This window comes from Cinclus cinclus, chromosome 2 (genome assembly GCF_963662255.1).
Source record: "Cinclus cinclus chromosome 2, bCinCin1.1, whole genome shotgun sequence".
NCBI lineage: Eukaryota > Metazoa > Chordata > Aves > Passeriformes > Cinclidae > Cinclus > Cinclus cinclus.
In genome coordinates this window covers 104,371,581-104,478,943 of record NC_085047.1, presented here as the reverse complement: position 1 = coordinate 104,478,943, position 107,363 = coordinate 104,371,581, and the positions used below count along the sequence as shown (strand labels likewise).

Here is a 107,363-nt window from a genome sequence, read left to right as displayed (position 1 = left end):
TACCTTAATAGGAAAAAACCTAAGATGGCTAATGATAATTGCCTATTACTATCAGATTTTGAGCATTATGGTCAGATTAAGATGTTTCATCTTAATTTAAAACATTTAAATGCCTCTCATTTGTCAAAAAAAGGTGAGTTATGATATTTGGTTATTAGATTTGGGGAGGTTCTCCTATTCCCATCCCATAATGGAATACCAGCAAATCTAACGCTACTCACATATTTAAAATTCAACATATTACTTACTTTGAAAAGCAAGTGTACTCGCCTTTTTTTAGACAGGTGGACATAATGAGTTACAATCTTGGGGGTTTTTTTCACATCTGTAGAAAAAAGGTATCAGCTTCATTAATTTAGCAACCAATTTCAGGAAGAAATTTTCTTTTCAAATGAGACAATGGACAAAAAGCACAGTGTTCTGTAAGGGGACCAGATACTGCTGGTTCCCATTTCACATGCTCCTAGGTCTGTTTTTAGGGAGCATGTGTTTTTTGTAAGTACTGCATAAGGAAAAAATAGCTCACTTTCTGCCATAAGGTGTTGGTAGTTTCATTGGGGGAGGCATCAGCTGACAAAAAGAAACTTTAGGAATTTTTTTCCCCTTGAATTCAACTGGTAGAAGAAGGCAGACCTTGGTTTTACAGAGGCCCTGCTGTTTCAGAAAGCACTGCTAGCAAGTGTCAGTATATGAGCTACCTGGCAACCTACTTTTATGTTACTTTCTTTTGAAAAATGTGGATGCCCTACTTCCTGCAGTATGATAGCAGTCCTGTTAGAACTAGCTCTGAGGGTTTGACTGTAATATTTTTCTGATTCCTGAGGTTTGCAGCTATGTATTTTTGAGGCCCCTCCCACCTTAAAATCCCAAGTGCTGCATTTCCTCATGCTGATAATATGGTAACTACTTGTGTCAGGGATGAAGCTTCACTTGACACTCAGGAAATGAAGATAACATTCTGCAGGTGTAAATTCAAACTGATCTGTAAAACCCCACTGCTTAACTCATTATGTCCATTCTTTAGCAAAGGGAGGGTAGGCCTTGTGGGGAGACACTCACAATTCTTTAAGATAAACTTCTAGTTTGCGTCAGCCTGCATATGTCAAAGTCTTTTTAGAAGTAGTTGCATTTGTTGAGGTATTTTGCCTTTTTAATGTACTTTTTCTTAAAAAAAAAAAAAAAAGTGAATTGGGCCCCAGGGTGTTTTAACATTTCAATTGTGGACTTCACATGTGAATAGTCCAATACAAAGAAACAGAAAACTGTATGATACTTAAATGAAAACATGTAAGCACAAGTGTCACTAAGCCTGTGCTTAAGAGTTTATAGGGGTGGGGACATCAGAGAAAACATCCCTCCTGCTCTTCTTCTAATAAAAATATATATAGGTGGTGAAGTTACTTGAATAAGTGTCTGTCACAAGTGACAGAGTTTACTGAAAGAGTGGGAAAGAACATAACTGGAAAACACATAACCTATTTAAACAGAGCTTGCTGGTATCCTGTAGCTAACATTCTGAGATTTTCATGTTTGTTAAACAACTTAAAGCTGCTTAAAATAAATACTAATGACTACTTTTGCATCTGTATTGTATTCTTGAAAGGTGGTGAGTAACTTGAAAATTTCCCTTTGCATGGGTAAACTTCATAAAACAGTTGTATGTGACTGGTGGCAGAAAAACTAATTCATTTTGAGCACAGCTTTCCTGTGTGTCCCTCTACTAATTTTTTAACACTTCTCTAAGTTCAGTTTATGTAATCTTTTAAAAACATCTTTCAGAAATCAATTTTAAATACCTTCGGATTAATATTAAATTGGTAGCTAAGGTAAAATAATTTCTATTTGCAGATAGTTTTTATTTATGGCTCTTGTAGAAAAATCTTACTGTAATTTTAGGAAATGAAGTGCTCTGTAGGACTGTAAAGTTAGCTATATTTAGGGGGGGCTTTTATTACCTCAGTGGGACCCACCTAACTTTTATGTCAGTGTTGGAGCAGTGAAGGGAAAAGTGAATTATGCTTTTATTTTAAATATTTTCCCCTATATATTGTTATTTTTGTAGATCTTTTTAAAATAAATTATTATATGCTGGAGATTGCAATTCCACTATAATATCCCACAATTCCAGTGTACAATATCAGATTGTTTGTATTTAAAAGAATGTATTTGATAAGTTAATAGGAAAAGTTATTTTCAAACTGTACTCTGTGTCTAGCTATTGGAAATACTTTTCCTATAGAAAATTAAAATTATATGTATATGACCTCTTATAGACATTTGGATTAACTGTCTAATGATTGCTCTAGGGCTGCTATAAACTTCTCTAAATAATTTAAGTTGCTTCTTTGTAACTGTTTTAAAGCATTTTTTCTTGTCTGTCTTTTTTTTTTTTTCTTCCCAGAAAGTAATTTTCCCTTGCTATGGATGCAGTATGCTCGGATTTGCATTTGTGCTCTGTTCGGGTTTCAAGCTGAAAAAATGTATAAAATGTGTATAAAGAAAAATGTAAATAAAATATTTTTAATCTTTAAACACTCTTGTGTTAACTTCATAATACTCAAAAATGTAGTGCACCTGGATTATTTCGTCCAGGACTTCAGAAATGACTCAGTTAAACAGCTCTTTAAAACTGTCTTGTTGCAGTGTTTATGTAAGATTTTGTTAAAGTTATCCCATTAAGTTGGATGTCCTCATATGAACAACTTCCAGCTCTTCTCTTTAGCTGTATTTTGCAGTGTTCCCAGTCTCAATTGCTGTAGTGTGTTTATCTGTTTACTCTGCATGTCAGACTTGAACAGATGTTAGGAGCTGACCTGGTTGTTACATTTGTCCCCGGTGTGAAGTTTTGAATTGGAACTTGGTGCTGGTCAGCAGCCAGGAGGGACCATTCCCTGCTGTTGGGTACATGGAACTGAGGCTCCCAGACAGTGTGTGCTCACTGCACGCTTGGACCTCACAGTGCCACAGGGGCCATCTTATACTTCTTACTGTTTCCTGTAACAGGAAGGGGAAACTCCATTGCAGGATTAAAGTGTCAGATCAGCATTCAGTACCAGGGAGGGAGAGCAGGTAAAACAGGTTATAATCCTATTTTCTCAAGCAGTCCAATGAAAACCTTCCTTGTCAGTCTGCTGCTACACTTTTCCTTTGTCACTATCTTGTCGAGTCTCTCTCCTGTCAAGAATGTCTGAAAGTAACTGTGGTGTCTTTAATTGTTTTCCATACTGAGTTGTAAAATAGCATTTTATTTTAATAACTCAAATTATTTTAAACTTCATTTGCATAAAGTAACTTTCCCCATCCCCCCTCCTTCCTCTCCTTTTTTAGTAAATTTCCTTCATCCTACATACTGAATTGTTTAATGGGAGAATGCTGTGGATGAATTAAAAGGAGGAAGGGCCACTTTTAATTGTGATATGTCCCCATTTTGAGTTCAAAAGGAGACCAAATGCATTAGACTGATACAGTGGAAGAGAAGATAACAATCTTTTCACACTTTAAATATTATTTACATTTCTTTTTATTTGCATTTTTAATTTCCCTTCTCAGTGAGCCAGGTTTAATTTTTGGCAATACTTTTTATCCAATATATCACAATTCCTGACTTTACTTACTTGTTAGCACCTTTGTAGTTCATCAGGCATCCCCAACAAAGTTCCCATTGTTTCGTTTCACTAAAAGCTCTCACATTTTGATTGGTTCATACCAAATGCTTCACTTTTTTTTTTTTTTTTTAATGTCTGGCCTTATTTTTTGGCAGTAGTTAGTAATCTGTTCACTTGTTTTGCATGGTAGGAAATTAATGTTGTTTTGGCAAAGAGCTTTTTTGATGAATGCCTTCCATAGTCTTTGCTATAAATTATCCTTGTTGGCATGAAATTCTCTAATTTCAACAGCTGTTCCCCCTTTGTTATAGATTGGGGTTTGGGGGTTTGTGTTTGGGGTTTTTTGTTTATTTATTTGTTTCTTTTTTTTTAATCCATTAGCTTCATAATACAGAAGGGAATACAGAAGGGAATACAGAATGAGTGTTGCTTTGGGTGTTATACAGAATGTGTATCAGTTCTGTACCTTTTGAGTTCATAACACTCTTGTGGATACATGATCCCCTACCCAGCCTCTAGCCTGTCAAATCTTGCTGATGGTTCAGTGTCATCCTTTAAGTACCACCTTGTCCAAGGCAACTTTCTTGACATGTGCAAAACCTTCACTAAAGGAAGAAGATAGGGAATATGTGGCAGCTTCAGTTTCTTGTTTTCATTAACACTCTCTACTTCTCTGTTCATTTCTATAGTTGTGCTGACAGATGCTTTGGGCAATGTTTCCAGATAAAAATAAAGCTCATCATGATGTCTCTTTAAGCCTGCAGTGATTCGTCAGTCATATATCCATTAGAATTAACACCAACATTAAGCATCATATGCTGAGCACCAAACATTCTAGATTGATGGTATGTGGTATTTAAGGGAACTAAAAAAAATGCTCTTTGCTGTATATCTGATGTCTTCAAATATCTCCTGGTGGTGTCACCCTTGGTAGCATTTCTCCTGTATTACAAATAAACGTTGTTCAATAAGTGGTGTGCTGAATAAACCATCCATTTTCTAATGAGGTAGAAGGCTTTTATAGTTAACCCTTTTATTTCACTATTTAGTTTTACCAGACAGCTATGTCTGTCTTGGCTTAAACTGGCAGCTTCCTTTCCCACAGCTTTTTCAATATGTCCTCAGGCACATTCTAAACATTGGTTTGTTTGGAGTTTGTCATGTGTTTTACCTCACAAATTTGAGTTATACCATGTAATTATTTTTTCTGTGTGAGAATCTTTTCTTTCCTGTGGTGAATTGTGCATAGTATGGGTCTGTTTATATGTAACTGAGTGCTATTGATGAGACTTTCTGACTTTACCATTTTTTCTTTGTCAGAGGAATTATATAATGCCAACAGAAACCAAGTATTTATTTTCCTCTAAGTTCTATCATTTCAGGGTAAAAATTTTAAGGTTGTCAGTGGGTTCTTCTTACATTTACCTTCCCAGATTGCCAAAGTCGTACAAAATACATGGGATTGTGCTTCTGATGTCAATGGAAGGCATGGCTTAAATGCTTCCCCTATACTGGTATACTGATAACCTTTATTTTCACTCCTGGAAAGCAGGGAATGGCTGTGCTATCGTCCTCCATCTCTCTGAAAGACCACTTGGCAAATTTATGCCCAAGAAAGAGTCCAAGTTACTTCGGTGTCCTTGGTCAGCTGAGGATGTTCCATAGGATTTGCCTTGTGTCACACATGCTCTCACTTCTTCCTCTGGCACTTACAGGTAGTCCTGCAAGGATTTTTTCATCTAACACAGGTGGCAGCTTGATACCAAGAACTGAATTTTAACTTACCATAATGAAATCCAAGACACCAAAATTTCAGAAGAAGACGTTTCAGAGGTCAGAACTGGTTTTTTTTGTTGTTGTTGTTTTTTTTTTTTTTTTTTTTTTTTTTTTTTATCTGTATATTTTTTCTCCTTCTGATCTGGAGTTCATTTATTGTAATCAAGAAGTTACTGTCAAGTAATAACTTTTCCTAATCTTTCTGCTAACAGATTATCCAAAGCACTGCAAAGCATTGTATATTCAGAAGGGAAAATAATTGTGATGATAATTAACTGAACTGTAGCTTTTATTGAATGACTTTTCATGGTCTTAAAGTTAGGAACTGATTCAATTAACAATCTTCTTGGAAATGTTTTAGCTGTTTTCTGAAAGAGGTGGATTTTGGCTTAGTGCTGCTCTCTGAAAACAAGAGGAGTGAGAGTGACCTCTACGTAAGTTAAATAAACTCAATACCTTAGCCAAGGAAATCTCAGTACAAAATTGTTAGCACCCAAATAATAACCAGCTGTACACTGCAGAACTTATGCTCCTTAAAAAGTGATCAGAGTTTCTCAATTTTAGTTTTGTCCTAGCTTTGCTGTGCAGAGATTTTTATTTTTCCCATGGTAAAAAATAATTACAATAATGTATTTTTTGCTAAACTTGTTAAACTGGGTTAGAAACCCATAGAGAGATCTGCTCTCAGATCTGCAGCCTTGTTCAAAGCAAGGCAGAACACATTAAAGTGACTGGATGGGTTAGCAATTTTCCAGTGCTTTAACTTCTGATGATTTATGCATCTGCTTTGGATGGAAATCATCCAATATCCTTCAGAGATAATGTGTGGAACCAGACATACAATTTACCTGTTTCGTATTCCCATTTTCTGTAACAATGGGTTGATCCCTCAGGCTTTTCAATTCATTAAATTGGCACTCTTGATGTTCGGTGAAGTTGCTCCTATTTGTAACACCCAGCTTCTGGGCCCCTGTAATAACCTGCATTGTTACATGCAGAGAGGAGTGAGAACCTATTTGATCACACTTGAGAAATGCGACATTTTTCTCATCTATACAACAGCCAAAGCAAGCTAAGGCATTGTTCAGGCATTGTTTTTTTGGTGTCCCAGCACCATATTGTACTAATTTATGAACCTGAGGAGGTAGTTCCAAATGCTGTGCTCGATGGAAGCAGTTAAAAGTAATGACTCTTGTCAGGCTGTGCCCCACTACCCTGTGCCCCCTTGGCTCCTGCACCATGAGCTGCAATCATGCCAGCCATAGCCCTTCTCCAGAGGGAGTGCGGGTAGACATCAACAGTATCACATTAGGAGAAGTAGTAGGGATATAACATGTGTTAAACAGATGAGGGATCCTTAGGGGAAACCTCCTGAATGACTGTTTTAATTAGTGATTGTGAGACCCCTGGAAGTGTCCTATAGTTTCCTAAATGCACTTCAGGATTAAGCTTGTGTAAGGTTGGCTGTTGCTCCTTTGTGGCAGATGCTCCCAGGAAAGGCAAAGGAAAGCAAAGGTGCAAACTTATGCCATGGTACCACAAAGCAAGGAACTGCAGAAGGACTTCCTGACTGAGTGCTCTGCACAAAAACCGGATTGTGTCCCAAAAAGGGCATTTTGCTTCCAGAAGGAATGGGTACCTTTAATTGAAAATTAGTCAGTAGACCTAGAAACTAGTTTAAGTAAATAATGCACTACATTTAATATGCATGCATATTTATGAAGATATGTAAATTGATACATTTACAGGTAAATAAGGTAAAGCTATTCACATCACCTTGCTAAGGAATAGGGATTACTGTGAAATTAATTTTTACATTAAAAATTATTGCACAAAATAGAATGACTGTCAACAGATGCAGGACCTTTCGTTTTTTAGCCTCAGTTGATTTCCAGAATGTGTCCTGTTTAATTGAAATCTGAGGTGCATTTGAATTTTGAAAGGAGTTGGTCTTTGTTGTGATGGGTACTCAAAGGCATCAAAACGCTGTTGTGTTCTCACTGCTACCGGTAGCCTGTTATGTGTGCTTGACTAGCCAATCCACACATCTCTGGTGGTATCAACAACTTGTTGATAGAATGACAGAGGAATTATTCATTGCAGCTGGAAGGAGTAGCTGAAAAATGTGGAACCACAGATACTGGTCGCTGCAGTGAGAAGCCAAGGATTTGAATTAGGGAAGGAACGTTTGGGTTTTTAACCATGGTAATATCAAGTGAAATAGATGCAGTTGAATTACACTGGAATCTTTGCATTATATATATATCTTCTACCTGTCCCTTGTCTTAGATTATAGAATCTTTTTTTGGAAAGCACAGAGTGTATTTTGTCGAAAAATGCAAAATGTGTCAAAATGTGACAAAGCTGGTGAGACAACAGGTGCTGAAATTGAAGTCCTGGTTTACCTCAGATGTGAAAGCAGTAAAGACTTTGCTGCAATTAAAGGTAGGTCAGTGGGAAAGCACAAATAGCTCTGCAATGGCATCTGTTCTCAACACCCAATTTACTTTCTGAATGTATGACTTCAGACTGGTAGCTGCCAATAAAGTGACTCCGACAAACATCGAAAAACGACCCGCCTTAAGTATGAAAAGGAAAAGCACCAGGTAAGTTTCACTCTAAATAAAGCAGTATCATTAAATACAAAAATCCGTTCGATTTCGGTTTCTTTTGTTTTTATTTAGGAAGTGAACAAAGTAGAAAGGATGAAGGAGTATTCTTACGGACATGCAAACTACTCCCCCTTCACAAAGGAATTGTGAAAAGTCTGTCATCATGCATCCAATAAAACCAGTTAAATTAGCTCCCTAACAAGTACGTGCTGCAAGTGCCAGGAACCTGAGAAATTGATCCCGTGCTTTGCAGACCCGCCCAGCAAAGCTGTGTGCCTGGCGTGCTCCCTCCCGCTGTGCCTTGTGCGGGCATTTAGAGTGCCAGGCTCACAGCATTGCGTGAAGCTGCTTAACAACTGAGGGCTGAATTACTGGAGCCCTTGTGGTTGTGTATTTCCTATTAACTACATCTTTTCAATGAACTTGAAGAGGGATCTGCCAAACAGCATTCTTTCCACTTAAAACACAAACAAAAAGCTCTAAGAGGCAGAATAGCAATTTATTTTATAAAGGCATGAAAACCCAATTCTAAACAGGCTGGCTGTAAACTGTAGTGACAAATCATGATATTTAAAAAAAATTGTTTTAATGAGAAAAGGTGCATGGAAAAACATGGGGGTTGTTGGGGTTTGTTTGTTTGTTTGTTTTAGTATACAAGAAGATTTATCATGAAGAAGAACACAAAATAAACCAGCCTTCCAGGAATTAAAAGGTTTTCCAGTGATCAGTATGAGTAGGTAGCTTCATTGGTATTTGATGGACAGATGTTAGACTCATATTTTAACATTAATATGTAACAAATCAACTTTTCCCCTACAATTACAAATCTATGGCAGAAAAAACTGTAATTGTATTAGTAGTAAAGAACTGATCTTATTTTCCTGACCAAAAAAAATAAACTGTAAACAAGCAATCTAATACAACATTATGAAAGCTCGGACCAGGGTGGCTAAGGCAGAGGATTAGAGAACAGGTTTCTTAAATTGTATTTCTGCCCATGATGATTTATGAACTGTGGTGATGTGTTCAAGTTTCTCTGAGCTGCAGTTTTCTGAAGGAAGTGTCTTTCACTAGTGTTTAGAAAAGCCAATTACCAAGGAGAGAGAAAATTACTGGCATGCAAAATGAAAATGAAATTTGCTAGAGATTCATGTATTAGAAACAGCCAGGAACCAATCATGCCAAACCTCTTTATTCTATGGCTTCAGCAGCAGAAACTTCAGCTGCTTTTGAGCCTGACAGTGCTTCGGACTGTGCATAGTCCATTATAGCATGTATTATCCTTGTTCCAAGGAAATTTTGCAGGGACAACCTCCTCCAGTGTAAGAGAAGAATACACCTACATGAAAGCACATATATTTGTATTGTTCTCTACAACCGTTTTCCCATTTATTTTAATCACTCATGTCAATGGTTTCAAAGATTAATTTCCACATTAATGAAAAAAGTGCACTGAAGTTGCTAATAAAATTATTTGTATTAAAATTTTTTGAAAGAACCATCTGTTCTTCAGATATGTATATCTGTGTTACAAAATTGTAGTAATAATTGCTGTAATATAAATTGATGACAAAAATATGTATGTGCAATATTTACACCATTTTACATCCAGAAAAAAAATGGAGTTTTCTTTACTGTTCATGTACCAAACTTTAAAAAAAAGTCGTGGGTGTATTTGAACTATTCTTATGTCTGCCCCCTGCAAAAATTGAGGGACAGTTGATCCTAGCTATGGCATGGGACTTAGCTTTGGTTGAGAACTAACCAGAGCAGGTGCCATTGTTCACCTTGATGTCATCACTCCTCCTTTGGGCTCACCTGTAATTTTGAGCTTTGAACGTTTTCTTTCTCAAACTGCTTGAGAATTATGAATAAAATGCATCAAGAACTGCAACTACTTTGCAAACTACACGATCCCTCCACATCCTGACAAAACCTCCACAAAATGCTGCAAAATCAGTTCTTCCATAAACATTTGCCTCACTGTGGCTGCTTATATTCAGTAAATGTGACTGATTGTGCAAAGCTTGGTGCAATTTGGAAAGAGGACAATTAGTGTTCTCACAGACTGGTCACTTAGGTACATTTTAGGTTTAACTCTTCCATGCTAAAATCTTTATAACCAAATCCATAATAAAATAGCAGTATTGTCTGTGGGTACTTGAGCTTATAATGGCATTTCTGCTGTCCCATTAATTTGCCTGTTAAGGAGCATTGCCCAGTTCTGCAATGCAGTAGTTAAACTTCTTCCTGTTATATCTGCTTCTGTTAGGTCTATAAAGAATGTGCAGTAAAGAAATGTAGGAATTTTAGGAGGGAACAACAAAAATTATCATCATAAAGAAATTTGTACGAGGGTGCATACCTTGTCTGTCTTTCCACAGTACTGTTCCTGATGAACTGTTTGCTACCATATTCTTCAGCTGATTCACCTTTTGCATTAAAATTCTGCTAATAACCTTTTCTGGTACCAACATGGTGCTATTCATATTCTAAAGTCAATATTAGCTGTTTTTCAAGAAACTGTGTTTCTTGAACACCTCCAGGGATGGTGACTCTACCACCTCTCTGGGCAGCCTGTTCCAAGTCCCTTTTTTGACAAATGTAGCACTCTTCATTTCTGATATTCATCTCCCACTGAGTTACAAGTCAGGCACTGTGGGATGTACACAAGACTTTCCCTTGCCACAGATGTGTGCGAGAAAAAATTTGCACCTATCCAACTCACTCGAGAGCTGGGAGATGCCACAGCGGATGCAGAGACCAAAGAGTGTAAAAATACTGAGAAAATTATGTTTGATTTTTTTTTTTAATATAATGAGATTAGAAAGGCACAGAGCCCTATCCACAGAGCCCCATTGTGGTGGCTTTGGCTGGGGTGGAGTTAATTCTCTTCACAGTGGCTGGTATGGGGCTGTGTATTGGATTAGTGCTGAACACAGGGCTGATAATACAGAGATGTTTCTTGGGATTGCTGAGCAGTTCTTACACAGAGCCAAGGCCTTTTCTGCTTTTCATATTTTCATTCTGGCGAGGGGGCTGGGAGAGTGTGGGGGGAGACACAGCTGGGACAGGTGACCCCAGCTGACCCAAGGCATATTCTGTCTTCAACACACAAATAATAGAAACGTTTCTGTATTATCCAACTCCGTGTTCAGCACTAATCAAATACACCTTACCGCCCACCGTGAAAACAATTAGCTCTACCCCAAGCAAAACCAGCAAGCCCATCCAGATTATACTGTCAGTGAGACAGAAGCGCAGTGGAGCTGGGGAAGGGTCTGGAGCACAGGACTGTGAGGAGCAGCTGAGGGAGCTGGGGTGCTCAGCTGGGGGAAGAGGAGGCTCGGGGTGACCTTATAAATCTATCCCTGACAGGGGACTGCAGCCAGCTGGGGCGGTCTCTGCCAGGCAGCCTGCGACAGGATGAGACGACAGAGCCTTAAACTGTGCCAGGAACTGTCTAAGCTGGACATCAGGGAGAATTTCTTGACAGAAAGGGTGAGTAGACATTGGAATGGACTGCCGGTGGAGTCCCCGTCCTTGGAGGTATGTAAGGAAAGACTGGACGTGGCACTCAGTGCCATGGTCTCGTTGACAAGGTGTTCGGTCACAGGTTGGATTCCACGATCTCGGAGATCTTTTCCAATCTGATTCCGTGATCCTGTGACTGACTCTGTGATCTCTGAACAGCCGAACCTTCTTTATAAAGGCTTCATAGTAACACACCGAGCCATGCTGCGGGGCTGAGGGCTAGTGTGTAAGCCCTTTTGGCAGGCCGGCACCTCACTCGCATCCCGCACAAGGCAGATCCGCCATTCCCACAGGGCAGCCCGCGCTCTTTTCGAACCTCCCCGCTCCCGAGCGGCGCCGGCAGCGGGCGGGCGCTGGGCGGGGCCGCCGCGTGACGTCACGCCGCGGTGACGCCATCGCCCCGTCGCCGCGCGCCCGGCGCCGCCATGTTCAAGGTGAGGAGGGGTCCGCGCCCGGGCCGGGCCCGCGCCGCCGGCGGCGCTCGGGGCTCCCCCCGTTCCGTCCCGCCTCTTAACTCTTCGCAGGCTCTCAGTTCCGCTCTCCTCGCGGCTGCTTAATCGCTGCTCTTAGCGCTTCAGAACCGCGTGTCCTCCGTGTTGCATGAGAAGAGACACATTCCTTAGCTGAGATTGCTTCTGGGGTGCATCCGCGCGCGGCTCTGTTGCCGCAGGGTTTGGATTCGTGCGTGCGGATCGCATTCCGTCTTTACAGTTGCTTCTTATTTTGAAATTGCTTCCAGCAGCACGGAGCTGTGTTACCGCAGAGTTTGGGTTCGTGAAATTGTCTCTTGAAAGTGTCAGTTCGATCTTGAACAGTCTCCCTTTTAGTGCGTGAAGGCTGTCAATGGAACCTGCGAAAAGCACTGCCCGGCTCTCGCTGTATCAAAGGTCTTTGCCTCTGCTTAGAGCAGCCCCAGATCCCACCAGGCTAAAAACAAGCTCTGTGTGCCAGTCAGATCCTTGTTAACGGCTGCTCGTTTAAAAAAAAAAAAAAAAAACAAACAAAAAAACCCACCAAAATCTGGTGATGCTCGATTCTTGATACTCATTTTCCTTGGTACCATTTTCTGTGTGAAATACTAATAATATATCTAGAGATCAATATACTGAGTGTACTAAATACTAATGTATAATTTAAACACAAGAAGTTCCATCTCAGCATGAGGAAGAACTTCTTATGTTGAGGGTGGCAGAGCACTGGAACAGCTGCCCAGGTCGTGGAGTCTCTCTGGAGACATTAAAAGCCCACCTACCTGGACATGTTCCTGTGTCACCTGCACCAGTGACCCTACCTTGGCTGCGGGGTTGGGCTGGATAATCTCCAGAGGTCCCTTCCAACCCTGACAATTCTGTGAGTCTGTGATACTGATGTGCTGAGCCCTCACGCTCTGCTCTTGCCACAAATTCCTTTTTGTGCTTTAATGTTGGAATTCTGTGCTCAGAATCATTGAGAATTCCAGAGTTGCTGCTGGGTTGTCATTAGAGGGTTTATATGTGAACCTGTGTGTTTAGGCACCGTGTGTAATATTAGTACTTTTATACAGCCATCGAGGATTTAGGTGCTTCAGGCCAACCTGATGTTATGTCTCTGAGAGCCAAAGAGGAATAGTGGCTTTTTGTCCAGGGTATTTGTGCTTCAGGGACAGGAGTGTTGTAAGAGTTTGGATTTTGGTTTTGTGGTTTTATAGTTTGGGTTGAGAAACAGGAGGAAGAAGAGAAAAATGAAGTGGTTTCATACATTATGACCAGTATCAGCCTTCTCAAAAGTATGCTCAGGGTTTTCCTATCTGGTGTCTAAAGATCAAGTCGAATTTTTCAGCTAGAGAGGAGTAAATGTATTTTTTTTTTGCTTAAAATAACTGCAGAGCATTGCCAGTATAAAAGAATGTCAGTTCTGCTTTCCTGATACTGGCTGAGTGGCTGTAAGTCTGGCAGGCTAAAGGTACAGCTCAACCAGTGAAAATGTTTTACTAAAGCAATTGTTTCAGTTAAATGTGGTTAGTATAGAATTCAAAAATTAGATCCTAAAGGGAGTTTTGGAAACTAAAAGTACAGCAGTTGATCTTTCATACTCCCAAATAAATACTTCTGTGTGTGCAAATATGCAGTATTTCAGCAGCAGTTCTGTCTGTCCTGTAAGGTAGCTGATGTAGGGGACCTTCACAGTATGACTTGAACAGCATATTTAAAAAGAAATTCAACTCACACTTGCAGAGGCTGGTTTCATTTTGTTAAAAAGTAAAACCAGTGGAAAATGTCTGCACTTCAATATCCTGATAATATAAGCAGTTGATATTTTCAGTCTGAGTAGTTCTGTGGTCACTGATAACTGTTTTGTGAAACCCAGGTGCTTCCAGTCTTGTGCACTGTTGTTTGTGTCTCTATGTAAAAATCCCAAATATTTAAAACATTTGGTTTTACTCTTTCTGCTGGTGACACTTAGCTCCATTTACACTGTTTGAAAACATATTTCAGAATGAAAATGCATTTAGATTTTTGCCTTTTCAGTGACAAAACAATTTTGAAGTGAAAAAAAAAAAGGAAAGATTGAGGAATGAAACTCTACAGCTGTTAATGGTTAGTAGCATTTGTTATTGTCCAGGCTAGTGGAAGTATGTGAAAAGTGTTTAAGCAGACACTATTAAAGATTATCCTTGTCTTTCCTTGGTTGTGAAACAGCTGATCCAGTCATTGTGGTGTTTCATTTATAGTGATTTAGTAATTAATCCATAAATTCAGACAAGGAAAAACTTCCATTTTAAGCAAGTTTTTCCATACCTTTTGACCCATCAGATCCCTTGCGTCTTCTAGAAAAGCAATCCTGTGACCTAGTTCTTGTGTGCTGTTTCTCTACACTTAACATTTCTCTACACTTACATTTTCAGGAAGTTTGACAACTATGTAGTCTAATTTTTAATTTGAGGAGTCTCTTGGTTACATTTAATAAACATTCCACCTGCAAAGCAGTAGAAGAAATTTAAGCTGCGAATGCTTGACTGCCTACAATAAGCTGATGTGGTCTGGATAATTTTAAAGCTGTTTTCTGATAGTTCTGCAACAGACAGAAAGAGCAATTGTGCCGTGGCTGGGCCAGTTACCACCATCCCAGCATGAAGGAGGTATGGTTTGACCACGGCTTCAGCCTCACAAGCAGCTAGGTCAATGCAACAGACCCTACTATTTGTGAAAAGGAAGAGGCCTTGCTGCCTTCTCCTTTCTCATGCCTTCTCCCCTGGCCCACACTGTTCCTCTGGTGCTTCTCAGGCTGTTTTCCTGGAAGGGTTCCATTTGCCAAGCCCGCACAAAGCTCTCCTCTTTCAGGGTTAATCTTTTGCCAAATTGGTGAGGTGAATTGCCTCATGGTGGAAGCATCCGGCTACCAAAGCTAGGGCAAGGTGAGCAGCAGGACTTCTGGGAGCCAGTGCTGGAGAGGAGCCAGACACCTCCAGTTTGATGTTAGATCCACTTGTGCTGTACCCTGATCCAGCAAAACACAGGCTGTTGTAGCTCTGCACATTTCCCTGAGCAGTAATAGGAGTATGAAACATTGAAAGCTTTCCCATTTCAGCTGACATTTCTGGAGTTATACTTTGCTGTCAGTAAAGATGTGTGTTTGCTGGAAAACGCTCTCTGGGCATTCTTGATTTACTGTGCAGCTAAAATTTTTTTTCTTCTATTTTTAAAGTTGAAGTAGACGTTCCCATTAAGAAATTCAGTTTAGCATAGGTCCTGAGTAGTGGAAGAATTATATCCACCTTACTAATGGTGGTTGTGTTGTGTGATTGGATTGAATTTAAAGAATTAAAAAAAAAAGTCAAGTAATAATGTTTCTCACAGATAATTAGGAGACATTTCTAAAATTCTTAGAAAATACTGATTTTGTTCTGGTATTTATAGCTGTAGGTCTCATTGTTTGACCAAATCTAGATGCAGATATTAATTGGAAGTAAAACAGTGAACTTCTTGGCACTAACAATGGAAAATGGAGGTATCAAGGGCATTCTCAAAATTGTTTAAAATATGAAAGTGATCGTGCTATTTAATCTGAGTAAGTTAATACAAAAAATATTTTAAATGAGAGAAAACAAGTGGGATTTTTTTAGATTAAAACTGCTGAGATTAGCATTTATTTCTACAGCCTCCTTTAGCCTTAGGCTTTTCCAATTACCATGTGAGTGATTCAGATGTTACCATTTGAGTGCCTGAGAGCATTAGATTTTGTACTGCTGACCCTCTTTTCTCTTAATTTCCAAGCATCTTAATGTATCACCTTTTACCATGTATAGGGACATAAATCTTGTCTACCTGGATGTGCTGGAACACCGTTGCCATTTTGTTTGCACGTGATGATGTGCTTGTCTTCCTGTAATGTTCCAGGTAATTCGGCTAGGGGCCACCCCTGTCAGCCTGAGCTTGCTCTCTGTCCAGGTTTATGCTGCTTCTTCAGAGAAGACTTCCAAAAAGGAGTTGCTGAAAATTGAGGAGGTAAGTGTGGTTAGAGTCTTAGTGCTCTTCTATCTAAATAATTCTGAAAACATTGTGTTTTGATATATGAAAGCAATTTTAGGTACATCTTGTCACCTTTTGTATTCATGCCTTTAAATTTGCTTCTCAGTCTTCCACAGCAGAGACATCTATATAGTTCTGCTTTTACCTGGGCATTGCATTTGGTGTTCTTCACTAGTGCCAGGCCTTCTTGTGTTAAAGATCTTTTTCCCACATTAAAGCCTTCTATTCTTCATTCAGAAATTACATTTTCATGTTTGTAGATTTACTTATGGTTATATTTCAGATCCACAGGAATATTTTCTTTGCTTTTCATCCAGATAATACCACTTACTTTTTACTGTAAGTACTGTTGGTAAATTCTAATAAAAATTTATTTATGTTCTCCACTAAAACAGCAAATAGGAATGTTTTATTTCTAAAAATAATCTTTCTTGTGATCAAAATTCTTGTCTGGCAATCATGCCCAGCCTCTGCTGGCCTGAGTCAGTCGTGAGGCAGCAGCGTGGAGTTCATGTGAGCTGAGTAATGGGCTTGCCATCAGCTCCAGCACAGCAGAATGTGCAAGCCATGGAGTTTTGGCTGCCATTCTTGCCATTCACAGGGTGTTTGAATCTCTACTGTGTCGGCTGTCTAGTTTCATAAAATATATGGGAATTTCCTTATCTCCGAGGCTTCTGTCCTTGTGTCAGACATTGCTGTTAGGTTGTCCAACAGGATCAAAGTTCAGCTTGTGACTATGATTGCCAGGGATGACCAGGCTTCCTAGGGAAGTGAGGCCAAAAATTCTTGTCTTTCAAAGTATTATGGGAAATCCAGCTGCACAGGTTATCAAATTATTGGATAAATTTGCTGTAATTTTGTATTATGTTATGGTTAGCAGCTTTTTTGATTATGACAGACAGTTCTTTTCCAGCTGATTATGAAAAGAGAGCTAGCTACATTTTAATGCAGCAATACTTGTAATCATCAGTTTACAATAAACTACTAAATGGAGTATAAATATGGTGTAAAATATAAGCTCTGAATACTAAATATCTGTGTAGTATGTAAACTGCTAGAAATTTTAATAGGTTTTGTTTTGATCTGAGCTTTGCTGTTCATCTTCAACAGTACAAACTTAGGTCTTTCTTCTTTAATGGAATACAGTTTCAAATATGCTCAGGTAGTTGTAGTAGATGTTGTGGTTCTAAACCTTAAACAGGGTGGTTTAGCATTTATTATGTGAAGATGCCCATTGCTCGTTATGGTTCCTCTGCTCAGTGCCAGGGTGCCATGTGGTTTATGACCAAAGGTTGTACCATTTTCCTGCTCAGTAATAAACAGGCACATTTGTATTGGATGTTACCTTTGTTAGAAGCTGCTTAGGCTCTTTAATGATGGCTTGTGCAAATATAGAAAATGATTGATTGTGATTTCTAGTACATTCAGTATGTTAACTGGGAACCAGAAGTGCTGATTAAGGTGAGAAACATTTTTCACAATTATGTTGTGTGTTCTTATTAAACTAGTTTAATATTAATTTATAACTTGTGACTTGGGTCATATAGCAGCTATGAATGAATTGTGTAGCAGTTAGAAGTCATCTTCATCATAATTATGTGCTGTATAATTAAACTTTGCTCATAATGGTTGTCTCAGAGCTGTGTGAATTTTTATTATGCATTGTTTATGTAGTAAGCGCAGTATTAGGTGTTCTCTGCTTAGACTGTTCATGCCCTGAAGACCTACTTACACAATTACACCTTTGTTTTTAACATCTTGTTTGCTAATATTCACAGCTATCACTGTACTCCACTCCAGCTCCTGAGACTAAATATGTGGAAAATCCCAAAACTGACTTGGAAGAGGGGGTTTCCCATTTACGGCACATTATGGAGCCATATACAGCCTGGTGTCAGGTATAATGGTTTGTATTGCAGCTGGTGGTGGTTCAGGGATAAAGCCCCAGCTGGGATTGTGGTTTGGTTTTTTTTGAGTTGGAATTAACAGGCAGCAGCAATGTAAAAGTTGATAGCTGTAAAAGCATTTTTCAAAAATATGTCATCACTGAACGTTTTCTGCATGGCTTAAAATTTTCTACACTTCAGGTCATAGTGTTTACACCCTTGTCACACAGAGCTAGTTGTGTCTTTATACTAATTTGCAGAACTGAACCATGGATTTAGGGTTTCTCCTTCCAAAAGAATTAAAATTAACTAAAGCATAGAGTTGTTTTCTGAAGTGAACTTTAGGCTTAAATATACTTAGGGATATCTGGATTTGGCACTGTTCTGTAGCTAAGGAAGATAGGAGAGTGATATTTGCAGTTTTCATGCTCAAGGAAGCCTTAAATTATCAAAGCAGTGTGTTCCAGAGCAACAAAACCAAGTCGCCCTTGCTGCAACTGTGACAAAACACAACTTAGCAAAAAATAGATCAGTATTTGTGGAACTGGAACGTTGAGAGAAGGGATGCAGCTCTCTGGAAGAGAGAAAATCCCAGGCCACTAAGAAGTGGTAAACCTAATCCCCAGACCTTTCCCCAAAAACTTTCTCATATATATTTTATTAGGTAGTATGTTTAGAGTAAATAGTCATTAAATACAAAAATAGGCTCTGTAGCAGAAAGGAAAACCAAGATTTTTGTAATCAAGGCCTAAATTGTTGGTATTAGATTGCAAAGCCCCAGGATAGCTTTGTTGCTCTTTCCTGCCTAGGAAATGTTGAGGCTTACTTTTGAAGTGAGGGCATCTTTGCCTTGTGGTTGTCTCTTGGCAGCCATAGGTGATTCTCTACTTTGCCCTCTGCCTGTTGTGAATCCTCTTAAGCTGCTAGTTATTTGCCCAACTCTCCATTGGAAGCCAGGCTGTTCAGTTGGGGCATCCTTTCTGCCTAGAAGTTCTGTGTGGTGCTACCTTTAACAGGACTGAAACATTCTTCAGAGTTACTCAGTCCAGTGTTTGTGTGGTGCCACCAGCAGAAGCACTGGCTGCAGCTTGGAAGGGGAAGAGGAATGGGGGTTTTTCCACAGGATTTTTCTGGCCTCCTGAACACATGGATTTTGTTTGGTTGCCTGTGGTAGCCCTAACTGGGCAGTGAAATTGGAGAGGAGGTTAGCCTTTAACCTTGCTTGATGTCTTCCTGACCTGTTGTCATCCTATTTGTTTTAATTTTTTTGTCTGTCTGGTGATCACTGACATGAGATGTGCCCTTTTGCTCACATACAACAAGCCATTTCCTGGCAGTGGTTTACTGACTCATTTTATGAAGTGGGCATGTAAACTTTATGGGTTTGGGGCAATCTTGCTAAACTGTAGTCAGAGCTAGCTTTGGTTTTACACCCTCTGTCCCTTCCTGCTATGTTGAAGAAAGTAATATTTAGGTGTGTCTCAGTTAAATCAAACAGATAACCCAGGATAATCAGAATGAAATTGGTTATGATTGTATATCCATTTTACTTTTCCAAAATTACTTAACTGTAGTGGAAGGGCAGCTCAAAACTCAGATGTAGAAATGAGCCAGTTATATTTCTGTTGTGACAGAAGATCAGGCTTAGTCTCTGGGGTATTTAGAGCAAGTTCTTCTTAAATTGGCTTTTAATAAGACCAACATCCATTTAAAGTTATGTTGTGTGTCACATGCTAACACGTTTTTATTTTCATGACAGATGAGGTTTTTTTGTATCACTCTTGGAAGTGAGGAGATGAAAGTTTTAAATATATCCCCTTACAGTATCTTAAATGCTTTCACTTCTGCACAGATGCAGCACAGGTGGAATTGCAAGATTATTCTCTGCTTTAGCTTTGAGCATATATGTTTACAGATTTTTTCCCCAGTTTATAGACAGCTTTACACTGTCTCTCTGAAGCATTATAAGTGTAAATAACAATTAGCATGATTCTTCTTGTTGAGATTTTTTTTTTCTCTTTTGATAAAAGGCAGACTGCATTCTTTTACTTCCTGGATATTCTCGGTCTGAAAAAAATCTAAAAGTGGTCTGTGAGGTTGATGCAGTGTCTTTGATTTACTTTGGACATCTATGGACATCTAATTTTCCAAGTCACTTCAAAATGCAGCCTTGTTTGCCTAAGACAGTCTCCTGGAAAGTGGAATTTATCACCTTGCAGAATGAGTCACATACCCCTGCAAAGTGTGAGGAAGGAGTTTATTGCAGTGTTGTAGTTCTTTTCTTTGCATCACCTCAGGTATTTTTGGAATTCCTGTGTACACTGAGAAGCCCAAGCTAATTCTGAGTTTCAGTTGCCTGATCTCAATAAAATACCGAGGTTGACATCTGTGTTTCGAAGTATTGTATTTTATTTCTGTCCAAAGACTCTTTTGAGAAAAATCTCTTAAGTTATGCTAAATGTAACATTGAGCAAGCATAGCCCTGTAAGTGAAGGGTGGAAATGGGAATAAAACTAAGTTATTTTAGGGACCCATCACTTTGTTCTTTCTTTTTTTTTTTTTCCTCCTTTCTTTGTCAGGTTACAGTCTATAGTTAATATTTTACTTACTTGGCATCTATTTACCCTTGTTCTCTTTTTTTTTTTTTTAGGATCTTTATGCCAAAGCTATGCCCAAATTAGAAAAAGCTGTTGAGCATGGTAGAGGTAAAACAGCTTAGTTTTCTTAACTAGCAGTTTAAAATGCAGGACTGTACTGTATCTTCAGTTTAAAGGGGATTCCATTCATCATCATTGTATGTATTATTTCTAATGCATTTAAGACTACTTTATTTCCACTGTGTATCTGTTTGAATTTCCTTTGTGGGTCACTTATGACACTACATTTCTAAACAATTAAAATCTGAGACAAGCATTTATGTTTAGCAGTGTCACTAAAAATTAGTTATGAAGGAAGGGAAAAAACCATCACAATTTATTCCCAGCCAGCAGTATTTGCTTGACCCAGCTTAGTAGCTGAAACCTCCTGTGAAGTTTATTACTTCATGTTGCAAGCATGAGGTCTTTTGTTTGTAATGTTTAGCCATTTCATTTTGGTTTGGTTCCGTGGATCTCCTAAGAATTTTGAATTAATCCTTTTTTTTTTTTTTTTTTTTTTTTTTTTGTACCTGGGCTTGCCAGGACTGAGCATGGATTCTATGTAGAGCTCATTTCAGATACTGCACCTCTTTTCTTTAAACTTAGAAGTTTCAGTCTTTTGAACTCATTGGCATGGAAGATTTTCCATAGTTTTCCATTCCCTGACCAGACTCCCATCTTAGAGTGCATTTTGTTTTTGTTGTGTCTTCCCATTGTTCTGTTATTTGGTTTTTGTACAGTATTTTACTGAAACTAGTTGTTGTTAATGTGCAACTGTAAAATTCCATTTTGCAAAAGTTTTTATCACTAATTTGAAAAAGATATGATTGAGATGCGAAAGAGCAAAACAAAACAGATGGCCCAGGAGCAAAGGCAAAGCTCCTATGAAAATTGGTGAATACAATACAATATTCAGTTTCATTCATGTGTCACTAGAGAAGATCTCAAAGGCTTTGAATTTTTTGCCAGCATATCTAAAATGCTCACGGTAGTTAAATGTGTTTTGATAACTCTTTGTGTTTTGTAATAATTGCCAGCGTGTATTGATGATTCCTTATCACAAAAACACTTTCACATTACATTAAAGCACTTTGCTCTGGCTTCTTTTCAGAGGGCTATGAATTTCTCCAAAAACCGCCTGCTGGATTTTATCCAAGGCTTGGTGTGATAAGTTTTGCTGGAATTGTTGGATTGTTTCTTGCTAGAGGTAAGTGGGAACCATTTGAACTGGTTGTATTATGATTTTGGATGAGTAATTTTTTTGTGAGTTTTATGGTACGAATTTTTAATTGTGACAAGGAGATCTGAATGAACTGTACAAGTGTGTTTCTACGCTGTTCTTCCAGTTATAAAGAAACTTCATGGAAAAAGTGTTTAATAATCAACAATAATTGTTTTATTATTGCTGTATTTATTACTAAAATCTAGTCTTCCGTATTTCCCAGTAGTATTTTAGTATAACAAAAGGCAAAGGACTGGTTTGGTATCTTTTAGCCTAAAAATATATTTAATTACTGTAGTTCTTGATCACATACATTACTGTAGAAAACAACAGAGGAATGAATTATGGTAAAATAACAGATGTTTCTGACTATGATATGTGTTCAATTAGGTGTATATTTGAGTTTTTTCACAGGATTGTGTGTCCACATGCAGAGCTGCTGCAGATGGTGTTCAGCAAATAGTCTTGTAAACTCTGGGTGTACTATAAATACCTGCACATGTTGCACTACAGAAAAATGATACAGTTAATTTCATCACAATAATTGAAGAAATGTTCATGGTTTCATAAAAAGAAGCATTAGTCTAAGAAATGTAAAATGTGAAGAAGTATTTTGTACTTACATTGAGATATTCTTAATGCAGTGAAATGTAGGTAACAGAACTAAAAAGCTGTAAAATTTAAATACCAGTGAGGACATGGTTTGAACAAAAATAAACCTTTGTGGGGCCTGAATGTATTGAATAAACTGGAAGTATGTGCTTGCCTCTGTAGAAATTAGAAGTGCACCTCAAAATATTTAATTTTCCAGTGAAGCTGGTGAAAGCAGTACTTTTTTTTTTTTTCCCCACTAGTGTTTTTTCTTTAAATGAAACCAAAGTAACTTTCCTGTTTGAAGTTCTTTTTCTTCAAATTCCTGCTTCTCAATTGCCATGGTCATGAATAAGATCAGCTTCCATCAGTTATAACTGCAGCAAAATGAGGGAAGAGGGGGAAGTGAGTTACACACTAAAGCAATACATGATCTGAAAAATATAAAGGCTAAATCCTAAGGCATCATTGATGCAGTCTTGAGATTGGAGTTGAAGGACTAGAGGATCCCAAGTTTAGTGAAAATAAAAATACCTCATACTAAAAATGTTAAATTTGTGAGTCTTTTAGGATGGGAGCCATGATTTTGAAACTTTTTTTTTTCCTGGTAATAGCTTAAAATATGACTGTTATTTCCAGAAAGTTTTCAAACCACAGAAGGAAGTGCCCCTTAATTGTGGAGAAATTGCCCTCTTGGATGGTACAGATAAAATCCTCCAGGTCTAATCATAACACTTGAATATACACAGCTGCTCACTAAGTAGAGAATATGGTATTCAAAGTTTAACCACGTGAATATTGTGCAGTCATCCAGCTTGGTTTAAAATGCCATTAGAGATAATTAGCTTTAACTCCTGTTGCAGATGGAGTGATGGATTTCACTTGTAAGAGAGCACCAGCAATGTGGTTTTTGATATAAAGCAATGATTTGAAAGGATTTGATGGCAAGGTACACTTGATCAATTACTGCAGAGAGGACAGGGTCAGACAGACCCGTCTGGGAAGGATCAACTTCTCGAGTCACAGGATTCAGAGACAGCCTCCTTCCTTTCTAGACTCCTACTCAGAGAAGCCTAGATGAATCCACTCCTAGTTTCAGACATGGTCAGCAGTTGATGTCCAAAGGATTTTATGTGCACAGTCTATCTAAGAGTCTCAGTGAAGCTTACAAAGTTTAACAGACTATTAAGGGCACCTCTACTGATCAGAGTGATTATGTTTCTTAAGAACTGGTAGGATGGAAGAGAAAATACAATAAAATACATTTAAGAAAATTGTTTATAAATAAAATGTTAGGGCCATTCATCAGACTTGCTTAACATATACTCTAACAGTAGTTTGATTTTTTTTATTATTTTTTTGTTACAAAACAGGCTCAAAAATAAAGAAGTTGGTGTATCCTGCAGTTCTCATGGGTATTGGTACCTCCATGTATTACCCTCAGCAAGCGGTTGATATTGCAAAGGTCAGTGATGATACCTTTCTTTGGAGAGTGTCTTTTACTTTGATTGTTGCCTCCTAGCTTCAGATCAACTGGTCATCCATGTTTAAAAATCATGTCAGTGGCAATTAAGAAAATTATGGTTTTTTTGGTCAAAGCAGATGCAGTTTGGGCTGAAGGATAATCAGACATGTTCCTTTTAGTGACATTTTTTTCCAGCATCTGCAGTAGTGCCTTCAGTTAGAGGAATGTAATTTTATTTCAATGTCTCTAACCTCATGTAACACTAAATTAACATAAATATTCTAAGTGAGTACAGTTTGTGTGTTTACTTACAATAGTAAGGAAACATGAAATATCTTGTGAGCAAGTGAAAATAGTGTTTGAAAGGAAAAAAAGGTTTCTGTAGACAAGTCATAGCATTTTGAGATAAATGTTGTTGACATTTTCTGTTTCTTTTTTTTTTTTTTTGGTTGGGGCTTTAAGATGCACATTATGGGGCTTCCATGCACATTCTGGAACAGGGTAAGAACTGTCCTGCAAACTTACAGGATGCCTTCCCTATTTATGGATTTGTTGTTTCAGGCATGCAAGAAATGTGTTGAACTGCAGTTACTTAACTGAGTTTCCTGTGAGAGAAAGAACTGAAGAGACCAGAGAATTGCTTACAGCCCTTACTGATGTTAGATCATGTTCCTTGCTGTCCACACTTAGTGGTACTGGCAGATTCTTCAGTTCTCCATCACATTGTGTTTCAAATCCAGCTTTTAACTACTCACAGTGCACATACTTGCATCTTTGAAAAATTCTTTATATTTCAGCCTTTGGTAAATTTGCTATCTAGTTACTGGCCACTTGTGAATAGCCCTGAGATGTCAGAGTAGTAATATGATATTCTCAAGAACATATTATGTTCTTTGAAAACTGAAAGGTCATTGACTTAGGGAGAGTCAAAACTGCTGAGTTTGAACTCGGTCAGCATGGTGGTACTCTGATCTTTGATGGAATCCTTTTTTACTGCTTCCAGGATTCTGATGCTCTAAATACACATAACTCTGTTTACTTATTCTCAGAAAGTGAAAATTATGCAAGTGGCAGGAAAAAAGCCCATCAAGATTTAAGAAGCTTAGACATTTCTGTTGGAGACTGTGTATTAAAATTCTACTTGCCTTCTGAACAGTGAAGTGGGAAGTGATTGAACGCTGTTCAAACTGATGTTACTGTTTTTAAAGAAGCTCAGTTCAGGCTTAACTATGGATTTGGTGCTAACGGCTTCACAATACTTAGTTTACTTTATGAGAACTTTGAAGTGCATGATTGCTCTTTGATTAATTCACAGTTCTTAGTTTGACTGTAATGAAAAATCTGATAGGAGATTGGAATGGGTTTAGCTTTGTTGACTTGGTCTGGACAGTAGACGTATGAATTTGGAAACTTCTGTGGGGAGAGTAATATCCTAGATACTGTTTTGGTTCCTCTAATCTATCTTGTGCTTTTCTTCTCTTAAAAAAGCAAAGTTTGAAATATATAATATCTTACCATCCATAATTTTTAGGCTTTAATCTGAAATTGGAAACACTTTCCACCTATTCATTAATTTTAGATGTTTCATTGACCTTTCAAAAAATGTCTCTAAACCTAGAAAGGAATGTCTGCAGTACAAAGCTCACTTGCCAAGTTAATGAAACAATATAGAAAATATTCTAGAACATGAATTTAAATTATTTTTTTATATTATGTTCTTCTTTTTTGTTTTTGTTCCTCCACACTTAAGTACTTCATTACTGCTTTTGCTTTTACAGTTGTATAATCCCCTTCACTGGGTGTTGTGTTGTTTTTGTTCTTTTAATTTGTGGGGGGGTTGTTTCTATCTCATTTTTATTTAAGACTTTTCAATAGAGAATTGGAAATAAACAGAGCAAAATGTATTTGAAGTTGAGGTCCAGCACTTAGTTCATCTGGAAGTAAAAATTTTTCTTTAATTAAGATGCATGAATTCCTTGGTGAAGTTGTAGCAACAGAGTTCATCATTGGTAACAGGTAGTTTTCAGACACCAATCATCTAACTGAAGATGGAAGAAATTAATGGACTAATATTTTTTCCCCTGCTTTAGTAAATAATCTAATATATAATAGATCACAAATTCTAAGAAATCATAAATTTGTAAGGAATTTATTTCCTCACTGCCAGTATTATTATACTTTTCATAACTTTGTACAAAAGGTTAGACTGTATGTGTGATGGGGGAACTGAATTTAATGCTAAAGCTTATTTTATTCTGGTAGAACTCTACTTAGTGTTTTGAAGTGGAATTGCTTTCCAGCTAATCTTAATATACTCAAAATACTTTGTATTTATTGTGGTTTATCTTCCACCTGGAAAGAACTTTCCATTATGCAGTTATTTAAATCACTCTGTCATTAGAATTAAATTTTGTTCTTTGTTATTAGAACCTTTCAAATTTACTGAAGTACTGTGTGTTACACTTTCATTCTTCTTGAAAGAAAAAAAAGCTTTCCAATATGCCAGTTTTGTTTCTTTGACAGCAAATCACATTATTTCTATGTCTTTTAAACCTATACCTTGTCCCTTGCTCAGTTCAGTCTGTGAGGCTTAAAGAGCTGTGCTGGCACAGCTGAGAGCAGGACGTGATTCCAGGAGTTGAGTTGGAAAGCAGGAGTCGAGGTCCCTCAATCCATGTTTGCTGCTGAATGCTCCCGAAATAGCACCTTTGACTGCTTTGTTAACAGTGTCAGTGCAGGAAAACCAGTGGATTTTCAGTTTAATTTCTCAGCATGAAACTAGATAAAGAATTCTGTGTAACATCCAGTTAATTCTGTGTAACAGAATTCCCTTTGTGTAATGCTGTGCAACATCCAGTGTAGTCAGTAGTGCATGCTCCTGGTGCTGTGTGGCACTTTAGGCCTTGGAGACCACTGGTGCTACCCCAGTAGTGCCCAGTATGGGTGTTTGTGGCCCATGGTGACCTCAAACTCTCAGAATCCTTGTTGAGAACCACTCAATCTGACTTTTGAACTTGTTTGTTCGAACTTTAGCATACAAACCCACTTGCAGTGCTGCATTCAACAGCAATGGTATTTTAGTGTGTTGATGTTGTAGATTGTACTTCCAGTCTGCCTAGAACTGTATTTTTCAACTGTGAAAGTGTCTGTGGGTCCTGGCTCTTGGGAGGTTTGTGCACTGGTGAGATGTTGGTTGGTTTTGGCAGATTAAACTGTCTGGGTTGCTGTACCTTGTGATGCAGCTACTTAATCCAGTGACATGAATGCCCAGTTTCTCATTTAATGCAATTCATAAATCACTTGGTCCTATGACTCCTGTAATAAAAATATTTTTAGGTTTTTACTATTAGACATTTAATGTGGTTTAAAATATTTTAATGGAGTATTTTTAGGCAGAAACAAAAAAAAAATAGCTTAAGGACAGTTGTTTTTTCTCATTCTATGTTGATAGCTGTGTCTTCAGTAATATTGTAGACAAAACCAGCACTTTGATTATTGTGATTATTTTTCAGTCCTGGTAGGCTTGTACTGTTTGCACAAGGAACCACCATCTGTTCAGATGAGCCAACTGGTTTACTGACTGCTAGAGAATGAACACTTCTGATACTGAAAAGCAGAATAACTGTCTATACCTGTAACATTTAAATTGGGAAGTTTTGGAGATTTAACTGGTTCAGTTGATGTACTTTTTTCTGATGACCCTTACCACTTTCAGCTATAGAGAAAACTGAGTGCATCCAATGGTGGTTTGTTTAAACCAAAGTAATTGGTCAGATATGGTGACAGAAAGGACACTTTGTATTTAAGACAGCCTACTTTTTGGATTTAGTTTTGACATGGAAGTGTAGTTGCTGATTTGGGTTTGTTTTCTTTTAATTCTAGTTATTCAATAGCCTCTTTTGTGAGGTAGCAAGCACATGGTATCTGCCCAGAAGCACATCCTTGTACCATTGTATAGTAACTGGTGTAATCAGTCTTGCTGATTACAGATCAGACAAACAAGGGGAAGTGGCTCTTCACACCATGAGTTTCCAGCAGCAGAACCACTTGGCACAGGGATGCTAAAAATTTGTCCTTCCCCTTGAATTCCATGCAAAAATTTCATAGGAGGGGAATTCCTTGGGCCTCTTTGCACGCATAAAAATCAGCTCTGGCTCAGGAAATCTCTGAATAGTGAATTGATGGAGACTGGAAGAAACTTAAAAATGTAGTTCAGAAGCTTTTTCAGATGCATCAGAAAACTGTTTCAGAAACATTTACACTTGCCCTGTTCTCACAGTTTGCACTTTGTGGCTTTGCCTGCTGTAGAAGATAGGAAAATACCTTCTTAGTTCTTGATTTCATAACTTTTTTTTAGTTTGGTAGCTGTTTAGTTGGATAAATTGTACTTCTTGCTGTTCTTCATACAGAAACAGATAGTGATATCAAAGTCAGCATAGACCTGAGCCTGGCTATAAAAACCTAACACCCTTTAGTTTTAAAGGGTGCTATGAATATTACAATTCCATGTCACATAAGGGACAAGGGGTACTGTTTTATTAGACTTAGGGCCTTTCCCTGTCATAAAATAGCTGTTGGTGTAATATAGCAAATACAGTTTTTCCTAGCTGTGTTTTGAGAGTTGACAGCTGGTTATTCATTGCATTCATCTATCAGCAAGTTCTAAAAATCAAGTAAGAGAATCTAAAATTGAAGAATAGGTACAACCCTAAGTAGAGTCTTTGAAATGGGTGTGGTCAAATTGAGAAATACTTTGCATATGTTAATTATGTTGGATGTCAAATACTAAGAAAACCAGAATTGTTTCCATGCAACATCATTCATTTGTATAGATGTATATTCAAGTGGTCTTCAGACAGTTTTTTTAGCATGTTATTTTTTCTCATCTCTCCTCTCACATTATTTTCCAAAATGTTTATTAATTCTGTACATCATGAGCTTGAATAGGAAGAGTTAAAACATCTTGTGTTTTGAGACTTTTTCCACTTAAATAAGAAGCAAGGCAATATTCCCCAGATTATTAAATTCATGTTTTCTAAAAACTTTTGTTTCAAAGGTTGCTGGCACACAGCTGTATGACTGGAGTCTTCAAGGATATATTGCTGTAGAAGCTCTTTGGAAGGATAATCCTAAGAAGAAGAAATCAGGTGAAAAAAGTGATAAGGTAAGAAGTCTGAAGAACCTGATTTCTGAATTTACCACTGCCTTTTCAGACAAAAAAATTACAAACACCAGTGGTTTTGTTCCACTGTGACTTGGCCTTTATTTCTGAAGAGAAATTTTCTATTCTCTCTTTCTAAGCTGTGGGAAAACATTAATCTTACTTCAAGTTAAACTTTCAGAAATGCTGTTTGGAAGTTTCCTTTAGTATAATCTGATACAGATAAGCAAATAGAGTTCTAGGAAATAGATGAAGGTGGCTTAGTGAAGCACAGTGTGAGAGACTGGAGAACCAAGCAACTTGATTAAACATGTGCCGGGGAAAGCCTGTAAGGTTCTTAGGTGTTTTTAGCTGCTGCCTAAAGAAATAAAAGTTCAGGTGTGCAATGTAAAGCTTCTGTGGTTTTAAATTAACTTTGAAACTCTCTGTGACAGGGAGAGAGGTGTTTTGGAGACAAAATTGCACTTGGATAGACCTTGGGGATGGGACCAGGTTCCCTTGGTAGGGCTGGCTGTAGGACTAGTTCCAGACAAGCTGGGTTGGGGAAATGTTCACATGTCCTGGCAGTTGCTGAGTCCTCTGGGAGTGAAGACTTTCATCAGTGGATACACATCCTGTATTGGCTCAAGGCACTTCAGTAAATGAACTTGAATAAACCAAGGCTAGTTAATCGTTCTGTGCCTTTCCTAAAACCTAGGCTGTCAAAAAGAAACTCAGAAAAATAGGCAATGTTAAAATATTTCAGAAGACAAACTGACAACATTAGTAAAAAATAGCTGAAGTTTTTCTTTTATTGTGTCCAGGCTTTCAAAAGGGTATATGTGATTGTTGTTGGAAGGCAAAAACTTTCATCTCACTATAAGGCTAATTCAAGCACTTGCTACCTCAGCAGAAAAACAAACGGCATGCAGAATTGCAGAGACCACTAAGTAAGCACACTTCCTTCTCTTCCTCCTTGCAGAATCTTTAAATCACACCCCTTAGTTTCCAAAACTTGCACAAAGGAGCAAAATGCGCATTGATGGGTGTTCTCCAAAAGTTCATCTCATTGTTCAGATACTGTCAGTGTGAACTCTTGCAGTGTAACTTGATGGACTAGACAAGGTCCAGAAACCCTGAGACTCAAATGAAGAAACAGGACTTGATCACTTGATGAAACTGCTTTTGTTCACCAGGTTCAGAGATCTCTTACCACTGAGGCAAACAGCCTTACTGGTGCTTTGTCATCTGAAGTTCCTGAAGAGAGGGTCTTGTCTCCCTGCTGTGCAGAGAAGCTGAACAGCAGCTGTAAAAGGCCACGTGCTTTTGTCTAGAATAGGAACTGAGAAGTGATTCTAATGAAAGAACTTTGATTCTAATGAAAGCCCTGAAGCTTCCTTTTGCCTGGGTTGGTGAAACCATATAAAATACATAGTTGGGAATCTGGGTGGGTAGAGATGGGTTTGTTTCATATGGAAATAATCATATGGATTATTAGTGCCATCGAATTAGTATCAACTTTTCAAGCAGAAGATTTTCTGTTTAAGTTCCATTTTTTGTTGGAGACTTTTACTCATACAGAAGTGTCATGGAAGAAAACACTTTTAACTATCATGTACTAAAATTGGCAAAGCATTCTAGGATAGATTCTGTGATTTCTGTCTTAATTTGACAACCTTGTGAAAGAATTTTGGTTTTGTATATATTGCTTCTGTATACATATTTCTATTGTCATTCTAGGCAGCTAGATTCCTGAACTAGTTAAGACAGGTCTAAATGTTACTCTTGAGTTGTTGTTGCAGCAGATGTAACCCATTTTATGAAACTATGCCAGAGCAAAAGACATTATTTTTGTTTTTGTGACATTTACTCCAGCATTTTCCTGTTGCTACACAAAGGATTCTTGCAAATAGTCAAGCAATATATGGGTGGCTCTTCTTGGCTTCTGTTAATTTGTTACGTTGCTCATAATTTGTTTGATAGTCATAGGTACCACAGCTGTGCATAACTTCATGTTTGTGTAGCAGTATGTCATTAAAATAAATGTGGTATGTTAATTTTCTGAAGGTTTTATGAAACAAAAACCTGTGCCAAATTGAGGTCATATCAACTGAATTCTGAGTTCTGCCAAGAAAGATGAATTCTGGGACCTTCCGTGCCTACATTTCAAAACACTGTGGCTGCAGCCCCTCCATACAGCAAGTCAGATAAATGTTTTAAATATGCTATTGAAGGATGGAGCTCTTCAAGATGTCAGGATAAAGTCCCTCTGCTAAAACTGAAGCACTTAGAATAATAATTTTATTTTCTTAGTTCTTGCTTTGTCTTGTCTCTATACCATTCAAAGACTTTTGCTGTAGTTTAAACAATTTTGGATTCTCTCTCTTCCAGCAACACTGAATTGGGTAACCCTTGTTTTTAGTGAAGTGGCCAAATCGTGTAAAACCAGAACAGCACTACAGCTCTAAATACACCCTTCTTTCAGCCCTTGTTCCTTTCTTCTGGTGTTTGGTCTCTCCTACTTTGGCCCAACTAGTAATGAGATCTCACAGAAAACTAATTTTTGTCTCAGCTTCAGAGACTGAGAGAAACTTTTATGGCATATTATGTGTTTTTCATTCCTGTCTGGTGTGCTGATGTACAGGACCAGTGACTTAGCAATATTAATATATAATACATACAATTTTTAAACCCATATCTTTTTATTATACATGTAAAATATATAAATATGTTTTGTATAAATCTGTTTAAAATCTATCTCTTTGGTAATCTCTGGGTATTTTATTAAGTGCTAGCTAGTTACAGAATGTCTCCAGGTGCAAAGAAGGCTCAGCTTTGACTGATTTCCTGTACTTCCTCAGAGGAAGTTTCAAGGAAATTGTGGACCAGAACCTTCGTCACCTGAAAACCCTGTTGAAAATTGTGGTGTCAGTGTTTTGACTGGGGTGCCTCACCATCAGCATCACAGATTGTCACCATAACAAACCTTAAATTCTGTTTTAAGAGAGTTTTTAAGTCACATGTATTTTGGTCATCTTTTAAAACACAACATAAGCAGCTGAGAGGGCTTCTTTCAACAAAAAATGCTTGTCAGGCTTGGCTTTGGTAGGTTGAGGCAGAAGTTTGGTCATCTCAACTAAAACATCTGCTTCTGGCAGAAAATACTGTTTCCTGTCACATGCTCTCCTTTTATTGTTTGGAAGTTAGAGCAAAAATAGTATGAAACTTGTAAGAAGTATTACTTCTTTTGTAATGGATCCTTACTATGGACAGTGGGAAATTTAGATGGGATAGAAGTGGGATGGACAGAAAGACTATACTCTGTAAAAAGTTGATCTCTCTATGGGCAGCATTTCAGCATTTTTGAAAGTACTTCATATTTTTGTGATAATTAAGGTCCAGGTCAACTTAAATAAAAGAAGAAATTACTGATTAAGTGAGGGAGGATGAATAAGGTAAGGCACTGATGCTTTATTTATTCCAAGCCATACATTGCAAACAAAAGAGCACAGAAGGTAAATTATGAATCTGTGAGCCCAGGTGAGCCTTTGTTTTAATTTTGCAGCAGCTGTTTTTTTTTTTTTTTCCTGATGGCCAGACTTTCCCTTTCAAGAGTTTCCATAAGCATAGAAGATATATACCTATCTTACCTACTTTTGGAGTTAGAATTTCTAAGATTAGTGTAAAAGGGTCTGACTATCTGCAAGGTTTCTGAGGTAGCAAGAGAAACTTCTGCACCTGGCTCTGCTGTAATGTAAGGGAAAGAGGCACCACATATTCGGGGGTTTGACATTTAGCTAGTTTGCTTAGTGGTGTTTTTCTTTCTATGGAAAGAAAATTTTCAGAGTAATCGTGGGTTTTTGCAAAGTTTGTCGTTCAAGGTTTAGGTCTCAACGTGTCTCTGTTAGATACTGTGTCAGCTAAGTTGGGGTGGTTTTTAACCTCATGTACTGAAACTGTACAGTCCCCTTAGTTCCAGTGTTATTTCTAGTTTCAAGTAATGATTTTTTTTTAAGTCCCAAGGAATCCCAATGTATTGAACATTTGATAATTAATATATTATGAAGATTTCTTATCAGTCACCTTTCACTTGAAACAGAAACACAAGAATGTAAAATATTTCCTCTTCTGCTGTGGGTTAGAGCTCTGATGTGTGAACTCCTCTGGCCACCCGGATTTGTTATGGAGTTGTTGTGTTGAGCCAGAAAGTAGAAAGACTGTCTTGAATATGTGCCTGCTTCTGATTATGAGAGGGTACCCTGGCACAGAGGAACTCTGTCTTCTGAGTCATAGATCTAAACACATTTTTTGCTTCTGACCTGGTTTTGAGTGTGCTGGAGGACTTCGGCACTTTTTTGTAAAATTATGTGCCTGTGCCACAGGAATTCCTTTTCTGGCTCACTCACATTACTGCTTGAGTTGTCTCAGGCTCACTATTTACACAGTGGGCATATACAGTAGATGGAGTAAAAAACTCTTTAATTACTAATTCAGCAAATTGCTTTGTGTGAGGAATGATAGGCTATCTGTGGGTTGGCTTGAATTAAATAACTTGTTGTACTGAAGGCAAGCCCTGTAATGAGATATCCTGAGCTCATAGAAACAAAGGAATTTAGCAAGACCCCTGTTCTCTTGTGTGTGTGTGTGTGTGTGTGTGTGTGTTGCTTTAGATTATTTTCCTCTTTCAGGACATTAAAAAAAAAAAAAGCTTACCAGCTTATCTAGACAGTAATTGCTTTTTACCTGTCAGAACAAGAAACTGGAAAAACACAGACTTCTCTGTGAGGAGCTTATTTTTAGTTCATTTGTTCAGGATTGAGTAAACTCTGACATGTCATCATTAGTCAGATTATTCATTGTAAATTTTAGTAAAATGTCATAACTTAAAAGTTCCCGTACAGGCAAATTGCAGAGTAGATTATTATTTGAAATGGGTGTGGTTTGTGGATGTGATTTTCTCTGCTATGAAATATCCAGAGTAGCAATCAAAACAAAATGGGTTTTTGAAAGAAAGAATTACCTTTTAAAGGTCTTGATAGGCATTTTTAAAATAAGACATTTAAGAAATATCTTTGTAATTGAATCTTGATGTATTGTGTCCGTATCTCCAGCACATGCAGGATCACACAGACTTGGTGCCTTATTGTGTTTAATTGGTAATATATAAATTTGACCCATTCTTTGAAACATTTTCTAGTCTCTTCTAGCTTCTTTTGCTACATTTTCCATCACATTTAGCATTATAGAATCACAGAATGGTTTGGGATGGAAGGGATACTAAAGATAGTCTAGTTCCAATCTGCAGCAGGGACACCTTCCACTAGACCAGGTTGCTCAGAGCCCCATCCATCCTGGCCTTGAACACTTCCAGGGATGGGGCACCCACAGCTCCTCTGGACAACCTGTGCCAGTGTCTCACCATCTTCACAGTAAAGAATTTCATCCCAGTATCTAATCTAAACCTGTCCTCTTCCAGTTTGAAGCCATTCCCACTTGTCCTGTTGCTACAGGCCCTCCTGAGAAGTCCCTCTCCAGATCCTTTGTAGCCCCTTTTTTAGGCACTGGAAAGCTGCTAGAAGTTTTCCCAGAGCCTGCTCTTTTGAAGGATAAACAATCCCAACTCTCTCAGCCTGTCTTTGAAGAAGAGGTGCTCCAGCCCTCTGGTCATCTCCCTGGCCTCCTCTGGACTTGCTCCAACAAGTCCACATCCTTCTTATGTCACAGGCCCTAGAGCTGAACACAACATTTCTGGTGGGTCTTCCAAGAGCAAAGCAGACCTGCTGCCCACGCTGCTTTTGAAGCAGCCCAGCACGGGGTTGGTTTCTGGGCTGCAAGGGCACATTGCTGGGTCATGTTGAACTTTCCATCAACCATTAACCTCAAGTCCTTCTCCCCAGGACTTTCCCCTTCTGTCCAGCTTGTGTTTGTGTTTGGAATTTTCCTGACTCAGGTGCAGCACCTTGCACTTGGCCTTGCTGAACTCATGAGGTTTGCATGGGCCTACCTCTCGAGTCTGCCACAGTCCCTCTGGGTGACATTCCTCCCTGCAGCGTGTTGACTGCAAGTTCATCTCACAAGTTGGTGTTGGCAGACTTGCTGAGGGTGCCTTCCATCCATCCATCCATCCATCCATCCATCCATCCATCCATCCATCCATCCATCCATCCATCCATCCCACTGTCCTTGCTGCAGACAGAGATATCAGTGCTGGTCCCAGCACTGACCCCTGAGGAGCACCACTCATCACTGGTCTCCACTCAGACATCAGACTGCAGCTCTGAGTGTGACCATCCAGCCAATTCCTTATCTGCTGAGTGGTCCATCCATGAATCACTGTCTCTCCAGTTTAGAGACAGGGATGTCCTGCAGGACAGTGTCCAGTGCTTTGCACAAGTTGTAGATGGCATCACTCTTCCCTTGTCTACCATTGCTGTAACCCTGTTGTAAAAGGCCACCAAATTTGTCAGGTACACTTTGCCATTAGTGAAGCCATGCTGGCTGTCATAAATCATCTCTTTATTTAAGTCATGTTGGTAAAAATAGCCTTCTAGAATAAAGAGGAAATGTTGTTTAATTTTCATGTGTAGAATTTAAGAACAATTGAGGGTGGGTGCCACCTCTGATTATTTCACCCAGCCCCCTGTTCAAAGCAGAGACAGTTTCAAAATTGGATTTGGTGTTTCAGGCCTTATGTAGTCATGTGCTGAATATTTCCAGGGGTGGAGATTTAGAAAGTTCTCTGGAAAACCTGCTCCAATGATCAGTAGTGTGATACATTTATAGTTTTTTTTTGATCTAAGAGAATTTTTCCATGCTCCTCTGTCCTTTTCTCCCTGTCCTTTGGATGTGAACATCTGAGAAGTGCCTGGCTCTTCCAAATATTTAAATGCTCATTAAGAAACTGGGGATAGGAATTAGCTTCCCCCTTTGTCTGGTCCTCACAAGTCTGAACACATCCTCATCTCAGCTTGTCCTTGTATGTGCTTCAGTCCCCAAGCCATGTGTGTAATCAAATGCATGTTTGTTACAGCATTTTGGCAAATAGATAGACCAGACCCTGTAACAAGCGTCTCTTCATTTTCTCTTCTCTGATTGCTGTCATTTATGTTGGGGAAGTGTGAGAACACCCTCTAAAAGGATATGTGCTAAAAGAGGTCTATTGTATAAATCCACACAGAATTCAGAGAATGCAAAATAGCAACTTACTCTGTGGCTATTCATTCTCTGTTATTAATACAGGAAAAAATATTCAATTAAAGCACTTCTGTTGAAAATACTTGTTCTTTTCATAAAGGATATGCTTTAATTGCTTGCTTAACTACAGGAAGACTAAAGTCTAGAAAGTGTTTGGTAAAGGAAACCATATTTGAGTGTATTATGCTGAATTAGTCTCATGAACCACTTGATTTTGTGAGCTATTTTTGTTTCAGCTTTTGAAGAGGGTTTCTGTTTTGGTGAAAACATTAATCATGGATTGCCTCAATTGAAATGTTGTGCACATTTTTTCTTCCTCAAGGGTGATGCAGTGGGTGACAAGCCCCTGGAAGTACATGCTACTTCAAATAAAGAGCAAATCCAGAAGTAGAATGCTACATCACCTGGCATCAAACAGGTAAAGACTGGTAATAGACTGGCTAAGCAGGAGAGTAACTTGGAAAAGCTGAACTTTTTCAAGTTTGACTTGTAGTTTTCTTCATAATGATAAAATCATTCATAATGATTTTCTTCATAATGAGTGTGGACAGATAACTTTTTTGGTCCTAAAATTTGTCAAGAATATATGTGCTCCTTAACACTATCTAAGTTAAGAAATCTAAATTCTTCATAGGGCATAACAAGTAAATATATATCTGCTTGAAGGGTTCTGAATTAATTGAGGAAAGCCTTGTGATTGTGGTGTTGGTTGGTTTTGGCCTTTTATTTTCTTTCTTGTCTTCCCATTTCTTCCTCCCATACCAAAAACCTCTTTGCCTTCTTTGTCATGCTTGTACAAATATTAGAGTGGGGGAAGAAACCTCTTCCCTGATGGTAAATTTTCTCTAAAAGATTTGTGAGTGCCAGGGTACAGCATTGCCTGTAAAACTCCATAATGTGCCTGACCTTTCATGTTAATACAGCTCCCAAATGAGTCTTGTTGGGAACAAAAGATGGAGGAAATGAAGGCAGCACTTTCCAGGCTCTCCAAGGCAGAAACTCAGTTGAGATACCAATTCTGACTTGGCCTCAGGACTGTGTTCTAAACTCAAGCAAGTCCTATGGTTACAGTTTCTAGAAAAGCAAAACAAAAACATCCTCTTGATTTTTTTATGATGGTTTGGTTTCATAGGATAAAAATTGCTCTGTATTTGAGGCTTATTACAAGTAATTATAATGTAATTGGATATGATTTAGCACAAAATGTCAGATGTCTCCTCTGTTATCAGTTGATAAAGAATGTCTCTTCTGAACGTGTTTCCTACTTGCTTCTCTTTGCCCTGTATTATTTTTGCATCATATTAAAAACTTACTTTTCATCAGAAAGTGATCCTATCATTACAGGGACATCATTTTTGTATGCAGTATTCCATTTACCAGAAATTTTAATTTTTTTTTTTTCCTTGCCGCCAGCTGTATAAATAGAGTCCAGATCTGGCAAACTGCATCATTTTTTTTTTCAGTGCATCAGTCACATATGTTTGCAGATGTGGTGGAATGCACCCATCTGCTGAGCAGCAGCGTTCCACTGTTACATGGGCAGCTTGAAGAGAAAACCTAGCTTTTAATGTTGGCTTCCTTAAAGTGTGCTTAATTGCTATTGCTAATTCTCACAACAGCAATGTGAGCTTGTTGACTGGCTGATGTACCGAGTACCTTAGCTTTCCCTTTAGAGCTATGAATATAAAGTCTTTAAGAATATGTGTTTTCCAAGTAGTTTATAAGATAGTCATGTAAAATAAAAACTGAAAATATAACAGGAGGATTTTAATTTTTATTTGTGTGAAGAATCTCAAGAGAACTGAGAGGAAGAAAAACCCCTCTAAAATTCACTGAAACATTATTGTGCTTATTGTCATCTAGGACAGAGCTACTAAATTATAAAAAAACCCAAGAAAACTGAACTTTTGTTTGTGACACTGCACAAATATCAAGGTTCATTACAAACAGAAATCCATAAATAGGTTTTATTTTTCTTTCAGAATTTCTTGCCACGAATATAATTTCTGTTAGGCCTTTATTCACTTTTTGAAATGTCAGCCTTTTGCTTCAGGCACATTTTCTTTGTTTGGGGAAGGTTTTAAGAGAGTGAAGATAAATTGCCCAGGAGCTTGGAAGTACTTGGGTGCTCCTGGTTTTGAAACCTACATGCTTCACCTCTTGTTGTTTCTGGAGGGCACATGAAGGGAACTGCTGGATTTTTGACCTAGGGCAACCAGATGGTGAAAGTTCAATTCAGTATCAAGTTCAGCTGTTCTGCGGGGGTGGCAGTTTGTTACTTGTGCTTGAAATCAAATCCAGTCATTTAACTCCATACCCAAGTCCAGATGTTTTGTTGGATTTGGGTGATCCCAAAGGTTGGAGAACATTGCTGTGATCTTTGAAAAGACACTTTTTTTTAAATTCTGGATGAGATCAGTCCTGAAAGTCTCATTGCATTTTCAACTGTTGGTAATATTCCTAGTTGAATGTGGTTGTTAAAATAAAGATAGTCTCATTTCCTCAATGATTTTCCACAGCATGGGTCTCTGAACTGTGAATGGTCAGCCAAGGACAAAATCATATTGGGTTGAAGACAACAACATATTTCTCTATTCCAAAAGCCAGCAGCATTGCACCACCTTTATTATAGTTTGTTTGTCATCAAAAATTATATGCAAACTTGAGCTCAAACCACATCCCACTGTGGAAGAAACAAGCTTTAATTTTATCCAGCTGTTGTGTTTAGGAAGTGCACGGAAGTGACAGGGTTTTGTGTTTTTCCATGAAGATAGCATATCTCATTTTCACTCTGTTCCAGATCTATATTTATGTAATTCCATTTCTTTGAGTTAAATTGCCCTAGTCTTACACCAGAGTAAGAAAGATTAAGAAAACATGCATTTGATGGGAATTTAAAAGAATAATTTTTGAGAAGGTTGGCTTATTATACAAGGTTGCAGTTGGTGTTTAGTTTTTTGAAGGGTCCTCTTTTGTCTTTCCATTTAGTTCAACTATGGGAATCGAGTCCTCTAGAGCAGACATGATCATTAGTGTTCTAATGTCAGTAGTATGAAGATTTAAATATCTCTACTGCAAGCAAATGTTGAGAACTTTCCTCAAACAGATTTTGATCAACTTGCCACATCAAATAAAAAAAGTTTTGATTGCACTTTAAAAATTGAAAGGACTATGATAAATTTAATTCTACTTTCTCCCTCCTTCCCTCTCCCCCTTAACCTCTGTCCCCTTTCTTTGGTTATAGGTGAATGAAAATATAGATATGAGCAACAGTTTCCCAAGAAAAATACTAAAACCATCTGAATCCATTTTGAATGTGACTAATCTGCCTTCTGCCTCAGGACAGCCTGATGATCTGCTCAGGCTTCTGGTATGGCTTCTGTGAAAGGACACTACGTGTTTTGGGTCAGTCTTGAGACTTCATCCTCTGTTCTGCAGTGGGACTCAAGTCTGCCCATGCTTGTCCCATTGCAGGATCAGCATTGCAAGTAGCAAGTCTCAAAATCCCTTGGTCTCTTTATTATTTATATATAAAATAAAATTCCAGATCTAGAAAATGGTCCATTTTTTCCCCTCCTCCTGTTTTCTTTCAACTCAGGGAATGGATGTTTGCACAATCTGAGAGGGTTCTTGAGGTGGTGTTGACAGTGCCTGTATTTTTTACCAACAAGGAAATCTGAAAGAAGTAGGATGTTTTGGCTCACATGAGCTTACAGAATTGGGAATGGGAACAATTACAATGACTCTTGTGTTTTGTCTGAGTCCCCCCCTCCTTCCTATAAAGTCCTCTGCCTCATCAGTGCCAGCAGGAGGTGTGTAATGAAGCATCTGTGAGTTCCTGTCTGGTGGATGGATGGGAATGGAGCTGTTAATGCTTGTTCTTGTTTTTGCTTGAATGCACAGCACAGTGGGAACCAGAACATTACCGTGGTGGGAACCAGCTATAGAATAACTTGGCTGTTTCCTTATTCCCAGCCAGGGGAGGGGAGGAAGAAATGATGTGGAGGGAAATACAAAAGGATTTCCAGCATTTTGAAATCTTTGCACAATAAAACCCTTTCATCATTTGTTACAATTTCCATGAGTCTCTCTTCTGCGGCTTGATGCATTACAAGTAATTAAATTACTGTAATCCAAGTTGCTCAGAGTATTTAAAGCTGTGTTGGTGAGCCTTAAATGCTCCTTAATTAATCAGTGAATATGAGGAATGGGGGGAGGATAAGATGAAATACATGTTTGTGTGATACATTAACTTTCTAAAACGAGCAGGGAAGAAAAGGCAAAGTAAATTAGATTCTAAATGCTTTTAAACATCTTTGTTATTCCATGGTTAGGTATTACTGTTTTTGCATGGTTAGGTATTCCAGCTGAGCATATTCTGCAGACTTTCAGAGAAAAACAAACGGACCTTGGCAGTGTGAATGCCAGGCTGTGTGGGCATTATAAAACAGGCCAACTCTTTTTTAGCACAGGCAATAAGGCATGTGGTTGCCTCAGGCAGAAAAACAGTATCTCCCAACATGTTCAGTGCATGTTTTTATGATTGTTTTAGGCTGGTAAAGATGTATGTTGATATAGGGAGCAGAGTTCTTGCGTGGGGTTTGGGAGGTGTGTGTGTGTGGTTTTGTTTTTACTTTAAACTTGCCAACATAGTTTAAGCAGGATTGGGAGGATCAAAGTAGTGTTTCTGTCAGTAGTGGAAAGGAAACTTGGGAAGTAGAGCTGTAACTGCTCTGTTACACCACTCCTGTGGTACAAGCGTAGATTTGTTTCTGCCCCTAAAGATAGTTCTTCACTTACATATTCTCATATCACATAGAGAATAATTACCATAGAATTAGGAATACAGCCTTAGATGTCTGTTTTTTTCCCCAGTTTCATATTATTTCAATATTTGGCATATGCCATATTGGCATTTAAGGACATGATTTACTTGGTAATTCAGTTATTTGTTTACATATACACATGTGCATTTTAAAAAAGCCTGGGTTAAATAAATATCACTTAAATGCTTTTCACTTGATCAGATCTTCATTCAGCATATTTACACTGCTGCTTAAAAATGTCCCAAGTGATTGACATCAAACTGGAATGCTTTTATCTAGCAGGAAATGACTGCCTTCAAGCACCTGCATACACACATGACAAAGAGATGGTTCCAAAATGTGAGCAAAAGACAGCCTTAGCTGGAATCCTTTCCTTATGTCTTCTGTTTTTTATAACTACAGGAAATTAAAAAAAAAAACTCTCACGCTGGTAAGAGCCCAAGAGTTTGTAAACATTCAACTCCCTTGGCACAGACCTTCCTAATGAGGAACAGGAGAGGAGCTGACCACTGTTGATACCTATGCATATCTATGTATTTGTGTGTGCACACACATGGAACTAAATTGTGCATGCATGTGTTATGTTTTGCCTGACTTTGCCTGTGGGTATTACAATGTAGGCTAAAAATTGTATATTCCCCACCCAAGCATTGTGTTTGGTCATCCTTGCACTTGAAGCTTTTTGGCTTGGTAACTGGACTGTGTGCAGCTGAAACAGTGTTCTCCTCTCAGCATCCTTGGCTACACTGGCTGCAGCAGAGGTTGTGGCCAGGTTGCAGTGCTCCCTCTTAGAAACACCATCTTTAATCTGCAGCATGTGAAAGTTGTAGAACTGGAGGTCATCAGGATGGCCCTATGTTGGGATGAGGATTCTTGTAGGCAGCATGTCAAAAGTGACAGTGAAGCCTCTCTGTTTGCTAGAACAGGCATCACCAGCATGGAATAATCCAGGTAGCCTGGGTAAATGTGCACAGTTTTGCAGCCCTCAACACACAGGATTTTGCCACAAATGTTTGTTGCAAAACTCTGGTTTAGTCTCAGTGCTCTGACTGCAGGAGGCCCCAGACACAGACTTCACAGCAGTCATAATTCAAATGTGGAGCATTTGTCATTGCATCTGTCACCTTCAAGGAGAGTGGTAAAGACCAAGATTGGTGTGGAAGGAATTGTTTTTTACCCCTTAAGAAAACAGTGGCCTGGGTGTTGCAGTGATTTGTTACTGCTGTTTATTGGCAGAAAAACCTCAGCGTGAGTGTATTTGCTTCTGGACAAATAAGAATTACTGCATTTGTTTCTTTTTCCCTTTGTTTTGTTTTGTTATGATGATTTCTGTACCTTCCTATGCATTCTGAGCTACTTCTAAAGCCATTTTCATAACAATAAACTGCTATTGATAAATAGCATTTTGGCTGTTCAGGCATGCTGGGAACGCTTGCATGGCTTCCCACTGGACCTTCCTGGATGCAGCCTCTCACAGCAGCGTTGGTGTTGCACCTGGGTGCCCTGGCAGCTGCCTAGATTAACCAGCCCCCTTCCAGAGGGGTTTTGACAGGTACAAAAGCTTCTTGTTTACAAGGAAAACATTTGATAACAATATCTAAACTACAAAGCAAAAGTTGTTTTAGCAGAAAAAAAGTAATGTTTCTAATTGTGCAACAACCCCTTGTCATCTTAAGTCTGTACCATTATCTGATTCTGGTATCTTTTGACTGGGTAGGGTTCTTAAGCTGACTGGAGCTGGCAGCTTTCTTAGGGTCCCTCTGGCGAGAGGAGGATCACAGCTGACTGCTTACAGTGTGCCTGGGAAATTGCTATGGCACAGCCTGAGCTGTGCTTGTGATCTCAGAGCCTTTGTGCCCACTGTAAAAGGAACAGTGAGGACAATGGGACAGCTTAGTCAGGGAACATCTCTTTTTGTTTATAGTATGATTATAAACATTCACAAGACTCAAGAATTTGATAGAGGCTAAAGCTAAAGGATGCACTTTAGTCTGAGTGTCCAGCTCTTGTCAGCAGAGTTAATCTGAAGTTCATAAGACAGCCTGTGAAGTAGCATGATGGGTCATTTGCTCCACACTTTTTGGCTGAGGGGACAGATGCTATGGCAGGAAGGCTGTTGGTGCGGTGCTTTGCCCACTGGGGCTGTGTGGACAAGTACTGCCGGAGAGCAGCACCTCATCTTTTTCCAGGGGCTTGTGCAATATGCATTTTAAGGGAGTAGTGAGTTCAGCCCCTGCATGCCCGGATAAAAGAATAACCTCACAAGGAGAACTTAGTTTCTTTCTGCTTTGGCCGTTACAGTGTGAAGCCACAGGACCCAGCACGTCCCGTACCAGAATCTTTCAAAATCCGCTGTTCTGTGTCCCACTGCATCTAAATCTTCCATGTCTTTACCTGGAGTACCTTCGTTCAACTCCAGGGCGCAGCACCCGTGCCTTTGAGGAAGTTTAATCGGTTTCTTTGAACTGAAAGTGAGCCACATTCAGCTCTTGGCTGGGAGGCTGAGGAGAGGAGGGCAGGATGCCCCGAGCGGGGTGCGCCGCGATGCTCCTTCCCTGCCTCCTCTCATCTTTACCCCAGGGATGGAGGAAAGCTCTCACTGCCCCGGCGAAGGGGGGAATGCTGAAGCACCAAGCCAGAAGTGTCTCCGTGGCTGTATGCACGTACCAGCTAGGGATCACGGGCAGGCAGCTGGAGACGGCCCTCACCACTACAGTTTTAGCTCCTCTCTTGTTGTTGTTGTTAAAAACGGTGTACAGAAACATGGGGAGTCTGTGTATCAATCCTCAGTGAAAAGAAAAGAGATTCTTCCCTTCGCCCCACCCCCTGCCCCAGATTAAGTTCACCAACGTCCTCTTTGTAAATTTAGCAAGCTTCAGACTCACTTCCTTTTGTCAGGAGACCTGAAAGAGCCATTTCCTGATTCGTACAGGGCTCTTCTATGCGCACACTAAGTGCTCATTCATGCCGTGAATCATAAAGGTAACCTCAGTTCAAAGCACTGCGCTGATACTTCGGCGTGGGACCAAAAGGGAAAAAAAAAAGTTTTATAATTCAGCGCAGCGCGTGCTGAAGTCATCTTTGCGTTTGAGGAGCGGCGCCAGGGGGGTTTTGATCTTCTCTCTTAAAAGCATCGTTTACAAACTGCCCAGACTAAGACGGGCTGGTAAAAGCACCAAAGCCAGCCAGCCCAGAGGATTATGTTTACTGTCGTGTGCCAGGCTGGACACATTTTTCATATCCTGCCAGAGACGAGGAATGGCATCAGGAGCTGCCAGAGTCCGGCTCGGCCCCGGCGGTGCCGCACACAGCGCCTCGCTCACACCGAGCTCAGTGAAGGTGCTGGGGAAAACAGCTCTGCCACGAGCACAGGACTCGCTCTCCTGTCTGTGGTTCACTGGGAGGTCAGTGAGGCACGGTCTGTTGTGTTTATCTCTCCTGTACTCGCCTCCGGGTTCATCTGACAATGAAAGGGATGAGCTGTTACTGGCTGAAAGAAGAGAGAGATGTGCACCGCTCGCCTCTCTCTATCCCTGCCAAGAGTGAGAGAGAGCCAGTTCATACATAATATTGGAGTCTTCTGCCATTTAGCAGCTTTTGCACAACATCCAACTGTACAAGGACACGTCCCTGGGGTGGAACAAACTTTGGCTGTACTTCTGCCTTGATGGAGTAAGATCAGTATGATCTCTTCCTGCACGAGAGAGCAAAATACACAGATGCTAAAATCAGAAACTGTGTTTTGACAAAGAAGAAAACAGTAAAGGGGAAGATGGCTTAGCTTGTGGAAAAAAAGAAGTAACATAAATGCAAGTGCATCCTCTTTTACTACCACAACCCTTCTTGAACTCTTAAAAAGCCAGATATTCACCAGTCACTTTTAAATTTTATTGCTTTTACAGTATTGTCCTATTTGCAGATAAGGCTAGCCTGCTAAGGAGACTCTTGTTTGAGGAATGTTAGAGGAGCAGTGGTATAAAAGCACTCTCTGCCCTGGGCTAGCCAGCCTAGGGTGACTCACACCCAAAAGTAACAGAACTATGGGAGCAAAAAGCCCAAATGATTTTAGGCTCCCAGTGGGTGAGGTAGAGTGCAACACAGATGTGCAGGTAGAACTCTGCATACCTCAGGCCACAAGTCTCTGAACTAAGAATATGATGTGCTGTGATCAAAGCCTGATTTTTGTCCTGGAAGGCTACTACCATGAGTAAACCCATAGCCACCACTTGTAAGTAAACTGCAATAAATAAAATCATAACCACAAAGGAGGTGTGAGGTGGTAATTTTAATTAGTAGTCCTGTGCAACTTCCTATATGTTTGTATTTTCCTTGTGGAGTGAAATGCGTAAGAGGAGCAGTTTTATTTGCACAAGAGTTCTCCACTCTCTGCCTGCAGCTGAAAGACTGCTCTGCCTGCAGGAAGTCTGAGGAGCATTGTGAGACCCATCTGGTTCACCTGCCAGCTCCAGAGGGATGCTCCTAGAAAACAGAAGAGTTCTGCAATATCCTTCCCGACTGGAAAAGTGGGACCCTCTCTGATTCATGCAGGATCTCAGTTATGGGATTCCTAGGCAAAAGATTCTGTAATGTTTTTGTATTTGATTGTTGCCTTAATTCTCTGCAAAAACTTGTTTTCTCTCAGCTTTTTTGTCTTGCTGTGTGTGTGAGCCCTCTCTCTGGTAGACTTTCCTGGCCTTGCCCAGAGCACCTCTGGTGCTCTTTCTTCTCTTACCTCCGTAATTGTCTTGAGGAATTCTGGCACCTCATCATCCCTGCTTTCAAGGTTTCTCATACATCGATGCTCAAGCTCCTCATATATGGTTATCACTAGCAGCTTTTATCACTTTGGGATTTTGGAACAGTGTTTCCTTAAAACTCCCTCAATTACTATTTGGAGAACTGGAAAACAATAGGCTCACTCTTCTTTAAAATGCAATTTATTTTAAACATCAAGGTTTTGAGCCAGGTTAATTTTTAGTGATGATGGCTGTGCTGACCCTGAGCTGCATCTGACCTAGTGCAGGGGACCACAGCTCTGCACCAGCATGTCCAGGAGCACACTCCTGGTGCTCCTGGAGCCCTTACTCCTACAGGTGCCTGCAGGTTGTCATCCCTGTGCTGTGGCACAGCAGCAGCCTCTCCCCCCTTGTGGGAAAGGCTGCAGATTTGGCTGGCTGTCCCTAAAATCCTGGAAACATCAGCTTTGCAGCAATTCTGGTGCCCTGCACCCTGAAAGGGTGTTGGTGTGCCTTGTATAACAGGGACCTATTCAAGGTTATGAGTGTTTGTTTATGAAGAGGTTAGCATTGTGTTTGTTTTTCTAACATTCAGTTTCCTGCTCACGTGAAGGCAGCTACAGGAGACAGCTGTCCTGACTGGGAACATTGTGGTACCCTTGGCCTGGTGAGCTTCTCAAACCTGACTTTCCCTCCACAGTGAGTGCAGGTTGGTACAAGAAAAAAAAAACCAAAACACAATCAAAACAGGAGTGAGCAAATGTGCACTATAGTTTGGAAAGGGCAGAGAAAACCTACAGTGGAGTTTTTTATGCACGGTCTCCACTGTTGATTTTCTCCCTGCACTTTTCTCCTTTCTCCCCTTTCCTACTCCCAGCTCAGCAGTACAGTTGGAAGGGGCCACTCACTTCTCCCCAAGTTAAAGCTTAAGGGACATTTTTGTGGGGGACTTCCAGCTGTGCAAGAGGAAAACCTGTTTCTTCAGGATGCACAAAGCTGGAGGTTGGAAGGCACCCAATGGTGCAGCCTTTCCAGCCCTGATTTCACTCAAGGTGCTACAGTAATGCCAAAGTCTTGTTATTGTATTTCATAATGAGTTTTATTTTGACTGCTCTAGGTGATATATTCTTTAAACATATTGATGTTTAAACATTTAAACTTAAGGAAAAGGAAATTAATTTGAGATTTGAAATAATTTCATAGAGAACAACTTTCTTGTAGCAAGGTGATCAAAAGGGGTCCTTGCTTCTGGGGTGGAGATTTAGGCACTGATTTATTCATCTGTTCTATGTCATTTGTCCTAAAAAAGGAAAGAGACAAGCAAAATTGTGTTTATAACAAAGATGTTATCAGAGCCTTCCCAAGCATGCCTGTACCATTAGAGTGCCTTAATTCTCTTTATAGATTAACAAGGCTGAGCCAGCGTTATCTTACTGAAAACATAGACACAACCAATATGTCATATGATAATCCCAGTGCAGTGGTGGTTTTGGATTGATAGATGCTATTAAACACTTTGCTGGAGAAGTGCACCAAATGTTTCTCCTGGGGCATTCTTGAAAGTTACCTTTGATCAGGCACAGCACAGGTGAGGATTTCCTGCTGAGCCCCAAGTTACCTGGACGCTATTTACCTTCAGATGAGTCAGGGGGGTGAGGGGTTGTCACAGGGCAGGGAAGCACAGACAAAACCGAGTGTTGCAGAACCTCTGACTAAAAAGAAACTGGCAAGTGTTGGGTGCCTGACCGGAATTTTCAGGGCTCAGTTGCAGGAGGTGTTGCTGGCAGTGCTGATGTGAGCTCATGGGGTCAGGCTGCACCGAGCTGTCTTGGGAGGAGATGGCCCAAGTAGGTCCCAAGATGATGCTGAGCCCACACACCCATGCATCAGGTGACATGGGCAGCCCAGAGGAGCACAGGACCTCCTGTCTTTTTCACAAAATAAAAGGCATGGGAAGAAGCCCAAATGGCACCCAGCCACTGCCCTCCAGGAAAAGAGAGGAGACGGGCTCATTGCACTGAAGACGTGGCTCAGCCATTAGTCAGCCCTGCCACAGGACTCTGTGGGATGTGGGCTCTCCTGCCATGCCAAACCTGTAACACCTCCAGGGAGGCAGCCAGCAGGTACCAGCTGGAGCTGCCAGTCCTTGCTGTGGGGACCAGTCCTCACCCTGCTGGGACACAGTCAGGGACACACTGGGGTTCCTGATGGAGCGTGGCTTTTTTTTTGGCTGGACAAAGGACACAAAACATGGCACTTGGCTGCAATGGGTAGCAATTTCCAGAACAGAGTGTGTAGTACACACTTCTTATTGGTGGTTGTAACAGCCTCTTATTTAAGTCTCTAGTCATAGAGTTGTCTCGAGAATGAAACACTTAAAATAATTTTATATAAAAACGCAGTGTTTAGTGTCTTGAACACATTTTCTGTAGAATTCCTTGTGATACAGAACAGAATAGAGCTATTTCAGTTGGAAGTACCTACAAAGAAGATCTAGTCCAACAGCCTGACCACTTCAGGGTGATCAAAAGTCAAAGCAGATTATTAAGGGCATTGTCCAAATGCTGCTTAAACACTGACAGTTTTGGGCTGTTGACCACCTCTCTAGGAAGCCTGTTCCAGTGTTTGACCACTCTCCTGCTAAAGAGGTTCCTAGTGTCCAGTCTAAACCTCCCCTGATGATTCAGCTTTGAACCATGTCCACACATCCCATCACTGGATCCCAGGGAGAAGATCATCACCCCCCTCTCCACTTCCCCTCCCCAGGAAGCTGTAGAGAGCAATGAGATTGCCCCTCAGCCTAGTTTTATCCAAACATTGAACAGAATAGGCCCTTGCACTGAAGGAGCACCACTGGTGACCAGCTAAGTGTAGCCCCATTCACTACAACCCTCTGAGCCCTACCCTTCAGCCAGCTTTTCACCCAGCCCACTGTAATCCCACTCATCCCACAGTTGGACATGAGCATTAGAAGTTCACTGCTACACCTTTAATGGAAACTACTCAAAAATTTATCATGATCAGGTGCAACTCATGTACTATTTATGCACATTATCACTCAGGTACTAATTGTATTTGCTGTGAATGAAGTCAAACTCCACTGTACATCTGTGGGAAAAGCTTTTTAACTATGGCTTTAACGGGGCAGAAGAAGAGGAACTCACATACGTGCGCTCACTCACACGTGATGTGAGTCACACAAGACTCTGAGACTATGTGATTAAATAAACTGCTCTGAAAAAATGGGGATTTACATTGTAGTGTTGTTCTGCTGGATGTCCATGGAGGTTGTTCTCAGGTGTCACAGGGAATCAAGACTGATTTGAAGTCAGCTCTGGACGTTATCCTGGCTGTGCTTGCCTGGTTTGGGGTGGTGGCTGACTTCGCAGTGTTTTGGTAAAAGAGACTCTCTGGAAAAAATATTGATGTTTCATGCCAGCTGCGTTGCAGAAAGCTGTTTTTGGGAACACTTGCTGCTTCACCGCAGGGCGCTGTGTTTCTTCACTTATAAAACTCAGTGTATGTTTTACCCAGAGTGCTGGGACGTGGCCTGTGAGACAGGCAGCCAAGTGTGCTGCTATCCACAGTGCCATAACACACCCCTGGCCTGTCACGTTCCATTCCAAAAGCCTCTTCAGACAAGGCACTTCCCTGTCTGAAGTTGGAGCTTCCTTTCCCTGTGATGCAGAGTAGCTGCTGAGGGGGCCCAGCAGCAGAGCAGACTCATTGTCAGCCCTCTTCTGCCCTTGGCATGCCCAAAAGCCTGGGGAGGGACAAACCCATGCTTGCCTCCACGTCTGTGTTTACCTCAGCGGGTTTCTCCTCCATCGTGCTCCCACCATGGGCCACACTGAGGCCACAGCTGTGACTCTGGCTGTGGTGTCCCTAAATCCTGACTGTCCCAGCTCAGCCCCGCTTGCAGAGAAGCTGCCTTGGACAAACCCAGGCTCTCCTCAAACACTGTTTGCCATGTCATGAGACTGCTGGGGCTCAGCCTTCCTGGAAAAGGGTGCAGACTAGGCATTGGCTGGCACGGTATGTGTCCATGTGTGTGTGTTGGCAGGTGCTGAGCCTGCAGGTGTACCCCACGCTGCAGCCAGGCAGGTTTTGCTGGCTGCAGTATCACCAGAAACAACACTGGGAGGATTTGACACTTGGAGTTGTCTGTGGTTGTTTCCCCAGCATATGTGTCTCCTGTGGAGTACTCGGTGCGACCTTCAGTGCAGAGCAAGTACTTGGGCACTGAGGGATTGAGAGCTCAGGGACATCTCCATGCCCCTCTGTTCTGTGCCAGCTCCCACAGAAACTCTTCTGAAACATCCTGCAGGACCTGTGATGAGCTTGGTGCTATTTAGAGCTGTGTAAAGTAAGGCCACCATGGCTGAGCTTGGAAAAGATAATGAAAGAGAAGGACCAGCTGCAAGTGCCACTGTCCCCATGTTGCTGGAGCTTTGCATGTGCAGGACAGCCCAGCCAGCTGAGGGAATGTGTCTGCACTCTGGCAAGGGGTGAGGGCTGGCCCAGCACAGCCCACCGCATGCTGGTGCATCTAAACCTGTTATTGCAAGCTGCACATGCCTGAGGTGCATTTATATTTGATTTATATTCTTTACTTCTGTAAATAGGAGCATCTGATGCTTTATAACTTATATGAAAAGACCATCACTGCTTGGATCCAAAAGGCTCAATGGTTTCTTTAAGAATAAGCAGGAGATAATGTCACATCCCCCTCTACACCTCTACTTGTTTTTAGACTTGTGTAAAAGGACCTTTCACTTTTGCAGTCCTGTGCTTATTGCAGAAAATACCCCAGCTGAGAAACTAGATGTAAGCCTGTGTAAGGGAAGCCCCAGCTGCCCAAACTGCTGCAGAGGCTCGTGGCTATGGGTGCCTAGAAGCAAACCTGAACCTGCCTGAGAGTGAAGCAGGGATGTCTGACTGTGTTGAGCTGCGGGGGTGAAAAGTGCTTTGTCTTTTATCAGCAGAAAATAGCTTGCTGACACCAAGCCCAAATGGCAAGTAAAGGAGATCTGGGGTTCTGAGTCCCTGCAGGACTTCCGTAATCAAATTTCAAATTGTGGCGATGGCAAAGTCAGCATGCAAATACAGAATAGTTTTATTACTTTGTGCTGAGAAAGTAATCAACCCATGCCTATAAATTCTGAGTATTTGCTTACGTAATTTATTTTTGTTTTCCTTTGGGATTCTTTAGCCTCATCCTGACTTCACTGTCATTTGGACCAGCTGTACTTTGTAATGCAGTGGACTTTGGTTTATCACCCTGTTTTACAGTCTGGCAGCTTTACAGCTTTCAGAGATATGTAGTTACATAAAATGGGTGTGCTTTCTTGCCTGGTTAAAGAATAGCCACTATCTCTCAAATTTTCATCTGGTTTTGTTTTTGTTTAAAACTGGATTAATAAAGTGTTGTTGCTGCCTCCATCTGCCAGTTCTGCCTGTTGCTCTTCAGCAACAAATAATTCCTGCTCCAACACCAAAATTAATACTTGCTAATCCATTAAGTTATGGCTAATGACAACAATGAAAGGTAAAAATAATCCAGAAATTATTAATATATCCCAAGAATTTGCCTCTCAGATTTCTGATTTAGTGAAATAAGTCTTACAGTTCTAATTACATTATCTGGAAAAAAAAAAAGCCTAAACTGTTTCCCTTGATGCTGCTTCCTCTGTTGGGTGTGTGACTTCCTGTGGCAGGCTGTGGTCAGCCCCTGCACCTGGCCTCCTTCAGTGTTGCAGATGTCTTCTCCTGCCTCCTTTTTAATTTACATTTTCTGCCCCAGTGGGAAAGCTACACCTCTGTATGGAGGTTCTGACCTCTAGGAGTGGTGAATGCAGAGTTCAATCCATCCCTATACATTAACTCTGAAAAAAGACCCATATACCTGCAGTTGTGTCTAAAACACACTGAGGCTGTGGTTGGAAATGTCCTTGTACATTTGTGCTAGGCCGTGGCAGGAAGCTGGCTGGGGAGGAAACCCAAATCCTATCATGTGAACTGATTACAAAAGGCACGAGACTACAGACCAAAACTACAAGTCTTGTTTCCTCCTGCACAAAGTGTGTGGTGGTGTTTGTGTGTTGGTGACTCAAGTGGGCCAAATCAGAGAGATCACAGAGAGCCCAGACTGGATTTTGTTCATCATGAGAGCAATAAAGCAAGCCTGTTCAAAGGTACCTCCACAGTGGTATCTGGATGTCCAATTATAGTAACCAGCTTTCCAAAGTCTCACCCTGCAGTTTTATCTGTGTATTTTGAAAATAACTCCGCAATATCCAGTTACTTGGAAGCACTGATGGGCTTTCATGTGGAAAGCTACTGTCCCTCTCATGTTATTTCCTGTGTGGAAGAAAGTTTCTAGTAACAATTTCAGAGATTCATGTCCCATCCCTGCACAGTGGGTTCTTGGAAGGTGATCTGGAAGGTGTAAAGTCACCTCATCATACTGTACAGCAAACTTACAGGAGAGGATGGGTACCTGGTTTTGTCTTACCAAAGCATGCTATTTTTAGTCTGTTTTAGTGGAGAGAAAGGAAACAGTTAAAGAAAACAGAGGTTCCTTTTTTCCTTTGAGTAGATGTGACCACCTGACACCTGCTAGCTGTATCAACAATCAAAATATGCAAAGTTCAAAACAAAATAAACAACACTATTTACCTGGGAGCAGTTTCTGAACAGGGTGTTTGTTTTCAATCCTCACAAGCTAATTATCCCCTGGGGCTTTTGGCTCTTGCTTTTGCCTGAAGTAAATCTGTGAAATGAAACCGAAACCGATTTGAAGATGGAATTTCTTCCCCCTCACTTACTATTTTCAGTTGAGGTGTGTACCTGTGCTTATTCTGTTATCAAACAGAGTGTTTCTGATAGCAGAAAATGTCAGAGTTCAGCAGGGCAAGGCGTGAGGGTCGGGAGAGGCACGTCTCCCAGTGCTGCACTGGTGTTGGGCTGTGCTCCTGCCCCAGAGCCCACATCCACTCTCTTCAGCCTCACACCATCTCCTCCACGAGCTCCCTGTGGGGACAAGTCTGAGCTCCTGGTGGGTTCTGGAGCCCTCCATCAAGGTGGTATTTACCAAAAAAATGTCTGGACAGCAAAAAAAGTTAGCCAGGACTTGGTGAGAGACCAAGAATTCACCTGAATGGCAAAGTCAGAGCCTGTTTTGAGTTTGCAGCGAGATTAAACATTAGCAGCAGGCTCGGTGCTGCTTTGCTGCTTGGTTTCAGGCGGCAGCTGAGCCCTTCGTTTAAATTGCAGCAGCTTCTCTGAAAACTGAGCTAAAAAAAAAAAAACAAACAATTCAGCAACCCTGCCCAGGCAAGCAAAACAACCAGGCACAGACGAGTCCGCTGCGTGAGGTGAATTATTCAAACCCGCAGGCCTGGCCAGGCCCACCCGTCAGGCCCCCAGCGCTCCGGAGCTCAGCTCTGCTCCCCGAGGGAAGCGGAGGGACAGCCCCGGAAAGCTTCAGCAACCCGAAATAAAGCTTCTGGTCAACTCCAAGAAAGGGAGGCACTACACACACCCCTGGGCTGCCCTCCCGCCCGAGGCAGCGCTGCCGGGCGGGGAATTAGGCCGAGCTTCCCCGAGTCCCGCTCCGTAGGGAGCTGGTGTCTCCCTGGGCTGACACCTCCGCTCCCCCGGGCCGGGCTCCAGGACAGCGACTCTCCCAAGACAAAACGCCGTGCAGGAATGCAGTCAGGCCCCCGTCTGCTCTTTCACAGGAAACGTTTGCATCGGCTTTTTTGAATTACATTGACAGCAAAGGCTCTTCACAAGAAGAGGGGAAGGGGAAGGGTTATTTTTCTCACGTATATTTTGTTCTAACTTACGTAGGTAAAAAAAGCCTCCTTCCATGCCGTCGCTATGGCTACGGCTCGGATCACTGAGCCTGTGCACAAGAAGAGGCCAAGCGGAGAGGGCCGCGGGCCCGGCGCTCCCTCCGCTCGCAGCCGGGACGGTCCTGACGCATCCTCCGGCCCAGGGCTGCCCAAGGCCACCCTTCTGTCCCTTCCCCATGGGAATGTGGAAACTCTGCCATTGCGAAATGTTCCGCTGGCTCAGCCTGAGGAGAACTTCCCGGGACATGAGTCTGAGAGGACGAGCGAGGAGGAGCTTTGCACCTCGGCTCCCCGGAGATGTTATCAGCGCTGCTAACACTCGCTCCCGAACCCTTCCCCGGAGGCAGGCTCGCTGCAGCAGCGAGCGGCGCTACGCTGGCTGACCTGCAGGGCACACGGCGCGCAGGCCAGCCCTGTGCCTCTGCCTGGCGGGTTGCCACTGGTGGGACGCCAGTGACCAGCTCAAAGCCGGCTGGTACTGCTCAGCCCCCAGCATAGGCTGACACTCAGCCTGGCGGTGCGACTGTGCTCCTGGAACCGAGGAAAGTCACACCAGCTGAGGCTTCTCCAGCGCCTAAAACCACAGAAAACACTATGCTGTATGTGTCGACTGTAGTTCCAGAGGCACTTTGGTTCCTTTTGTAGCTTGAGAAAAAGTTATTGAGGGAATTTAAAACTGGCCTTTCCTTGACCCACAGCATTACCACATCACTGTTGCAGACTCTCTTACCAAAACCATGAGAATACTTATCCTGGTTTAAAAAAACCTGCCTCTTAGTAGGATCTCAGCAAAAGTCATATCTGAAAGATTGGTCCTTGTATTTCCTTTCACGTGTGAATGTTTAAGATTTTCCCCATTGGTTAGAAAAGGTCTCATTTAGCACTGACTCACTTGTTTTCTGTGACTCCCTGAGAATCTGTTGCATCAGAATTTGTTCAGAAAATGCAATGGTAAGCCACATTGACAGAAGACAAACAAGATATGATAAACAATTTTAAATTGATTGAAAATTTGATTAAGCTGCTTACTTTCCTAATTATAATGCCTAATTAGTTAGCTTGTTCCATTCAGTCATGAAGCTTTGATAGCTTTATTGTGCTCTAGAAGTCTGGGGCCTGAGTTTTAAGCAGGCCTGCCCTAAATATCCAATGAACTGTTAATTTCAAAATAAAAACACTCAATCTGCTGTACTAGCAATCGCATTTTGGTCTTATAAATGGAGCCAGAAGCACAAGCTTAAAATAACTTCAAAACAGATTGCACTAGGACTGAGATGCAGTAGGTATGAAATGCAGGAGGTTAACGTAGCTCACAGACTAACCAGTGAAGTTACTACATCTTCACCAGGGAGAAGATACAACACCCTGATGCTCAGTGAGAATTACTAGAGACCATCTCCTCTTTCCCATTCTGCCTCCATCACCAGTTCTTGGGCTGGTTCCTTGTGTGTGCTTGTTCTCTCTTTCTTTAGCCTGCTGAATTCCAGAAGAGTACATTCTCAGCAAATGTAGGGAGGTTTGTAGCCTAGCATTTAATCTTCAGCCAAGTGAGAAACACAGATTTCCACTCCCCTTGGGGAGGAGAGGGGTTGAGCTTCAGGCTGCTGTGTGTGGTATGAATTCTGCCACAGCAGCTGAGGTGCTGCACAGACAGGACAGTCCCAGAAATGGATGTTTCTTATGCAGAACCTGACATGCTCAAAGTAATTTTTGTGACAGAATCCATGCTCAGTCCAGCTGAAGTTAGTCCAGATAAGCACTGGAACTGTATCACAGAACCATAGAATGGCTTGGGTTGGAAGGGACCTCACAGGCCACCTCCTAGCTCCTCCAAGGTCAGGGATGTCACCTATTAGACCAGGTTGCTCAAAGCCTCATCCAGCCTAGCCTTGAATGCTTTCAGGGCTGAGACATCCAGAACTCCAGGCAGCCCATTCCATTGCCTCATCCCCCTCACAGTAAAAATTTCTTCTTACTAGCTAGTCTAAACCTGTCCTCCTACAGCTTAAATCCCTCTTGCCCCTGTGAAAAGTCCCTCTCCAGCTTTCTGTAGCCCCTTTAGGTACTGGAAAGCTGCTGTCTGCTGGAGTCCTCTCTTTTCCAGGCTGAGCAGCTCCAACTCTTTCAGTCTGTGTTCATGGAAGAGGTGCTTCAGCCCTCTGATCATCTTCATGGCCTCCTCTAGACTCACTCCATCATGTTTTCATCCTTTTAATGTTGGGAACTCCAGAGCTGGACTCCAGGTGAGTCTCACCAGAGTGGAGCAGAGGGGCAGAGCCCCCTCCCTTGACCTGCTGCCCACAGGGCTTTGGGTACAACCCAGGGCATGGTTGGTTTTCTGGGCTGTGAGTGCACATTGCCAAGACAACATTGAGCTTCTTGTTCACCAACACCCCTGAGGAAGAGCTACCTTATGCTGTCTCCCAAGAGCTTCTGTATTTTTTATTAGTGTTCTCAGTCTTGAGGCAACAGCTGACAGCCAAACCTCAGACCTGGGGAGAGCTGGCACACCGCTGACTACACATCAGCTAAAAACAAAAACAGAAAGTAAGAACAGGTTCGTGCACAGCTCGCTGTTGGCCCTGGGCAGAGTGATACCTTATTTCTACAATTTGTTCAGCATTTCCCATGGCTGAAGCACTCACTGCCCACTGCTCTCTAGGATGAGGAAGCACCTTCCATGCAACATAAAAATGCAGTGACCAGCAGGTCTAAAACCTTGTTTTACTTAAGCCAGTTTATGTTACAAGGCAGCTAGGTCTCTTTCCTTCCTTCTAAGTGAAAGCACTCCTGTCCAAAAAAAGCCTTTTATTGCAGGGTTACCAGAGAGCAAGAGGAGAGCAGCACAGAGTTTGCACACATCCACTTTCACCATCAACTTAGGAGAGGAGCAAACACTGTATCACAAAGTTTTTAATTTGTTTCAAAGACAACTAAAAAATTGATGAGCAGCACTGTTTTCACCTGCTACTGTGCAAAGGCCTAAAGACACAGGGCTGGTTTCCTACTGCTCAACACAGGACTTACAGCTCAGCACAGACACTGAGGCTCAGCAGAAATGCTGAACTTGATCTGAAATCATGATCAGAAACCCACACCACCAGAAGCATTAGAGTTCAGTGGTTTAAGAATCACATAACAGAGCATGTTGTGGGGTTTGTAAATATACTTTCATGTAACCAGTCAAACCAAATTTTTGTTACTTAGGCCTTGAAACCACATCAGGATGCATCTTTCTCTTCAAGGCTATGCTTCACCTTCCAGCTGAGGTGCTCTGCAGGTAAGTGGAAGTCCAAAGCTCCAAACTTTCTGGAACAGCTGTCCAGAGAGCAGCAACTTAATTTAGGGACTCCAACCATACCTGAAAAGATAGGCCACAAGCCAGAATGCCCTGCAGCACCAGGGGTTGATCTAAAAGCCTTCCAAACACTAAGGTGCTCAGAACCTTGCCACCAGGTCCCCCTAGGCACACAAGTGCCCTTTTATCCCACTAGGACCATGACATCATTTTACTTTGGGAAGGTTGAAGTCAATCCAGTCTTTTATTAATCTGCATGTTATTGGCTAGAAAACTTTGGGAGAATTAAAACAAAAATTACTGCCATAAAGTGAAAACACTATTTTATTTTTATAAAAGGCAATAATTAAAACAAACCCTACCAGTGTGTACATTGTACACATTTGAATGACACTTACAAGAATGAAGTTTCCATATACAACGCTTACAAGCCCACACTGGTAAAGGATGCACACAAGCACATGCTGAACTTCACAGATGTCTCAGCTCCAGACAGGGTACCATTACTCTACGGCCACACCTGCACTGCCATTAGCAGTATTAGCATCCACACTACTTTATTCCACTACAAACTGTACGTACACAGAAAGCAAGAAGGAGTTTATTCAGAGAGCACATATACTCGCAGAAAGAATTTATTTGCTGGAATCATCTCTCACTCTTCTGCTGCCATCTTCAAGAGATACTCTTTGTCAATCTTGAAGAGCCTCCAGCCCTCCTCAGTAGACAGATCTGAGGCGCCCCTTCTCTTGTAGAACCTGATGGAGGGTTCATTCCACTCCGCAACCAGGAAGTGCATGCTGCTGCAGCGGCACTTCACAGCCACCTGCAAAGCCAAGGCCACACAGTCACAGTGACAACCCAGATTACTCAGCAAGTCATCGAGTTCATTCCAGCAGCCACTGCAGCCATTTCTCAGTTTACCAGACTTTAGGCAATGTTTTAAGCTTTCTAGAGTCCTGCCACCTCTTTTAATTCTTGTTTAGACTTAGCACTTAAGACATACCTGACTCAAGTTCTTCAGAATTTCTGACCCAATACCAAGTCCTAAAAAAACAAAAACCAAAAGAAACCTAAGTCTTAAAAACACATAAGCCCTACGGGTAGCATCTCATCTAATTCTGCAAGAGGTACCTCTGTACTCAGCCATCACATAAAAATCTTCAAGGTACAGCAGTTTTCCAATCCATGGATCGTAAGTGAAGTAATACATGGCAAAGCCCACAACGCATGTTTCTGAAACAAAGGGTGTAACTTCAGTTAAAAGGAACTTAAAAGGTAAAAATATTAAGTCTTACATGCATGTTTAAACATAGAGCTTCTCTGGGACATGCAGACATTTGATACTGGGTTACAGTTACAGAAGTTCGCAAATAAACACACAATTGAAGACACAAGTTCTGACAAATCTGTATCAGCCTAATAAAAAAAACTGCCCTGTCCATACTCTGAAATCCTCAAAAGCGCTGCCAATATGGCCTTTTTCTACAAAATAATCCACACCCTACTGATTCATTTCCAGTCTAGAAGACACACAGCAACTCACAATCTAGACAACTGGCCCAGCTCAGCTTCCTTCGGAATAGTCTGTCAAACCCTGGTCTTTCCATGTATATTCCTCAGTAACTACTGTGACAGAAGGCCTATTTACAGGCCACCTTTACAGCAGCATTTCAAGCACTTCCACTGAGCATCATGCTGTTTTCTTTACTTTCAGCATTGGGAAGTAAAGATAAATAGAGCTGTGCTGCAGCTTCAATTATAACTCTGTGGCTCAAGAGAAGAGAAACCAACTCTTCCAACAACAGCCCACTCAAACAAACCCTAAGTATTTTAACTACATCTGCCATAAAACTCTGCACATACTGTAAGAGAAACGTGCAAACAGGTTTCTGTCATCTACTGTGTCTTTGGTAAAGGTTTGGGAATAGCACTTGTCCCTGTAGACCTTACCTCATATTATGATCATCTACTTTATTGTGTAACGGATCTTTTAGTTACCTCCCCGCCCATCCATGTACACAGAAGGGCCATGTACATGGCGAAGCTAGAGACTGTAACCTGAAGATTGGGGACAAATTAAAGAAAAAAATGTGATTCAACAGAATTACATAAAGGTAAGTCAGGGTCAAACAAGAAAAGTCATTTAATAATTGGAGTCAAGCACATCATGTTATACCTGATCTCCCATGCTTCCAGGATTAGCAAGCACTTCACCAGAGTGCCACTATACATTACTGAATTTTACCAGTTAACCTAGTTCTCCTACCCCAGTCCACTGATGGAACCTCATCTACAATTGTTAATATTAAACTAATGATGCTTCTGTGTATTTAGTGTCAAAAAATAAGTATCAGAAAGTCTCACCTTTAGACGACCACTGATCTTTCGGCACTTCTGCGACCAGACAGTGGTAGAAAGGGTGCTCGCCAAAACCATCTTCAAGCAGCTCTAGAAAAGTAGAATACACACGCACCTGAGTCACAGGCGCTGTCACTCGGCCGCAAACCGGGTGAGCTCTTGCAGGCTCCGTACCTTTCTCAGTTAGCACCACTTGGTCCTCCATGGCCTCGTATTTCGCCAGTTCCTGGAAGACAAGGAGGTTGTGAGCGGCCTCTCCCCGCCTCCCCCCCCTCCGCGATCCTTGCGCAATACTTTGTTGTGCTCCGGCACCGGGCAGCGCTGTCCCGCAGCGCTGTCCCCCCGCCCTACCGGGGCCGCCCCGCACCCCGTCCGCACCTTGATCAGTCGCAGCAGGTCGGGACAGTCCTCAGGACGCGCGGCGCGGATGCTGAACGAGGCCATTTTCGGCGACGCTTCCCCCTGCGGCCCCCTCGGCTGACGAGTCCCCGGTGTGTGAACAGGAGGAGAAGCTGCTTCTTCATTCGTGTCCCGGGCGCGGCGGCCACCTGCGGTCAGTCAGGCTGCGAGCATGTCCCGGCGGCGTTCGGCTGCTGGCGCTCTCTGCTCGCTCCCGCTGCTTCTCCGGCTCGGAGAGTAAAGTAAGCGAGCCTCGGCCGCCCAATTTAAAGACATTCTCGCTCCGCCTTCCCCGCCCACCAGCCAATGGGAGCGCCTGCTGTCCTCGCCCTCAGCCAATGGCCGCGCCCCTCCCCGGAATCCTGCCCGGGCCTGCCAGCAACAGCTGCGGCCGTCTCGTGACTCGCCCTCCCCCCTCCTCGCGCGGCGCCCCCTGGCGGGGCGGGGCGGCGCTGCAGGGCGAGACCCTGGCGGCGGGACCGACCCTCAGGGACCGCGGCACCGCCCTCAGGGGCACCGGCACCGCCGGCACCGCCAGCCCCTCTTCTCCCGGCATCGGCTGCAGCGGGACCCCGAAAACCGAGCCCGCCATGGCCCTCAGCTGGGGGCTCTCCCCTCGCGGGCCCCCCGTTAGGGGCCGTGGCGCCGCCCTGGCCGCAGAGCGCGGGCGGCGTTGAGGGCACTCGGTGCACCGCTGTGGGGAGGGAGAGGAAAAAAGCCGCAGTGTTTGGGAAACGCGGAGCAGTGATCCGTGTCCAGCCCTGCGCGGGGGAGCGTGTCTAGCACCAAGGTACGCTCCCGGGCAGGAGCGTCCTTACAGAAAAAGGTTGGAACCGCCAGAGTTTAACATTGGCTGGCACACGCACCGTAACCCGCCTGACTGCAGGGGAAGGGGTTGTACTGGGAGAAGCATGAAGGAGTGGGTTTAAAGCAGGGGGATCTGCCGGTGGTCTGCCGTAAGGGATGTTGCGATGCCATCCCGATGGAGGTATGGATGTCACTGTGGAGAGAGGTGGGTGTGCTGAGGAAAATTCCACCTGGGTAGACTCAATACCATGACTTTGGAGTATGAAAGGATGGAGGAATTATCCTCAGCCCTGCCTGTCTCTGGATATTACCTACTGCTGTAGGATACTGCTGTAAGCTGAGGAACGAGCTGCACCATGACCTAGATGACCGTGTGGTCACCGTGTGCACCTACCAGCTGGGCCACCCAGAGAAGTGCAAGTCTTTGCCATATGTATGGTTTGCTTTTCACCCTCTTCTATTAGCTGCGCATCTATCATGTACATTCTTAGATATTGTAAAGGAGCTCTTTGTCTTACATTTAGCTTAATCAGACTTGTTTTAAGAGTGGTTTGGGATTTGGGAAGACACTAAGTCGTGCTGCTGACTCTCACAACACACACCCCATTTCTTAATGTATCCAACAAGCTACAAGGTTGGCCTCCACTTACATAGCACAGAACATGATACTGCAAGAGGATTGTATAAAGAAGTGTGTATAGAGTGTGTGTGTTTGGGTGGCTGGTATTAGCACACAGTGGAAAGTGCCTGAAGGCCTGGGAGAATAATTTAGGATTTATGCAAACACCCTAACTGGCTCAATTTACCCTCTACTGGAGCAAGAATAAAGATGCCCAAAGAACAGAAGAATTTCCGTATCACTAAGTAGCTGCAAGTGGCTAGTAGTAGAAAAGTTAAAATTTATTTCATGAGTTGTGGGTCTGGAAATCCCCCAAGACAGGGCGTTTAGTAAGGGAGAAGGAATCTGAATAAACTACCAAAGAACAGACTCAGCCTAACAACATACTTTTAATGAATACATATTTTTTCATTCCCTAGAAATTATTAGACTGGGATCGGAAATGGAGAATACTGTCTCTGTGAAAGACAACAGCCTTTGTGCTGTCTCAACTCTCTTTGTTTTTGCATTTCACAATGAGGAAGCCACACTATCAGGAAACCTACTGCAGTGTAAGAACACAAAGTTGCCTGGTTTCTTTCTTCTCAAGTCAGCAAAGTCACATGATTTAGAAGTTGAAATCTCAGCAAAAAAAACACCCAAACATATGCTCCCTTGGCTGTTTTTGAAAGTCCTGCTTTAATTTGCTCAGAAATATGCTGATACTGTGTTGCCCCAAGTTAAAACAGTTCATTGGATTTAGCTTTCAAATTCACAAGGCAGAAGGAAAAATATTAAAATATTTTAATGAAGTGTCAAGAAAAGTTTCATGAAACAATAGGAAATGCAGAGAATTTAGTGAAAGAAAGAGGAAAATTAAAAATAGCTAATTAGGATACCTAGGTCTCAGAGAATGTAGTACAATTATTTAGTTATGTATTATTAGGGGTATTTTTCCAGGATAAGTAAGTTTAATAAGAATGGTATGAATATTTTACGAAAAGGTTTTCCAAAAGAGTTCAATTTGTGAATTAACCAGACTGATTTGATGTGTGTTTTACAGCTTCTTCCTTTTGTCTCAGGTCTGTTTGACTTTGAGCAGGTTTCATGTCATCTTGACATAGCTGAGGCCAGTGATGAAATCTCTAATGATCCTTCAGTGGTCACAGCCTGTTGATCTGCCCTTCTCTCCAAGGAATGAGTAGTGGCAAGTCTCCTGAAAAGTATGAACATTTTTTTAAATTATACAAATATGCGTGCTGGCAGATGGTTAGCAAACATGTTCAAGGTAAATCAATGTTGAACTAATGTGTTCCAATGAAATATGCACTGAAGTCTGGGGTTGCTCACTTCTGTACCAGCCAGCAGCTTTTTCATGCAGAACCTGCTGACTGTGAATCCATCTGCATTTCCACCAGGAGGGTTGGACTTCAGTGTTTGAGAAGGTAAAATGGTTAGAACTATCTACAATGCGTGTCATTCTTATTATTCTTACTGTATCTTCTCCTTAAATATTACTCATAAGAGAAACAGAAAAAATTGGGCAAAATAGCAAGCAGCACTTTATTTTATACGGGAACTTTTATAATCAGCTGTTAATAAAAGCACATGGAGCATTACATAATGACTGAGGCAAGTCTTCACCACATCCTGCCCAGAGATGGAGGTCTTTTCTAGTCTGGAGATACAGGAAATAGCCAAATCAGTGCCCCCAGTTCCTTTCACGGCAATGCAACTGAACAATTTATTCAGAGAGATATGAGACCCCATCTGCACTTCTAGCAAAACCATGTTTTTATTTGCATCTAAATTTTCTAATGTTCTCTTTCCTTGGAGAATGGACAGTGAGGCTCAAAGTCAGCTTTCTTTCTTTACCAATCAACTAATCAAACTAATTTTTGATTTCCTCCTTCACTAGGAAGATTCCTTGCATTCCTGTATGAATGCTTCTCTCATGCCTCAGAGGTTCTTTGTTTGTAATAAATAAGAGAAGAAAGAGAAAACTTCCTTATTCCACATTAAAATGTAGCAACTTCATGATTTTTGTTTGTGCTAATAAAAATTTCCGAGTATTTAAATACAAGTTTTATGTCCTGTCAAATCTCTGGAGCAAAATACCGAAAAGGCAATTAATATTCAGTATTGACCTGTAATTTTTCATGATTTTGGACATTTGGGGTTCCCTTATCATTTTCAACTGAATGTTTTCTTCCTAATCCTTAGATCTTGCATTGATGAGTTCACAGTTGCTTCTGATGTTTTATTTCAGCCACTTAAAAGTACAGTTTATCAACACTAGGCTGTACATAGAAAAATATTAATCTCTGTCAGAATAGGACAAATACTAAATAAATACTGCTTGAGCTGTGCTCAGAATTCAGGGTAAATGCAAAATTAACAGTCTTATGTGATAAAGCTACATGAATTTCCATATGCTGGCAATAGAAGGACCATAATTTTTCTTTATTGTCTTTGAAAACATATTTTGGATCAGTAGAACCCTATTTCCTGTATGATAATACATTTTATCTGTAATTCGTAATTATGCAGTTTAATGAATTTGGGATTTAGACATAACTAATTATCTGCCTGAATTAAAAAATTGCATGTATCATGTGTGCAAATGATTTGGGGTATAAAAAAAGTTATAATAGTTACAGAAATATGTGTTGGGAAAGAATCCAGCCAAGCCTCAGTTTTGTATACAGTATAAGTATTGTATCTGGATACAGTAGAAGTCTGATCCTGCAGTGTACTTAAATTGGGGAAATATCACAGGCTTTAAAAAGAAACCTATGAAATCTAAATTTTTCCTTATAACTAACAGGGGATTGCACAATGAGTAGGTGTTTTTGTTATGTAGCACAGTCACAGTTTTGACTTTGGCACAGTCTTTGCACTGCCCAGAGGTGATTGTTTTCATGGTACCTTGATTTTTGAACTTTCAGCCCACATGCATACCAGGTTTCCACATTTTTTTTCCCCACTACCAGATGAACAAGAAGCTTTGCAATAGCACCCTCAGCTTTTTTCACGGAATCACAGAATGGTTTCAGTTGGAAGGGACTTTAAAGACCATCTAGTTTTCAGATGTTACCCTTATATGTAATGAATACTCTTGTTAATGTATTTAACATTTTGTGTTTCCCAGAAGATGTTTTCCCATATCCTCATCCAATCTCACTGATGCTTTGCGATGTCTTCAGCAAGGTGTGCTTACCAACCTCATTGCTAACTTGTACCTTGTCCTGGGGTGACTTTGTGATGTTGAATTGTATCCCCATTTGTCTGTTTAGCCCAGACATAAGTTTTGTACTTTTAAGGTGGGATTTAAGAGTGAAGCGGGGGAAGGAGAAGTGGTGGAATGTCTGAGGTTGTTTTCAAAACAGAGACAGGAGTTTCATTGCTTCATCTCCAGGACTGTGTCACTGTGGTGGACAGCAGGAGAGAGCTCTCTTTTGCTTTTAGTTATTGACTAACTGAAGCTGAGAAGTTCCCCGGAGATTTTGTTTTCTTTTTTTTTCCTGGAATTATTTGAACCTGCTCTGGACGGGGGAGCAACAGGAGCTTGCACCTGTGTCCCACCGGGACCCGGCCTGTGCAGAGGCATTTTCCAGCGCTGGAGGGACTGAACAGACTGAGCCGAGCCACCACCCACAGGAGAGAGATTTTCTGAATTTGTCATCTCTTCAGAGTGGCGAGAGGTTTTGTTGATCGGTATTGTTCATTTTTTGTGCTGGGCAGTGTTTTGTCTGTTGAATAAACATTTTTTTTTTCCACTTTTCTCTGAGGAAATGTCTTCCCGAACCGGTTGGGGGACAGGCCGCTTGGCTTTGCATGTGGGGGGGGGGGGACCTTTGGAGGTTTTCTCCCAAATCTGGGCTAAACCACGACAACCTTCTGTATACACTGTGTTGCTAGCAAGCTGAAACGGCCAGCGAGAACCACAAACATTGTGGTTGGTGTGGAAGTGAGGGGCTGCACCTGGACACACGTGTATAAGCCAGTCCCCCGGAGATAGACACGATTATGGCAAGTGCTCTGGTGCCTATGGGCTCTGTGGGGTCCTGGTGCGCAGCCAGGGCTGCCTCTCTGCCCTGCACACACCCCAGTGCAGGCCCCATGTCGTCTCTGCTCCCAGGAATAAAAAAAGATTCTGATTAATTGAACTTGTTGATTATTTGCCTGTGCAAAGCACAGTTTATTTAAAACAGCTGTATTTTCACAGAATCAATTGGGTTGGAAAAGACCCGAGCTTATCGAGTCCTACCTGTGACCGAACACCAACGTTTCAACTACACCACGGCACTGAGTGCCACACAGTCTTTCCTTAAACACTTCCAGGGACTGTGACTCCAGAACCTCCCTCGGCAGTCCATTCCAATGTTAAATACCTTTTCTGTGAAGAAATCGCTCTACCTAATGTCCAACCTAAATCTCCCCTGGCGCAGTTTAAGACTACGTCCTCTCGTCCTGTCGCTGGTTGCCTGGGAGAACAGGCTGACCCCCAACCTGGAGACACACACCTTTCAGGGAGTTGTACAGAGAGGTAACGTCACTCTTCAAGATAGGAAGCCTCTTTTCCTTGTAAAATTCCGAGGCTCTCAGTTACGTTCCCTAGCAGTGCCCCCATGTGACGGCTCGGGGCAGCAGGCCGTGCTCCCCACGGCCGTGTGACGGCTCGGGGCTCGCCTCAGGCTCCGGGCACAGCGCCCAGCTGAGCGCCGCCAGCCGGCCTTCGTCACAGGGAAAAAACGGAGCATTAAAAAGAAAAAAGTCACGATGTTTATTAAAAGCAAGTCCCGGCAGGGCCCACCCGCTGACTAACGGCGTCCGGCCCCAACCTCCGCCCCGGGGAGCGGCCGCGCTGCGCGACCACAGGGACACGGGGCAGGCCGAAGCCGGGCGGTGCCGCCCGGGGATCCCGGGCTGGGCAGGGCGAGGACTCCCAGCTGCTCCGCAGCCGGAGCCCGCTGTGTGCGCGGCGAGCCCCGAGTCGCTGGTGGGGAAGGACGGCGTGACTGCGACAGGCGCGGCCCCGCGGTGACAGCCCCGGCGAGCACCATGCTGCCCACCCGGTAAGGCGGCCCCCGCGTCCTCCGGCCCCGGGAGCAGAGACGGTGGCCCGGGCGGGCCTGGGCCTGGGCAGGGAGGGCCGTGTCCCGACCCTCGCCCCGCCGCCTCGCCGCTCTCCGCCGTGGGGGCTCGGGGCGCGGCCAGGGCGGGGCACTCCGGAGCTCGAGCGGCGCCGCGGGCAGCGCGGCCTCGGGCGCGGCGCCTGGGCCGGTCCGGGGCGCCGGGCGGGAGGGGCCCTGCGGCTGCGGCGGGAAGGCGTTTGCGGGCCGTGCCGTGACACACCGAGCCCCGAGGCTGCAGCACTCACGGAGGCGTCTCACTATCGCTATTCACGTCATTCCTGCTGCATACCTCTGCCCGTCAGAATTTTATTTTTTGTTTTCGTGTGTGTCTGTCTGTTTCCTTTTATTCTCTTAAGCCCTCCATGTGTATCTGCAGACAGTGAAAGCTTGTGTGTATATGATATATATATATATATATGTATGGGTAGATATACATGAAGGGGGGAGAGAGAGAGGGCTGTGTAAATGGCCTTGCTTTTCTGTTGGCTCCTGAGGACCTGCCGCCTTTCCTTTTTTGAGGTGGAACCCTAGTCCCAGAGGAAGAAAATTAAGGGACCAGCAATCAATATTCCTTGTCAGGATGATGCTGTGAACTATCGCAAGGGGTTTTACACACACCTCTGTGTGTTTCTTGTGTTACCATGGTTATGCTTGGCTATAAGAGTAGTGCTGGCTAGTACCTTGCAGAACAGTTAGTGAATTGTGGGTGGATTACATTCTCTGAAGGGTTTCATGGTTGTCCCTTCTTGCTTAATGGCTAAGAGGATTATATCCTGCACTTTAGGCTTTTTTGAATTGCTGCACTACTAAGCCATGGAGGAGGAAACCAGACTTAGCTGAATGAGACTGCTTGTGAGAACTTGTGAAATCCTTTCTGGGATATTCCTCCTTCCACTGCTATGCACACCAGCCAAGTGCAGGAGAAGTGTATGGTTAGGGTCATGGATGATTTCCTAGAGGCACATAGACCCCATCTATGTTAAGATGCTATAGAGTAGAAGTTGGTGTTGAGTCTAAGTTGGTTGTCTCAGGAAATATGAATAGGTAGTGAAGAGAACAATTACTGCCAGTGAAACATTCTTCTTTCTTAATTTTTGATAAGGAAAGGTGTCAGTTGGAATTTCAACTATCTTGGAACCGTTGCACTGATAGTATCTAGTTCTGAAGATCAAGATGAAAATAAGGACTGGTGTTTCTGAAGTCACCAGCATAATTCCAAAATTAAATCCCAAATTGTTTTTATAGGATTATTTTTAATGACACTAAGTTCTTCTGCTCTGCCTATAGACTGTGCATCATGAGGAAGCTTCCTTCTGTTCTGGCAAGGACACTCACTTCTGGGACCAGTGCCTCTCCAGGGTTTCCTGACATGTCTGAAGGTAAAGTAAATAGCTGTGCTCCAGAAGATGTAATGATGTTACTAAGGAGTTTATTTTTTCAGGTGCTGTCCCTTCATGTGTTAGTATGGTTTGGATAATGAATGGGCCCTTGTCTGTTAGCTCATGGTACAAGTGTTTAGGAAGCAGCAGAAAATCACTCTGTGTTTGGAGGTGAATGGAACAAATATGCATAATCATTGAAACTCCAGATTTAGAGGCTCCTCTGGTTCTTCAGCCTTGGCAGAGCTTGGTTCTTTCCTGACAGGATAACTGCTGCTCAACTTGGGACTTGATAGAAAGTCAATGTAGGGCAGATAGGTACAATGAGACTGGAGAGAATGGACAAGAAATGGGGAATTGGGTGGAAATAATGCTGTACAGAACTTTTAATCTGTCAATCCTGTTAATTTTGTGAATTTGTAGAAATCTTTTAATCAGATCAGCAGCATTGCCTCGTGAAATTTCTCGTCAATAGAGCTTTGTGTGGAAAGTTTGTTTCAGTGCTCTAATAGTAATAAATCATAATGCTCCTGTTTCAGAAGCTTTTAAAAAGGTTTTCTTACATTCTAATCCCTTGTACTGAGAAGAGGGCAGAAGGAAAATGGCTGGAGCCAGGTACAAATAATTCCTTCATGGTGTTCTGCTTATTTCTGAGATGTTCTTTTTCCCTTTGTTTTCTAAACAGAAGTCATCAGTAGTTACTGGTTAACCAGTAAAAGAGAAAATGAGGGTTATTTCTTGTTGGAGAACTTATTTTCGTTGTTGTTAAGAAATGGCAATTTAGGATGTTACAAGAGAGAAGCAAGGATACAAAATGTTGCATATTTGCAGCTTGCCCTGATTGTTTATTTGAATATTTGAAAATTATGCCATCTAGAAGGCTAGTAAAACTAGTGAATAGGTCATCCTAGTTCTCCAAAGGGTACTAATATTTTGTGGACTACAAAAACTTGAAACATTTGAGATTCTGTTTCAAAATTATTCAAAGTTTTGCTGATGCACAAACTATTTGACTGTTATGTAAACTGTACCTTCAACTTGGTATCCATGCTTTCACAGAACACCAAATACTTTTTCTTGCTAGTTTTTCACATGCTTCCTTTTCACAATTTGGGGTTGCTGTTGTGAATGCCCTCACTCCTTCCATGGCTCTCCCAAAGACTACACAAAGCAGGACTTTCCCTCTGAAAAAAAGTCTCATCCCACTTCCTGAAAATTTTTCCAGATACTCTTTCCAAAGTTAACAGTGTTTGTCAACAGCTCATGGTAGCCCCAGGTCTGAGGAACTATTTGGGGTTACACAGATACCACACAGAGTCAGTGGACAAGGAAGTGGAAAGCTGACCTGAAAGGAAAGGACAAACTGAGTTGAAAACAAAAAGACTCTAAAGCAGGCAAGGATAGATTGCCTGGAGTCACTAAAATTAAGGAACATGGGCCTAAATGGAACTGAAGCAGGTACAATAATCAAGTAACTCCTTGTTAGATGTAATTTGCCTTGTTTATTTTCATTGTTAATCTAACCTGTGTTTTGTTCTCCACAGGACAGTCACCCATTCATGTGAATAATGGTGTGTTGTGGTAATCTGTACATATTAAAATATTTGCTATAACACTGAACTTATTCAGCTACTGTTTTTCCTTACTTTAGCATTGATGAAAAACGAAGTGCCATAATTCTTCTCTGTTGCCTTGCTTAAAGCCCCTTTGCCTTTGGTGAATGGCCCTGGTCTTAATTGTGGTGGTGTTGTTGCACTAAATCTCTGTCAGCGCACTCTGTCTGCAGTGCTGGATAAAACGTTTCTAAGAGGCTTGTGGGATACAAAATCTCTCAAGGCAGCAGCTCCTGCAGTACTTGGCTTCATTTTAGACATTTGAATCGGTGTCCTTCACCGAAGTCCAGGCCAAGCTCTGTACCGAAGCTGCCTGAACTGGATGCAGCTGGGTAGGCACCAGCACGAGGGTCATGGATCTCACTGGTAGAGATGAATGCAGTGATCTTGTCTAGCTGCCCCCCTCATGTTCTTTTCCACAGCACAGTGCAAATAAACTCAGACCCTGCTGCTCTGGCACTGGTGGCCCACTGATCACAGTGTAGGAGATACTGTGAAATATGCTACGTGACCAAGATGGAAAAGTCCCATTTGCTATAACTCTTTTGCACACTTAAGACATTTGCCATATAGGAAAAGAAATACCTTATAGATTTTTGTGCTTCATTTTCTTACTTAAGTTTCTGTTGTTACTTAATTAAATTTCTAATATCTAGAAGAGCAAGATAGTTCTCCCAGGAGGAAAAAAAGCAAAGAAATTAAAAACTATTTACTTGTGAGCCATAAAATGGACTAGATTTAGCTTGACAACATTTAGAAACACTTTACACTTTGTCCCTTTCATTGTTAAGATAAAAATTTTAATGTGTTCTCTGCCTGGAAAATGTTTATTTTTTTATACCTACAAGTGAAATCAGATGTATTAAATGGGACTAACAGCATTTACATTTTTGCAGGTTTGAACCTGAGGTTTTTTTTCAGAGCTTTTGACCTCTTTAGAGTTGAAAAGGAAGATGAATTTAGTTTAAACAAAGAGAGAGTGCTTTTTATTCCCTATCCACCACAGCACAGTCTGTGCACAGTTGAAAAATTGAGGTTTTGTGTTCTGGAAGCTTTAACAGTGTTTCTGCTAACACTGTATTGATCAAATGCATACTATGGCAGCTTCACAGGTGGAGTATGAGTAACAAGAAAGTAATACCTATTCTGTAAGCAAGCCTGCTGCTGCTTAAGGAAAAAGAAATCAGACCTTCTTTGTTTCCAAGAGAAATCAACTCTCAAGATTTTCAGTCAGATTCTTTCCTTGAAATTTTTTTGTTCTTAGAAATAGTAGTAGAAGTCTTCTAATTTCAAAACATATTTTAGCCTAATTTTGTAAAGAAATAAGGCCTAAGCAATTTATTTTTTATCTTTGTCTGCCTATCTTCTTGTCCTTCTCTTCTTCCAGAACCTTTTGTTGATGTCACCCAAAATAGATGAGGCACCAGTCTCAAAGAGAAATATATTTCCACACATTTTGTGAAAATTTGCTTCCAAATCAGAGGTTTATTAGGGTGCCAAAGCTGGTGCTGGGGTCAGCTGTGGACCCTGGTGTTTGCTGACTGTTGGTGAGTCACTGGATCCATGTGCTGGCTGGCGGTCATTGCCTTGCCTGCCTCTGGCTCAGGCTTGTGCTTCTCTAGGAGGCAGGCAAAGCAGAAACAGGCTGGAGTGTAGGGACAGGGGCTGAGGGTGCTGCAGGGAAGGAATGGGGAAGAGGAGGTTTGGGGTGTAGCAGTAGTGTTGATTTGGGGGGACTTGGGCAGAAGCTGAAGTGACTGGAGTAGGGGCAGAGCTGAGCAGATCTGACAGAGAGTGGAATGTGATTTAAATACTAGGAATTCACCTAGGCTTGCTCCACGGTTTATTGGACAGCTTGCTGATCTCTGTGAATACTCTGACCATTTAGTCCTTTAGTTTGAAAATTGCCAAGCCTGATAAAAGGATTAACTTGTGACTCACCAGCAGGCTCTTTCAATTTACTGTGAAATTCTGGATATTTTTTGGTTGCTCTTCCTTGATGTGTCCCTAACATTTAAAGCTCCTAGTATAAAAAAAATCTGTGTAAATAGGCAAGGAATCCCTTCTATACAGTTCTCAGCTTCTATTCTGAGCTTGGGAATTGTTGCTGCTTGTTTTCAGGCGTTTCCAAATAGCTGACATTCACCAGCCATGGAGTAGTTTTGTAAATTTGATGGGACCTTAGCACCCTTAATAATCTCATCTGAGAAAGAATAGAAAAGATGCTTATGCAGATTATTCCTAAAATTTAGAAAAAACTTGTGCAGAGCTACTGTTAACTCTGAGAGTGCATACAGGGACAAAATAAATGGTATAGGACTGGCTTCACTGTCTTAATCCTGTGTTCTTTCAGACTGCTAAAAATTTGGGTGATGGAACCCTGCTGTCAAGAACCAGTCTACTGATATTGCCTGCCTTTGTGGGTGGGATTATTTAATTGGTATTCTCCTCATTCCCTGTTTCCAAGCTGCACCGTTCCCTTTTAAGTTCTCTTACGACTTTCTGATTTGTGTTATCTCCACAGTTTGTTTTTAGGCTGTAATATTTTCACATAGTAATTCCCCAATCTAATCTTGATCCACGCTTTCAGCTGTTAATTAGCACGGGAGGTGACTGATTGCACTAACAAACACTCTTTGTTGACTATATGTAATAAGCTATGGCATCATGTTATTCAACCCATTACTGTGATATGCCTACTAACAGCAGCAGTGAGTTTGGCCAAAATTTTGTTTCTGGGCTGCTATTTGCATGAATTTGCTTAATTTTCCTGTTTGGGATGAGGATTGTGCCTTTAACACCAGGCAACCTCATGATTATCACTTGCAGAACTAAGCTTGATTTGCTTTGATTTTTGTTTTTTTTTTCCAGTGCGGAACAAATTGAGGGATATAGTGGGAGCATCTACCAACTGGAGGTACAGTGTGCACTACATGTATTTTACTTCATTTGTGAAACCAAGGTGGAGCTCAGGATTGTGGTAGTGGAAGTTGCCAAAAGTTAGTTTGCTGTCAGGGGAAGAAAAAGATCCCATTAAAAGGTAATTGAGACAAAGCTTCTGAATTGGTACCTTTGTGGATCACGAACTTCTAAGATTTCTCTGGCAGTGACAAAATACCTGATCTTGGTGCTTATGAGATTGTCCCACTAACTTTAAATCCAGTGGGAGTTACAAGCCGTAGAGTCTGGCTGTCAATGCTGTGTTGCTGTTACCTCTTGAGTTATCTCTAGGTGGATTGCCAGCATGGTGGATTTATCCTGCACTGGATGCAGAGGCAGCTGAGCTTGTTCACTGTGTAGCAGGCTGTGTTCCAAATGGCACCCATATCATCCATGTCTTCAGAAAATTGTCAGTTTGGGATTAGGGTCTCCTTAATCAGGAATATTTTGAGCATTTCCTTTGTCTGCTGTAACGTAATTTTTGATTAATTTACATATGCTTTAAATAACTGCTGTTTTGGCTTTATTCAAGTTACTTTCCCTCCCCCCCATTGTACTGAATAACCCTCTGCTGTTGCAGTCTGGAAAAGTAAATGTAGCAAGCAGTCTGGAGGAATACACATTGCAATTTGGTTGGTCCCCTGTTTTTTGTTAATTTTGGCTGTGTTTGCTGAGCTCTTTTCTCCCACTTTGTGCAGTGATAGGGAAATGAAGAGAGGCTTGCCAGGATGAAGTCTCTGATGTGTCCAAGCCTTCTGACTCAGTTTATCTAAACACAACCTTAGGCATTCTAACAAAAATGCCTGAATCTGGGAAGCTGATTTTTGCTTAGTTAGAGTAGTAACTAAGTATGAGAGGGTTTGAACTTTTCATCAAGTCAGCTAGAAAGGGCTCTAGAAATTGTTTATGAAAAAGCTTTTCCCATATCTCAGAGTGGCTGAGCAGGAATGATGCCATATGGAAATACCATTTGAAAACTGAGGTTTTAGAGGATTCTGGTCAAATCTGATCTTCCATCTGTTTTTCCCCCCACTGCTCCCATCCTGGAGGGAGGGCAGACTGGGGCCAGGATCACCATAGCAGTGTTTTTCTTGGACAGGTACTTCTCTCTGTACAAAATACAGCAGAAATAGTTTGCAGAGTAATGAATCCTTTAGCTACCATGAAGAAGTGAAGCCACCGAGACCACAGATGGGAGCGCTTGAGAGTGACGGGTTTAATACAGAGAGGTTTAGTGGACATGGATTGTGTAGCCTTTGAGAGCCCACTTTAAAAACAGAGTGACAAGGAGTTGATACATGTGGAGACTGAAGAGCTGGGGATTTAACTGAGTTAGGCCCCAGAACATCTAAAGAGGACACATCTGAGGAACAGCTTGATAGGGGTCCTGAAAAGGGAGCTAGGGAAAGACTGATGTACATATATCTGTAATGCTGGGAGAGAGGAAGAATGCATGTTGGAGGAACATCTTTAACTATTGATTTTGCTAACAGGAGACCTGGTTTGTGATTTCTCCTGTAAAGGCCAGTGGCATTTTGTATTCATTGTTAAAAGGAAATATCTTCTTTATGTGTTAATTCTGGTTTTATACTTAAATTGTAGTTAAAACTATCAATCTGTTCATTGTTAAATATAGTTTAGATGGAGTTGTGGCCATTTCAGAAATATATAAACATCCCTTAATATGTTTATGGCAGGTGCTAGTTAATATTTAGATGAATTGTTGTTACTGTGTGGCTGGTACTGCAGTGTGTAACAGTATTTGTCTGTTGAAAAATGTTACTGCATTGAGCCTAATCTACATATTGAAGAGCACATTCTCAAGTGGAAGTCAAGAAGAATTCTGCTGCTGACCTCAGAGGAGCCAGGATGGAGCTGGTGAAAATAGAATATAGTTACATTTTTATTGTTAGGTTTCTTTATGTTTGTAGACAAATTTCTGATTTACTTTCTGATTAATTTATTTTAAGCCTTTCACTGAAAGAACTTGGAAAAAGCTTCTCCAAAAAGCGTGAAGATGCATCATCTTGGGCCTTGCATCTTTCTTTAGTCAACCAGTAATATTCCATTGCTATGCAGTGGCATAACTTTAAACATTAACCCTCTGCACGAGGTTGTTATCCTTCTGTTTCCTCTGAACTCCATAGTAATCATGTTGCCCAGATGAGGTAAACCACATCTTGTGTTTAAAACAAATAAACAAATGGAACTAACTGAAGTTTTCTGCTTGACTTTCACTCTCTTTGATCTTGGATTATTTGTATTTCCCTGAAACTTATTAAACAGAAAAGGGGGAATATAAATATGTTGAAGCTTGACTTTCTGAAATAATACTCAAGCCAAGTAAGCCTTCATATTAAGTGGCTAATGCCCAGAATTCATCCAAAGTCAAAACTCAAGACAAAATTTCTTTTTGGTGAAAAGGTTTTCTGTTGTTTTCTTTATTTATTTTCTTTTTTTTTTTTTTTAATTAATTTTGTTAAACACAGTGTCACTGAACTCTCAGCAATGCAGCAAGCACAAGAGAAGGAATGGCACGCATCCAGAAATTTACCATTAAGTTTGGTTGCTTAGTGTTTTATTCATTCTCTTGCTCTATGAAATGGATTTGTATTTTTGTTTACTGCTTGGCCTTGGCTTTATACCAGAATTGTTGCATGTTTAACCCTTAGGTTTTTAATAGATGGGTATTGATTCTAGGGATGTTACAAAATACTTGCTTTATTCAGTCAGGTTGCACTTTTAAGGGGAGGGAACTTTGGAACAGGTAAGAGAGTGTGTTGGGCAAGACTCTTACATCTTGTAGATATCTGTGCAAGGAATCAGCTTGGTTGGTTGGGAAGAAGTGACAGTAAGTTGCATCCTTCTCCATTGTGAGAGTTGCAGCCCCTCTGACTTGGTGGTGCTGGAAAAGCAGCTCTGAAGGAATTTTTCTCCCTTTTCTATGCTGTTTCTTTCTGTAACTTTCCTGTATAATTTTAAGATGTCTGGGTAGGAAGAGAGAAAGAGAAATAGGTAAGTTTTCTTTTAGCTTGCTGTTAGAATTGATGCTGCAAAGGGGAAACTCACCTATGGATGATGGCAAGTCTTAGCAGATTAGTTCTCTTGTTGTTAGTGCTAGCCAGCACTGTACATCTACTTTACTTCTTGGGAGGGACTGTAAATTGATGATCAGTCCTTTAAAATTGGCAGTGTGGGAAGATTTGTGATGCTATAGCTCTAGAAGACATGAATATGCACAAAAACCTCATAGGTTAAATTATGTGTGATTTGTTCTTTTCAAGGGGAATGATTTTGATAGCATTCAGAATTAGATGCATTTTGTTCATCTCACTAGTGTGAATTTTGTGCTTGCCTCTTGTACACAAACTATTTCAAAGATTTCTGCAGTAGTCTTGCTTAGCATCTTTCATTTTGTGCATTTCACTTTCTTTTTAAGGCACGTTCACTGTGTCTTGCTATTTCTACTTTTTGGTTTTAACTTGGATAGTCGATGTGACATCTTTTGGTTAGGGTTTCAGTTCTCTTGTTGTACTTCAGAACTAAAGTTTTTTTCTTACCAGGGATCATGTACAAGCAATGCAAGAAAGAAAAGCTCTTCATACTTTACTGGCAAAACAGCAGGAAGATCTCCCTCCTAGGAGAATGAAGGATAGCTATTTGGAAGTTATTCTACCTTTAGGAAGCCAGCCTGAAATAAGAGAAAAGTACCTGAATGTACACAACAGTGTAAGGTAACAAAGCAACCATGTTACACCTACAGGAATCTCTTCTGTTTGCCACTTATGTAAGTATTTAATTGTCAAACCCCTATATTGCAGGTTTGGAAGGATACTTGAAGATCTTGACAGTTTAGGAGGTATGTACCTATGCCCTTGTAAAGGCTGCACACAGTGAGCTTGATTACTGCTGAGCACTGACTGGTTGGTGTGACACAGTATAACCTTGGAGGGAAACCCATAATTCTGACACCTCAGAAAGGAAGGAAAACAAGAAGACACTGGTACCTAAAGAGAAGGAAGGATGATAAAGAACAGATGGAAGCAAAACTGTTTGGCTTCCTGCCTCTGTCATATTTTTAAAGGACCAGCTACAAAAATAATTTACTGAAAAGTGATCCTAGATTATGAATTTGCATTGAGTGTGAACTCAGAGAAAACTTGCAGAGTGTATATTGAAAATGAAAACTTACGTTTTTTTAATCTTAAAAAAAGCCTCCACAAAAACGGCCACAAACACCAACACTTAATGAGATGCAAATATTTTAATCTTCCCTTTGGGGAGAAGAGTGTATGATATGGAAAGAATGTAATGTATCCATTGAGAACAAATTTTTAAATACTGGTTTTGGGTTCTGCAAGTTGTTGTTAAGGGTTAAACCAACTCAGTTGCTTCATAAGTTAACTTTCTTAATTTTTTTCTCCTTTTTATTTATTTGTGGTCTTGAAAAGTTCGCCATCTTTTCCTTTTGTATTCTAAGTGTGAGGTTGTTAAATAGAACTGGGAGATACTTTTTCTTGACACATCACCAGGTGACTTCCTCCTTCATCTGAGTTCCATAGCTGGTTGGGAGCTTTTTGATGGAAGTTTTTGACCAAGAATTAAGTGCTTATTAAAGGAAATTTGTGAATAGAACATATTTCTTTTCTGTTCCTTCTGAGGGTCCAGATGGACAAAATGGAGGAAGGCAGAGAAAGAAATGAATGCATGTCTATTGACATCTATTGAGCATAGACAAAATAGCTGCATGACTGATATTTCTTCCTGGGAGGTGGAAAATACTAGTTTCAGTGTCTGTCCTAAATTAGGACAGGAGACTTCAAACTGTTGGCTAACCTGCGTTGTTAGATGAAATGACCCTCTTTTTCATTCTGTGCCTTGTTTAATTTCACCAGAAATCTGTGAAGATCTAATTTTTTTCTTGTGACAGCACAGAATGTCTTTGCCTTGTCTGCAGTCATACTGGGCTCCAGTCTGTTCCATTGGGGATGTATTATTTTGGGTTAATCAAGATTCTGTCCCAATTAAACAATATTCGGGGTGGTCATACTGATATAAGCTCAACAGGTTTTAGAATTGTGACTCTAGTAAACATAGGGAAAAAAATCTTAGATTACTTGGAAGGCTAGAGATCTTCCAGATCACAGATCACAGAGCCATCTGCTTTGAAAGGGCCCCACAAGGATTGTCAAGTCCAACTCTGAAGTGAGTGGTCCATGTGGGGATTCCTTCTCTCTTATCTTATTCAGTGCAAGACAGATATTTTTGATAATGAAGATCTGTGTTGAATGAAAATTACATGAGCACTAGAAAAAACCATATATTTGCAACCTTGAATTACTCCAAGAAGTCTGTTTACTTGGGTGTGCTCTTATGCACAAAGCAAATTAGTTTAAGTAGTGGTTTGGCTAGTAGTAATTGCAGTGTGATAAATACCTCTGACTATGGTTTCGTGCCTGTAAGGCACAGTTTATTTAATCTCCACCTCTTTAAAGGAATCAGTATTTCAAAAGTCCTCAGATAGCATGTATCCTTGGACAGCCTTCATGAAATCAAAATAGAAGATAGGAAGAGTCTGCGACAGGGAGCTGCAGAGGCAGAGGAAAGAGACTATGTGGGTTTGGAAGTCAAGTGATGAGCTGGTTTAAAATGCTTAGTTAAATTTATCTTTGTAGTAAGTAAATACCCATAAAACTGAGACAGCTGCTGCTGTTTTCATTATAGCAATCCCATGTGTTACATACAGAAAGATGTGGAAGCTGTGCTTTCCTCTAGTAGGATACTTTAGTTTGTGTTTTCCAGGTACTTGTTATGCTTTGCAAAGATGACTTTGATCAACTCCACTTATGTTTTTGTTAAAGAGATGGCTTCATTTTTGGTCTCTTCACAGTTCTTATTTGCTACACTCACACCAAGCAGGAAATGCAGCAAAGGTCACCTTTATCCATAGTTACAGCTCTGGTGGATAAAATCAGTAAGTGGAAATTTAGTAAATAAAATAGTTTCATCTGCTTGTCTTACTCTTTCCTCAGCTATGGTCTTCCCATGCTTGTTATTGAGGATACCTTTTTCCACTCCAGTTCACTTCACCTTGTTTTAGCTTTGAAGTTTTCTGACTTTTGTTGACAAGAGGTGGGAAGAGGGATTTGTAGATGCTTTTCAGCATTTCATATGTCATTTCCCTTCAAAAAGCAACTTCCATGGTTCCTGCACTTTTGTGTTTCGTTTTATTTTGGCATGCAGATTCTTAGCTTCATTATTGAGTAGTGTTTTGGTGGAGTTGGACCTTGCTTGTGTTGCTTGTTCTGCTGAACACTCCCTTGGGTCTGCTGCCTACCTGTGTGCCTGCTTCCTACTTCTGTTCTGGCTTCAAAAGTCTGCAGAGGCAGAAACTGCAGACAAGCAGTGTGGTCCCTTGCAACAGCTGTCTTTTTTGGGTTATCTTTGTTTGTGTTACCACTTTAAGATCACATAAAGGTCCTAGAGAATCTGGCCTGTCTAGCATTAGTTGTGAGTGATCTGTCTCCAGTGACCCCTAATGTTTGTTTTGTAGATTTGTGCCAGAAGATTATACATCCAGATTGTGACATCAAATTCACAGGCAATGTTTCTTGGGTTGGGAAGACCTCCATGGAAGTGAAGATGCACATGCTGCAGGTTAGCTCCTGTGACTTCTCTCCATCTTATGACAGGCATGGGGTGCTTCAGGGGGAATTTACAAGATCATATAGTGACAGGATAAGAGGGAATGGCTTCAAACTGAGAGAACTGGGTTTAGATGAGATAGTGGGAAGAAATTACTTTTTGTGAGGACAGTGAGGTACTGGAACAGGTTGCCCAGAGGAGCAGAGGTGCTCCAGCCCTGGAAGTGTTCAGGGCTGGGTTGGATGGGCTTTGAGCCACCTGATCATGGAAGGTGTCCCTACCCATGGCAGAGGGATTGGAACTGGATGTCTTTATGGTTCCTTCTAACCCAAATTATTCTGTGATTCTATGATTCTGTGGTAATTCAGGTAAACAGGATTTTTTTTTTTAATTCAGTTGTTCTCCTTAAATAAAGTCTCTGATGTAGAAGATAATGTTACAGCTTTTTGTTTGAACTCCTTACAGTGCTGGTATTAGTGGCAGTTTGGTATATATATTAAAAAAAAGCTATGGCATTTCTCAGAGTAAAGGTTAAGTGGGTCCTTTTACAATGACTGTGTTGATTTCTCCTCTCCCAGCTCAAAGTTTTATTCCCTGGTAAATGTTTACATTGCAGAATTCCTGAAATGAAAATTTTAATTATTTCCTATCTTTGACCTGTTGTGAGAAATTTTGGAAGGAATGACAGAATGTGAAAGTTAGCAGAATTAACAGTATTATTCAATACTTTATGTCAACTAAATAGCTTGCTAAGTGTATTTCTAGTTTTAGAGTTCATTAATGTACTTCTTTCCTGTCTCTTTTAGCTACATGATGGTGATTACAGCCCTGTGTTAGATGCAACCTTTGTCATGGTGGCCCGGGACCCAGAGAATAAACGGTAATTTGTAGGACAGAAAAAGTTTCCTGACTTCTGCTGTGCTGAAAATGACAAACATGGAAGCTTGCTCTGTATTTGTAGCATCCATATAATGTAGCATCACCTATGTGGTAACTAAACCACAATGGTTGATGCTTTCTGCTGGCAAGTTAACTTTCCTGTGACAAACTTCAGACATTTTAGGAGTCATGATATCAGGAATTGCTGGTAGTCTTGGGATCTGACCCTTTTTTTTAAAGAGGTTTTTCTGTGTGTTTGAGTGACTGGTCTGAATGAACACAGAAGTAAATGAATCTGCCAGAAACCCACCTGCATTCTAGTAGTTGTTTGAATTAATGATTGAGTTTCAGTGGTTAAATGGTTTGTGAGTGAATAATACCATTAATTCCCTAACAGACACTAAATAGGTGTCATCAGAATAATTCTGGTTAAAATTTGCTTGTGTAACTAAGATGGAACTGGTAAGTATTCCCACAGAACTTAAAAACCCCCCAGACACTTTGTTAGTTATTTTGCTGGTTTTGCTTTCTCTGTAATTCCTTAGTTGTTAGAATAAAAGGCTGCTCAGTTGCCGTTTAGGTTTATAATTCTAGCATCAGAAAAATCTGCTGTAATTCTTACCTCTTTCCTATATAGCCTGCCCAATTGATAAACATTTCTGTGTTTCTAATTAGTTTAAATAATTATTTGTATTTAACAAAGATGTGTTTAATTAAGGGGTTTTACTTGATATAATTATGTGGTCCTGATAACATTAGAAGTAGTTTCTAAATTTTTTTTCTTCAGATTTTTTCTAGAACCAGTGAATATACTATGCATTAAGAAAACAAATTATGTTATGGTTCCCATTTAAGAGACTAATTTTTCATAATAATGACATCCAATCTGATGTAATTATACAGTAGTAGATTGACTGAGGACAAGCCTACATGGAATTGTGCAGATATGTACAAACTCTAGTGGCTGTTGTACAAGCTAGCTGGCCACAGGCCAGCTGTGTTTTGGTTTTGGAAGCATTCTGTCCATATAAGGAGGGTATTTATGTGAGGTCAAAACCATTCACAGATGTACAGGATATGTTAGGTTGGCTGTAGTCCCACAGAAACAGGGTTGTGTGGCTTTGGGACCATAGCAAACTTGCATCTCAGCATCTTAGGGCTTTGCCAGGAGAGCTGATGTAGATGTGTGCTGAGCTGAGGGCATATGAGCTCTGTGATGGAGAAGGACCTGGTGGATTTCCAAAATCCAGAGGTTTAGCAAACCTCTAGAAAAAGATCAGTTTGTTCTAAGAGAAAAGTTCCTCTCTGCCTCTTGTTGCCAACACAGGTAAAGGTTTGAGGTAGAGATGAATTGTTCCATAGGTCTGTGTGTGTGTGTGCATGTATGTATATATATGTTGTTCTCAGCATTTGTATAAATGTTGAAAGTTGGAAAATAATAGTTAGAAACTATGGGGAAGAACAGCTCTTGAAAATAAGTGTTTGCCTTTACTTGTGCAAATAATTAAATGTTATATAATTAGGCTAAAGTAAACTTATTTTTGCAGTAAAATAAACATAGAAATGTTGTGCTCAAGGCATAATCTTTGATAAGTGGTACACGTGGTAAACAGCTTTTGGCTCTTGATAAGGCTGTCAAGGGAACATGTAGTTTATAAAACCACTTGCTAACTATGGCACTGTGCTTCTTCTATTCCAAGAGGAATGGTACCAGTCAGGTTTTGGTTTAGACTATCCTGTATCATCATGTTTTTGTTTACTGAGTTTCTAAACAAGATTCTTGTTGAACAATCTTCATTATAATTTATGAGTACAATTTTAGGTTCTTAAGAACCATAGATGTGTCTCTTTCTCTTTCCTGATTGCACTAGGTAGTGGTTGGGTCACTTAACTGCCTCTTCAGAGTTAAAGCAAATGTGATATTCTGTTAGCAGCCATATTTATTTTTATCATTTAACCTGAAGTATGTAATTTCATCTTGTAAAGTGTACGTAAGCTAAAATGGAAGACTGTTATAATGTATTTACTGGACAAATTATTGTAAAGTTTGTAATTTAAAAAAAATACTTAATGTCTGTAGGCCAGCATTTGTTAATCCACTCATTCCTGAGAGCCCTGAGGAGGAAGAAATCTTCAAGCAAGGGGAATGTATGTCTTATTTCCTGGTAGTATGCACATCTGTCTCAGTTTCAACTTAATAGCTGGGAAGAAGCAAAGTTCAGGAGTTCTGCTACTTAGAAATGCTCCTAATTAGTTTAAAATCAAAATTTTGTTCTGTCTCATTTATGTCAGTAGAGTAAGGGAGTTTAAAAGTCTGCTACCACATGCTTGGAACCTCTTTGGCTAAATTGACAGACACTCCTGATGTGCTCTGCACAACTTCTGGACTTCTCTCTTGTCAGGATTGGATCTGAGTGCATCACAGGGGCTCCTAATACTCTGGCCAAGTGATTACCCCATGGTGGGCCTGCAGGACATCACAGCCCCTCAACTGTGTGTATGCCCATGTTCCTTTGGAAAGAAACTGAGGAAAAGTGGGAGAGCAGGGGAAGGAGCATGTAGCTCCATCTTCATTTGTTTTAAGCTGGAGTTTTAAAGTGGGGAATTAGAAAAACACTGAACACTGAATAAATGGGACAGAAGATCTTTTAAGCTAAAAATTTCAATCTCTGCAGCCTATGGTAATGAGTTCTGTCATAAACTTCCATTCTTGTACCAGCTGATTGTTCTGTAGGGTTTCTTGTTAGATATGTTCTGTACTTTGAGGGCAGTACTCAAGTTTTCTGCAGGAACAGCGTGTGGGTGTCATAAAATATGTGTAGAAGTTCTTCGTCACATTGGTGAGCTACTAGTGAACTGCTTTATTTTTATTTCACTGCAGTCAATTACAAAAGCTAAATTTCTCATTGGATCTATAGAACCATGAAGTTACAGCTTTTAACTTACGGGGGAAAGGAAAAATGAAAAGATAGTTGATTTCAGGTTAAAATCTTCAGAGCCATTATTTGTTTTTTCTTTGAACTTTAATATGTTTTGGTTTTTTAAATATTCAGTGAACAAGTTGAAGAGAATTGAATTCAGCACTGCTTCCTTACTGAAAATGGCTCCCACTGCAGAAGAAAGAAACATTGTGCATGACATATTCCTTAATACACTGGACACAAGGCAAGAAGGGGAGGGGTGAAGGAGAACTGACATGTTGTGAAGGAGAAAAGTGCCTTTTGAGTGGCTGCTTGTAACAGGGTAGTCTGGAATAAATGCACATTTAAATTCTGTGGCAGTTTATTTGAAATGTAGGTAAAAACTTTAATATGACACCTGCAGCTTCTTTTGTTCTAAACAAGCTGTCAGGAGTAATTTTGAGGAAAAAGGTTAATGATGTTCAGCCAGATAACAGAATGGAATGGTTTTGCAGTCATGACTTGCACAATCAGTTTTCTGCTATGATATCTAATTAAAAAAACTGTGAGGGCAGGAACTGGCTGTCTTTTAACCAAATAACCTTGCAATGTGTTTTAAATACAATACTTGACAACGTTATTTGAGGGAGTTGTTGGCATACTTCTCTTACAACTTGAGATTGGTGTGTAGTCATCTGATGCCAACACTGATAGAACAATATATAATTACATTAGTGCAGTGTTGTATTTATGATGATTTATAATTTCTTTACCCTATACAATTGTTATTTTTAAAGCTGTTTACCAAAGGCAGACCTGCTTTCCCTTAAAATTTTGTTGTGCTTTGTACACATTCTGTCTGGGTTTGCAAACTTCAAAAATTGTCTACATGTCTGATGCTCAATTATTCTATTAGCTCACTTTGTGCTTTTATTTCCTATTATGACTTAAAAACCAGCAAAGCTTTTTTGACAAAGTGTGCACTTTGTGGTTGTGATTAATCTTTTTGTTCATGTACCTTTCTTAAGCCTCTTCATTCACATAAACTTGAACATTAGCAGAAGCTTTTGAAAGATCAGCAGCATAGGTTTATTGCAATAACAAATCAAAGGACAGCTTTAGATAAGGCTTCAAGGTCAACTGGAACAATGTTTAGTGATACCATTTCTGTTTTGGGTTTATTTTGGTTTTCTGTGTTTTTCTGAGGTTTTTTTTAGTATGTGTCTGCATTTACTATTTATGCTTTTTTTTTGGCTTGCTGAATTCTGCTGGTTCTGTGGACTATAAGGTTTATTGTCTCTTCCAAAGGACAGTGAGTTTCCAGAGTCGTAAATTACCACCCAATTCAGTGTGGATGGAAGATGCAAAGCTAAAAGGCCTGCAGATTTGCCATCCTGAGGTATTTTGAAAAATATTAATGAATTACAGAAAGTTACTTAAGAAGTAACTTTGAGAGGAAATTTTTACAGGGACACATAGTGACAGGACAAGGGGTGATAGCTTTAAACTGAAAGAGGAGAGGTTTAGAATAAGTATTAGGAAGAAATTTTTCACTGGGATTGTGGTAAGGCTCTGGAACAGATTGCCCAGAAAGTTTGTGGATGCCCTATCCCTGGAAACATTGAGAGCCAGACTCAGTGTGGGACTCTGAGCTACCTGGTCTAGCAAGGTGTCCCTGCTCATGGCAGGGAGGTTGGAACTAGATGACTCTAAGATCTTTTCCAACCCAAATCATTCTATGACTATGAATTTTTGCCTAAGATTAGTTAAACCATTATTTTGTTTGACTTTTGCAGTCCTTGCAATTTAAAGGCTAATTTCTTTTGCTAGTTTTTTGTTATTTGTATGGATGACCACTGCAAAATTGAGGATTTTTAATGACCTTGTTTTCTTACCAGACTGTTCATTCTGTGTAAAGAAATTCCTTTGCAAAGTGTTTGCAAAAAGTTTGGCCTTTGGTTGCTGATACAATTTTGAGATGTTATCTTATGCTGACAGATCAGTCAGATGAGCTCCTATTAAGTGCAGTTGCCTTGGGCATATTGAATTTTACATACGTATTTCAATAGTGCTTTTTATACATTCATGTGTTGGGACTTCTGTTAAATACTGTGAACTGAACTGCAGACTTCATCATAAGGCTGTGAAAAGAATTTGTATTTGTTTCTATGTGCAGGAACGGAACATCTTCAATAGGATCTTTGGGGGTTTTCTCATGAGGAAGGCATTTGAACTAGGATGGGCAACTGCTTGCAGCTATGGGTGAGCTGTGGACCTGCAATATTTATATAATTCAGAGTGTTTTGCTGGTACACAGGTTGGGAACCCAAACTAACCAACCTAATGACAGTCTGAGCTGAAAAAACTTAGGTATCTGGTAGAATCATGTACTATTAGTGCACAGTGCTGCTTTACTTGGAGCATCAAATCATATTTACAGAGGGATTGGCATGTTGCTCCTTGGAGCTTTGGGTTTTATCACTTGTCAAGATAGAAAATATATCCATTTTCCATTTTCTTTTATCTTACCAAGCTATTGAGATTGACTTTTCAACCATATAGCATATTCATTCTATTAAATAAATACTACACCTTTGCATTCAGTACACAAGAGGAATGGGTTCTAAACTTCTATTAACTGCTTGAGGTTAGGAAGTGTGACTGAAGACATTACCCAGCAAAGGTCTATATGTAAATTTAATGGGGTATGCAAAGCCTGATATAAAATTAAGTGGCTTGTGTCAGTGCTTGAAAAACAGGCCTGAGCAATGATGGCCTGAAGATTGTCTAGCAAGTCATAAGATACAATAATGGTGCAATAATGTATCCTTAGAAAGTGTGTGCTTCATTGGCTGAGAGATTTCCCCCAGTGATGACCAAACTCCTTCACACTTCTGTAGCCTCTGTTTAAGGAAGAGATTTGTTCTCTAGTAACCCTTTACTAAAATGCTGACAAGTAGATATTTCAAATTTCTGCAAACATCCTTTTTATTTTTGAGAAGAAATTTCTCTTTTGCTCCCTCAGGGGTTCCAGACCCTTTATTGTATCTGTTGATGATATCATGTTTCAGAAGCCAGTTGAAGTTGGATCTTTACTGCTGCTTTCTGGGCAGGTAGGAGTTCATTTCCTTTTGAAAAGGAGCAGACCTTGTCTTTGCTGTCACCAGTGTTAGTCACTGATAATTAACAATATGTTGTGAGAGTGTGTGACTTTTCTTGTTAAACGTTGTAATTAAATCTGTGACAGTTTTCAGTACTGGTGATAAATTACAATGTCTAACTCTTGTTTTAACTGCATAGGTCTGTTACACAGAAAAAAAATACATCCAGATTCGAGTACACAGTGAAGTTTACAATGCAAATACCAGGGAGCACCATACTACCAATATTTTCCATTTTACATTTATATCAGAAAATGAGGTCCCACAAGTTGTACCTAAGACATATGGAGGCAAGTATCCCATTAATATGTTGTCATCATAACTTTGTAAAAAATATTAATTTCTTTTTCTTGGAACACCGGTCATTTTAATAGATGAACTACTGGCATTTAAATAATTGAACAGGATTTCATGGCAAACCACATAGATTTTGTGCTTTGATGATAGTGTGGATTACTTCTTACTTTTGCCAGTCTGTTTAGTTGTAGTTGCCCAGTATTGATACTAAGGTACTAATGTGGTTCTCTCTTTTCTCCACTTTATTTCAGAGTCCATGTTGTATTTAGATGGGAAGCGACACTTTACTGCAGTCATGAAGGAAATCTGACAGGCACTGGGTGCTGCAGCAGCAGTGCAGCAGCATGCTGTCTTGGCAAGAGCTGTCACCAGAGGTGGCTAACAGACAGGTGCTTGTAGTACTCAAAGAAAAACCCAACAACTACCCAAAACCAAACCAACCAAACCCAAACTCCACACCAAAACCTGCCTTTTCAGTACTCTTCATGTATTTGCATATATTTGGATTTTTAAAAATTCTTTACTACTAGAATTTGTTGAAATCTTTTACATGCCAATGCTAGGAAAAGAGGCTGGAAAAAATGTAGTCTTAGGCTTTGGATAGACTCTCTTTGTCTACTTTGAGAGATCTCATTATAACCTTTGCTGTCTTGTCACCATCTGCTGCCTTTCCCTTAGAAGCTCTCCTTTGTGTTTCCCTGATAAGGGATAGAAGTTCTGTCAGAAAAAGGTGTGCAATAAGTAGATATACACAGGTGAAACAATTTGACCTACATTCTTGTTTAAAATAGCTTAAGGGTTATAATGCTTTTTTGAACAAGGATGCATGCATCTAAGCAGCAGCAGAGGCTCAGAAGTTACTAGTGTGTGCACAATGGGAGGCAGGTGTTTCCCATCACCGGGGATTTTACAAAGTTATTGCAGCTTCTGTTTGGATGGTTTCATGTTCCCTTGGGAGGAAACTGATTTTTGCAATGAAGTGAGGTGGCTAGATGGTATTTTCTGGCACTCTGTTTGTTTCCTTGACAGCCTCTTCTAATTTTTGTTTGTTTGTTTTAATATGTAACTGTGTGTTCCTTAGTGAATTATTTCTCATGGCTTGAAGACTAGAGGTCTGATTGGTGTGACTGGGTGGGACTGGGAAATGTCATTGTAGACCTGAACATTTTGGTTTATTAAGGACTGGGAGCAAAAAGGTAAAATGCCAAAATGGTAATGGTGATGTTTGGTGATGCCATTAGGGGTCCTGAGAATCTGCGTTGAGCAACTCCCAGATCAGCTGTTGAATGATGAGAGGATCTTTATCCCACTGAGGGGTGGTACAGCTAGAGGACTGTCTCCTCCTCAGCTGCATTATTTATCTGTTCCCTTCGTGGACTGTAGTGCAGTACAAGTGTTGCAGAGCTAAAGGTTGTCAAGTTTACCTGTGAAGGACAGAGAATTTCCCCAGCACAGAGGGGACACCATGGTGATCATACTATGGCAAATAAATAACAGGAACAGAGTACTTGATACTGAAGTGTTTCCGATGTAATGGAAAAAGTTTTGAATAATCTCCAATTTCTAGCACATAAAGCTCAAGTTCTTGAAATTGGGAAGCTGAGTGGATGGGAGGCATCAATTTTAGCAGTGAGAATGTCACAAGCATGAAACTGAATCTCTGGCTCCTTCACATCTAGATTGATGTCTTAATTGATCAGGACACCCAAAGAGGAATTGGGCTCAGGGCTTAAATGGATGAAATGTGATGTCCTACAATACATGAGAACATATTCTGGCTTCCCTGTGTGGTTTAAAATCTTTGGAAAAGAGGATGCAGCAAATAGGAATTATGTCAATCAGCACAGATGCATGAAGTTGATAAGATACAACAGCATGTTGAGCTTTTATTTCTGAGTAAGAAAGCCTGAGAGTCACAATTTGGAGCAGTTTCCTTTGGTGCTGGGATGGTGTGAAGTTCGTGACCCCTAGCAGCTCCTGTAATTGAGCATTGTAATAATCAGTGTGTTACACATCAGCCTTGCCTTGTTAAGATTCAGTGGCTGTATTGGATGAGTTAGATGGAGGAAGCACAGGGGTGTGGCCTGATCCAGAACAGAGTCCTGCATTGCCTTGGTAGTTAGCTCTTGGTTCCTTCCATAGAGTTTCTCTCTTCAGCCACACTCCAGTGCTGACCCAGCTCTTTGACATTAAAATCTTTTTCTTTTATGGTTATGATGCTGTGGAGATAAATCGTATTTTCCGGGTTTTTCCTTTTTAAAACTGACATTATTAGACTGAGCACACGAAAAACTGAAATTGTATCTCAATCCCCCTTGTTGCGTGGATCAATATTGTCTGTTTAAAAATAAATAGGAAGGCAGGAAGTGAAAGGATCTATTTCAGAACTGTGTTTTACTCCTGAGTACCTGCAGTTTTTTATCCTTGACCCAGTGATCCTACCCAGATCACTTTTTTTATAACGTATGTAACTTAAGGGGATACCAAATTCATTCTCTGCTGACTTTTCAGCTGCATTTAAAGATGAATTTATCATCATTTCTAAAATCAGCCTTTGGGAAGGGGTTGGAGGGGAGAAGAAGAGGTTATAGAATATGGAGGAAGGTGTGACATCAGAACCTGTGGACTCAGTGAAGAAAATGAATGCCACAAATGAAGATGCGTAGAATTGATGTGTTCCCAAAGTTCATGATAACCTAATCACATACCACAAGGACAGTACTTACAGAATGTATGTACAGCCATACAGAATGTGTGTGTATATATACACCTATGTAAAAGATACCTGCTTTTCTGTTTATTGCTATATATATGTGCTCATGTACTTTTTATTCCAAGATGGTAACTCCAAGCTGTCACCCTCTCTGGTATCTTCGTTCAAGGTTATGCATGTTGCTTTGTGCCTTTATGTGTATGAGAGAAAATTATTCTCCTATCTCACATTTAGAATTAAAATATTTCAACATAGTAATTCACGTGGGGTTTATGTTGCAACTTATATCTGGCCTGTCACTGCTGTAGGTAACTAACCATTACCACAGAAGCCTAAAAAATTGCTATAAAATATTTTTATTTATAGTAAGCTTATCTATATAATTAATTGACTGTGGCTGTGTAGCAGGAAGCAAATGTCTGTGCCCATTTTTTCTTGGAATACAGTGAAGAGGAGCAGGATTGCCTCCCCTTACCCTCTCACTTAATAGTGATACAAAAGTAGATTTCTGTGGGATTGGCTGAACTCAGTGCCTAAAGGACTGCCTTGTTTCAAATGTTTTTATCCTGTGGTTAATGTACTAAAATTACTCAAATTTCATGGGACAGCTTCTGGTAGCCCTTTTTCCAAGTGTGGACCATTGCTTTGCAGCCATACCAGATTTTGCAGCCATGTCACATTGTACAGCACTCTGGGAAGAAGTTTGCAGGAGCTGGTGCAATGTGGGCCATTGAGCAATAGTTTTAGTTCAGAAATCTGCTCCAAACTCACTACATGCTCAGTTGGTTTTACTGTACATCTGGTCCAGACTTTGTCTGGTGACACTGGTTTGATTGCTGATCCTCCTCTGAATGCATTCTTAACTAGGCATGGGAGAGATAATTTCTTCATGGGCTAGGCACAAGCTAACATGAAAATAAAAGGGTAAATACTCAGCTTTCATGAAAGAGAAACTGAGGACTCCTTTTGTGGAAGGCTGTTGAATGACCAGACCTGCACAGAAAATATTACTGGAGAACTCTGCCAGCAGAGATCCTCATCCTTGCAGGGCTCCTGTCTGTGAGGCTGGAGACACTGCTGGGCATTGGCTGCTCCTTATTTCCCTTCTGTTACATAGCAGAAATGGGAGATTTCTGAAGGGGAATGGGACTCGGGGGATTGGTGCTTGGGGCACTCAGAAAGGAGGTAGTACTAGTTCTGGTCCTTACTCACAGTGTCACTATTTTATGTGGTAACTGCTCAGCTCTTTGCTTTTTCTGTTGAAAAGACAGGATCACAATGGCATCTGCATTAGGGGTTAATCACCCCACAGAGCTTGCTCTGGCATCAGCTCAATTCAGCTCAGCTGAGATCAAACCACTGAGAGAGACCTGCAGAGCAGCTGGGTCTCCAGAACCATGTGTGACCTCCATAGCACTCTCAAGAGAGTTGTGCTAGCTTGCCATCACTGCCCATTTCCCTACAGATGTGTGATAGAAAAATTTAGGTGGGAAAATAACTACTAAGATCATTGAGTCCAACTGTAAACCTAATACCCCTACAGACTCCCAGCAACGTGGTGTTTATTTTTTGGATATACTTGAGTTTGCAGAGGAGGAGGTTTCTGTGGGCAAGGAATGGATGTAACCCAGGAAGGCTGCAGAGGGCAACATCAGCTAACATCAAAAATCTGTGCCATTATTATTATCTGAATTGATGCTTCTTCAGTACTGCTGGAAGTGACATCTGAGTCTCAGCTAGGATCCATCCTGCTTGGAGAGGTGGCTTTCATCTGCAGACCTCACCACCATATATATAGTTTAACATCTGATGGTGCAGTAGAGAGGTGTGGGAGGCTTGGCCAAAATAGCAGAGGAAGTTGAACACTGTGTCTATTAGTCATAACTTGCCTTGCAGAAACATTTTTGTTTTTTCTGTTGAGAAGACAGGCTTGCAATGGCATCTGCATTTTATGCACTTCCAAGAGAGCCCCCTGAATATATTCTGGGGTTGGGAAAGCAGTGATGTATGAAATTTAAGTTTTCCACTATTTCAGACCTCATGTGAAGAGTACTGGAAGAAGAGACTGCTTTGTCATTTGTTTGTTTCAAATACGTACAGTCACATGGCAGCTCAAGTCTTAAGGACCATTTCCCCATTTCCCCAATACTTTCTATCCCCATTCAACTGCATTTAAAAAAAACAACCCTATGCCATCACGCCATCACTTACTACATTTAAAATGTAAATGTGCGTTTATAAAAACCTTGAAAGTTGACATGGCAACACTCTGTGACTTAAATTTCAATGGTCAGAGCATGCAGCTTTCTTCAGCCTCAGTGTTCTCAGCAAGAGTTTTCTGTTCTTGGCTCAGGCTCTGTACAGCTTTTGACATCTGCTGTAGTTTGCTGCTCTCAGTGCTCACTGCTGCAGAAGTACACCCTGTGGTCGTGTTGCTGTAACTCGCTGCTCACTGGGCTCTGCAAGGAGCTGTGGGCTGGGTAGAGCATGTTCAACACGTGGCTGACCTCATCTCTGTATTTACCAGGTGTCACTGGCTGGCTCAGTGTCAGAGGTTCGTGCAGCTGGGAGAGCATTAGGTGTGACTGAGAGCCAGCTGGCTACCGAGGTGGGCAAGGCCTCTAGGGAGCAGGTCACAGGCACCATGTCTAAAGGGGGTTAGCATTGTGTTACACAAGCATTGTATTCGTTCTGTGCCTTGGGCTGCTACTGAGTATCTGTGTGATAGCTGCATTTCTCACAGTGCAGTGGCTTGGAGTTATTTGGACATTCTGTGTGTTGTTCTTAGTGCTTCAGGTTGAAGTAAACAGAATCCAGAGAAAAATGCAAGGTGATTTATATTCTAGTCATGTGAGAAAGCACCTCTACACGTTGCCCTCTGGTCTTTGCGATCACAGGTTAGAGCAGCACTTTGGCATTGATCCTCTTCTGCCTCTGTTACCCTCTAAAGGGGTTGAGGAACTCCTTTCCTCAGATCTTATAGGAACAAGGAGGCTGAGGCTCAGTGGAGCTCTCCTTGGCTCTGGCTGTGGTTCCCTCTGCCCCTGGCACTGTGTAGGTGTTATTTGTATCAGAGTTGAAGTGACACAGCTGTTCCTGTGAAGTGTCTGCAGTGACTTAACTGAGTATGGAGAGCTGCTCCATACTCACACAGGTCCACAAAATCATGTAACTTCACAGTGCAAATGCAACTCCTGGCCTAGTTGTGCAGAACTGTAGTGAAGTGTCTGTGTATAGGGCCTGGAATTGTATGGTCTGGTGAGGGAAGGGGGAGCGAGTTCTCAGGCATGTGGGATCCAACCAAGAATTATAATGTCGGGGTGTGGACTGGAGAGGGAAGGTGACTGTTGGAAGGAAGATGACCCTGGTGAAAAGCTGACACACATTTCAGTTGCTGTTTTTCCAGCTGCACAGACTCTAGAACACCACATCAAAAAGAGGAAAAGGTGGGAAGAAGCAAGATGACATCCTCAGGAAAGGGTTCTTCAGTGCACACAATTATGTCTTACATGGAGATGTTCTTTTTCTTTGAAAGAAGAAATTCATGTCCATCAGCCAGAAGTTCCTGATGATCACGTGCCTGTAGTTACCTTGGAAAAGACTACAACCACTTCCTTAAGTCCACCACTACAACCACTAGGAGCCACAGTTAAGGAGTGGATTAGCACAGGACACTGTCCCCCACATCCATCTATTAACAGTGTAGGGACAGGGATAAAACTCAGGAAGTGTGAAACAGAATTGATCTTATCAGCAAATACACTACAAATTTAAGCATAGAAAAAATTACTGGTTCAGCCCTTGAATCACATGAACTGCTAGAGTTGTGTTTTTTTCAGTGCAGATGTACTGATATATATATATAATGTAGGGTATGATCTTAGTAGTAGGAAAATGTTTTCAAGCTTTACACAGACTGGAAATTTAATTCAGCAACTGTAACTTACTCCTGGCTTTTAAGTTAGCTGCTGGACTACAGACAAATGTACCATAACCATGTATTTCTAGCTGTAGTTGCTAGAATGTGACCAAACACACAAAGATTTTTGCAGAAACTAAGAATTCTATTAATAGTAAAAATCATGAATCTAAGCCCAAGATTCTAAATGGATTTGGGGAAGACTGAGCATCTAAATAAAACCTAAAGAGAAAACTTGTATTTCATAAGAATATTCTCTGATAACTAATGAGGTACCCTGTGCTTCAGACAGGCTAGACTTCTGTTTAAACAATGAACCCTTTAATGTTTTACTGTCGTTACATATTAATCAAACTCACAAAAGTACCAAAATTAATGACATTTTATTGGCAAAAATCAAGTTGAATGTCATCTATTTAATTTAACAGATGTGAGCTTCAGTTTTGTTTATCAAAATACTTCAGTTTTCCAGCTGGATCTGGAATTATCTGTGCAAGAAAGAAAATGAAAATATTAGTCAAAAACCAAAGCCACAAAAACACAACAAACTATAAAGCCAGAACAGCACTGTATTTCATAGTAAGATGCTACTGCCAACTCACTAGCAACACTGAAGAGTAATTTATCAGTTGATTTGGTATTAGATTACTGTTCATCTCTAAAGGTACCTAACAGCAGTAGCAGAGAGATTCAACCAACTGAGGCATGAGAGAGAGTGCAGCCTACTGGAGGAAGAATTTTGACAGCTTGCCCCAAAAGCAAGATATTTTGGTAAATTTGTATCTGTAAACTAGAGGATTAGAATTTACTTACAGTTCTTCCCTTGGCCACCATGCTCTCATGGCTTCCTCTGGTTTGATCTAATTAAATCAAACACATTTAGAAGGCATGACTACATCTTTGAGAAAGGCTTTTTCAACTACTCTGCTACTGTCTGCATCTTTTTCACAGAGGAGGTGGAGAATGCTTTTGTATTGCATTAGTTTATTAAACTGGCAGTGTTGGAGCTGTTAATGTCAGCATTGTAAGACTGTTTTTTAGAAAATATATCAATGTCATGTTATCTAGGTGATCCTAGTTATGGAAGGCAGAAATTTTCAGTGTCAAAATACGAACGTTGGGCCAGCCAGCCCTCTTTCATATTACAGTCTTAATATCCAGCTTCCCCCATTATGACACTTCTCTGCTGGTTTGAAAAAATTGACTCCCAGCCTCAAGTCATCTTAGAAACTTTTGCATCCAGCAAAGAAACATGGTTTAACATTCCACTGTTTTTCACTATCAAATACAATGCTCACTAACTCTGCTTAGAGGCTGCTGGGACCTGGTTTTGTTGAGCCATCTCTTTAACAACAGCCCTCTGTCATCACCAGATGGTTCAGAAGGAAGCCACATGCTCACATGAGTGACAGTGATCTCATCTGAACGAGGCAGCTCAGACCTCTGGTGGAACTTTCATTATTCTGCTGAGGCTTGCTCTGGGCCAGGGAACACAAACAAGTTCAATGAGTGTTTATGTGAACTCTGGCTCCTCTGCCTCCAGTCACATGGAGCCCAGGAGTAACGAGGGAGGGAGGGTAACTGCACAGCAAAGCAGCACTCCCTGCTGGAGTGCTGACAGTGGCACTGGCTCTGGCATGTACCACAGCAGTCTGGGAACTTTTATCTTTCTTTTTCTGGGTAGTACCCGGGATCTGCAGTAAGAACCACCAAGAATTTACATGGACAAATAACCAGGAAGATACAGCAAACTCAAGAGTTCTGTACTGTTCCTCATCAGGTGTTAACAGGAAAAAGTTCTTGCTCACAAACTCCCTGCTGATCAAGTGAATTTTGTTCACACCAGGAGTTTGAAACAACTGGAACATGTCTAGTGTGAGGGAAACAATCCCCTAATGAAATCAGTAGTAATCCAAATGGTGTAAGCTTAATAATGTGACATTACCTTCTCACTGACAGTTGGTAAGATTTTTGATTTGGCCCTAGTAGAAATGGTAATTGAGTTCTTGTTAGTATTACATGCATGTTAATGTAAACAGTGACTTACTGTTTCACTGCCAGGTTTCCAACCAGCAGGGCAAACTGAAAAAAAAAAACCAAAAAACACAAAGGGGACAAAGTTAGCTCAAGTATTTTTACACACACAGACTTTTGGGTGCTTAATATTCTCTTTCTGATCTTGAAGTAAAACACCATGAAGTGTCACATGTCAATATCTGAAGCTATTACACGTGCAGTTTTCTTTACACATGGGATGGTGACCTAGCAGTTTATACCTGACACCACCCACCACTTCTGAAAACTGCAAATCTCTGGATGGATGTCTTAGTTTAATTCTTGTGCTCTTCTACACAAAGTACTGGCAAAGCAGTATCTGAGAATGAACACCTACTCTAGTAAAACAATTTCTGCAGTGAAATTCAGGTGACTACACAGAGACCTACCTTTCTTTCTTTAAAACCAAACTAGGGGCATATTTTAGCAAAGAGATCAGTTCAAAGATTCCATGAGAGACTAATTTTATTTGTAGCCTTGCTTAGGACCAAAGGGGTTGCAGCATGTGCTTACCACAGTGTGGCTGGAAGCCCTGGGACCACCTGTACAGCTGCATATTCTGGAGTAAAGCTCTCAGCTGTTCAGAGCTCTCCCTCTGAGGCTTCAGCCCAAGCAGTTATTACAATGCTTTAAGACATGCTGACAGACAAAATGCCCCACATGCTAGCAGGAATTGTGGAGAACTGTTATTCTGTGCAAAAAAACCAATGAGGTGTCTACAGAAGCTCTCCTCAACATTCATATAAAAGCTGGGAAAAAAATGTGGTATTCTGGAAACACTACAAATTAACATTCTATAAGCTGGCTTTTTAACTAAATGTGGGTAAATTTCCTTAGTCAGATGTGCACAGCCTAAGTATCAGCATCTATTTTTTCAAGTCTGTACAGCACAGCAGAACAATGGTGATACCTTTATACCTTCATATAAAGGTACTTTCAAATGCCTGGTGACATTGAGTTGAACTGGAAGTTAAGCTGCTAAATGTGTATTCATATTTAAACAAATCTTCAAATAAATTATTTAAAGAAATGTGAAAAAGTTCATCCCATGCTTGAACTGGAGGAATAAGTAATGATCTAAGACAGTAAAATGTCTTTGCTGGGGAAAGGTGATCACCAAGCTATTATACAGAAAACAAAAGTAACAGTGCTATAATTTTCACATTATTACCACGTATCTTGACATGAAACACTCTCAGTTACTTGTCACAGGACCTCAGTGAATGGCACAGGACAAGGACGGCCTGCATCTCCATTATTTTAGTATGCAAAAATGTACTGAAATATTCGGCCTCATTCTTCATATTTTGTACAAATTTATGCCTGTGACACATGGTACATAGTGCCAAAATTGAGACTAATGAATGCTTTATACTCTCATTCTCATGGATGTGAAGCAAAATGTAGATTACTATTCTAGAAACAACCTAAGGACTTTGGACCACAGAATCATGCAGGGCAATCAAACCAGTTCAGTCACTGTATGAGGCCAGTCCTTAATGTTACTGAGCATCTTTCCTCCAAAAAGCTAGTACAGCTTCCAGGCTAAGTAAAACAATCTTCAATATGGCAGTATTTAAAAGAGCACCTTCTCCATGTTTATCTGTGTACTGGAATGCTTGCACTAAACGAAGTGTTTCATCCACTGATCTCCCAACAGGAAGGTCATTCATTGTGATCTGTCGAAGGATTCTCTTATTGTCAATAATGAAAAGGCCTCTGTGGGGAAAAAAAAAAAAACAAACAAACAAAAGGTGTGTGTGTTAGGAAACAGAATTAATGATAGTGGTGTTTTTATGCAGTATTTTAGGTCTGCTGGATGGGAGGAATTTGATCTCTGCAAACACCATATAATAGTCACCACCAGTAACCTACCAGACTTTACCTGCATATTAGAGGACATGAGCTGAGCTCCAGTTAAAACAAAAAAAAGGTATTTCTTTGCAGAGCATAGAACTAAACTCTGACAGGCTGTGCCAGGGGATGCTGCAGATGCTAGGACATTACAGGGATTCCAGAAGAACTATTCAGTTTTAGGCAAATGTATCTCTTTAGGTAACCTTAGTCTTGACTCCTCTTGGGATTTGGGAGATCCCTGAGCAACTCCAGCTCTGGGGAATCCTGCATATTTACCCTGCCCTAGGTATCTTCTGATGCCTGCTGTTAAACAGGATATTAACCTTTACCCCTCTTCTGACTCATTATGACTGTATTTTTTGTATTCTTCAATATTTGCTACTCACCATGAATCCCCAAGTAAAAGCTGCTCTAGAAGAAAAATTTCAAATGCTTCTTTAAATATAAGCAGTTAAGTATTACCCCAGCAAAAACCCAACCAAACTGCAATCCCATGAAATACCTAAGTGTATGTCCTTGATCTTCCAGATACACTCCATAATCCTTTGAAATCTGGTGTGTCAGATCAGAAAGAAGGGGAATCTTCATTGGTCCAAGTCCTCCTTGTTTACGAGGAGTATTAATCCTTTGAAGGAAAGGAAATACAGATGTATTTCTCACATTGATTTATATTCCCTACACAAGTCAGAAATCTACAAACTACATCAGTATGAAGAGAAGGATTTAGTGCAAGTGACATTTTTTCTGTTCTGCACACAAAGGAAATGAACAGTATTTGTGACTCTAACAAAACGTGCAGTAGATCTTTTGCAGGTTTTGGCCATGTGTGTTAATGATGACCTTTTTCTTAGCAGTCACACTGCTTTATGCCAACGTGCTCCTGAACTGGGACAATGTGAAGCATTTGCTGATAGTTTAATTAATATTTTCTTTTTGTGTTTGTAGTATTTTTTGGACTGAGACATGACATACTGCAAGCAACATATGTTAAACAAGCTTAAAAAATAAAGGTACTTTCACACACTAGGGTTAAAATTTATTTTAAACATTTGTGTCAATAGCATCACACTTTCACATATGATGATATACCTACACAGGCTAAAAATCTGAGGAGCACTGTTCTTTTGCTAAATTGGAACCATGAATAATGTTTAGTGAAAGACAAGAGGAAGATACATACCATGCTAAGTGAGTGAATTTTGAGTCCACAGAACATGCTACTACTTCAGTATTTATTGCTCTGAATTCTTCAATTCGGTCACTGAAGGCAATTATCTCAGTTGGACAGACAAATGTACTAGATGATTTAAAACAAGATAAAAGTCAAAATTTCATGAGAAACCCAGTAAATTCTCTGCTTAACTTAAAATGGTGTATTTATCATAAATTATTTCAGCTTTTGCTTATTTTTATTGCTTCTTCGAGTATTTAATGAAAACGCTGCCTGACAAATCCTCCATCTTAGATTCCAGCTTAGTTACAAATGGATTCTTTCTGATGACTATAAATCTACGGTTATTTTACAATCTGGATTCAGGGCTTGAACAGTTACTTTCTTTTAGACTTCTAGAAATGTGGCTGAATTTAAGCACTATAATCCAATTTTTTCAGAGGACCATACTATAATTTGTTGTTACTGTGCAAATCTCCAAGTTTCAACTAATTTGTCTTCAGCTTCTTCTGTTATAGAAGAACTAAAGTAGTAAAGCTAATGATGTTATGGTATTAAAAGTAGTTATGCATCTCTGTCCTCTTAATTTTGGGGAAAAGAATGGGATTGTCCCTTAAAAAGCAGAGATGTTTTCATTCGATGAGTAAAGTTATTGCATTCTAAATAAAGGAGGTTAAATGTTAAATACTCCTAGGATGTTACAAGGGAAAATGCCACCTCTATATACACTCTAGAAAAAGTAGATGGGATGCTTTCTTCTACTTGCAGCACTGATTTATAGCATGGAACAGAATACAGAGTCTGCCTAACTGTGAAACTATAAAGTTGTTTGTTTTGTGTGGAGACACAAATTAGTTATTAGTACAGTTATCAGGACAAAGATTGCAATTTTACCAATGCATGATGGGAAAACAAATGCAAAGAATATATTTTCTTCTGTCCTTTCTTCTCTCCCAAATTCTTACCAAACAAAAATACAAGACCTCAAAAAAAGAGAGGAATTAATGAATTATGAATCTAGTATAGCTGCACTCAGTCTTGGTATGCCTACAGTGCTCTTACTTACAAGTCAAGAGGATAGAAGAAGAAGACAAGATATTTTCCTTCATAATCTGTTAACTTCAGCTCTTTAAACTCTCCATTAATGACTGCTGTTCCCTCCCAGTAAGGTGCTGGCTTGGAGACTGAAATGCAAAGAATGTTGAATTAGAAGTCAGAATATAACACCTGTGTTCACACCAAGCTGTCCAAGGACACCTGTTCTTCCTTTTGCTTGAAAAACAACCTGCAGCACAGCTCCAACATGAAACTGCTTTCAGCTCTAAACAAGGGGGTACAGAATGATGAAGAAATGAAGGCTTTAGTACACATACAAAGTAAATAATTTGACCAACACGTGCTCATACATGAGCCCTGTTGATCACTGATAATCAAGGCCACACAAACCTTATCTGGGCCTACTGAACAAACCGTGTGTGCACTGCCAGCTCAAGGCACCTGCTAGACTGAAGGGGAAAGCTCTTTAATACTTCAGGTACCCTCATTGTTTTGTTAGGAATAGCTGTTGGAAACCAGAAGCACAAGATAGTTCAAATTCACTTTGCTACTTTTTAGCCATGGAAACCTGTCTGGAATTCTGGTACACAAAAAATACATGCCACAACATGTTTAGACACAAATGGCTAAAAATGCAGCATATGTCTATTAAATTACAACTCTTAAGCAAATTTTAACTTGAAGATAGCTGTGTTTTAAAAAAAAAAAATCCAGCTGAAAATCATGAAATATATTTACTACTCCTACCACAAGGGATTAACCTTGAATTTAAAATATTAAATACTAATCTGCCAGGTACTATTTTCATACCACTGTGAATTCTGAGACAAAGGATAGGGTATACTGGAATTACAAAGTAATTTGAATACACTTGCCATGTCAAGGACATTGACATACATCTCCAGCAAATTAGGGAAAAGCTTCTGAGAAAAACATGTGGAATTTTGAATATTATCTGGACGGTACCTGAAGTGGTTGGCTCTCATTTTGGAGACAACCCACAGCTGCAGAATATAGTTAGCAAGGAGGTATAAAGAGGACCTCCAGATTAGGAGGGAGAAGGGAAAGATATTAAACAAAATACTGCATATCTTTCTACTGCAAAGGTAGAAAAACCCAAACAGTATCAGCTACAAATAGCTTGGCTGCTTTTTAATTTTTTTTGGTTTGTTTGTAGCATCTGCTTGCAAACGTTTAAAACAGAACGTACGCCCTGGCTCAATAAAGTATTTTACAGCTGTGAATTCTCACATGGAAGGTAATTTCTGTGTGATCCCTCTGTACTCTCTGTCCTGCAAGACAGGACTTTTAGCAGCTGTCCCTGAACATCTCACAGCGACGCGATTTACGGTGTTTGTCCCCACGTCTGCCATGTAAAGCATTTAAATCAAAACACAGCACAGGCACAAAACCAGTGCCAGACCCAGCACGCTGGCAGCGGGTTACGAGAGGCGCCCATTCATTGTTTCTGATGGCAGAGCGGGCACAAAACATTCCCGTGCATCCCTTGAAGCGCTTCCCTGAACTCGTTCGCCATTTCTGGAACCACGGACCTTGCGGGACGCCCATGGGAGGCGGCGGTGACCACGATGGAGATGCAGGTCTGGAAAGGGCCGGTGCCCCCTCCCTCTCCCCTGGCTGCCGAGGCCGCTCCGGAGGCCTCAGCAGAACCGGCACAGGGAAGGGAAGGAAGGAAGGGCTCGGGGAAGGGAAGGGAAGGGAAGGAAGAAGGGCTCGGGGAAGGGAAGGAAGGGCTCGGGGAAGCCCGCGCTCCGCCTGACGTGGCGCTGCCGCCGCCCCGCTCCGCAGCCCCGAGGCGCACTGCGGGCACATCCCCACCCCGGCCCCGCCGCTCCCGCAGCCCCGGCCGCGCCCGGCACCTACTCTTGGCCTGGCTGAGGTGCAGCGAGTGGTCGGAGACGGGCAGCCGGGCCGCCTCCCCGGGGTACACCTGCCCACCCGCGTAGTAATGGCACTGCTCGTCCCCGCGCTGCCGCGCCGGGCGCGGCTCCTCCGCCTCCGCTTCGCCTCCCAGCGCCGCCGCCAGCAGGAGCAGCAGCAGCAGCGCGGGACACCGGGCCCCGGCCGGGCCGCCCGCCTCCATGGCCCGCCGAGCGAATGCACGTCCCCGCGGCGCGGCGAGGGGCGGCGGCGGCGGGGAGGAGCTTGGCCCGCACACACTCCCCCCTCATGGCCGGGCCGGGCCGGGCCGGGGCTCAGGGAGGCGGGGGGGGGATCGAGGGGCTGTGCCTGTGCCGGTGCCGGTCTGGGGCCCTGTACGGCCACACCGGGTGCGGCGTAGGAGCCCAGTCGTGGCACAGCCGCCCTGGGGCAGATCACAGCCACCCCTTCCCGGCGTGGGAGCCCCATCCCGGCACGGCTGAGCGCGGGCAGTGCCGGCGGAGCTGCGGCCTCGTGCTCCGGCCTCGGAGAAATCGGGGAATTACGTTCGTGTGTAGAGAAAGAGGGGAAGATACGCGCGTGTGTGGAGAGAAAGTGCGCACTTATCTGGAGCGTGTGATTGCCGAAGGAAACGATGATTGTGGAAGGCTTCCCATCTGCTATCATCTCTTATCTATGGCAGCGTGGGTTCTGTGGGCACGGCACCGCTCGCGGTCGTAGCCAGCTGTGCCAAGTGCAGCTTCTGCATTCCGCCCTCTTGAATACAGACAGTGCGGAACAGGGGCGCTGGCTCAGGCCAGAACCTTGAATTGTTGCCCCTTGGGCAGCGGCTCGTGAATGGGCACCATGTAGTGTACGAGATGACTGTGTAAGAGTTGGTTAGGCAGAAATTAAATACTAAGTGTCTTAATTCACAGAATCACAAAATGGTTTGGGTTGGAAGGGACCTTTAAAGATACTCTATCCTAATACTCCTCTAATGGCAGGGTCATTTTCAGCTCGATCATGTTGCTCAGAGCCCTGTCCAGCCTGACCTTGAATGTTTCCAGGACTGGGGCATCCACCTCTGGTCAACCTGTGCCTGTGTTTTGACACCCTCATTGTAAAAAATTTCTTATTTATATTTAGTGTTAGTCTACTGTTTTGGAATTCAAAACCATTACTCCTTGTCCTGCAACAGTAGGCCCTGCTAAAAAGTCTGTCTCCATCTTTCTAATAAGCCCCCTTTAGGTACTAGAAGGCCACTCTAAGGTTTCCCTGGAGTCTTCTCCAGGCTGAACAACCTTAATGCTTACAGAGGAGATGCTTCAGCGCTGTGATCATCTCTGTGACCCGGATGCCTTGGTTCAAGTTTGCCTTGTGAGAGGTAATTTTTCTCTGTGCTGAATAGTTTGTGGTTCATATCACAAAACAATTACATATGTCACAGATAAGCATAGATAGAATGTAATTCCACAGTGCATTTAATAACAAGATTTTGAATACAGTAAGTAGGCTGTGACAAGCAGTTGGTAAGGCTTTGCAGCACAATTTCTGGATGAACTAGGCATACCTATTTGGACAGGGATAGGTCAGGTCGTCTGTCAAAATGTATCAATTAAATTGTACCCACAGTCCTTAAAAATGTGAAAGAACTGGAGCTGTCCCTTATCAAAAGTGTTGACCTTTTTTTGCTTCGAGCACTGTGGATGCCATCCTCTGGGAAAACTGGTGGTCCAGTAAAAGTTCTCCAGACTGACAATGTCAGGAATGCCTGCATTGCAGCCTGTCTCTGCAAATGATTTGTGATAAATGCTTGAGGATGGTGTGGTACCTCTGCCAGAATGGACAGTACAATTTCTCCTTCCCCCCCCCCAAATTATACAGAACAGGCATGTAAAGAGCATAGGCAAAAGAAAATGCTGAGGGCCATTTTCTAAGAATAAAAGAAAAAAAAGAAGAAAAAGATTAGCAAGGCACCTGTGATTATATGTTATGTCTTGAAAAATTCCCAATATTTTTGTGTTTTCCTGTAAAAGATTTCACTCTTTAGAAAGATACTTCACAAAATTAAATTCACAGGAGTGGAAGAAACAAGATCTTGCAGGCATGCGTTGACTTCTTAACCTATGATTTTAGTGTTCCTTTGTCCCAAAGCTCTGACTTCTCTCCAGGAAGGTCTCCTTTTCTTACCCATCTCTTGTGGCACTTTCCTTTAAGTTCCAGTCTAGTTTCTACAAGTTAGGGTCATGCCACTCATATCCTTACTGCCACAGCAATAATCTTCCTTGGATGCATTTGTCCACCTGAAGGAAGGGATTGAAGATTACTGAGGGTCAGAAGTGCAAGGCTCTAGAGCAACCATCTGATGAGTATAGGAGCAAAACACCTGCATATTTACTAGGCTTGATCAGCATGTGTGGAAATAGAAATAAATTGTATTAAATATCTGCCTAAAGGGGAAATGGACTTGATGGCACATGAGATCCCCTCATCCTGTTCTTTTTCACAGAGAGTTGGTGGTCACCATTCTCTGTTTATACCTCCCAAAGTGTTGAAAGCAGGATAATGCCTGTTCTTTTCACTCTGCTATTTGAGTTTGACACTTCTTCCCTATCAAGGTCATGTTATTAAAAGGAGGATGAGGAAAACCTGTTTGCTCATGTTAGGCACTCTGGCTGTGGAGGAAAAAAAAACAATCTGTGTAGTCCCACTGATCTCAGAATCAGAAGAGCTTTACATTTAAGCTTTCTAAAATGTGTTGATAGATTACTGTCTTATATGATCTAACTCTAGTAGCACTGAATTTAACATCAAGATTTCCTCAATCTCAGTGCTCATAAAAAAAGTCATGGCCTCTGTGAGTTCACAGAGGAAGTTATTTTGGTTGGCCATGCTCTTTGCTTTGTGCTGGTGTTTTGAGCTGTAGGAAATGGCGGTGATTTGAAAGGTAGACATGCAGTGAGGTAAAAAAAAAATAAGAGCAGTTGCAAGGTATGCGCTTTGCATAATGTTAACATTCTGCAGCTGAAAGATATTCCCACATATCTCTCAATGAGAGAGAAATCCAGTAAAATCAATGCAGTAAAAATAGAAAAAAGCGGGCCTCTTGTGAGTGGAGAAAATGCTGAAGGACAAAAATGGGTTTTATCTGCAGAATATAATGTTAGTTTAATAGCACTAATTTGAGTTTCATATGTGATTAAGTATATATAGTCATGGAAAGGAGTTCCAAAGATCAACAAAAACCACTTTCTGGCTGATGTTGTACTCTCAAGATTTCTGAAAGTGATTAAAAACTGAAAAATATTAATAAATGGAATCCAAGATGAAATCCAAATATATATCACTCTTCAGTGTCTAAATGGAGAAGATGGGCAGCAGTCTTTCTTTTCCCAGTGATTAAGTACTTGACTGAATGCTGATTGTTGTGTTTAAATTGGTGATATTAAGTGATGCTGTTAAAATGTGATAAGAGAAACACTGCTACACATTCATCCTGTTCTACAGCTCTTCTTAAGCTGGGAAAGCTTAGCATGTTTAAAGGGAAATCTCTTAAATCCTTCCTTCCACCTCTGCACTCAGGCAGTGTTCCTCCTGTTATGCTGTATCCAGGCCCACGAGGAAGGTTCAGTTTTGGCAAAGAGCTTGAGAGAGGCAGGATGTCATTGCTATGGTGGCTCTAAAGTTATGTAAACAGGGGGTGATTTAGGCTACTGAAGCAGTGTAGAAGTGGTTATGGAGGTTTTCTCTGGTGATAAAATTACCTCACTGCAATTTAAATGACCAAACATAAAAATATCTTAGAAAAATTAGTGTAATATATTTTAGCCAGATACCTGTCACCATTTCCTGGAACAGATGGAGCAGATGTTTAATATTGTGCTGGTGAAACTAGCAGTAGGTTTTATCCTCCTCATGGTTTACAGGGACATTTTAGCAAATATATTGCATTGCTCATCATGCATGACAAAACATCTATAGCATAGGAAACTTCACTGGAGAAAGAAGGGCAGAAAACATCTGGTTTGTGAGAGGGATTGGAACAGAATGACCATAATTAACAATTAGAGAAGACTTCTAGTCTTTGGCTATTGCTAAGGTGGGATCAGCTCTGTGTGTGCTGACTGCAAAGGGGCCTTGAAAAAGTGTATCAGGCTGAGAAGTGCTGGGTGGTGCCCTCTGCTTGAACAGGAGCTGCAAACTGACTTCTGACTGCTGCTTGTGTTGTCAGCTAGTGGAAGCAATATGATTCAGAGAACATTAACACAGAATTTGTAACATCTGCCACTTTATACTATAGAAGCATCATATATATGTTAATTCCTGCAGCCTACCTTTAGGGGATGCATTAGTGTGTAGAGATGAATTTTTGTTTTTCCTCTGCAAACACACCTGCCATAGAAAAGCTCTGCTTAATTTCTTTCCCTTTCTCCTCCAGCCCTCTTTCCTATGTCATTGGTGTCAGAAACCCCGCAGGGCCTGTGTGATAGGAACAGGGCAGAGCACATTACTGATGTGTTTGACTGAGCATGGCAGCAAAGGGTGGTTGGTACTGCTAGTCAGTGGGTGAAAGAGGAGTGTGGTTTCTAAAGCATCTCCTGTTCCAAGCTCTCTTCTGCCTCTGTAAGTGCTGACAGAATCTACAAGTTTGTGAATAAAAACAAACACTGTGATGCCACCTTCTTCAGTTGACAAATCATATAGTCCTTGCAGGACCCCATCAGTTTCCCTTTGACTGTCACCTGGGGGTGGGTTACAAGTGTGTTTACGCTCTATCTCATTTTTTCTTCCTTTAACAAGTATGTATTCAAAGAAAGTGCCCAAAACATCTCAGTGCACTAGCACAGTTTTTGGACAGCTGTACTGTTGAGGACAGAGAAAGTCAGTGCTGAACTGCACCTGTTAGACATATGCTGTTCTCTACAAGTCAGTGAACTGTGAAGGACAGTTGAGGAATTGCACTGGAAAGCCAACGCTGAACGTCTGGATCTGCTGTTGGCAGCATGCTGCTGCTGTGCTCTGTGACCATCACAGCCAGGAGCTTACTAGCCAAAATCACCTAGCTAGCTTTGTCTGGTGGTGCTGACCAAGACAGACCTTCACCCACAGAGCAGTCACCCCACTGAGTCAACTGTAGTGATCTCCATCAGTGACATTCATAGTGGTTCACAGGCTCCTGCCCTCGGGGTCCCACTTTTAGTTCTGCCTTCTCACATCTGAACTGAGCTGAGAGCACTCTGGTCCAAGCCTTGAGCTCAGTCAAACTTTGGAAAAAGGTGGAAAATTTGTCACTTCTCTGCTTGGACAAAGCAAAGCTGTGTCTTGTCCTCACAGGTGCCTGAACCACAGCCTCATGGATGGAAAGAAGCCTTGTGGCAACAAAATTTCATATTCTCTCAAACCAGAACGGGGACAGATATTGCTGATGTTTTTTGGTGACACCTGAGGAATACCTCTTCTGTGGGTAGCCGCTAGAGCCTTGCTCAAGCTTGTGGGTATGCTACATGCCTTGCATTTGGGCAGTGAAGAAAAATGGAATATTTAGCTATTGCCAAAAAATAGACCTTGCTTTCTGAAGCATGGGTGATCCCATGATCTATGTAGGAGAGAAGGCTCCATTTCCAGGATGGTGGGATAACATGGTCATAAAGAGCTCTCAACTGCTCTTGTTATACTGGCCTGCCTGTGCTTCTTCACATTTATCTTTCAAAGCTTTTTATATTATCTACTTTCTAGCAGTATTCCATACCTAAATTTGCTTTTCTCTTCTATTTGTACTTGTCAAAGAGAGAAATGGCTTGTAATGAAAATATTTATGCTCCTTGATGTGTCAGTCGCTTTTACATTGCTCACTAGATGGCAGTACGATGCTTGTTATATAGATTGAAAGACTTGTAATCTGTTCTCCAAGTGTCTGAGAAATCCCTAAAACCTGGGGATCTGGTATTTTCTTCTCTAAAATACAAGGTCCGCAGGTGTGGGAAATGCAAGTTGAAATTTATATTCAGTCCTCACAAACAGCCCCAGTTCCTCTGAACTTGTTACAATAATCAAGCTTATATAATTTTTCAGTAAATAGTTTACTCTGTTGAATAAACTCTGAGAGTGAAGATGCTGGTGATACTACAGTAGTCTCTTGAAAAGGAAGAAAGAAAAATAAAGAAAGCCCTGTAAAAATTCTGGTGAAAGAGGTGAAGATGTGTAACAGAAAATTAGTTTTAACCTGGTCACTATGGAGTACTGAAATCACTACTAGATTTTTGTTTCTGCTTCCTTTTTTGCTAGCTACACACAGTTTTTTGGGAGTTTAAGAAGCAGTCCAGAAATCTGTCATCTCTGCTTTAAGTAATTGGAGTGGAGTGCACAGGCCCTGGTTCTTCTCTGCTCTTTCAGAAATCTCTGTGCTCTGTTTGGAATTGCTGTAAATAAATGAAGACTTTACCTTTTTTTGTGATAACATCCTCACCTATCCCAGTTCAATTTTGCAAATATTTCAGAGGTTCAACTGTTTAATTTTGCCTGCTTGGTCTAATGCAAGGACCTAGAGATTTCCATACAAAGCCAAATTTCTTAGTAATTGGAAGTGAAATGGACCCAGTATTTGTGTTCCTTGGACCATAGTTATATGTCTTAAGTCTCCTTCAGATAAATCCAATAGTCTAATTTAGCATATAGGTTGTATAGTAAACTGTAAATTACATTG

General features: G+C 41.1%; 4 protein-coding genes across 14 annotated transcripts; 2 read left to right on the top strand and 2 right to left on the bottom strand.

Moving 5' to 3' along the window:
• The first annotated feature begins 11,930 nt into the window (after window positions 1-11,930).
• On the top strand, window positions 11,931-39,728 carry APOO (apolipoprotein O). Of its 4 annotated transcripts, XM_062488077.1 has the most exons (10): window positions 11,931-11,961; window positions 15,904-16,011; window positions 17,814-17,933; window positions 20,572-20,626; window positions 21,669-21,764; window positions 23,744-23,835; window positions 24,298-24,336; window positions 28,892-28,999; window positions 36,492-36,587; window positions 39,414-39,728. In XM_062488077.1, the coding sequence occupies exons 1-9, from the start codon at window positions 11,953-11,955 to the stop codon at window positions 36,558-36,560; spliced, it is 696 nt and encodes a 231-aa protein (XP_062344061.1). In that variant the 5' UTR covers window positions 11,931-11,952; the 3' UTR covers window positions 36,561-36,587; window positions 39,414-39,728. The 4 variants fall into 4 exon arrangements, with proteins under 4 accessions (XP_062344061.1, XP_062344062.1, XP_062344064.1 ...); XM_062488078.1 differs by lacking the exon at window positions 24,298-24,336; XM_062488080.1 differs by lacking the exons at window positions 36,492-36,587; window positions 39,414-39,728 and adding an exon at window positions 31,043-31,104.
• A 17,466-nt stretch (window positions 39,729-57,194) lies between these two features.
• On the bottom strand, window positions 57,195-59,895 carry SAT1 (spermidine/spermine N1-acetyltransferase 1). 2 transcript variants are annotated; one of them, XM_062488076.1, is made up of 6 exons: window positions 59,628-59,894; window positions 59,424-59,475; window positions 59,256-59,339; window positions 58,023-58,124; window positions 57,895-57,935; window positions 57,195-57,714 (listed from the first exon to the last, which is right to left on the bottom strand). In XM_062488076.1, exons 1-6 carry the CDS (start codon window positions 59,691-59,693, stop codon window positions 57,544-57,546), a joined length of 516 nt encoding a protein of 171 aa, XP_062344060.1. In that variant the 5' UTR covers window positions 59,694-59,894; the 3' UTR covers window positions 57,195-57,543. The 2 variants fall into 2 exon arrangements, with proteins under 2 accessions (XP_062344060.1, XP_062344059.1); XM_062488075.1 differs by having other exon boundaries at window positions 59,256-59,475; window positions 59,628-59,895.
• A 6,041-nt stretch (window positions 59,896-65,936) lies between these two features.
• Window positions 65,937-89,083, top strand: ACOT9 (acyl-CoA thioesterase 9). 5 transcript variants are annotated; one of them, XM_062488066.1, is made up of 16 exons: window positions 65,937-66,131; window positions 67,479-67,570; window positions 69,115-69,141; window positions 72,055-72,100; window positions 75,687-75,857; window positions 75,945-75,982; window positions 78,014-78,097; window positions 78,677-78,780; window positions 79,575-79,648; window positions 81,728-81,795; window positions 82,701-82,812; window positions 83,856-83,946; window positions 84,724-84,809; window positions 85,573-85,660; window positions 85,848-85,998; window positions 86,257-89,083. In XM_062488066.1, the coding sequence occupies exons 1-16, from the start codon at window positions 66,118-66,120 to the stop codon at window positions 86,313-86,315; spliced, it is 1,305 nt and encodes a 434-aa protein (XP_062344050.1). In that variant the 5' UTR covers window positions 65,937-66,117; the 3' UTR covers window positions 86,316-89,083. The 5 variants fall into 5 exon arrangements, with proteins under 5 accessions (XP_062344050.1, XP_062344053.1, XP_062344052.1 ...); XM_062488068.1 differs by lacking the exon at window positions 65,937-66,131 and adding an exon at window positions 66,452-66,488; XM_062488069.1 differs by lacking the exon at window positions 69,115-69,141.
• A 3,918-nt stretch (window positions 89,084-93,001) lies between these two features.
• Window positions 93,002-100,917, bottom strand: PRDX4 (peroxiredoxin 4). 3 transcript variants are annotated; one of them, XM_062488073.1, is made up of 8 exons: window positions 100,661-100,917; window positions 98,787-98,904; window positions 97,730-97,846; window positions 97,052-97,174; window positions 96,281-96,411; window positions 94,685-94,719; window positions 93,451-93,497; window positions 93,002-93,125 (listed from the first exon to the last, which is right to left on the bottom strand). In XM_062488073.1, the coding sequence occupies exons 1-8, from the start codon at window positions 100,878-100,880 to the stop codon at window positions 93,122-93,124; spliced, it is 795 nt and encodes a 264-aa protein (XP_062344057.1). In that variant the 5' UTR covers window positions 100,881-100,917; the 3' UTR covers window positions 93,002-93,121. The 3 variants fall into 3 exon arrangements, with proteins under 3 accessions (XP_062344057.1, XP_062344056.1, XP_062344058.1); XM_062488072.1 differs by lacking the exon at window positions 93,451-93,497; XM_062488074.1 differs by lacking the exons at window positions 93,451-93,497; window positions 100,661-100,917 and adding an exon at window positions 100,330-100,476.
• Window positions 100,918-107,363: the final 6,446 nt, after the last annotated feature.

Bases quoted from the DNA above. Each gene is read 5' to 3' on its own strand.
- APOO (XM_062488077.1), top strand. The intron at 17,934-20,571 runs GTATAATGGTTT...TTTTTTTTTTAG, and splicing joins CATATACAGCCTGGTGTCAG to GATCTTTATGCCAAAGCTAT. The intron at 29,000-36,491 runs GTAAGAAGTCTG...TTCTTCCTCAAG, and splicing joins CAGGTGAAAAAAGTGATAAG to GGTGATGCAGTGGGTGACAA.
- SAT1 (XM_062488075.1), bottom strand. From the start codon at position 59,693: ATGGCCTCGTTCAGCATCCGCGCCGCGCGTCCTGAGGACTGTCCCGAC. The intron at 58,125-59,255 runs GTGAGACTTTCT...CCTTTGTTTCAG, and splicing joins AGATCAGTGGTCGTCTAAAG to AAACATGCGTTGTGGGCTTT. The intron at 57,715-57,894 runs GTATGTCTTAAG...TTGGCTTTGCAG, and splicing joins TTCTGAAGAACTTGAGTCAG to GTGGCTGTGAAGTGCCGCTG.
- ACOT9 (XM_062488066.1), top strand. The intron at 75,858-75,944 runs GTAACAAAGCAA...CCTATATTGCAG, and splicing joins AATGTACACAACAGTGTAAG to GTTTGGAAGGATACTTGAAG. The intron at 83,947-84,723 runs GTATTTTGAAAA...TTCTATGTGCAG, and splicing joins TGCAGATTTGCCATCCTGAG to GAACGGAACATCTTCAATAG.
- PRDX4 (XM_062488073.1), bottom strand. From the start codon at position 100,880: ATGGAGGCGGGCGGCCCGGCCGGGGCCCGGTGTCCCGCGCTGCTGCTG. The intron at 96,412-97,051 runs GTATTTCATGGG...TTTTCCCCACAG, and splicing joins GATCAAGGACATACACTTAG to AGGCCTTTTCATTATTGACA. The intron at 93,498-94,684 runs GTAAGTCACTGT...TGATTTAATTAG, and splicing joins GGAAACCTGGCAGTGAAACA to ATCAAACCAGAGGAAGCCAT.